Below are 144,179 nucleotides of genomic sequence, written 5' to 3'. Positions count from 1 at the left end.
TGACTACATGATTTGCAGATGTGCTAACCTGCAAAATAGCAATGCAAATAGGTGCTAACTAGCATGTAACTACAACTAGAAGATGCTATCTAGCATATGTTAATAACTAATAGGTGCTAATTGGTCCTTGGCAATGTATCTACTAACAATTAGCAGTGTCTTATAAGTGCTGGCACGCATATATTAGTGGTGTGCATATGCTAACTAGAAGCTAGTAGGAGATGCTACCTAGCAATTAGTAGTGAGTCATAAGTGCTAGCTAGCATGCTTTAACGGTGCTATTTGGCACAATATAAGTAGTACAAAGTGCTATCTCACATATGCCAAAATATGTAGGTTGTACTTAGAAGCATTATGATGCTCCTTCAATGCTACTTAAATTTATCTTAAAAAAACAAGATTTATCTAGCAGTGTTCTAGCATGTGCTTATAGTTTGAAGATGCTAACTAGCAGAGTTTTTTAGGTGCTAATTAGCATACAGCCTGTAGTTTAAAGATTCTATCTAGAATATGTTAGCAATTCTTAGGTTTTGATACAGCCTGTAGTTTAAAGATTCTATCTAGAATATGTTAGCAATTCTTAGGTTTTGATTAGTGATTAGCAGTCTTTGCAGTAATAAGCTATGGTTTGGAGGTGCTAGCAAGCATATATTAGAGGTATGCATGCACTAATTAGCAGTTACTAGTAGATGCATGCACTAATTAGCAGTTACTAGTAGATGTTAAACTAGCAGTTAGTAGTGAAACAAGTGTTTGCTAGCATGCTTTTAAGGTGCTATTTAGCACAAAATTAGTAATGTAAAGTGCTATCTCACATATGCTAGAAGTTTTAGCTTGTAGTAAGCAGCATTATGACACACCATATCGATTGCACTTAATTGATTATAGTAGTCAATACTTGAGACTCATCAAGTAGATGCATTAGGTGCTTGATGTAACTTTTTATTCCTATTCTCTTTCTACAAACATCTTTTTTGTTGGGGGAAACACGTGACTTAGTTTCCCATAATGAGTATATAAGATCTTTCATTTCATCTGTGATTCTACTTGTACGATTTTGCTTCCAACATGCTTCCAATGAGAACAATTGATTTCCTTAATCAAGTTGAGCATGGACACATGGTCTTTAAATGTACAAGCTACGTTGAGACACCTGAAGGATTCGTGTAACCTCCAAAAGAGGCATGTGTTGAGTAAAGCGCATCACCACAATCAATATGGTCTTCTTTAAAAACAACAATTCATGTTTGTTTGTTGGTTGTTTGATAGTAGCATATCTTCTCTCCGGACATTGGCTAAGATGGCTCCTTGCACAATCCTCCTCTCTAGAGAGTTGATCTTGTAATCTTTGCACCACAGGATGGTGTGCAAAATCGATCAAACATTTCACACCTGAGTTGTGTCCCCATGCCTACTATCCTCATTGAAAAACTTCACCATATCAATGATGATTCTTTGCTTTCTGTCTTCATCAATCTCATGCACATCAGCCTCCCTCTTGTGCTTGTTTCGTTCCCGGTTTTGTCTCTTTTTTGCAGCCTCATATTGTATGATGATGGCATGCGATTCTAGGTCCTTCATCCTTGCACAGCTAGGACTTTCTTGCTGCACTTACAATCCTGTAATGGTAAGAACACTATATTGTAAACAATACTTCAATCAAATGACCCATTATAAACATAGATTTGGCCAAACCACATATACCTATACCAAAGTGATTGTTTTAACCTAAGAAACTAGTCAAGGCCACTAAGTTTGGTTTAATGTCCCCCAATGGAACTATTTTCTCAAGGAACATTTCCAAAAAAATAGGTGGGTTTTCTACAGTTGTGCATCCTACAATGGCTCCTTCAAGATAGGTTGTTACCTCTGGAGCTTTATTCTTTATGCTTGAGAGAGTGAGAGAGGGAGGGAGAGATCAGTGCAGGTGCCTCGGGAGCATTCAAGGTGCTTATTAAGAGAGAGAGAGAGAGAGAGAGAGCTAACCCTAAACCTAAGGAGCTGCTCTCCTCCCTCAAGACCTAGGATAGATCTGTTTGTGTGATGTGGAGAGAGAGAGAGGAGTGAGAAACTCAATCTACACCACAGAGAGAGACGACATGGGTAATGTCGTAATTGAAAAACATTTTTCTTACTAATCTCCCTCTACATTTCGAATATTAAATTAAAGTATATAAGTGGGTCCAAAAACTTTTCACTCCCCTTGAATAATCTTGAATTGAAATAAATAGACAAGTCAATAACTTTATTCCCTATCATAGAACATTGTGTGCTTGTAAGCAATGTCCATGGACATGCTATTTTGAGAAGGTTAATATGCTTCCACCAAATAGCAAAAAGAGAAGACTTTCATCTTCAAGTTTTACAGAACTCCCATGGGTCGTGACATGGTACCATCAACTATCTTTACAATGAGGTTTGTCCAATCTAGGGCTGGCTTTTCCCTATCTGTGGGGCTTTCACCACCAATTGCTCTTCTTCACTAGGTCACAAAAGTAAGCACATGTTTCCCCTATAGGTAACTTTTGGACAAAATGGAAGTAGTTTCATAAAGAAAAATACTAAGGGATATCCTTAAATCTCTCTCTTTACAAAGAGTTTCAAGCAATTTTTACAAACTTATGTACCTGCTATGTGGTTCCATCGGGCTTTGTGATGGTTTCGTGTTTGGTATTCTTGTTTTATGACTTGAGGTATTCAGCACACAGTTATTGGTTGAAATTCCTAGGCAGTACCTCAGCCATCTTGCCCAATCCCACTTCTCCAGCTTGTACTACTGTACATCTATGTCCTCCAATATTTGATCTATCTGGGCCCTAATTCAGCTTATGCTTTTGACTACCTTCTTTTTTGCTGGTAAACATTGCACTAGATTTTTTGTTATTTTTTGGAACCCATACTTTCGTGGCTCTTTGATAGTATCCCTGGGCTATTAGTAAGTCCTTTCTTACCCACCTCTTGTGAATGTTCCGGCTTGGTTGGGTTGCTGCTATCTCTCCTTGGTTTGATTCCCTTGGCTCTTGCATATATCTTTGTTTCTCTGCCTTGACATCCTTGAGGTGTTGTCATTATCATAGTATCCTTGGGCTTTAAGCTGGGATTTGGAAACCCACTTTACATATAGTGCTTTTGTTGCAGTCGTGAGTGGTGATGTTGGTCCGTGGATCCTTCTGCTTTACTTGGCATTGGCGGCTCCATGTCACATGGAATTGCCTACTTTCCCTTATTCAAGGGACTCCATAATGGGATGGTCATGGTGTCATTGCCATCATTGAGTTGTATTGTCTATTTCTCCCATTGGATGATACAGTTGGTGGGCCTAAATCCAAGATCTTCCCATAATCATCTCCTCTTCCATTGTTTGTGCAGGCATAACAAATACCTTCCCAATCAAGGGATTATTTTTGATGGAGATGTTAACATTCAAAAACCCCATGGTTTGCATAATAGACATATGCACACTACAAACCTCGGCATTATTTGCCTCTAGGGTGGGTCTATTCAGAGCTACCCAAGTTTCATAGAAAATCAAGTTATGACTTGATCTCGTATCAATCAATGCAATGCTCTTTGTTTGATTACCCTTTGTAGAGACATGTACACTGAGGCATGCAGGTTCAATGTCCAAATCATCCTCTTCAAGCAAAATTAGTGAAGCCATGTTTACATGTAGCGTTTTTCCTTAGAGTCTTTGTTTTGTTTTGGCTTCCCTTGCCTTGGCTCTTCTACTTGAGCTTGTCTGATTTTTTCTTTTACTAGCTCTCTCTTTTGTTTAAGAAGATGCTCTTGTGAGCATTTCTTGGGTCAAGGGTCCATAATATTTTTTCAACTTACTTTCATTGACATACCCCTCCATTTCTACCCCATCAATGGTCTCGATTCTGATTAACCCTTGAGGGGTGATCTCGGACACTCTAAAAGTTTCTAACCCTCGATACTTCAATTTCTTTTTCTTGGTGCTTCCAACACCATACATGAGGACAAGGTCCCCCTTTTCCAGTTCTTTGTGTCTTACCAATGTTTTCTCCATATTTTCTTGACCATAAGCCCATGCAATGCAATTAGCTGGGTTTCATCAAGTTTCTCTAAGTCAATCAACATCTTAGCTTAACGCATTTTCTGTGAGCCTTTCTTGTACCGCAATATACAAGCTTTTGGAACGAGGAATTCCATAGGCATTACCGCATCGATGCCATAAGTTAGATAAAAGGGAGTGTATCCCATCACTACCTTACACAATGTACGATAGGATCATAGTGTTGTAGCTAGCTTGTTTTCCCAATCTGCTCTACTAGCCTCTAAGGTCTTGGTCAAGATAGCACAATCTTGTTAGTACTCTCAGTTTGGCCATTTGCATGTGGATAACAGGGAGATGATTTTTGATAGACTACAAGGAATCCCATGAGTAATTGTTTGATCACCTCATTAATGAAATGTGAATCTCGACACACTGACTAATTCTAGTGGGCAGCCAAATCTAGAAATGATTTTGTTCAAACAAGAACTTGGTCGTAGTTCAAGCATCTAGAAATGATTTGTTCATATACAAGAACTTGGTCGTAGTTCAAGCATCAACTTTCTTAGAGGCTCTTGCCTCTACCCACTTGGTGAAATGATTTGTGGACGATCATATAACAAGCTTGTTAACGACGATAGATGCGTTGATGGACTACTAAGTCCAACAAAATCAATACCCCATTTCTCAAAACATTATCTCACAACTACAAGGGTAAGTGACATCCTATCTTTTCTGTTAACAGAATAGCAAATCGTTGACATTCTTCACATCTTTTAACAAATTCTATAGCATCTCTGAATAACGTAGGCCACCATAGTCCTGCTTTGAAGCACCTTGCAAGCTGTAGCTTCTCCAGCAAAATGTCCTCTGACTATTCCCGAGTGTGCTTCTTCTAGTACCATGACGAACTCATCTTCTCGCACACATCTTGTGAGGATATTGTCTTTGCCCATCTTATATAGCTCTCCCACAATCAATTGATATGGTGTGGCTAGCTTAATAAGCTGACACATCTTACCCTTGTTCAAGAGAGCTGATGTTGTGGAAAACCATGAGCTAGGCACTCGAATATTTCCTTTCTCCACTCAGGCACCATATCAATCTTGAACAGATATGCATCTCGTCAATGCTAGTTGTTGCAGGTTCTCTGTTTGGAATTCTTAACATATGGTTTACCAAGACATGTTGTGTTCGCTTTTTCTCACCATGACTGTAAAGTCGAATTCTAGGAGTAAAAGCAACCATCGTGTCATCCTCCCTGTGGTGCATGGCTTGTTCACCAGATATAATAAGGCCTGATGATCCACAAAAAATACAAATTTGTTGGCCAATAAGTAATGTCTGTATTTCTTAACAACATATACCATGGCCAACCCTTCACGACGATCAGTTGTGGTGTAGTTTATTTCTGCATCATTTAGCTGTTCGACGGACTGGCGAAGCAAATTGGGTAATCCAATTTGAATTCCCCAGGTTGCGCCAATATGCATCTTATAGCAAAATTTGATGCATCAATGTGCACATGGAATACGAGATCCCAGTTAGGTGGTCTCAAAATTGGTGCAATAGCCAGTGATTTCTTCAACTGGTCATATGCTTTTTAGCATTGTTCAGTCCATTCACACAGACGATGATGAGTAGTCTATACAATGGCCTGGTAATTTCAACATAGAATCTTTGATAATACCCAATGTATCCCATAAACCATTACACACCCTTGTAATTTGTTGGCAGTGGTATTTCTAGGATTAACTTCACCTTGCTCTCATCAATGGAAATACCATTTTTAGATACAATGTGCCATAGTATAACACCGTACTTGACCCAATTTGACATTTCAAAGGGTTTAAGGATATGTGATATAATCGACATCTCTCAAACACCTTCTTTAAGCAAGCCAGATGTTTAGTCCATCATGAGTGTGCCACAAAGATCGTCAATGAATACCTCAAGCCACTTTGCAAGTAGTCCTTGAAGGCCGTACACATCAATTGTTGGAAAGTTGCAGCAGCAGGGGCATTAGTGAGTCCGAAATGCATAACCTTATAAGCATAGGTCCCCCACATCATGTTAAAAGCCATCTTGTGTTGGTCTCATAGTGTAATGGACACCAAATTGTAGCCTAAAAACTCGTCTAAGAAGTCGTAGGCTTCCTCAACTGCTACCCGTTCTATACATGCTTCGTATATGGTAATGGGTAGACGACTTTCCTCGTAGTTGTATTGACCTTTTTGAGATCAACACAAACTCTTAGCTTCCCATTCTTTTTCGGCATGATCACAATTGGTGATAGCCAATCTGTGTGCTCAATCTCGTAGATGAAATCTAATACGGTTTTTGCCTAGATGGTCTCGATCCTTCCATGATCAGGATAGTGTGTTGAACCACCTCGATTGGTACACCCTTCATTTCTGTATACTTTTAAGCAAAACAAACATTGAACTCTTTTAGGAGAGCAATGAGCAATCAAGTCGTTATAGCGATCCTGCCTTAGTGAGTTTAGGTGAATCAGGCTCTTGAAGAGTAGTTTTCTCTTCTCGTTTTCCTTCCAAGGTGATCTTACTTAACTCCTCACCCTTGTTCTTAGAGAACTCATTATGCACCCTAGTGACCTTGAGATATCATAGCCATTGGCATCTATGGGTTTACTTCATAATAACAGGGCATTGCGTCGCGAGCGATGTACCTCTTTTGTTTCCCGCCACTTCATGAGAGGCATTGGGTGCTGTGTTGCAATCCAGACTTCTGTTCTTGAGGCTTCATCCTTAGTTTTCTCTTCCATGAGTTGCACATCATGCTCATTGAGGTAGTGGGAATCATTCCCAATTCAACATACTTTGTTCCTCTAGGAGACCACACAGCTATGGTGGCAAGTACCTGCATCCAGTTTTCACTAACCAGTTTTCACTAAAGTCCGGAGGTGGAAGTGATGCATACATCTCGTTCTCTTCCTCTTCCTCCCATGAGCATTCTTGAACTGGTGGGAAGACTTGTAAGGATGTGGTTCGTTCAATTGTGAGCGAATCATCTCTAAACAATTGTCCTTTCATGGGGTGTGCCTTCCACATATGGAGATCAATCTTTAGAATTTGCGAATCCTTTTGTATATACACTTGGTCTAATGCCAATTGTGCAACACCTTGGCTTCCCTCATGAAGGGTCTGCCCAAGATAATATCATATGAATCTGGTTGGCACAAAAATTCCATTCAACAAATGCATGATGGTAATGAAACGAAAAGACCTTAAGCTTAATGTTTTTCAATAACCCCATTGGCCTTGAGGATGTTCCATCTGCCATCTTAACGATTAGGTCCGCTCTTTCTAACTCCGGTTTTCCCCAGTTTTCCCAATATCTCTTGATAATAATGCTCACACCCACACTACCATCTAGGATAGCAAGTGCTTGGTACACGTTATGGTGGATTGGAATTGTGGCGTTCGTATCATCACTCTCATAATACCTCCCAAATTGGTTGACAGGTATTTGGATGAATCTAGGTGCTCCCTTTTCCTTAAGTTCTTGGTTTTTCTCTGCCAGAAGTGGCTAGCTCTCCTCTATGGTGGTCATTGGGTTCATTCTTCCTTCAACCCAATCCTTGACATCTGCCCACAATGCCGGCGTGTTGTGTAGCAATGGTTCAAGTGGCATTTTAACAGTTGTAGACAGTATTTTTCTGAGAGAGTGCCTATGTCTCTTGGTTCTTAGGTAGGTGAGGACTCCTTCCACGTGTTTATCTCATATTCAATCCTAGGAAATGAATGGTTCTACAATTCTTGATCCTCCTCTGCAAACATTCTTACCATCAGATCACTATGAGTCCCTTCCTTGGACTCTTATGGAATTGGAGTAGGTTGTGGTGGTAGAACAAGTGGTAGTAATGGCGACATGTCGTGCATCTTGAACATTCCTCTTGGTACGTAGGACATATTTGGTTATGCCTTGCGGCCACATTGGGTTGCATCGGTGGTGGTGCATTGGGTTGCATCGGTGGTGGTGCTGGCAATTATGCTAAAGGATGGGTCCTCAGGTATCTGAACATGGAAGTATCATGGTTTCCTAGCCTTTGACGCTAAGTACAATAGATTAATTGCCTTAGTCTTAGGTGAGGGCATTCAATAGAGTACAATAGAGTAATTGCCTTGGTCTTAAGTGAGGGCATTCAATAGAGTACAATACAGTAACTGCCTCGGTCTTAGGTGAGGGCATTTAATTCTTGTATGATTTTGTCTACAGATTGAGCACCAAATCAACTCTCTCTGGGGGTAGAGATGAGCATTCCCCGATGCTTCTCTCCCATCCCTAACTTTCAACTTTTCCAAAGAGGCAGTACTGAGTTCTTCAACTATCATGTTGCCAACTTGCTTGTACTTGGGTGCCACGTCATGATGACTAGAGACTTGTGATGTTGCTACCACCAAAGCTGCCTTGACATCCTCTGGTTGTGGCAACTCAAGATTGTTATCTTCATACTCAATAGCCAACTTACATCACGTATCTAGAGTAGTCGGTCTGGCTAACACCAAATAATCATGCATATTATGATCTCGGACTCCTCTCTGGAAGCATGCCAATAAACTGATCTCATCAGTTAGCCTTTCCCTCACAATTTGCATCTTGAGTTTAGGTGCTTGAGTTGAGAAATATAGTCCCACATGGATTCATTTTCTTTTTGCTTGATGTTATTGAGCTGAGCCACAGGACTCCATCTATCACCACTTCGAGAGCAAAGCTCAGTATTAACACATTCTTAAGCCACGTGAAATTAACTTTTATCTTCAGGCTTTAAGGCTTGATACCATTGGTGGATTTTCCTTCTAAAGTTAGAGAAAAGGCATGTATGATGGTCACATCATTCATCGGCCCACATGTTTCACATGTTGACTCAAAGATCTCTATGTGTTAGATCAAGTGCTCATCTCCTAAGAACTTCTACACGAGTTTTGAAATGATGTGTAGCTTCATCTGAGATAGTCTGGATTCAAGGGTCGTGCCTAGTTCTGTAACCATGCCTTTGCCCATTTATATGGCCATACTCAACAAATCTGCCCTTGTTGGTGTATTTAGATCTACGTGAGGATCCACTATTGGCCTCCAAGGAGCTATCCCCCCTACCTAGTCCTTGTCCTTTACTTGTGTAGGTCCATCTATCCAATCTTGGTCTATGGCTAAGTTCAGGCAATTCCTCATCACCTAGCTCATCATTAGTGGCCTCAGCCCACACCTTTGTTGAATTAAGAATTCCATGATCTGCAAGAATGTGGGATTATTGATCATTTCATTTATCTCCTCTCTTGTGTCGAGTCGATTCTCTCCTCTGGCAGATGCCCCAGGTAGATTGTCCACTTCTTCTTGCATTTCGAGGTCTTCCTCAGCCTTGGGTTCCTCATTTATGGGTTCTAGGGCTGGTATCCCTCCTTCTGTCATTCCCATCCCCATGTTATCCGTGGCCTATTGCCATATACATAGGCAGTGATGTGTGTGAACACACTTAGGACCGTCGGGGCACTTTTTCCCTCTTTAGGAGGTTTTTTCCCCCGGCTTGTATATACGCCCATCCTTCTAGGGCTAACTTATCTTTTGTACATTGACACAATCTAATACACTTTGTGTTGTGTGCATTCTTGCTTCTTCTTCTCCAAGCTTTGTGTGCTTTCCTGTAACCCTAATTCCAACAATTGGTATCAGAGCAGGCATCGGCTCCCAGGGCTACACCGTCAGCACCCTCCGACTCACGTTCTCCGATTGAGGTGAGTTTTCACGAGCGCTTGCAAGTCCCTATACTCTGCATCTGAGGTCGTTTCGGGCTCCGTTTTTGCATTTCAAGTTCTGCACAGGTGTTTTCGTCATTTTCTGCAGAAATTTCGACAGTGCAGTTTTCTGCAAAACAGGCATATGTACTCCATTGTGGACCGTGCTACATAGCACGAGTTGTTTTCTGTTCAGTCTTTGCTTCATTATACAGGTAGCTTTTGCATCAGTTTCAGTCAGTGGCCATGGCTGATAACAGCAATGATGTATTTCGCATGTTGTCTGCTGATGAAGACAAACTGGATGGAGACAGCAACTACCCACTTTGGGCATACATGATGCAGCATGTTTTGGTTGCGAAAGGAGTGTGGAACATTGTGCAGGGTATGGATGTACGTCCAGGTTCTGTGGATGTAGGATCTGTTGAGGATGTTGCAGGTTCTAGCAGCTCTACTGTTGCTGCTGTTTTACCCACTGCTGAACAAGCTCGTTGGGATGGTAAAGATGCGCAGGCTCATGCCTTAATTGCACTTTCTGTCAAACGGAACATCACCCCACATATTCGTTCAGCTAAAACAGCAAAACAGGCTTGGGATATTCTAGCTGGTTTGTATGCAGGTCGTAACGAGGCAAAAATCGCTTACCTGCGTAAAGAGCTAGAATTGAAGATTATGCAAGAAGATGATGACATGAATGTTTTTCTTGCTGAGATTAAAGATCTCAAAGAACAATTGATTTCTGCAGGTGAGATTATTCCTGATCATTCTCTTGTGCAGACTGTTCTTGATGCTTTACCTGAGACATATCAGACTTTTGCTTCCACGTGGAGACTTCTTAATGAGGACAGACCTGATGTTGTCAAGTATGATACTTTAGTCAACAAGCTCTTGCAAGAAGCGCAGTCCAGGCAAAACAGGGCCAGGCAACGTGCAGTTGATCAAGCATTTATTGCTGCCCAGCAGCAATAAATGCAGTTGATCAAGCATTTATTGCTGCCCAGCAGCAGAGAAGAAGTGGTAAGGCAGCCCCTTCCACTGTTTCTTCTCCTATTAGTAGGTCTGCAACTTCTTCTCCTTCCACAGGTAGCAACAATAAGTCTGAGAAGGCTCTTGATAAAGGCAAGAAAAAGACCAGGTGCAACTATTGTAAGGCAAATGATCATGTCATTAAGAATTGCCCTAAGCTAAAGGCTAAAGAGGCAAAGAAGAAAGAGTCAAATGCAGCCACAATAGCGGATGCTTCTACAAATGCAGATTCTGCAAATGTTGTGCAGGATACAGAATGGGCGTTTAGCGTGTATTGCCAGTATGACCCATCTGTACATGATGCATGTTTGGCAGTTTCTGTTGACTCTCATGTATGGTATTTTGACAGTGGTGCTACAAAGCACATTACCTCGCATCGTGATATGTTCACTTCTCTTGAGGCTGTCCCTAATGGGAATACTGTCACATGTGCCAATAATGCTTCTTACCCAGTGAAGGGCGTTGGTAAAATTATGCTTACTGCTGCAAATGGCAGCGCTTTCACACTTTCAAATGCTTTGTATGTGCCAGGGATAAAGAAGAATCTATTGTCTGTCTCTGCGCTTGCTAGACTTGGATTTGTAATCAAATTTGTGGATGACAGATGTACTGTTCATGATTTGACTTCTGGTGATACGATTATTGCATCTGGCACCTTGTTTCGTGGGCTGTATAGGCTCAATTCTTATGACAAGTGTGTGGAAGATTCAGCAAATGCAGTTTCTGATGAAAAGGCAGTTTCAGATGCAAAACTATGGCATGCTCGTTTTGGTCATCTGAACTTTGCTAGTTTGCTGCGTTTGCAGAAATTTGATATGGTTGCTTCATTGCCCCCTCTTGAGGCACCATTGAAACATGTTTGTGAAGGCTGTATTTTGGGCAAAATGCAGCGTTCTGCGTTTCCAAAGGATGGTTCTGTGCGGGCCACTCGCAAATTGCAGCTTGTACATAGTGATGTATGTGGGCCTATGCAAACTCCGTCATTTGGTAAACACTTGTACTTCGTGACTTTCATTGATGATTACTCAAGGCATGCATGGGTATATCCACTGAAGGCAAAGTCCGAAGTGTTATTGTGCTTCAAACAGTTTTTTCTTATGGTTGAAAATGTATCCAATTGTACTGTGGGCACCCTCCGTACTGATCGAGTGGGGGAGTACATGTCTAAAGAGTTTGATGCATTTCTGGCTAGTCGTGGGATAAAACACCAATGTACAGTGCCGTATACCCCTCAGCAAAATGGTGTTGCTGAGAGGAAGAACAGGTCACTTATGGAGATGGCACGATGTATGGTCAAGAGCCAAGCTTTGCCACATGCGTTTTGGCTTGAGGCTGTCATGTGTGCTGCATATGTACTCAACAGGTGTCCCACTAAGGCCTTGCAGTCTATTACTCCATACGAAGCTTGGCATGGCAGGAAGCCTTCTATTGGTCACTTGCGTGTCTTTGGTTGCTTGGCCTATGCTTTAGTGCCTGTGCAACAACGCAGAAAATTGGATGATAAGGCTGTCAAATGCATTTTTGTTGGTTACAGTGCTGAGAGCAAGGGTTACAGATTGTATCATCCGCAGTCAAAGCGTATCTTGATTAGTCGAGATGTTGTTTTTGTGGAAGATGCTGTGCAGCCTTTGTTATCATGTACCAAAGAGACAGGTGTGAGCTCACGGGATGTATTTGATACATTGTTGCCTCTGTTTACAGGTGGGAATTCAAATGTAAGTCCTAATGAGGCAAATATTCAGCCTATGCAGATTTCAAACGACATCATAGATCAGCCTATTTCTGATGCAGATTTACAGGATGTAATTCATGAGGATAGGGCTGAAAATGAGCAGGCTAGAGGTATGCCTAAATGGCTGGTGCAAACCTTGCGTGATAGTAAGATTGATGCACCTATGCCTAGTCGTACTCGTTCAGGTTTTCAGCATGCCTCTTATGCATCAGATTGTTATGCTTTGGCTGTGTCTAGTATGTGTGAAGAGGAAGAACCTCTTTCATTTGATGAGGCACAAAATTCAGAAAATTGGTTGGCTGCAATGCAAAGTGAATATGATGCCATAATGAAGAATGGTACATGGTCTTTGTGTGATTTGCCTATTGGTAAAAAGGCCATTGGATGTAAGTGGGTTTTTAAGTTGAAACGAAAGCCAGATGGCAGTGTTGATCGCTATAAGGCTAGACTTGTTGCAAAGGGTTATGCTCAAGAAAAGGGCATTGATTTTGATGAGACCTTTGCTCCCACTTGTCGTATGACTACCATTCGTAGCATTTGTGCATTGGCAGCTCATAATGGTTGGAATGTACATCAGCTGGACATAAAGACTGCGTTCTTAAATGGAGATTTGCATGAGGAGGTGTATGTATCGCAGCCTCGTGGTTTTGTTCAAAGAGGGCAGGAAAACAAAGTGTGCAGGTTAAAAAAGGCTTTATATGGTTTAAAGCAAGCTCCACGAGCTTGGTATGAAAAAATACATGCATATTTGACTGCACATGGGTTTCAGAATAGTCCAACAGAAAGCACTTTGTATGTTAAACGTGTGGATGGTGTACATCTAATCATTGCTCTCTATGTCGATGACATGCTGCTCACAGGACCAAATGAGAGTCATATTGCTGATTTTAAGGCTGATTTGAATGCCTCTTTTGAGATGTCAAATTTGGGGCATTTGCATCATTATTTGGGGATACAATTTAAGCAGTGTGATGGAGGTATTGCTTTGTGTCAGACAAAGTATATTGAGACATTGTTGCGGAGATTTGGCCTTGAAGACTGCAAGCCTATTGCTACTCCAATGGAGACAGGTTTGAAGTTGAGTCTTCATGATGCTGGAGATCACTTTGATGTCACACTCTATCAGACAGCTGTTGGTTGCCTCATTTATGTATGCATTACGAGGCCAGACATTCAGTTTGCAGTCTCACAGGTGAGCAGGTTTATGCATAGCCCAGGGTCTCATCATTGGAAGGCAGTTAAACACATCTTTCGCTACTTGAGTGGCACCATACATCTTGGGTTGTTTTATCCCAAGGGGGGATCGTTGCCGCCAGATTTACATGCTTTTTCGGACTCAGATTGGGCTGGTTGCTATGACACAAGAGTGTCCACAAGTGGTTTTTGTTTCATGCTCGGTAGCTCATGCATATCTTGGTTGAGCAAGAAGCAACCTACTGTGGCCACTTCTAGTTGTGAACCTGAGTACAGGGCAGCTTTCACAGCTACGGTTGAGTGTGTGTGGCTCAGACGGCTTATGGGGCTGACTTGGGTGTTGGACAGGAGTTTGCCACCTCTATCTTCACTGACAGTCAGAGCGCATTGGCAGTTGCGAGAAACCCAGTTTTTCATGCTCGCACAAAGCACATTGAGGTGCATTATCACTATGTCAGGGAGAGACTCTCAGCAGGAGAGATCAGCTTGGCCTATGTGCCAACACAGGACAACCTCGCCGATCTTTTCACAAAGGCGCTTCCTCGTGAGAAGTTCGAAGCTTTCCGCAAAGCTTTGGGCTTGCTCCCCTTTGTGGATTGATCTACTTCGGGCATGGCACTCCCCTATACATGAGTGCCAGCTCTCGTTCACACCATCACTCCCAGGGGGGATTTGTTGCCATATACATAGGCAGTGATGTGTGTGAACACACTTAGGACCGCCGGGGCACTTTTTCCCTCTTTAGGAGGTTTTTTCCCCCGGCTTGTATATACGCCCATCCTTCTAGGGCTAACTTATCTTTTGTACATTGACACAATCTAATACACTTTGTGTTGTGTGCATTCTTGCTTCTTCTTCTCCAAGCTTTGTGTGCTTTCCTGCAACCCTAATTCCAACATGGCCTCTCTAGATGTTTCTATTCCTTGCCACATGGCCGTAACATATTCAAATTACCAATCTCCTTCTGTACTGCCATCATTCTTCGCGTATCGAGCTCTTTCTTTTTTAAGCTCAGAAAGGCGCAATTAACGCTCTGCTTCTGCCATCTTTATGTCAACCTCTAATTCCTCAAATATGGGGAAGAAGATTTGACCCATCTTGGCAGCATTTTCCTTTTCCCACCTAATCCTAGGAGTCATTCCACTAAATCTCAAAGAGTTAGTGTTCCTAGGTCCAAATGTTAGGGTTGCATGTGTTGGTAAGTGCAATTTTGGACCATGTCCCGCTCTCGTTAAAATATAACAGACCCTTGCCCACAGATTGAGTCTCATCCTCTGTACTAGTTTGGAGACCAATTAATCCCCTGGCCATATCAAAGATTTTGTTGGACTTTGTAGGAGAAGTGGGATTCCCTTCCTCTCCAAGTTCGGAGAACATTAACCTTTTTGAGGGATTTTCTTTTGCATTTTTATTATTGAAACACTTGGATTAATCCTATTGGCCCTTTAGAACCTTATTTGGACCTTAATAAAAAATTTCTGCTGAAAATGTGGACCCTTAGGCTAAGGTCTCTAATTCACATATTCAGTTATTTTCTAATGCACCTTGGAAAATTCTTTTTGAACTTCTATATTAGGGAAATTTATCTTAAATATAAGGAGAAACTTTGTATCAAAAAATATCTCAAAATTGAATTACCTCTCTCTAGATCATTTTCTCTCTCTAGGCCAAAAACAAAGAAAAATACTATTTTCTTGCATTCTGAAATAGGGGATGATTACAAGGGACTGAGAGGAGAACTTATACATCTTTTAGGGCTAAGGAGGAACCTTACACTTGGGTCACAGTGTGGTAGATCATCAACTGGCTTTGCCCGTTAAGCATAATGTGAATGCTTAAACTTTAGACGGGCAGTCAATAGCTCTAAAAGCATCCTAACATTGTTCAAACACTTGCATGAACCCATATGGATCTGTGGAACCATCAAATTTGTTCATATATTTGGATATTTCCCTGGCAACATGTTTAAGGGCATCTTTTAAGCTATATGCAGCTCCTTGTTGGACTAGGACATCTTTCAACCGATGAGTGACCCCCTTTTTAAACTGTTCAATATGGAGAGAGTTTTTTCACTAAAAGGAGAAAGGGATTTGAGAAGTGGTTGGGTTGAAATTGGTGTTATGCTAGGGACTAGGGATTGGTGGCATTACAAGCATGGTGAAACCCATTGGAGCACTCATGTGTATAGTGTTGGTCCAATGTGGGTATGAGTCAGTCCCTAATGATGACTATGAGGCCTCAATGTGTGGCATAGGTCTCAATGGTTGAATAAGGCTAGATTCGAGGTCTAAATTAGACATATGCATGTGTAGCGGTAAGTTTTTACATTATAAACTAGCCATCAAGGTTGAATTGGAGTGAATAGTCTACAACTTAATTGGCAAGGAAAGATGATCCACCCAAGCCAAATCCATACAAAAAACTGCATGATTCTTAGAACATCAACCAAAGCATGTTCGAGTAATCGATTACACGGTAGAATCTGCCAAAGTGTTGGTGGATAAGCCAACATGGTGATTGCGTATTAAACATAATTACAACATAATTACAACATAAACCATCATTCAGACATTCAAGACTATGCGATACACATATTAAACATGGTGATTGCGTATTAAACATAATTACAACATAAACCATCATTCAGACATTCAAGACTATGCGATACACATATTACTGAACATTATAACACTTATAAATACAAAGCTGCACAAAATTGCAAAGATAAATCACACATGGCTCTGCATTTTTTGTATCTTTGTTCTTCCTTTTGATGTATATATTAGTGCCTTTCACATTATATAGAGGCATAAAGCAAGGAACAAAGCATCACCTATGATTCAACATGACTATTTGAGTCTTATTCCTAAGCTACCCCTAATCTAAGGTATGAATGAATAAGGCATAAGTGAATAATAAGAATAACATCTGGCGTAGGTGAATGCAATATGAAGAAGTTTATAATCAGCATCTGAACATGTAATGCTCCTCTGTCTCGACCTCCCCTACATATTGTGCATACCCTACATATTCATGTCTCCTTAGTGACTCTACCTTTGTGGAGAGTGGGATGATAACCATAGCTGACTAGTGGGCGATCCGCATGGCATATGAATTGTGCCTCCTATATTTTTTGTATCTTTCTTCTTCCTTCTGATGTATACAATCTAAAGAATCACCTATGATTTGACATGACTATTCCTAAGCTACCTCTAAGCTAAGGTATAAATGAATAATATATAAGCGAATAATAAGATTAGGGTTATTTTCTAAGCAAACTTTTGGCGTAGGCGAATGCAATCTGAAAAAGTTCTTAATGGGCATTTGAACATATAATGCTCCTCTGTCTCAACCTCCCCTATTGTGCATATCCTACATATTCATGCCTCCTTAGTGACTCCACCTCTATGGAGAGTGGGATGGTAACTAGAGTAGTTGACCAATGGGTAATGCGTATGTCATATGAATTGTCCCTCTCAAGATAGCTAGGGTTCACAATAAATCTAACAAATCCATCCTCTAGAATTTATGATCCATCAACTAGGCTATGTTTATAGCATGGATCACAGATGAGAGAGAGAGAGAGAGAGAGAGAGAGAGAGAGAGAGAGAGAGAGAGAGGCCCTTCTATTTGTTTGAGTGGTGAGATTTGAGAGAGAAATTTATGACACCCCACCTTACATGCCATCAATGAAATTTTATCTCACAAATTTATGATTTATGTAGTATACATTACCCATTAACTCTTTTGCATTACCCATTAACTCTTTTGTAGCAAGGCATGGAGAAAAAAGAGATGCTATTGGGAGGGAAGGGGTCTCACATTTATCTACACAAAAGAGAGCGCCTATGTTAACCATACTCGGTCTATGAGGGAGGAAGATCGTGTTGCCCTAGGAGAGAAAGAGATGAAGAGGCGAGACATAATTGCATGTGTTTAGCATGCATTTTCTTTTTGGGCAATCTTTTCTAGATTTGTTTCTAAATTAGAACTTCATGTTTTAAAAAAAGAATAACCTTACTTTCACCACCTAGAACTTCATCTAAGGTCAAACACTAATCTTGCAAGAAAAATATATGGACCTAATTAAAAAAACATGTGGGGACCCTATTGAGTAGGTATTAATTGATTGACCGCCATCCCCAATGGCTAGATTAATCAATTAAGGTCCAACCTTTGGCCTCTAACCTTACTCTAAGGCTTTTCTCTCCTTCTTGCCCCCTCCTTTAGCCATCCTTACACAGCATCTCTCCTCCTCCCACCCTCCTACTATGGGATGTGCCTCCCTCCTTTGTCCCCCAATTCCATCCATGCTCATCCCCCCCTACTCACCTCGCAATATATATATATATATATATATATATATATATATATATATAGAGAGAGAGAGAGAGAGAGAGAGAGAGCTCTCCAACACCGCATTTCACTTGCTCGCCTCCCGTCCCCTCCTTCCTCCGCAGCCTTGCCATCTTTGTATAGGACCCCACCCTCCAATGCCATTATAACAACGTCCATGCCTCTCGGTTCTGTTAGCATTGAAACATACACTGCCATCCATTTCTTGCCATTTACGTCTAGGAACCTACCCTCCACTGTCATTGTGCAATACCCTTCTTTTTGCATGTAAGAGAGGACTACTTGTCATTGCCTTCTGTCCTCCCTCCATGATAGACAAGGTCACAAGCGCATGTGTGTGTGTGTGTGAGAGAGAGAGAGAGAGATAGATTCTTGGCGATAAATGTTGCCATATATATATAAGCAGTGATGTGTGTGAACACACTTAGGACCGCCGGGGCACTTTTTCCCTCTTTAGGAGGTTTTTTCCCTCGGCTTGTATATACGCCCATCCTTCTAGGGCTAACTTATCTTTTATACATTGACACAATCTAATACATTGTGCGTTGTGTGCATTCTTGCTTCTTCTCCAAGCTTTGTGTGCTTTCCTGCAACCCTAATTCCAACAATTGGTATCAGAGTAGGCATCGGCTCCCAAGGCTATGCCGTCGGCACCCTCCGACTCACGTTCTCCGATTGAGGTGAGCTTTCACGAGTGCTTGCAAGTCCCTATACTCTACAAATTGGCTCGTAGGGCTTCGCATTCTCAGAATTTGCATCTGAGGTCGTTTCGGGCTTCGTTTTTACATTTCAAGTTCTGCACAGGTGTTCGTCATTTTCTGCAGAAATTTTGACAGTGCAGTTTTTTGCAAAACAGGCATACGTATTCTATTGTGGACCGTGCTACATAGCACGAGTTGTTTTCTGTTCAGTCTTTGCTTCATTACAGGCAGCTTTTGCATCAGTTTCAGTCAGTGGCCATGGCTGATAACAGCAATGATGTATTTCGCATGTTGGCTGCTAAAGACAAACTAAATGGAGACGGCAATTACCCACTTTGGGCATACATGATGCAGCATGTTTTGGTTGCAAAAGGAGTGTGGAACATTGTGCAGGGTATGGATGTACGTCCAGGTTCTGTGGATGTAGGATCTATTGAGGATGTTGCAGGTTCTAGCAGCTCTACTGTTGCTGCTGTTTTACCCACTGCTGAACAAGCTCGTTGGGATGGTAAAGATGCGCAGGCTCATGCCTTGATTGCACTTTCTGTCAAACGTAACATCACCCCACATATTCGTTCAGCTAAAACAGCAAAACAAGCTTGGGATATTCTAGCTAGTTTGTATGCAAGTTGTAACGAGGCAAAAATCGCTTACCTGCGTAAAGAGCTAGAATTAAAGATTATGCAGGAAGATGATGACATGAATGTTTTTCTTGCTGAGATTAAAGATCTCAAGGAATAGTTGATTTCTGCAGGTGAGATTATTCCTGATCATTCTCTTGTGCAGACTGTTCTTGATGCTTTACCTGAGACATATCAGACTTTTGCTTCCACGTGGAGACTTCTTGCTGAGGACAGACCTGATGCTGTCAAGTATGATACTTTAGTCAACAAGCTCTTGCAAGAAGCACAGTCTAGGCAAAACAGGGCCAGACAGCGTGTAGTTGATCAAGCATTTATTGCTGCCCAGCAGCAATAAAGAAGTGGTAAGGTAGCCCCTTCCACTGTTTCTTCTCCTATTAGTAGGTCTGCAACTTCTTCTCCTTCCACAGGTAGCAACAATAAGTCTGAGAAGGCTCTTGATAAAGGCAAGAAAAAGACGAGGTGCAGCTATTGTAAGTCAAAATGATCATGTCATTAAGAATTGCCCTCAGCTAAAGGCTAAAGAGGCAAAGAAGAAAGAGTCAAATGCAACCACAATAGCGGATGCTTCTACAAATGCAGATTCTGCAAATGTTGTGTATGATACAGAATGGGCATTTAGCGTGTATTGCCAGTATGACCCATCTGTACATGATGCATGTTTGGTAGTTTCTGTTGACTCTCATGTTTGGTATTTTGACAGTGGTGCTACAAAGCACATTACCTCACATCGTGATATGTTCACTTGTCTTGAGGCTGTCTCTAATGGGAATACTGTCACGTGCCAATAATGCTTCTTACCCAGTGAAGGGCATTGGTAAAATTATGCTTACTACTGCAAATGGCAGCACTTTCACACTTTTAGATGCTTTGTATGTGCCAGGGATAAAGAAGAATCTATTGTCTATCTCTGCGCTTGCTAGACTTGGATTTGTAGTCAAATTTGTGGATGACAGATGTACTGTTAATGATTTGACTTCTGGTGATACGATTATTGCATCTAGCACCTTGTTTCGTGGGCTGTATAGGCTCAATTCTTATGACAAGTGTGTGGAAGATTCAGCAAATGTAGTTTCTGATGAAAAGGCAGTTTCAGATGCAAAACTATGGCATGCTCGTTTTGGTCATCTGAACTTTGCTAGTTTGCTGCGTTTGCAGAAATTTGATATGGTTGCTTCATTTCCCCCTCTTGAGGCACCATTGAAACATGTTTGTGAAGGCTGTATTTTGGGCAAAATGCAGCGTTCTGCGTTTCCAAAGGATGGTTCTATGCGGGCCACTCGCAAATTGCAACTTGTACATAGTGATGTATGTGGGCCTATGCAAACTCCGTCATTTGGTAAACACTTGTACTTCGTGATTTTCATTGATGATTACTCAAGGCATGCATGGGTATATCCACTGAAGGCAAAGTCCGAAGTGTTTTTGTGCTTCAAACAGTTTTTTCTTATGGTTGAAAATGTATCCAATTGTACTGTGGGCACCCTCCGTTCTGATTGAGGGGGGGAGTACATGTCTAAAGAGTTTGATGCATTTCTGGCTAGTCGTGGGATAAAACACCAATGTACAGTGCCGTATACCCCTCAGCAAATTGGTGTTGCTGAGAGAAAAAACAGGTCACTTATGGAGATTGCACGATGTATGGTCAAGAGCCAAGCTTTGCCACATGCATTTTGGCTTGAGGCTGTCATGTGTGCTGCATATGTACTCAACAGGTGTCCCACTAAGGCCTTGCAGTCTATTACTCCATACGAAGCTTGGCATGGCAGGAAGCCTTCTATTGGTCACTTGCGTGTCTTTGGTTGCTTGGCCTATGCTTTAGTGCCTATACAACAACGCAGAAAATTGGATGATAAGGCTGTCAAATGCATTTTTGTTGGTTACAGTGCTGAGAGCAAGGGTTATAGATTGTATCATCCGCAGCGTATCTTGACTAGTCGAGATGTTGTTTTTGTGGAAGATGCTGTGCAGCCTTTGTTATCATGTACCAAAGAGACAGGTGTGAGCTCACGGGATGTATTTGATATGTTGTTGCCTCTCTTTACAGGTGGGAATTCAAATGTAAGTCCTAATGAGGCAAATATTCAGCCTATGCAGATTTCAAACGACATCATAGATCAGTCTATTTTTGATGCAGATTTACAGGATGTAATTCATGAGGATAGGGCTGAAAATGAGCAGGCTAGAGGTATGCCTACATGGCTGGTGCAAACCTTGCGTGATAGTAAGATTGATGTACCTATGACTAGTCGTACTCGTTCAGGTTTTCAGCATGCCTCTTATGCATCCGATTGTTATGCTTTGGCTGTGTCTAGTATGTGTGAAGAGGAAGAACCTCTTTCATTTGATGAGGCACAAAATTCAGAAAATTGGTTGGCTGCAATGCAAAGTGAATATGATGCTATAATGAAGAATGGTACATGGTCTTTGTGTAATTTGCCTATTGGTAAAAAGGCCATTGGATGTAAGTGGGTTTTTAAATTGAAACGAAAGCCAGATGGCAGTGCTGATCGCTATAAGGCTAGACTTGTTGCAAGGGGTTATGCTACAGAAAAGGGCATTGATTTTGATGAGACCTTTGCTCCCACTTGTCGTATGACTACCATTCGCAGCATTTGTGTATTGGCAGCTCATAATGGTTGGAATGTACATCAACTGGACATAAAGACTGCGTTCTTGAATGGAGATTTGCATGAGGAGGTGTATGTATCGCAGCCTCGTGGTTTTGTTCAAAGAGGGCACGAAAACAAAGTGTGCAGGTTGAAAAAGACTTTATATGGTTTAAAGCAAGATCCACGAGCTTGGTATGAAAAGATACATGTATATTTGACTGCACATGGTTTTCAGAATAGTCCAACAGAAAGCACTTTGTATGTTAAACGTGTGGATGATGTACATCTAATCATTGCTCTCTATGTCGATGACATGCTGCTCACAGGACCAAATGAGAGTTATATTGCTGATTTTAAGGCTGATTTTAAGGCTGATTTGAATGCCTCTTTTGAAATGTCAGATTTGGGGCATTTGCATCATTATTTGGGGATACAATTTAAGCAGTGTGATGGAGGTATTGCTTTGTGTCAGACAAAGTATATTGAGACATTGTTGCGGAGATTTGGCCTTGAAGACTGCAAGCCTATTGCTACTCCAATGGAGACAGGTTTGAAGTTGAGTCTTCATGATGCTGGAGATCACTTTGATGTCACACTCTATCAGACAGCTGTTGGTTGCCTCATTTATGTATGCATTACGAGGCCGGACATTTAGTTTGCAGCCTCACAGGTGAGCAGGTTTATGCATAGCCCAGGGTCTCAGCATTGGAAGGCAGTTAAACGCATCTTTTGCTACTTAAGTGGCACCATACATCTTGGGTTGTTTTATCCCAAGGGGGGATCGTTGTTGCCGCCAGATTTACATGCTTTTTCGGACTCAGATTGGGCTGGTTGCTATGACACAAGAGTGTCCACAACAAGTGGTTTTTGTTTCATGCTCGGTAGCTCATGCAAATCTTGGTTGAGCAAGAAGCAACCTATTGTGGCCACTTCTAGTTGTGAAGCTGAGTACAGGGCAGCTTTCACAGCTACGGTTGAGTGTGTGTGGCTCAGACGGCTTATGTGGCTGACTTGGGTGTTGGACAGGAGTCTGCCACCTCTATCTTCACTAACAGTCAGAGTGCATTGGCAGTTGCGAGAAACCCAGTTTTTCATGCTCACACAAAGCACATTGAGGTGCATTATCACTATGTCAGGGAGAGACTCTCAGCAGGAGAGATCAGCTTGGCCTATGTGCCAACATAGGACAACCTCGCCGATCTTTTCACAAAGGCGCTTCCTCGTGAGAAGTTCGAAGCTTTCCGCAAAGCTTTGGGCTTGCTCCTCTTTGTGGACTGATCTACTTCGGGCATGGCACTCCCCTATACATGAGTGCCAGCTCTCGTTCACACCATCACTCGTCTCGCAGGGGGGATTTGTTGCCATATATATATAGGCAGTGATGTGTGTGAACACACTTAGGACCGTCGGGGCACTTTTTCCCTCTTTAGGAGGTTTTTTCCCCCGGCTTGTATATACGCCCATCCTTCTAGGGCTAACTTATCTTTTGTACATTGACACAATCTAATACATTGTGTGTTGTGTGCATTCTTGTTTCTTCTTCTCCAAGCTTTGTGTGCTTTCCTGCAACCCTAATTCCAACAATAAAACCATATGGTGCACTCTCGTCTCTCTCTCTCTTTAGCCCCCAATGCTAGAATGCGCACCAACATGCCAACAACAACTAACTCCAGGTGCTATATTCACGGATTCCATTAGAACAAAAAAATCTTTAACGTTTACATAATCTTTGCAAATCTTTTATCTTTTTTTTTTAATACTTACAAATGTGAGTGGTATTGTTAAATTGATTTCTCAAAGAGTATACATTGGGCCTTGAGCACCACTTGTGCTTTAAGGGGGCTAATCTTCCAAAAAGGAAGTCCTTGCTTGCAAAACTTGGGGTTCAAGTATACACAGACATCAGCTGCAGGAGGAAAAAAAACAACACAACTGTATCTAGAGATACAATCATCGAGTACCTTCTTGGAAAATCTAGCCTATCCTCTATTTGACGTATTGGAGCGTAAGTCTTTTACACCAATAAGAGTTGGCTCGAGGGATACCTTCCGCTGAGAAGCTTCCACCTTTGACGAGTCACTCTGTTCACCCTTGCAAGCCGTAGTATGGTTTCAATCTGTGGCTTGCCCATTCGAGCAAAGGCATGTGTACTGTTCTGTACTATGTCGTTGAACTGGTTCTCAAAAATTCTTACATTTCGTGACATCCAGACCTGTTTTAGGTAGAAAAACCTGACCACCTGTACAATTGATGCCATACTAGTATTTTGAGTATAGATGCTCCCTTAGGATCAGGTCAATTACTTTAAGGGAAAGCCTCCATGTTCTCTTTATCCACTTACATACTTTGCTAGCTAGACCCCTCGTTGCAGGGCAATTCCAGAACAGATGGAGCGGATCCTCTATTGCTATTCTACATCCTGAATAGGTGATCCATTTCTTCATTTCTTGTCTTTTGCGATGCAGGAGGTTCTTCCAAGGCTGGCAGATCAGCCTCCTCTGCAAACAACGCTTCAAAGGGGTTGTGTAGTGGGATACCGGCCTTCCCATTTACATGCGGGGGATGCTTATCCTTCTCTTTAAGAGTGTTGTTATTGTCGCTAGCCAGAGCTTTCACCCTTTTGATTGGTCTGAATGTCCTTTGTTGTAAGGGTGGGATCTGTAGTGTTGAAGAAGTCGTCACAGTTAAGAATTTAGGTGAGGCAGATTCAAAAATGAAAGAACTCTGTTTAGTGTCTTGAGGAAATCTTGTCGTTGGCTGCTCCACCACATCTTTAAGTTGTCCTATAACATCTTCCATAGTTTTTGCCTCGTTGACCCCCTCCATCTCCCTTGCACTTGTTTCTTTATTGGTCTCATCTTTCTTTTCACCATCCATCTACGCTGCTCCAACGCTGGATTACCTCTGACTATCAGCTCTTATCCCTGACTCTTGTTCCTTGGTATTCTTCCTTTCACGGGCTTTACTTGGACAGTCCTTTGCAAAATGACCGAAAGTGTTACATGAAAAACAAGCCCCAAAGTAGGTCCCAAAGTTAAGTGGAATTGTTTTCAGCCTTGCCCCCACATTAACCACCATATTCTTCGGTGGAGTCTTTGCGGCATTCCATCCAATGCACACTCCGTTTGGGTGCTTAAATAATTTGAGTAAATTTCACATTTGTAGGATGAGTTTGGTTAATTTCAATAGAATCTATTACAAGATAAAGGAAGAGTCCCCACCCCTTTACGTGGAGAAAGGAGAGGGAGAATTTTTGAAAAGGAGAAAGGAGAAGAGAAGACAAGTGTTTGGGGGTTTCTTTCCCACACGCCTAGATGCATTGGGGCTCACAATTAGTTGTCACCATCAAACCATTTACTCATTGAGTTTCTTATATATATATATATATATATATATATATATATATATAATACATTAGAAAGCAAATTGCCCACCCCTCCCCACACACACACACACACACATCTTCTAATATTATATTATGTGCATGTGTAAGAGAGAGAAACATACACACACACACACACATTTAGTATGTACATGTGTAAGAGAGAGAATATACATACACACACACGTATATATATTATGTATGTATGTGTAACTATAGGTATGTAAGCATGTATATATAAATAGATTTATATGTATGTTGATGGACACACATGTATGTTCATGTATGTGTATCTATAGGTATGTAAGCATGTATATATAAATAGATTTATATGTATGTTGATGCACACACATGTATGTTCATGCACACATAGACACAAGCACATGATACGTGCACACACGTATACAAACAAACATACACACGCTCGCACGCATAAACACACGTGCAACACATAGAGAAATGCACACTTGCACACATACTCAAGCTTGCATATACACACGTGTATACAGCACACAAGCACATAAATACACTTACATACACAAGTACATTGTCACACACATGGACATGCACACACTCACACACACATATGCACCTGCACGTGCACACACATTGATGTACACACACATATGCACCTGCACGTGCACACACATTGATGTACACACGAGTATATTCACATGCTCACACACACGTACATGCACACTCGCTATGGATACACATAAATAAAAACATACACACCATGTACACACACATAACAAATACACACTAACACATACACACAATCAAGACACTTGCATGACACATGCACGCATGAAGACAATACACAATCACACATACATGTGTATATGCACACACAATCACACACATATGTATACAAAAGAGAAGACAAAAGACATTGTATATAAGATACAATTATTTAAGAGTGAACACACCTTATCGTGCATCCCCACGTATTAAAATTTAATATTAATTAAAAATATATGTGTATATGTGTTTATTTATTTTATAAATGCACATGTATATATAGGTATACGTCTCTAAATATAATAAAACATAATATTATAGATAATATATATTTACATGTGGGTGCGTGAGAGAGAGAGAGAGAAAGAGTGTCTGTGTGTGTGCACGTGTGCATGAGAAAAAGGTATGTTTGTGTGTGTGCATAAATGTATGTAAGAGAGAGAGAGAGAGAGAGAGAGAGAGAGAGAGAGAGAGAGAGAGAGAAACACAGAGAGAGACAGAGACAGAGAGAGAGATTACATGTAAGATGCATTTATTTTAGAGTGAGCACACCTCACCACTCGTTCCTACCATTAAAATTTAATTAATTAAAATTATATATATGTGTGTAAATCTATTTAATCGTGTGTGTGTGTGTGTGTGTGAGAGAGAGAGAGAGAGAGAGAGAGAGAGAGAGAGAGAGAGAGAGAATTTCTATGTAGGAGATAGTTTGTGTGGGAGGAGAGAGTGTGCGTTTACATTAGTGTATGTAAACGCCTATTACAAGATAAAGGAAGAGTCCCCACCCCTTTACATGGAGAAAGGAGAGGGAGAATTTTTAAAAAGGAGAAAGGAGAAGAGAAGACAAGTGTTTGGGGATTTCTTTCCCACACGCCAAGATGCATTGGGGCTCACAATTAGTTGTCACCATCAAACCATTTCCTCATTGAGTTTCTTATATATATATATATATATATATATATATATATATATATATATATATATATATATATAAAATACATTAGAAAGCAAATTGCCCACCCCTCCCCACACACACACACACACACACACATCTTCTAATATTATATTATGTGCATGTGTAAGAGAGAGAATATACATACACACACACACATATATTATGTACATGTGTAAGAGAGAGAATACACATACACACACACACGTATATATATTATGTATGTATGTGTATCTACAGGTATGTAAGCATGTATATATAAATAGATTTATATCTATTACAAGATAAAGGAAGAGTCCCCACCCCTTTTCGTGGAGAAAGAAGAGGGAGAATTTTTGAAAAGGAGAAAGGAGAAGAGAAGACAAGTGTTTGGGGGTTTCTTTCCCACACGCCTAGATGCATTGGGGTCACAATTAGTTGTCACCACCATCAAACCATTTACTCATTGAGTTTCTTATATATATATATATAATACATTAGAAAGGAAATTGCCCACCCCTCCCCCCCCTCCCCCCCCACACACACACATCTTCTAATATTATATTATGTGCATGTGTAAGAGAGAGAATATACATACACACACACATATATTATGTACATGTGTAAGAGAGAGAATATACATACACACACACGTATATATATTATGTATGTATGTGTATCTATAGGTATGTAAGAATGTATATATAAATAGATTTATATGTATGTCGATGCACACACATGTATGTTCATGCACACACAGACTCAAGCACATGATACGTGCACACACGTATACAAACACACATACACACACTACACGTGCAACACATAGAGATATGCACACTTGCACACATACTCAAGCTTGCATATACACACATGTGTATACATGCACACAAGCACATAAATACACTCACATAGACAAGTACATGTGCACACACATGGACATGCACACACTCACACATATATATGCACCTGCACATGCACACACATCGATGTACACATGAGTATATTCACATGCTTACACACACGTACATGTAGTATGGATACACATAAATAAAAACATATACACCGTGTACACACACACACACACAACAAATACACACTAACACATACACACATTCAAGACACTTGCATGACACATGCACGCATGATGAAGACAGTACACAATCACACATACGTGTGTATATGCACACATAATCACACACATATGTATACAAAAGAGAAGACAAAAGACATTGTATATAAGATACAGTTATTTAAGAGTGAACACACCTTATTGTGCATCCCCACGTATTAAAATTTAATATTTTAAAAATATATGTGTATATGTGTTTATTTATTTTATAAATGCACATGTATATATAGGTATACGTCTCTAAATATAATAAAACATAATATTATAGATAATATATATTTACATGTGGGTGCGTGAGAGAGAGAGAGAGAGAGAGAGAGAGAGAGAGAGAGAGTGCACGTGTGCATGAGAAAGAAGTATGTTTGTGTGTGTGCATAAATGTATGTATAAGAGAGAGAGAGAGAGAGAGAGAGAGAGAGAGAGAGAGAGAGAGAGAGACATGGAAGTCTATGTGTGAGAGTGTTTGGGGAGAAAAAGTTTTTGTTTGCATTAGTACATGTGTGTGTGTGTGTGTGAGAGAGAGAGAGAGAGAGAGAGAGAGAGAGAGAGAGTTTCGACATTTGAGAGTGTGTGCATGTGTATGTGAGAGAAAGAGGGTGTGCATGTGCATGCGTGCGTGTGTGTGTGTGTGTGAGAGAGAGAGAGAGAGAGAGAGAGAGAGAGAGAGAGAGAGATTACATATAAGATGCATTTATTTTAGAGTGAGCACTCCTCACCACTCATCATTACCATTAAAATTTAATCTAAAATTTAATTAATTAAAATTATATATATATGTGTGTAAATCTATTTAATCGTCTGTGTGTGTGTGTTTGTGTGTGAGACAGAGAGAGAGAGTTTCTATGTGAGAGAGTGCGTGAAGAGAGAGGGAGGAGTATGTAGGCATGAGAGAGAGAGAGAGAGAGAGAGAGAGAGAGAGAGAGAGAGAGAGTTTCTATGTAGGAGATAGTTTGTGTGGGAGGAGAGAGTGTGCGTTTACATTAGTGTATGTGTGGTGTGTACATGTGTGTGTGCGTGTGTGTGTGTGTATGTGTGTGTGAGAGAGAGAGAGAGAGAGAGAGAGAGAGAGAGAGAGAATTAATACGTAGGAGATAGTTTGTATGGGAGGAGAGAGTGTGCGTTTGCATTAGTGTATGTGTGGTGTGTACATGTGTGTGTGTGTGTGTGTGTGAGAGAGAGAGAGAGAGAGAGAGAGAGAGAGAGAGATGTAATGAGAGAGAGGGTGAAAAGAGAGAGAGAGAGAGAGAGAGAGAGAGAGAGATAGAGAATAAAAAGTAGCTTTTAATAAAATATAAATAGAAATATAAATTAAATAAAAAACATATATGCATATATGTGTATACATGTGTGTGTGTTTTTTTTACATAATACATACACACACACACACACACACATATGTGTGTGTGTGTGTGTGTGTGTGTATGATATATCTATCTATATATTTAAAAGTGACCACAGCTTATCACCCATCTCCGCACATTAATATTTAATCAAAATTAAATAAATTATGTTGATGTTTGTATTTATATTTTTAAATATATGTATTTATGTATAAGTATATGTGTCTATGTATAGGTATATGTATCTAAAACATAATATTGTATATACTATATATTTACATATGTGTATGTGTGCGTGAGAGAGAGAGAGAGAGAGAGAGAGAGAGAGAGAGAGAGCGCTTCTATGTGTGGGAGAGTGTAAGAAGAGAGAGGGAGTGTGTGCATGTGTGTGTGTGAGAGAAAGCGAGAGAGAGAGAGAGAGAGAGAGAGAGAGAGCAGGTGTGTATATGTGTTTGCATGTGAGAGAGAGAGTTTCAACATTTGAGAGTGTATGTACTGGACAGAGAGAGGGAGAGGGCCATGTGCATGTACATGCGTGTGTGTGTGTGAAAGAGAGAGAGCCAGAGATGGTTGTAGAGAGGGAATAGTTCTTTTCTGGAACCTTGGTGAGCTGTGCAGCAATGCGGGGGTGCAATACTAGTAATATTTTACAAGACATTGTGTGTACAGTATGCATGTCTACATGAATATTTTTCAAGACATTGCACAGTTTGAAACTTTGAATGTGTGTGTGTGTATGATATATCTATCTATATATTTAAAAGTGACCACAGCTTATCACCCATCTCCGCACATTAATATTTAATCAAAATTAAATAAATTATGTTGATGTTTGTATTTATATTTTTAAATATATGTATTTATGTATAAGTATATGTGTCTATGTATAGGTATATGTATCTAAAACATAATATTGTATATACTATATATTTACATATGTGTATGTGTGTGTGAGAGAGAGAGAGAGAGAGAAAGAGAGCGCTTCTATGTGTGGGAGAGTGTAAGAAGAGAGAGGGAGTGTGTGCATGTGTGTGTGTGAGAGAAAGCGAGAGAGAGAGAGAGAGAGAGCAGGTGTGTATATGTGTTTGCATGTGAGAGAGAGAGTTTCAACATTTGAGAGTGTGTGTACTTGACAGAGAGAGGGAGAGGGCCATGTGCATGTACATGCGTGTGTGTGTGTGAAAGAGAGAGAGCCAGAGATGGTTGTAGAGAGGGAATAGTTCTTTTCTGGAACCTTGGTGAGCTGTGCAGCAATGCGGGGGTGCAATACTAGTGATATTTTACAAGACATTGTGTGTACAGTATGCATGTCTACATGAATATTTTTCAAGACATTGCACAGTTTGAAACTTTGAATGGGCAGGGAGCATGGCGAGAGGCAGAGGAAGCAGAGGCGAAAAGGCTGTCGCAGGGGTTGTGGGTGGAAGCGAAAGCATGAATTCCAACAATTATCCATCGCAAGAAGAGATACGGGCAGCAACCGCAATGCTCATGGCAGCAGCATCACAATCCTCTGCCGCAAGGTTTAGGGTTACACACAGAGATGGGGTTGCATCAGGGTCTAGGGTTCCTTACAGCGATGGGGATGCATCAGGGTCTAGGGTTTCGTATAGCGATGCATCAGGGGCTGATGGCGAAGACGATGATCAGGAGCCAGAAGATGAAGACGAGAAATACCTTGTTGGGTTTCTGGAGGTTAACGTCGTAGGTTTGCAATATTACCATGGCACAGTGAACAACAGAGAGATGGTCAGATTGATCAGAGAACCCCACAATACTTATGACCGGAATGCCATCCGAGTCGAGAACATGAGAGGAGAGCAAGTAGGGCACGTGGAGAGATACAAAGCATGCCATCTCGCCCCCCTCATGGATGATGGGTCTGCTGCAATGGAGGGTATCGTCCCCCGCGGCAGCAAGAATGCGTTCAGGATGCCATGCCAGGTCTTTGTCTTCAGCAAATACCCTGCTATGCCCAGGGTGCTCAACACTCTTGTAAGCAATGGGCTTACTGTCATCACACCAAACGACCCTGATTTTGAAGAGCTTGCAGCCATGTCCGTTACAGAGAAAACGAAGAATGTGCATGAGGAGGCAAGCAAAAGTGTAGATGAGATTTTTGACTCTCTTATTTTGAACCAAGGTAAGGTCTCTGCTGCCATGGATCCTTCGCCTCTCATAACAACACGTTTGTATCCTCATCAAAGAGAGGGTTTGGCATGGCTTGTTGGAAGAGAGAATTCAAGTGAACTGCCCCCTTTCTGGGAGGAGCAGGTTGAGAGAAGGGGAGGTGGAAGGCTCTTTTATGTGAACAGTCTTACAAACTTCATGACTGACCAAAAGCCTGAGCCTTTTCAGGGAGGTATACTGGCTGATGAGATGGGATTGGGCAAGACCCTCACCCTTGTCTCTCTTATTGCAACGAATAAGCCAGGTGCCGTGCTTCCTCCAGTAGAAGGAATGCAATGTAGAGAGTCTACTTTGGTAAGACCTCTCAAGAAGCAAAAGCTTGATGATCTAGGGTTTAAAGTCCTGGACCGGAAGATCTCTCAATCCACCTTGGTAGTTTGCCCTTTGTCGGTAATGTCTATCTGGGTTAGCCAATTGGAGGAACACACTGTGGCGGGCAGTCTGACAGTCTATCTTTATCATGGCCCAGAACGAACCAAGAAGGCCAACATGCTAAGCAGCTATGACATTGTCTTAACAACCTATAACATCCTGGCAGCTGAAGGGAGTGATGGCAGGTCTCCTCTTCAAAAAGTCAACTGGCTACGTGTTGTTCTTGATGAGGCTCATATTGTTAAAAACCCCAATGCTAGGATGACAAAAGCAGTGGTCTCTTTGAAAGCAGAACGAAGATGGGCAGTTACTGGCACTCCAATTCAGAATGGGGCTAAAGATCTCTGTAGTCTTATGATGTTTTTGAATCTCCAGCCACTGGACGACAAATCATTTTGGAACAGAACGATCCAGCGCCCTTTGCTTAGCGGAGATGCTTCTGGATTTATGCGATTGCAGGTAAAACTGTATACCCAAGCAGTCATTTTGAGGCTTTCAATTACCCTCATAGAATGATTTCTCTTTCTTTGTTCTACTTGCACATGGTCATATGTGTGTAATATGTATGTCTGTATGTATTAACACACACTCACGCACACACACAGAACAAGTAATTTTTAATTCAGAAGCCTGGGTATAGGCTTTATTGATGACGATTGCACTTCGGAGGACCAAGGACATGAAGGTGGATGATAAGAGGCTAGTGGATTTGCCACGAAGAACTGTGACTGTTCACAATGTGGACCTTAGTCAAGAAGACCGACAATTGTATGACAGAGTGGAGCTGGAAGGCAAGAGGCTGGTTGGCCAGTACGTTGCCTCTGGAACTGTTCTTCAAAATTACAGCACAGTTTTGCAGATTATTTTGCGCCTCCGGCAGATATGTGATCATTCCAGTCTTTGCCCTCTAAAGGAAGGTTTGTTGGATACAATGTCTGGTTTTGGAGGTATGCATCAGTATCGTGGTCGCTTTTTTATTAGGTTGTCTTGGATTGATTGTTGTTTTTGAGATTGTATGATCCATATGCTTAGATGCAATCTGAGTGGTATCCTTGCCCGAATCTTCACGCCTTGATGTACAGCCCTGTACCAAGCATACAGCAGTCAGGCAGTGCCCAGGAGCAGTTGGGCAGTGGCAGGAGCAGCACAGGTGACACGTGGCTGCCACGTGGCAGTCAGCCAGGCATAGCTGTAGTTGTGGGGCTTTCCTCTACAGGCAGACAGAGGTCCTATGCATGGGGGCTTATATATAAGCATGCGTATATATTTAGCATTCCCATCTCATTTTCTACAAAGCAATCAAGGCCAAAGGTGATCTAGAGTCGTGTCTGCTGGGATCTGGGATCATCACCTTCAATAACATTTTATACTTGGATTTCTGTTGTAAACATTTTCATTTAAAACAAAACAATAGTTTTAGGGTTACTTGTGGGTGCTTGTGTGGGAGTTGCACTCTTCTCTCTTTTTCTTTTGGAAACCCTAGCACATAGGCATAAGTACTCTATAGTTGGTATCCAAGCCTAACTTTGCTTCAGCCAGATTTGCATGTAGGTGGTTCCAGAGTGCGAGCATGGTATACTATAAACGGCGAGCTCAATACTGGGCTCCATTGGCAAGATACGAGGACACTCTACAGTGGAGCACCACTGTGAAGTTAAGCTTGCTAGCCTAGGGCACTTGCAAGTTCTTTTTTTTTTTTTTTTTGGCACCTATGTGTGTTGTTTGCTTGGCTACATTAGAGCTGTAAAGTCCAAGGACTGCACAAGGTCAGGTTTTGGGAAAGTTCGTTCTTGGGTTCTCTTCCTGATCATTGGTCATGGAACTTGAGATTTGCATCTAGAGTTGATTAGGGTGTGTAGAAATAAATTGAACTCATCATCTTGGCATGCTAGAAAGCAAGAAATTAACACTAATGACAATGCTAGAGAGTAACACTAATGACAATGCTTATGACAAAAGTGAAGCATAATGGCAAGGCAAGAGGTTTAGCTCAAAAGCTCATATGCATATTGGAATTAATGGATATTTTATTTAAATTCAAAGATGAATTTTAGATAAATTTATGTAGTGTAATATCCCACATAGTAGGTTGGGTCTAATTGACACCTCTATTTAGGGCTAAATAGTCCTTGGTCTCCTCTTATCTCCCACCTTTATGGTGGTCTGGATGTCCAGAAAAAAAAAGGACAAAATGAACATGAATTAAACTATGAAAGTACTGAGCTAGTGGGGGGGTGTGATGGATGGAGCACTACTACTAGAGGCTCAGTATGCAACCTATATGCCCAGGGTATACAAGAATGCAATGCAGATCTGTCTAGCTCCAACTAGTACCATAATGGGGGTGTAATATGTGATACATAGGCGATGGCGAGGCAAAAATACCTCGGAGCATGATCTACGGGTGTGTGTGTAAGTGAGTAGCCGCTTCTGGATATAGTGCTGATGTCGAGCCCATATCTTTGTGATCTCCCTTTGATGTAGTCTGGGAGTCTGGTAGCCTGGTGCTCTCTGTCTCCGTCTGGCTTGGAGGTCCGCAGTGCGCTGAAGTGTAACCCCCTCTTGTGTCAGGATAGAGCTATAGTGCAAACAAGCCTGGAACACCTTGGTGAAGATGTACAGTAATAACAAGCTCGAAAAGGGGGGAGGGGGGGTAACCACACAGGTGGTCTGTGATGCAAAGTGGGATCACCACCTCTATCTGTGAGAAAAGGGCTAGGCCGCCAGAGCCTCAAGAAAGCTTCCCTTTGCTTCCACGTGCGATTAGAGCCACCTTGTAGCTTCCCTCACCGTTCGCGGAGGGTATGAATGATGTCGAGCCAAATGCTCCTGATGGACTTTGTAGGCGGAGTATGGGTACTCTCGATGGCTTCGCTGCATCGAGCTCTCCATATGCGCCAGGCTGCAATGCTACTACAAATCTCCCATCTTTGGCATGAGCTCGGAGTCCAGTGATCAGAAGATGGGGAGGGATTGATACTGCCGAAATGCGAAGGTGAGAGACCTGAAGGGCTAGCCTCCAATCTTCCTTCTCATAAGCCATAACAACCTCAGCTTCTGTGGCCCAAGTGACAGTGCCCCATGAAATGGTATGGGTCGAGGTCTTGTCTATCATGAAAATGCGGAGAATCCATTGCCAAACCCGCTGAGCCTTCGGGCTATCCCAAAGAAAATGTCGCTGAGACTCCTGAGAGTGGCCGCACCTCGGACAAGTTGCTGGTCGACCGCCAATGGCCTGTCAGAATGTGCAGCTGAAGACTAACGCACGTAGGAGACGCACCATCGAGCACCACGAACACCCCCAAGGGGCACTGCGGCATCCCTCCACCGGGCTCCCATCTCCCGGTGAGCTGCCCCCCAAAACACCAGGCGGAGGAGATGACCATGACAAGGTGCCACCACACCCTATATATGGCGCTTCAACCTCCCATGCTTCCACTTATGGGATAATCCAAGGCACCTTCTAGCCATAGATCACAAGCTCGAAATCGCCAACCTTCCAACACCCTCCCTTGATTCGAGCTCCGCAAGCCACCGAGGCGCGAGGGGGTCGCCCAGGACCACCACCCGAGCTCTGATACCATGTCGGAATGCGCAACGGAAGACTAACGCACGTAGGAGACGCACCATCGAGCACCACGAACACCCCCAACGGGCACTGCAGCATCCCTCCACCGGGCTCCCATCTCTCGGTGAGCTGCCCCCCAAAACACCGGCCGGAGGAGATGACTATGACAAGGTGCCACCACACCCTATATATGGTGCTTCAACTTCCCATGCTTCCACTTATGGGATAATCCAAGGCACCTTCTAGCCATAGATCACAAGCTTGAAATCGCCAACCTTCCAACACCCTCCCTCGATTCGAGCTCCGCAAGCCACCGAGGTGCAAGGGGGTTGCCTAGGACCACCGCCCGAGCTCTGATACCATGTCAGAATGCGCAACGGAAGACTAACGCACGTAGGAGACGCACCATCGAGCACCATGAACACCCCTAACGGGCACTGCAGCATCCCTCCACTGGGCTCCCATCTCCCGATGAGCTGCCCCCCAAAACACCGGTCGGAGGAGATGACTATGACAAGGTGCCACTACACCCTATATATGGCGCTTCAACTTCCCATGCTTCCACTTATGGGATAATCCAAGGCACCTTCTAGCCATAGATCACAAGCTCGAAATCGCCAACCTTCCAACATGGCCAACATGTGCCAACAGTCAAGCTCATGTGTGCCAGTAGCCAAAGAAAGAGGCTGATCTTTTGAGGCCAAAAACTGGCCTAAAGCTGCTTCCAAAAATCTGGGAGGAACTGCTGTGAGAGGCCCTGTGACTGCCAGTGTACTGCTGCTGTTGTCGGGGTGCCCTCAACCTCGGGTATTTGAATCTTGTGGCCTGCCTGCGTGGTGTATGCGAAGAACGGGGTATCCAGAGTCTCCTCCTGATCAGCTGGATCACGCCAAGTCCACTCCCCCGGGTCCCACTGGAGGCGCGTGAGGGGACGGCTCTCCCAAATCCATAAGCGCCTGTCTCTCTCCCTGGTCACCTTGGCCGGTGGGGGGTCAACGTGCCACTCATGTGCCTAAAATCCGATCACCCTCACCCTCTTTGAGGTGCGACCATTGAAATAATCCAGAGGGGGCTTTGATCTGACTAATTTGCCATGGGGACCAATAGAAAAAGTGAGCAAAGCACAGCTCTCATCCGTGCCATGGACTGCCAAGAGAATATCATGCCTAGTAAACACGCTTAGCCACTACGGGGGCGGGCCGGTCTGGGATAAGGTCAGCCACTCGTGGGGAATAGCAGAGTCGATGTCGAGGTTGAGTCTGTCTCTACCTCAGATCCCAACCAGACCTCTCTCCTGAGCCTCTGGGGGAAGCTGTCTAAATGCAAGCCAATCTCCAAGGGACCTGGGAGGTTTTATGCTCAACGCTCCCCATGCTACATGAGGTCGGGCTCCCAGGTTCCAGATCAGGGGTTGTCGAAAACGCTACTCCGTGGCTACCGGAGCTAACTGTTGAAGGGTTGGCCGACCCAAGTTGGCTGCAAATCTGTCCTCAAAAGCCGGCGGGCTAAATTCGTGGGCCCACATCTCTGTGAAGATCCATCTGGTGATCTAGGGCTAGGGGCCCCCATGCTCGGAGTACGGGCTGAAATCCAGGCTAAGAGGAAGTCCTTCCAAGGCTCACCACCTGGAAGAAGTCCTCTAACAATCAACTTGCCCTGCAGGGCACGGCTTTGAATGGCGGGGTCAATGATGCCTAGGCCCCCTCTACGTCGCGGCTGAATGATCACTCTCCAGGCTACCTTGGCCCGAGCAGGGCCGGCCCACAAAAATTTTCGGATCAACCATTGTACCTGACCAATGCATGCTTGGGAGAAGGCCCAACAAGAAGTTATGTACCACATGGTGGCAAGAAGGACTTGGTTCGCCACCACCACACGGCCAGCTAAGGAGAGCCTCGAAGAACTCCAGTACAAAGGCTTCTTTCGAATGCTCAGAAGAAGAGGGGTGAGTTGTTGCTCCGGGGAGATATCAATGCCCACCTGGCATCCTAGATAGCGAATTGGAGTGCTCATTGTGTCACGTGCACCCATGCACTGTGGTACATGGTGACAAACTGGCTCATCACGAGTGCAAGAACATGAACAGAAGTAGTACCTTTTAGGATATTTTGTCGTATGCCGTGACCCCTTTGCGAGCCCCAGTCCGGGACATGTCAGGCACGAGCTACGTAGGATAGGACTGAGTCTCTGAGCCATAGAGGTCTGTCAGGTTAGTCCTCTTAACCCACTTTGGAGAATTCAGCAAGTGTTCATCATGTAGGTGCATGTAGATGTCAGCCATAGGAATAGTACGCATTACAAGCATTTTAGTTGCACTCATATAGCAGGGGCCAGCCCTAAGGCAGCCCCAAGGAGTGGGCAGCCTTGCAAGGGATAGGTAATATCCCTAGCCACCAGTCGGCAGCCCTCATGGGCTTAGGCATGTAGTCGGCCAAGGCTAGGATGGCCTGGATAGCGGTCGGCCAGGGGCCAGGTGGTGTTGCAGTCAACCAGCAGTCCTCCGACCAGCCACACAGCAAAACAAGCATTAAATGCTATTTAGTACAGGTCGTGGCATTTTCAGCAGGCCGACAGCACCTTCTAGCAGCCAACCAGCCCTCTAAACCCATATAAAAAAGGCAAGCCATCATCAGTCCCAAAAATAGAATTAGAATAGCATCAGAGTTATCAAGTAGTTCAGTCAAGCATGTGTGCATAGGCCCCCGTCTTTGCATACTTACAGCCACTCTTGTGCTTTCAGCCCAAGGCAAAAGAAGCTCAGCCTCTTCAAGAGATCTCAGCACACCAACCCTCAGTCTCGGGCCGGTGTATCCTCTTTGAAGGTAGCTTCACACTCGCCTACCGGTTATGCACAGTTTTGCCCAGTGTTTGGTTGCTTTGTCCTTGCATTGGCGGTCAGTCAGTCAGTTTGTCCGCTCAGTCTTTTCAGCTTGTATTCAGTTCTCTAGAAGAAGAAATAAAGCAAATACTCTTGCTACAGAGGGGGGGGGTGCTTTTAGTGGGTAATTTGGGACCCCGTCTGGTGGCGACTACATCTTTCAGATTCATGTATGTTGTTTTAAAGGATTGCTAAAGACTCACTAAACTGAGGTTTAAAGAAGGCCTTGTTGTTTCACACAGTCCTAGCTTGGCATATGCTACATTGGTATCAAAGCTTGGGACGTGATTCAACCAGGCAACCTAGCGTGAAAGCATCCTGTGGATGGTAAAGTTGAGATTGGGAAAAACCACTCGCCCATCCACCATGGCATCTAGCTCCGAAGACATCACTAAAGAAGAACAACCATTTGAAGAAACGCTTCCGCAAAAGGAAGATGAAGAGAACCAGAAGTTAAAGGAGCAGATAAGGCAACTCCAGATTCAACTCGAAAGAGTACAAATGGAAAAAAAACTGATAGAATTACAGGGAACCTTGGCCTAGCAGGAGACATCCAAAGAAAAAAGTTCCTCAATGGAACAGTGGTGGTGATGGATGACTGAAAAAGAAGAGTGAGACCGTGAAGCAAGACTAGCCGAATAGCTAGTAGAGAGAGCCAAACGCAAGGCCAAAGAGGAGTGACTGCGGGTACAGCTCGAAGCGAAGACGAACCACGAGCGACAGGGCGAGAAGACTTGAGGGAGTAGACTCCGGACTTTGGTAACTTCTTCTTTCCACTCTTCTCAGTCCTCCACAGCCCCAACCATAGCCTCGACAACTGTCATCTGACTTCACCACGTACTACGGCAAGGGCGACCATTTGGTTGTGACCCAATTTATTCACCGATTTGTTGTCCACTTTCCACTTTCCAAGATTACAGATACCCAAGACAAAGTCCATTTGGCGGCTCCACACCTCGCAAGTGATGGAGTCACTTGGTGGCAACATTGGTCCCGTTTGCACACAGATTCTTACATTAGCTTACTGGACTATCTTTGTGTCCGATCTGAAGACCAAGTTTCTCCCTCCATAGTACATGACGAATCTTGAAGATGAGTTCTACAAACTCGCCCATAACAGTTCCCTGTGCTCATCTACTCCAACAAAGTGATCACATCAGCTCAACAGTTGGGGAAGTCCGAGGAGGAGAAGCTGAAGGAGTTCATTTGGGGATTGGATCCAAACATTCCGTTCTCCGTTCAAAATTTTAAACCCCAAACTTATGATAGGGCTTTGAATCTTGCGCAGAACCATGAGATGATGCTCAATGGAGGCAAGCCAAAGACCACTATAGTCATTCCCAAACCGGAGCAGGAGCAGGAGCAGGAGCAACAACAGTAGACGCATCACCCAATAAAACGAGGCGTCTAACCAACAAGCAGGTAAGGGGGCTCCCAACAACAAAGGCCAAAAGAATAAGGGCTCTTCTACTGGTGGGAAGGAGCGATAGGATGGACTTAAGAAGATCCCTAAAGAAAAGATCAAGAAGGTCCTTACCGGAGGATTCTTTACAGTCAAATGAGGAGCAGCGGTACTTCAAAGAGAATAGTTGTTTTTTTTTGCCTCCACATAGAACATGCAAAGAAGGATTGTACCAAATGGTAGGTGGAAAAAGACAAACAACCAGCCTCTACAGTGGCTACCACCACAAGTGTACTACCCCTCCACCCTTGTCCTCAAACACCAATGCTGTTCAGCTTTTGCCCGCTTTGAGTGCGGTACCCACAGTGATATTGGATGATAAGCAAGAGGGCAGAGTCGAGGAGCTTCAGAAAGGTCTTATCAGAGCTTATGGCACAGCGAAGGGGCAACAATTTGTTCTTCTCTTCGACATGGGCAGTTCAAAAAATGCCCTCTCTCTGTAGGTGGCGACCAAGATGAAATGTGCCCTAGTGCGGTATCATTTGGACGTGGACGGGTTCACTCCCGACCTACGTATCCATATCACCCAGAAAGCTCAACAATTTGCCTTCACAGTCCAAAAGGCTTAGTTTTAGAGGGATTTCATTGTCTCGCCCCTCCTCGGGTGCGACATGATCCTTGGATTTAGTGGTTCCGTCAGTATGCGCCCATTCCAGATTGGAGGTAGGACACCTTCACGATCGTCAAAGGTTTTCCCGAGCCTACTATCATTCGTGGGGATCGGAGCATTCAAGGTATTCTGCTCATTTCCCATCTACAAGCTAGTAGGGCTATTAGAAAAGGAGCTGAGTGTGCGATGATCTATGTCCGCCCACAACAGATAGCGACATCCACCATGACTCCATTAGAGTCACATATGACATGCCTCCTCTAGCAATTTCAGGACATCATGTTGAGGGATGATCTTCCACCCAGATCCCCACTCTCTCCTCCTCAAGACCATCGTATTGATTTGGTACCTAGAGCTGAGCCACCTAGTAAGTTTTTGTATCTTCTATCCAAGGCGTTGGAAGTTGAGTTGGAAACGCAACTAGCATAGTTGCTTAGGTTTGGTTTCATCAGGCCTTCATCCTCTCCATTTGTTGCACCGATTCTTTTTGTGTAGAAGAAAGATATGACCACACGTCTTTGTGTGGATTACCGAGCCTTGAACAAGTTGACAATCAAGAATAAGTTTCCCATGCCAAGGATAGAGTACATCCTTGAAAGACTCAATGGTGCTAGGTACTTCACCAAGATCGACCTCAAAAGTGGCTATCATCAAGTTAGAATGCCAATATCCCAAAGACGGCTTTTCGAACAGAATGAGGTCATTTCGAGTTCGTGGTCATGCCTTTTGGTTTGACCAATGCCCCGGCGACATTCAACAAGATGACGTCTCGAGTCTTCGTTGTACTCATCGGTATATGTCTATTCATTTTTTTTGGATGACATTCTTATTTTTTTTGCCATTGCAAAACACGAGAAGGATGTGCAGAAGGTCTTGCAGATTTTACAAGACAACGAACTCTACATCAATGCAAAGAAGAGCATATTTGGAGTTCAAGAAGTCTAGTATCTGAGCTACGTGATCGGCTCCGATGGAATTTGCCTTGACCTTGAGAAGATAAAGGCAATCCTCAATTGGGACATTCCGAAGACGGACCAAGAGATACGATCCTTCATGGGCTTGTGCCAAGCGTATAGCTCACATATGGATCGGTTTTCTAACCTTGCAACACCTTTGACAGATTTGCTCAAGGAAGTGAAAACTAGAAGACAAAAGGTTTTGGTCGTCACAAGTAAGGCTTTGGAGGCATTCTTTGCTTTTTGCAAAAAGTGGCTTCTGAAGCACTAGTCCTCAAACTTGCATCATGGGATGATCCCTTTGAGGTGATCACCGATGCCAACAATCTCGCCATAGGAACAGTTTTGCAACAAGAAGGAATGATGCAATATATTTTTTTTTTCTATATGTGACAAAGAGTTGCTAGGGGTTAAAGTGCTCAGCGACCAATCCATCATGATCATATGCTCTCCCAGTCTTCATCCTATCAATGGCCTTCCTTACCATCTCTGCGGTAAAGAAAGTACATGTCTGTGGGCATGGTGTTGGCGGGTCAGGAAAAGGTGTCTGTTCAGGAACTGTATATAGAGATGCTGCATAACTACCCCAGGCCTCTGTAGAATGTTGGGGTAAAGGCATTATGCCCACCCTTATAGTGTGTACAAACCCATAAGTTATAGTACATAGTACACTTAGTACTTTTAATGTACTAAGTGCACTATGTGTACTAGTGCAATATACATGTGTGATAGGGGAGTCACACACACTCATCTAGATGAGTTGACTTATCCCCACAACTCTCTCTCTCTCTCTCTCTCTCTCTCTCTCTCTCTCTCCCTTCTTCTCTCTGTGTATGTCTCCCACATGAACTCTAACCCTAATTAACTCTCCCATTCAACTGGTATCAGAGCCATAGCCAGCCGCACTTATTGAAGGCGTTGCTATTCATCTCTGCGGTGATACACACACACAGGTTTTCGGGTTTTCTCTGCTCGAATAGTGTTTCCTGCATTGATGGCTTTTACGGGCAGCCAGTCTTTGCATTTGGGAATCCAGCAGCAGCAGCGTACCCATTCGCACGTAGCAAGGTGTTGGGCGTAGGTTGGCTGCTGGGCGTGAGCGAGTACCCGCAGGCGAACACACAACGCTTTGGTCGCTTCGCTGGTCCACAAGGCGAAGAGTGTAGGCAGAGGGCTTTAACAGGCGAACACGCCTACGTGCGAACCCGTAGTGCGAAAGGGGAACCCAGGCGCAGCCACAAGGCGTCAATAGGTGGAGGCGGCGAAGGTGAGCTCGACACGACGAGTGGCTGGGTGAAATCGGGTCAGCCCACACAAAGCGAAGCTGTTGAGACGCCGACTCGTGAGAGGAAGGCCCGTCGCGTGTAGTGCTATCCACTAGGCAGGCGGGCGTCAATACAACAGGCGAGCGAAGAAGAAAGGCAGACGGGTACGGGCGTCCATCGCTTCGCTCCACGTCAGCCAGCGCTTCATAGCAGCCAGCCATCCGTACATCAGCTACAGCTACAGCTACAGCAGCTTCATCACCCCCCTTCTGCAACAGCATCAGATTTTCTGCAACAGCATCAACACAAAGAAATTCAGCCTGCAAATCTCAGAGAAAATCACAAATTACCTGAGGTATTTGCTTCAATTTTTTGGAATTTGCATGTCCTATTTGCAATTGAGCAGGTACAATGGGGAATGTGGCAGAGATTGCAGGATTTGTATGCCCAGCAAAGTGCCTCAAGCAAAGTGTATTGGTTGAAGAAACTCATAGGTCTTCAGATGAAGGAAGGGGCGTCTATGACAGCCCATCTAAATGAGTTTAATGGTATTGTCAGCCAAGTTTGTCACGTGCATCCTGCACTTGGATGCCACGTAGACATTTCTGTACAGAAGGTGCAGGACCTGGGATGGTGAACTGGTCCCATGTGAGCCCAGTCCGGGACGAGTCAGCCAGGGATCCATCTCAGTCGTCCGAGGTCAGGTGTGCATCGTCCTGCACATGAGTCCAAGGTCAGGTGTGCATTGTCCTGCACATGAAGCAGTGCCAGTCCGCGCTGTGAGTCTCCCTCTGGAATGATGTCAGATGTGCTGTGTATCTGGTTTGCAACTGGTTGCCAGGCCTCTGTAGGCATGTAGGTTTGCATGTAGAGATGGGGCCAGCCCATAGGGCTACCCCAGTGCGAGGATTTGCATTTGCATTCTTAGTTTGGGCATGGGGGAGGTATAGAACCACCCCCAAGGGGGCCAGGAGGGCCCACATTGTGCCCACCAGCCATGGCTTGGGCTGGAGGGGCTGTCGGCCAGCTGTACTGCTGCCGGACAGGCAGCCGACAGGGTCAGAAGCCCTACCCAGCCAGTCGGCCAGGTGTGGGGGGCAGTCCCGCACCTATGCGCATGGTGCCCAGCAGTCAGAATGCTGTCCCAGAATATATGTGCAGGCTGGACAGTGTTTAACATAGTGTGAAAACACTTTAATAATAAAATTCAGTCGTGGAGCTCCCTGAAGCCAGCCGACTGGATGATATGAGAAGTATATAAGCCCAGCCAAGAATTCATTGTAGTCATCTCATAATTCACCAAGTGCTCCAAGCAAACAAGGGCCAGGACAGCCAAGAACTTGCTAAAGCAAAGGGGTGAAGGATTGAAGGTCAAGGGCAGGTTTTCCAGCCAAGAAAAGGTCAAGTACTTTGTATTTGTTTTCAGATTTACATCATTCTAATAAAGCAAATACACCATCCGTGGTGGGGGCCCCACAGAGGGTAATTGGGACCCAATACTGTGTCCTTCTCCATCTCCCCCTTCTCTCTCTATTTTCTGCACATCGTCTTTCAGTTTTGTGCGTTAATTCCGTCGCGAAAAGAGTGCTGATTTTTGAGTTTTGAAGTACCGATCCTTCTCCGAAGCTTCCGCATATTACAGTGGTATCAGAGCTCACTTCAAGGACAAAGATTCAGCAAAGAAAACCAGAAAATTTTTTCGCTCGTGTGGTTGGTTTTTAGACGCCGGTGGACTACCCCTTTCGGAGTGACTCCTGTCCCTCGAAGGACGGTTGGTTTTTAGCCTCCGGAAGCCTCCGGAAGTCTCCCACACAGATAGTGGATGGTCAGATTGCGTTCTGGAAAGGAATTGCATTTTCCCGCTATGGCGAACTTCGGCGACGAGAGAGAACCAGAACCATGGGACCAGAGTGCACCAGGCAGCCCAGCGAGGGCACCCGGCTTGAGTGTAACAGATATGTTCCAACAGATGATGCGAGCAATCGCAGACCAGACAACCAAGTTGGATGAGCAGAAGGCGCGGATTTTGGCTCTGGAGGAGCGTTCTCGCTCTCCAGCGTCGCGTTTTCCATCTCCTCCTCCCTCTCCTTCCGTATCCCAGATACCAGATCCTCGTCACAGGGACCCTCTCAAGGGGACACAGCCGCAGCCAAGCTCCTTGCTTGAGATGCAGATGCGTGCATTGGAGATTCGACAACGCGAAGACGACGCCATGCGACGAGTGGAACACGAGCGTTACCTCAGAGCCTTGGACGCCAGATTGACACCGGCGACGCCCTCGAATCATTTTCCCGAGAAAATGAATTTCAGTAAGTATAATGGTAAACTCGATCCCACAACTCTGTATTCATGGTTACATCAATTTGAAGCTTACTTTGCCGCAGTTAGGAAATCAGATATTGACAAAGTGATCTTAGCCAGTTGGTACTTGGAAGGTGAGAAGAGGAAAACATTGAGAAATTATGGAGAAAGATCAAAATTCACACTTTACCTTACAAATTGCTTGATCCTTTGATCACAGTAGAGGCCCCCAACCAATCAATTGGTTTGGTATGTTGATGGAGCCACCAATGGAGATTGAAGAAAGAGGGAAGATCCAATTTCTTCAATTTGGAGAGAATTTTAGAGAATAGTAAAAATTATTATTATTTCAGCATAATTTTAGTATAGTAGAATTCTCCTATTTTTTTTACAAAGGACTCAGGTTCTATTTATAGGAGAGGGAGTCTCTAACCAAGACCAACTAATTTCTAGAATTTTCTAGATTTTAGTTTGGTTGAATTTGGACGAGATTTATGGAACATGGAAGTTGGTGCATTTGCCTACAGGCAAGAAGGTTTTGCCTTGCAACAAATGGGTTTACAGGCTCAAAGTTGCACCTGATGCAAAGCCAAGATACAAAGCCAGGTTAGTGGCTAAGGGCTTCAAGCAGGAATATGGTGTGGACTTTGATGAGATCTTCTCTCCAGTGGTTAAAATGACCACACTTAGAGCTGTATTAGCTTTGATGATCTGGATTTGATTCAGATGGATGTGAAGACTGCTTTTCTTCACGGGGATCTCCATGAGGAGATATATATGCAACAGCCAGAGGGTTATGCAGTAAGTGGAAAGGAGAAGCTTGTATGCAAGCTGAAAAAGAGTCTTTATGGCTTTAAACAGGCACCAAGGGAATGGTATCATAAATTTGATACATTCATGAAATCCCAGAAATTCAGGAGAAGTGACATAGATCACTGCTTATACACCAAGAAAGCTTTGGATGGCAGTCTATTGATTCTCATCTTGTATGTTGATGATATGTTGATTGCTGGAAAATCTCGTAAAGAGATGGATGTCTTAAAGAAGAGGCTGCATCAAACCTTTGATATGAAGGATTTGGGTGATGCAAATCACATTTTGGGTATGCGGATACTTCGGGACAGAAATCAGCATGTGTTGTATTTGTCTTAGAAGGAATACATTGGCAAAGTTTTGCAGAGGTTCAATATGGACGGGGGGAAGAAGACTAGTACTCCTTTGCCTCCATATGTGAAACTCAGTGCTATGGACAGCCCACAGTCAGATAGTGGCAGGGCTGATATGGCCAAGATTCCGTATGCTTCAGCTTGTGGCAGTCTCATGTATGCCATGGTTGCTACTAGGCCGGACATTGCATTTGCAGTGGGAGTGGTTTCTAGATACATGGCCAACCCTGGCAAGAAGCATTGGGAAGCAGTGAAAGGTGTCATGAGATACCTGAAGGGCACACTGGATATGTGCATTTGCTTTGGCAAACAGGATGCATTAGTGCATGGTTACACGGATTCGGATTATGCCGGTCATCCAGATAACCGGAAGTCTACTACCGGTTATGTGTTTACATTCACAGGAGGTGCTGTGTCATGGATATCCAGGATGCAGACGTGCACAGCCTTATCTACTACAGAGGCCGAGTATATTGCAGCCACAGAGGCTTGCAAGGAGGCATTATGGCTATCTCGCTTAGTGGTTGATTTGGGCTATACAGGGGATATTCCATTGTTGCATTGTGACAGTCAGAGTGCCATCCAGTTGGCAAAGAACCCTGTCTTTCATGCAAAGACGAAGCATGTGGATGTGAAGTATCACTTCATCAGAGAGGTGATAGAGAACAAGCAAATTCAGCTTGTTAAGATTCATACGGATGACAACCCGGCTGATCTGTTGACAAAGAGTTTGCCTCCGGAGCTGTAACGCGCGGAAGCTCTGGGTAGTCTTCTTTCAGTCCTAAACACTCTTGAAGACCTTCTGATGCAAAAACGCACCAATATGCAAAAACGCAGGTAGAGAGAGAGTAGAGAGAGAGAGTGAGAAGTGCTGGAATTTCAGTATATACTATGTACAAAAAAGGTACAAATCTGTACAGCCATGGGCTGCCTTCATAAAAAGGTTCTTATCCCTAGAATCTGTCCCCTATGGGACCTCCTATGATCCAATCCCCTAGTGGGAGAGAATGAGATAAATGATGAGCCCTTGATGCCTTTTATAGGCTCTTTGGATAAGGTAGGAGCTGCTGAAAACTGGCCGACTGCTGGTCGGCCAGTTCTGAATTTATTAAATGGCTTTAATTCAGCCGACTGGTCCTGGTTCTGGCGCCTCCTTGCTGCCCTTATCTGCTGGCTCAGCCGACCACTCCAGTATGCTGCCGACAGCTCTTTGACCATGCTGATGTCAGCCGACAGCCATCTGATCCATCTCTGCTCCATGTCCACCTCAGATGAGACACCTGAGGCTCTGATCATTCTGGCTCTATCTGGTTCCTAGTCTTTATCTGCTTGCCTCTTCTGGATCTAGCCCTAGAAATGTCCATGGCATCTGTGATGCACATGACATCCCCCTCTGCTAAACTTGATGACGGGAATCCAACCTGCTCTTGGATGACTGTCATCATCCCAATCCTGTTCCGAAGTCCCTCTGTCATCATCCATCCCTGGCAAACCTTTTCTCTGAAACTCCGTTCTGTTCTCCAAACCACTCTGTCTCTGATGAAGATCTATGCATCTGGTCTTCCTCTAGTCCACCATTCATTCCTGCCGTGACTCTGAACACCGTCTTGGTCTTCGTTCCTGGAACTGAGTCTGGCACTCTCACATCACCCTTGGAGGATCAACCTCCCTTGGGACCGTTCCCTTAGAACCCATCTGGCTCACGGAACTGCCATCCCCATCTGGCACTGTGGAACACCACCAACAAACCTCCTGGGAGTTCTTCCCGATCTGTGTTCCCGCCTTGGGCTTCAAATCCGTGTACTTTCCTGTACCTTGGACATGTACACCATCATATGGGACTGAATCAGTGTTTAGCTTTGCTGAGCCTGATGCTCTGATACTAATGTAACGCGCGGAAGCTCTGGGTAGTCTTCTTTCAGTCCTAAACACTCTTGAAGACCTTCTGATGCAAAAACGCACCATGATGCAAAAACGCAGGTAGAGAGAGAGTAGAGAGAGAGAGTGAGAAGTGCTGGAATTTCAGTATATACTATGTACAAAAAAGGTACAAATCTGTACAGCCATGGGCTGCCTTCATAAAAAGGTTCTTATCCCTAGAATCTGTCCCCTATGGGACCTCCTATGATCCAATCCCCTAGTGGGAGAGAATGAGATAAATGATGAGCCCTTGATGCCTTTTATAGGCTCTTTGGATAAGGTAGGAGCTGCTGAAAACTGGCCGACTGCTGGTCGGCCAGTTCTGAATTTATTAAATGGCTTTAATTCAGCCGACTGGTCTTGGTTCTGGCGCCTCCTTGCTGCCCTTATCTGCTGGCTCAGCCGACCACTCCAGTATGCTGCCGACAGCTCTTTGACCATGCTGATGTCAGCCGACAGCCATCTGATCCATCTCTGCTCCATGTCCACCTCAGATGAGACACCTGAGGCTCTGATCATTCTGGCTCGAGCTGGCCGACTGCTGGTCGGCCAGTATTAATGCATTAAATGCGCTATTAATTCAGCCGACTGGGTGTTCCTCCTTGATCTTGATGCGCATGCTGCCTACACCTTGCTGACGTCAGCCGACAGCCATCTGATCCATCTCTGCTCCATGTCCACCTCAGATGAGACACCTGAGGCTCTGATCATTCTGGCTCTATCTGGTTCCTAGTCTTTATCTGCTTGCCTCTTCTGGATCTAGCCCTAGAAATGTCCATGGCATCTGTGATGCACATGACAGGAGCGGTTTGCTCATTGCAGACACTTGATGGGCATTGGATGAGGCCAGTTTCAGCCTTGATATGGCCTTGTATATTATCATGTACATGCTGATTTTTCTTTTCCTTCATTTAAGGGCACTTTGCCTTTAAGTGGGAGGTTGTTGGGGTAAAGGCATTATGCCCACCCTTATAGTGTGTACAAGCCCATAAGTTATAGTACATAGTACACTTAGTACTTTTAATGTACTAAGTGCACTATGTGTACTAGTGCAATATACATGTGTGATAGGGGAGTCACACACACTCATCTTGATGAGTTGACTTATCCCCACAACTCTCTCTCTCTCTCTCTCTCCCTTCTTCTCTCTGTGTATGTCTCCCACATGAACTCTAACCCTAATTAACTCTCCCATTCATAGAAGTGATGGCCAAAGCACGGGAGGACTCATGAAACAGACGCCAAGCCTCCCTCGAATCCTGGCTCAAGAACATCTGGTATAATTCCTGCTCTAGCTGAGCAAGGAAGGCCCGCTTCTTCCTTCGCACAAGGCGTCGGAAGGCAATACGTGACTGTCGGTGAGTAGTGACTCCCAAAGCAACCTCCCGCTGCAGTCGGGCTGGGCTCTGGTCTCTCTGCACTCCTCATCATACCAGCTGTTCTGGGGCATACATCCAGAACGCTGTCTCTGTCCAGGCTGAGTATGTGGATATGCCTCTCTCGCTGCATCCTGTAAAGTCTCTGTCAGTATATGGGTCAACTCCTCCAAAGGTCTCCCTGGCTCCTCTGTGTACAGACGTGTATAAATCCCATCTGTGTAGACAGCATCAGTCTCTGAGGTAAAAGTATATCGAGTGTGATCTGCCACTCGTGTCCTCTGAGCTGTGGTAAAGTGAAAAGAGATAGTCAATGTCAACAATGCATGATCCACTACTACCCCAATGGGCCGAGATCCAACTGTGAAGTCCTCAATGCATGAAACAAAGCTCGGCATAGCCATAACATAATCCACTGTGCTAGCACCATGTCTATGTGGAAAGCAAGTAAATCCAGCTGCTGCTGACGGAAACCTCTGCAAGCCATTAAGTATGGCCAACCCATGTGCAGTCCCCATATCTACCAAATATCTCCCATACTCTGTGCACTCCACATCCTGTGAGCGTCTGTCTAATCCCATATCCAGAGTGTCCAGCTCTCTCAGCATCTCCTCCGAGGTATCATAAAAGGCTGTCTGGCGGTTGCCCGTCCGGGCATTAAAGTCCCCTAACAGGATGATGTCTCCATCCCTAGAGAACTCCCATATGTCATCATCTAGCACAGAGAAAGGAGACTGCCCTCTAGGTGATGCATATGTCGATGTACTAGGAGCAAAATAGCATATGGCAATATACAAGAATCTGCCTGTGTTGGTCCTCAGTCTCACCCACATATATCTGGCCTGATCATCTCTCCGAACGATGTGTAGAAGCGGTTGCAACTCCTCCCTGAAAAGAACTGCCACCCCCCCTGATCCTCTACTACTGTGTACTGATCTCGTCCCTACTCTGCAAGCTGTCTCCCATCTGTATCCTGTCACCTGTGGCATCATCTGACCAGGGGCCTGGTGAGTCTCCGAGTAGAAGACTATATCTCTATCTCTAAAGCTGTCCTCAAAGGCACCTACATCAAGTCTGAGGGATCCATTGCAGTTCCAGGCTGCCAGCTTTAATTTTCTCCCATAGGTCTCGCACCGTCATGTAGAGCGTCGCTCCACGATGACCACCCTCCCTTCTCTATAAAATGCTATCTTTCCCTTTTCTCTTGCCGCCCTAATCTCTGGCATGACTTCCTTCATATGTGCAAGCTGTGAAAGAGTAAGATCATCACCAAGAAAAATGCCTGTATTCTTTAAAGTGGGTCGTTTCTTCAAGAACTCCTCCTTCGCCTCAATAGAGGGGAAGCGAAGTATGAGAGCTCTTTCCTTTGATGTTTCCCCATTGCCTCCGCTTTTTTTGCCCACTCTCCAGGCTTTTGCGTGTGCCGGACTGTCAATCCCCATCAACACCATAAGGTCTTTCACCTCCTCTTCAACTTTATCCCCGTCTTTAAGGCCGGTAATCCTCACATGCAAAGCACGTGTACGTCTTCGTTGTTCCTCTTCCAAAGTCATGTTAATGATTGTAGGTGTAGGGGTTGTTATCTCCTTACCTTTACCCTTCTTGGCGACCTCTATCCACTTCTCCGCTTCATCCATCTTCTTTTGAGTTTTGGTGATGACTTCCACCCATGAGGAAGTCTTTGCTTCGTGTTGCTTCTCTTCTTCCTTAATTGCCCGTACTTGTTCCTTGATAACCTTGAGCTCTTCTATCATGGATGGCTGAATTTCACCTTCTTCAAGTCCACCATTTGCCTTGGCCTCTGCAAGCTCCCTCTGAAGAGCTGAAATTACGCCTTTGAGCGTGTTGACTTCCCCGTGAAGGTCTTTGACTTCTGCTATGAGGTCCTCCTTCTCCTCTTTCCACCGCTTACCCTCATTGAATACCATTTGGAGAAAGTTGGCTTTCTCCTTCCACCATCCCTCCATCTCTGCCTTCCATTCCTTCATCTCCTTTTCCACATTTGTTATCCTCTTGTTTGTGACCATAAAGGTCGCCTTCGTCGAGTTGCGCAAGGGGGAAGCCATGGAAGAATCGAGAGAGAGAGAGTTATGTTGCTGCCTTGGGGGCCTGAGCAAGGGTGCGTGGGGAAGGGCAACACACAGCCTAGCGGGGGGAGGGGGGCACACAGCCTAGCGGGGGAAGGGGGGCACACACCCTAGCGGATAGACACGCTGGCCAGCATATTGCCAGCAGAACTGTGCGGCGAACAGCGAACAGGGCAGCAGGCGGGAGGGGGTGATAGCAAGTTCGAACAGAGAGGGGGCGGCGAGCAGGGCAAACAGCAGGCGGCGGCGGCGAGCAGGGCGAACAGCAGGCGGGAGGGAAGGCGGCGGAGGCGGGCGGCGGAAGCGAGCAGCAGGGCGAACAGCAGGCGGCGGAAGCGGACAGGGTGGCGGCGGCGAGCAGGGGGAACAGCAGGCGAGAGAGAGAGAGAGAGAGAGAGAGAGAGAGAGAGAGAGAGAGAGAGAGAGAGAGAGAGAGAGAGAGAGAGAGAGAGAGAGAGAGAGAGAAGCGGACACAGTATTGGGTCCCGAATACCCTCTGTAGGGCTCCCACCATGAATGGTGTATTTGCTTTATTAGAATGATGCAAATCTGAAAATAAATACAGAAAACTTGACCTTTCTTGGCTGAGATAACTCTGCCCTTGACCTGCAGTCCTTCACCCCTTCTGCGTTAGCTTATCCTTGGCTGTCCTGGCCCTTTGATCAGCTTTGGCTCTTGGTGAATTATGAGATAACATAAAAGATTTGGGGCCTTGGTATTTATACCTCCCAGAGTAGGCAGTCGGCCAGTTCTAGTCCAGTCGGCTGATCAAAAATCAGCCCACGACTGAAATAAACAGCAAATAATATTATTAAATGCTGCGCTTCTTTTCCTACTTGGCTGGGCACTAGGCGCATGGTTTTCTAGCACTGAATAGTTGCTGTTTGGAGGTTGGGCAGCCTGTATGGGCTGCCCCATACTTGCTCTACAGCCATCACAAGGCTGGATGACCTGTCGGCTGCCCCTGGCATGCCCCTAGGGCTGTCCTACAACCCCCCATGGCCTACCCATGGCTGGTGGGTACAGCCAGGACCTTCCTGGCCCTCATGGGGGTGGTTTTACACTGTCCCCATGCCCACACAAGTACTTGGGGTAGCCCTATGGGCTGGCCCCTTTCCTATATGCAAACCCTAGCTATCTACACAATGATCTGGCATCTAGTACCATACCAGATACACATAATCATTGACATCATTCTAGAGAGAGACTCATAGCGCGGACTGGCACTGTTTCATGTGCAGGACGATGCACACCTGACCTTGGACTCATGTGCAGGACAATGCACACCTGACCTCGGACAACTGGGATGGAATGTGGCTGACTCCTCCCGGACTGGGCTCACATGGGACCAGTTTACCATCCTAGGTCCTGCACCTTCTGTACAGATATGTCTACGTGGCAGAGGAGGTCAATCTTGTGGTCCTCCGCCGGTCTGGACGGGGGGAGCTGGGGAGGGAGACTGTTCTGAAGAAAAATCTTCTGGAACTTTTCATGGAGAGCCAAGTACTTCTCGGAAGCACTGGCCACCGTTTGGGCTGTCTGGATGTATACATCGCACAATGTGCGCCTTTCCTGATTGCTCACTTAGCTTGCAAGTGGCTTATGAGCGGAAAGTTTGGAATTCCTGGCTCACACTTAATGGTCACTGGGGTGTTTGACACATTCCGATTAATCTGGAACGTGTGCTTGTCCCACTTGACATCCGGAGGAAACTTGTGAAACCACCGAATGCCCAAAATTATGTCTGTTCCTACAAGAGGGGCAACCATAAAATCACTCATAAATTCTATGCCCTGAATAACTAACTTAGCACCTAGAGCTTCATACTTGATGCTCGTTGTCATGCTTGTGCTAAAACCCTCAACCTGTTTGTCCACCAAAGTCGGGACGAAACGGGCACATCGAGCGGCCTGTTCCGTGACCACGTTCTCCGTGCTGTCGCTGTCAAACAAGACGACGACTCTTTGGCCACCTATGTAGCCAAAGGACTTATTCGTTGTGCTCATACTCTTGGTCATGGACGCCCTTCTGCTTATCTTCGAGTTCCCGGCTAATACTGAAGGATTGGGATTTGAAGAACTAGGGGCAGCCACTGGGGTGTGTGGGAGCTGGGCTCACCACGGAAGTTGTGGAGGCTGCGGTAGCGGTCTTTGGAGTCTTCTTAGGACACTCCCGAGAAGTGTCCTTTTGTATGACAAAAGAAACATCTACCCTCCTTGTACTGAGAAATGTCCTCAGCACTCAACTTGCCACCTGTCTTACCTGCCTCCGCTTTCTAGTCTGGGGTAAGCTTAGACGCATTGTTCGAGTTCTTGGAGCCAGAGGCTCCTGTGCTCTGTCCTGGGGAAGACCTCGTCTGGTTCTGGCCTTTTCCCCCCGAGGCGGTAGCCTTGGGAGTAGTCGGCTGGGAAGTCTTGGGCTTGCCACCATTATGCTTCATTTCTGCACTCTGCGCAAGCGAGAGTGCGTCGTCGAAAGTTGTTGGTCTAAACATACGCCCCTCCCACTGGATTTGCGTGTCAAGGCCATACAAAAACTGCCCTTTCTTGTCCGAATCAGATAAGCCTAATTGCAAACATAAAGTTGAAATTCTATTGGCAAACTGAAGGACTGGTTGCGCATTCTGACGCACTCCCGTGAACTTGTCTTCGAGTCGATCAAGGTGGTAGAAACCGTTGCTTAAGGTCGCGGACAATCTCGTCCCACACATAAGCTGCCATACCTAATCTGGTGTGGGCATGAGCCCATTGAGTCCACCAAGGAATGACCTCACCTTCCAAGTACCAAAACTGGCTAAGATCACTCTGTCAGTATCTGTCTTTCTAACTGCGGCAAAGTAAGCTTCAAACTGATGCAACCATGAATAAAGAGTTGTGGGGTCGAGTTTACCATTATACTTATTGAAGTTCATTTTCTCGGGAAAATGATTCGAGGGTGCCTTTGGTGTCAATCTGGCGTCCAAAGCTGCTAGGTAATGCTCATGTTCCACACGTCGCATGGCTTCGTCTTCACGTTGTTAGGATCGTGACTAACTCTCTTAATCTCTCCTTAACTACTCCTTAATCCCTTATTAAATGAAAGGACACTTGTGAAGGGTCACACCCTTACACATGGGTCACTATCAAAGGACATGTCTATTCATTAAAAGACACACCACATAACCGATGATTCAAGAGCCACATCCCTTCCCAGGGATGCGTCTCCTCACTTGTACCCTTTCGGCCTCTATTTAAGAAAGGCCCTTGTCTCAATGCAAACAACTCAGTTTTTCTTGCAGTATTTGTCTTATGTTCATTAATTAAGTCTTAATCATGTTAATAAAACTATAAAAGCTTTTGGAGGAAATGTAGGCTCGCTGAAGCTACGCCCCATCCCTGCCTGCGCGTCTTGCACACCAGCGCCCCCCCCGCCATTACGCTTGCTCTTGCCCCCCCCCCCCCCCCCCCCCCCCCGCCTGCTGTAGTTCCTGTGCCCCTCCCCCTTGTTGCTCTGCCCGCCGCCCGTCTCTCCTCCCCCCTTCGCCTGCTTCGCTGCTGCGGCCCATCCCTCGCCTTCTCGCCCCCTCCCTCCTCGCCTCCTCGTCTTCTCGCCCCATCCCCTGCTTCGCGCCCTTCTCTCCTCTACTTCGCCCTGACCCCCCTCCGCCAGCATTCTCCTCCCCGCCTCATTCGCGCAGCTATCTCCTCCCCGCCTCATTCGCTCTCCTCCTCGCCTCATTCGCGCAGCTATCTCCTTCCCGCCTTTTTTTTTCTTCTTTTTTTTTCTTTACCCCCCCCCCCTCCTCTCGTGCTGTTTTCCGCCCCCCAGGGGGTTTTGCTTTCCTTTTTCCTCCGGTCTTCCGCCTCTTTGTGTGCAGCCCGTTTCTTGCAGGATTTCCGCTTTCGCCTTGCCTACGCCTGAGCTTCAGACTCTGATGGAGACTCCTCCCGCGTCGCCTCAGAGGGACTCATCCGCAGCCCCCTCGCCCGCCCCCGAGGACACCCCCATCAGGCTTTCTCTTTCGCCGGAAGAGGAAGCGAGCCTCACCGTAGAGGTGGAACGCCTTCAGGCCCATTCCACCATCTGCCGTATAGTCGGCACTCGCCCCAGCAGAGGGGAGATCCGGGATCTTCTCCAGGCCCGCCTTCTTGCAGATGTGGGCAAGATCCTGGACGTACAGCTTCTGGGCCGGGGACATTTTTAGATCGAGTTCGAGACCGCCCAGAGTGTGGCCAAGGTCCTTGCCATGAGTCCCCTTGACATCAGGGGTGCTCGGGCTTTCTTCAGACCTTGGCAGCATGGCTTTGATCCAGCAGCGGTTGAGAAGGGAGAGCGCCTTTTTCATGTTACAGTTTGCTTCCCTAGACTCCGCCGGGAGTATCTTCCGCTTCTCTCTCGGCTAGGAGCATTGGTGGGCTCGGTACTCGAGACTGGCCCCACAGCAGCTTCAGTGGTGGCCAGAGCAGCTGGGCTACCCTCAGAGTTTTGGTGTCTGACATCTCCTCCCTTCCTAAGGTCATTCAGCTACCTAGGATAGGGGGGGGATGGATTGATCAGAGAGTGGAGTTCTCGGGGCTCCCGAACCAGTGCTTCATATGCAGGCAGGTCGGCCATCTGGCCAAGGCCTGCCCTCGCAGGAGACCTCGACCCTCACCACAGCAGCAGGCCCCTGATGGCCCGCCCACAGATGCGGCACGGCAGGCTGCCTCCGGGACACCTGCCCAGGCCACAGAGACCTCGGAGTGGCAGCCTGGACAGGGGCGCCGCCGAGGGAGACAGTCACAGCAGCACGCACAGAGACCGCTGCAGCAGCAGCAGCGAGAGTCTCAGCCTCACTGGATTCCCGTGAGTGAGGAACAGCTTTGCTCCCCTCCAGGAGGAGACCCCTGCAGAGCGACTGAGGACCAGGAGATGCCAGCACCCCCTCCTTCACCCCCCCCACCCCCACCCCCATCCCCTCCCACTGCCTCGCTTCCACCTTCGCCTCCGCCTGCTCCGGTCTCGGCAGCGGCTCCCTCTCCGCCCCCCTCGCCCCCCCCCCTCCTCCTCCCCCACCCGCCTCGCCTTCCCGGGAGACCCTGGCAGTCCCCTGGCGCTCGCCCGCAGTCCAGAGGGCGCTGAGCACCGACCTCGCTCGAGCACCACAGAGGAGACCCACCATGCCGATCCGGGCTTCACGGATATCATCTATCCGCAGTCGGCTGAGTCGCCTCGGTGTCAGACAGCGATCGGAGGCTTTCGGTTACGCCTTCACTCGGCTTTTTGGAGCAGAGGGCCCCCATGAGCCAGCTCCCATCCGAGTTCATGTAGTGATACCTCCGGCCCGCGGGGAGGAGGCACTTGATTCAGCAGTGGCCTTCTCGTTCCCTCTCTGTGGCCCTTGCGACCGGGAGTGGACTCTAGAGCTCGCTATTAGCACTTTGAAGACTCAGGCAGTTGAGTTTTCTCATCATGTGAGCGACCTGGAGGTGACAGATGTGATAGGCCGGCTCTGGGAGTTGGCTCATTTTTTCTTGGATCCCGGGAGTGTGGATGCCTCAGGGATTCGTCATTTGGTCGTGCGTATAGTTGCAGACTTAGCACGCGACCCTGGATATGTATGTATACATGAGGTTGCTCTGTCAGAGCGAGAGGCAGTAGCCATGGGCCACAGCCACTGGCGCCTGATCCGGGATTCTTGCAGTACACCGGGTGGGCAGATTCGCAGCCGCTCGGATGGGGACTACTCTCCATCCAAGCCGCTTGCGAAGGCCCGTCGCACGGCTGAGACAGCATCTACCTCAGCAGGTCATCCATGAGGATCATCTCATGGAATGTACAGGGCCTGGGCGGAGCACATTTTATACGCTATCGAGGTTGCTTGAGGCAGGAGCTTCAGAGATGCCTGGTTGGTGGCAGCATTGATATTTTGATGATGCAGGAGCACCACTTGGGTGAGAGCAGGATCCGGAGATATGGTTCGGTGATGCCTGGTAGATGGGATACCTTTTGGTCTGCAGGGTTTGGTCCTTTGGGTGGATAGGGAGGAGTTTGCATGGTCATTGCAGATGTATGGCGGCAGGCCATTGTGGATCGAGGGAGCATTGTGCCTGGTCGAGCACAGTATGTCATTCTGAGGATGCATGATGAGCTATTGGGCGTGCTCAACGTCTATGCGCCTAATCATGCTAGTGCCAGAGCAGAGTTCTGGACCCAGGTTACGGATGCATTGCCAGAGGCCGCACATTGGTGTGTCGGGGAACATGCTTGAGGACCCGGCCGATAGGGTGGGAGGCAGTCATGTTACAGTGCACGGCACGGAGCTTGCAGCTTGGGACCGGTTTTGCATGACACTGAGGATCACTGATGCATGGCAGCATGGGGCCTTCTCCCGTTCTCAGGACAATCTTAGTTTCTCTCGGTCGGATCGCCGACAGGGAGGGACTAATCTATCACGGATTGATCGCTTTTATGTGGGCGACTGGTTAGGGGAGCGAGGGGGCTCCGTCGGCATTCTCGCTGGCACCTCATTTTCAGATCATGCGCCAGTTATCCTGACATGGGAGGAGAGGACACGGGAGCCCAGCTTGCAGTTGAGGATCCCAGAGAGGGTACTTACAGATCCCAGTCTCGCTGAGGACATTGAGAGGATATGGCATGATAGTCAGTGCTCTGACCAGGATGCAGCAGGCCAGTGTGCCCAGGGACTCATCGAGCTTAGCTCTTTTCTGCACGCTGCAGCTTTCACGGCTGGGAGAGATTCGCGAGAGGGAGCATCGGCTGAGACGCAGCCTTGCCTCGTTACAGCGCCTCCAGGAGCAGCAGCCGGCATGTGAGTGGTTGGCGTCCCAACTGAGCCAGGCACGCCAGGAGGTTAGAGAGGCAGAGGAGCAGAGACATGAGTTTTACTATCGTCGTTAGGCCTCTCAGTGGACGCAGCTTGGTGATAGAGTGACTGGTGAGTTTTTCGAGATCACTAGACCCCGCCATGCTCGGGCAGGAGTCCGCCAGCTTGGTAGACCGGATGGTTCGGTAGCTACTGAGCCCGGGGAGATCAGAGCCATTGCCACTGCATTTTATAGAGACCTGCTTTCAGCGGAGCCAGCCACTGAGAGGGCAGAGATGCTTGCAGACAGACTGTGTGGGCCCATGTGCAGAGGAGGGTCACAGATCGTATGCGTTCAGTTCTTGGTGCGCCTCTTTCAGAGATTGAGCTTGCCGAGGCCTTGAGGGTCCTGCCGCGACATAGTTGCCCAGGGGAGGACGGACTGACGCCGGCCTTTTTTATGCGCTATTGGGACCTTTTGGGGCCAGGCCTCCGCAGGGGCTTTCAGCATGTTTTGGACACTGGGGTGATGCCGCAGAGGTTTTCAGAGGGCTTGATTTATCTTATCCCCAAGGGGGAGGGAGTATCAGATGATATTCGGCATTGGAGGCCTATTACGATCCTCAATACTGTCTACAAGGTCTTAGCAAAGGCCTTGAGTTTGAGGATCCAGCCCTTCCTGGGGGAGTTGATTCATGCTACTCAGACAGGATTTGTCAAGGAGCGCAGTATCCTTGACAACATCTTTACTTTCTGGGAGGCGACGGCCAGAGCTAGATTTCTTGGCGAGGACTTGGTCGTGATGCTTCTCGACTTTGAGAAGGCATACGATAGAGTTGATTGGGGTTTCTTAGAGGGCACTATGCTTCGCCTGGGCTTTGAGCCAGGATGGATCAGAGGGGTGGCGGCTCTGTATTCCACAGCTCGCAGCCAGGTGTTGATTGCAGGAGGACGGGGGCCGAGTTTTGAGCTGCTGACTAGATCAGTCCGTCAGGGGTGTCCCCTCGCTCCCTTTCTTTTTCTCTTCTTTGCGGAGGCTATGAGCATGTATTTGACGGCAGAGGAGGTTGGTTTGAGAGGGCTTCAGCTCCCAGTCCGGGGGGAGGACTTGCTTGATGCTGAGTTTGCAGATGACACGGGCTTATTTTTGCATGGCCAAGAGGCCAATCTCCTCCGGGCAGAGCAGTCGCTCCAGGTTTTTAGTGCAGCTTCGGGAGCATTGATCAATTGGCGCAAGACAGTGGCCTTTTGGATCAGTAGTGCTCCCACTCCGGCATGGAGCCCGGACCCCGGTTTTAGATGGATTCCTCCAGGCACAGCAGTGCGGTATTTGGGATGCCAGATTGGCCTAGATTTGTCACCTGAGCAGCAGATTGCTCCGCTTCTTCTGAGCATTCGGAAGAAGCTTTTGTATTGGAGTACAGCTCGACTATCCTTGGCTGGGAGGGTGGTGGTGGCAAATCAGGTGCTGTTAGCGACCATGTGGTACATTACGTCTTGCTGGATCTTCTCGAGCTCTTGCATCAGCCAGGTACAGAGGCTGATCAGGAACTTTCTGTGGTCTGGGCGGGACGGTCAGCCAGCTCGGGCAAAGGTTGCATGGGCAGTTATTACACTTCGCTGGCTCAGGGAGGTTTGGGCATTATAGATCCAGTCGATCAGAGCAGAGCCTTATTGGGGAAGCTTATTGTTCGGGGGCTGCTTCCAGGCGCAGAGCCTTGGAAAGAGCTCCTCTTGCAGCGGCTGCAGGCTCGGGCGCCCCCAGCAGGGGGCACTTGGGCACCAGAGATTCGCTGGATCTTCATAGAGATGAGGAGGACAGGTCTCAGTAGAGGATGGGAGGACAGATTTGCTTTGGTAATCCAAGGAAGATACCCGGTATATGACAAGGAATTTTTGGCTATTGTTCATGCCTATCGTGCATGGAAACATTATCTCCTTGGTGCGGATTCAGTGGTGAAAACAGATTATCATTCTTTGAAATATATCTTCACACAGCCAGTTATGAATGCTAGGCAAGTGCGTTGGGTCGAATTCTTAGCCAATTTTCATATGACAATTGAGAATGTTCCTGGTCTTACCAATGTGGTTGCGGATGCCCTCGGTCGTATGCCGCCAGCTTCGGTCTTGGCTATTTCTACAGTTGAAATGGATAGTCATTATGTTCAGTCTCGATTAGCTTTATGGGAAGAATATTTACCTTTGGTGGAATTTGCTTATAATAATTCTTATCATTCAGCTATTGGAATGACACCTTTTCAAGCAGCTTATGGCCATACTCCCCTTATTCCTACCAACTTTGTTCTTCAACATAAAGTGGCTTTAGCAGACCACCTCATTCAAGAAATGCAAGATATTCTATTACAGATTAAGGATAAGATGGTCAGTGTCCAAGAGCAATATCAACACACAGCTAATAAGCGTCGTCGTCACATTGAATTTCAAGGAGACTTGGTATTATTATATATTGCCCCTCATCGATACAAGACAGGGAAATCAGTTTTCCCAAAGCTTCGCCCAAGATATTATGGACCCTTTCGTATTATTAAGAAGAACTCATCTCTCAGTTATAAGTGGAGTTACCACCTTCTTGGGGTAGAATTCATCCAACTTTCCATATTTCTTGGCTCAAGAAGTTTGTGGACGGTGATTTTCCAGTTTTAGATATTTTGGATTATGTTCCAAAAATCGAAGATACATACTCTTAATTCCAGAGACAATTCTTGATGTCAGATAGAAAGAAACACGACATAAACTCACTACAGAATTTTTGGTTAAATGGAGGATCTTGATGATTCCGACTCTACTTGGCAAAGTGATGAAGACTTACATGAATATCCAGAACTTCTTCGGGAATTCTTTCAAAGACAATCATCTCTTCTTAGCCGGAGTCTTATTTTAAGTGGGAGGAAATGTCACGATTGTGACTAACTCTCTTAATCTCTACTTAATTACTCCTTAATTCCTTATTAACTGAAAGGACACCTGTGAAGGGTCACACCCTTACACATGGGTCACTATCAAAGGACATGTCTATTCATTAAAAGACACACCCCTAAGTGCAAAGGACATAACCGTTGATTTAAGAGCCACACCCCTTCCCAGGGATGTGTCTCTTCACTTGTACCCTTTCGGCCTCTATTTAAGAAAGGCCCTTGTCTCAATGCAAACAACTCAGTTTTTCCTGCAGTATTTGTCTTATGTTCATTAATTAAGTCTTAATCATGTTAATAAAGCTATAAAAGCTTTACACACGTTGTCGGATCTCCAATGCACGCATCTGCAACTCGAGCAAAGAGCTCAGCTGTGGTCGTGACCCCGCGAGAGGGTCCTTGTGTCGAGGATTTGGAATCTGAGATACGGAAGGAGAGGGAGGAGGAGATGGAAAACGCGACGTTGGAGAATGAGTACGCTCTTCCAGAGCTAGGATCTGCGCCTTCTGCTCTTCCAACTTGGTTGTCTGGTCTGCGATTGCTCGCATCATTTGCTGGAACCTCTCTGTAACACTCAAGCCTGGTGCCCTAGCTGGGCTACCTGGTGCACTCTGGTCCCAAGGTTCTTGGTCTCTCTCATCGTCGAAGCTCGCCATAGCTCGAAAACGCACTTCCTTTCCGGAGCGCAATCTGACCATCCACTGTGTGTGTGGGAGACGTCTCGAGGCTGAAAACCAACCGTCCTTCGAGGGACAGGAGTCACTCCGAAAGGGGTAGTCAACCGGTGTCTGAAAACCAACCACACGAGCGAGAAAAAATTCTGGTTTCTTTGCTGAATCTTTGCACTTGAAGTAGGTTTTGATACCACTGTAACATGCGGAAGCTTCGGGTGAGATCGGTAGCTTCAATGCTCAGAAATCAGCACACTTGTCGCGACGAAATTAACGCACAAAATTGAATATAGATATGTAGAAAAATAGAGAGAGAGAGAGAGAGAGGGAGAAGCGGACACAGTATTGGGTCCCGAATACGCTCTGTAGGGCCCCCACCACGAATGGTGTATTTGCTTTATTAGAATGATGCAAATCTGAAAATAAATATAGAAAACTTGACCTTTCTTGGCTGAGATAACTCTGCCCTTGACCTGCAGTCCTTCACCCCTTCTGCGTTAGCTTATCCTTGGCTGCCTTGGCCCTTTGATCAGCTTTGGCTCTTGGTAAATTATGAGATAACACAAAAGATTTGGGGCTTTGGTATTTATACCCCCGAGAGTAGGCAGTCGGTCAGTTCTAGTCCAGTCGGCTGACCAAAAATCAGCCCACGACTGAAATAATTAAAAAATAATATTATTAAATGCTGCGCTTCTTTTCCTACTTGGCTGGGCACTAGGCGCATGGTTTTCTAGAGTCCTGGGCACTGAATACTTGCTGTTTAGAGGCTGGGCAGCCTGTATGGGCTGCCCCATACTTGCCCTGGCATGCCCCTATGGCTGTCCTATAGCCCTCCATGACCTACCCATGGCTGGTGGGTACAGCCAAGACCTTCCTGGCCCTCATGGGGGTGGTTTTACACTGTCCCCATGCCCACACAAGAACTTGGGGTAGCCCTATGGGCTCGCCCCTTTTCTATATGCAAACCCTAACTATCTACACAATGATCTGGCATCCAGTACCATACTAGATACACAAAATCATTGACATCATTCGAGAGGGAGGCTCACAGCGCGGACTGGCATTGTTTCATGTGCAGGACGATGCACACCTGACCTTGGACTCATGTGCAGGACAATGCACACCTGACCTTGGACAACCGGGATGGAACCCTGGCTGACTCGTCCCGGACTAGGCTCACATGGGACCTGTTTACCATCCGAGGACCTGCATCTTCTGTATAGATATGTCTACGTGGCATCCAAGTGTGGGATGCATGTGACACTTATATCGGATCTTCATTGCAGAATGTGCCAGAAGAGCAGTAACCAAAAATGGTTGATGAAGCAGAAGTGATAGAGCCTGAGGAGATCCTTCTACATCGTTGGAAGCATGGTTCCGGATGACATCTTCACCAATTTTATACAAAGTTCAAAGATCGAGGGACCCATGAAGCCAAGGAGTGGGCAGCCTTGCAAGGGGTAAGTAATACCCCTAGCCACCAGTCGACAGCCCTTTGTTAGGTTAGGGTTGCATAGAAACAGACACACACAGAGAAGTACAACGAGAAGCACACTCAAGATTGAGAGAGATGGTGATTGATGCTCACACAAAGAAGATGGCATAGAATGTGTGGAGCAAAGGGGGTTGACTCCACAATATCAAAATACAATAAATGTGGTGTCCTTTCACACCTAATATCCAAGGGGAAAAACCCAAAGGGAGAAAAGTGCCCTTGGTTAGCCCATGTTCAAATGTGGCACTACTCATAGCATATGTGGCATAACTCATAGCATATATGCCAATAAATCCCCCCCTGTAGTGGCAATGTGAACTTGTACAAGGTCATTAGCAAATCACTCTCTGTAGGACAGTAAGCCTAAAGCTTTGCGGAAAGCTTCAAACTTCTCTCGAGGCAACGCCTTTGTAAACAGATCTGCAACATTGTCCTGTGTAGAGCAGTAAGATAATGAGATCTCCCCTGCATGAATCCTCTCCCTGACATAGTGATAGTGAATCTCTATGTGCTTAGTACGTGCATGAAACACTAGGTTTCGTGCCACGGCTATAGCACTCTGACTGTCAGTGAGTATGGTGGTGGGTGTCGGTTGACACTCACGAAGATCAGTCATGAATCTCCTCAGCCATACACAATCTACTGTGGCTGTAAAGGTTGCCTTGTACTCAGCCTCACAAGTAGATGTGGCAACAGTGGGCTGCTTTTTGCTCAGCCATGATAAGCATGAATGCCCCAAAAAGAAACAATTCTCATTGGTGGATTGCCGTGTATCATAGTCACTAGCCCAGTCCAAATTAGTGTAAGCATGTAACTGCAAGCTGCCTCCCTTGGGATATACCAATGAAGATCCAGGGAGCCTTGAAGATTGCGGAAGATCGGCTTCACTGCTTACCAATGCTTTGTACCTGGGCTGTGCATAAATTTGCTACATTGGGAAACCCCAAACTGAATATTTGGGCGTGTGTTGCATAAATATATGAGGCAGCCCACTGCTTGGCTGTAAACACTCATATCAAAAGGCTCTCCAATAGCATACATGCTCAATTTCAGCCGTGGCTCCATCGGAGTAGAGATGGGCTTACAATCTTGAAACCCAAATTTGTGCAACAGCTTTTGAATGTACTTTGTTTGGTGTACATAAATCCCCACATTTGTTTGCACAAATTGTATGCCCAAATAATAATGCAACAATCCCAAATCTGTCATCTCAAATGACGTTTGCAATTCAGCTTTGAATGTTGAAATTTTCTCCATATCATTCCTAGTTAGCAACATGTCATCCACATAAAGAATGAGCATAATCAAAGTGTCATGATCCTCTTTCACATAGAGGGTGCTCTCCATTGGACTATTGCAAAATCCCTTCGTGGTCAAATAAGTATGTATCTTCTCATACCAAGCTCGAGAAGCTTGTTTGAGACCATAAAGTCCTTTTCGAGGCTTGCATACTTTGTTTTCATGACCATGCATCACAAAACCAATGGGCTAATTTACATACACTTCTTCCTACAAATCCCCATTGGGAAAAGCTGATTTTATGTCCAATTGATGGACATTCCATCCATGATGGGCAGTCAATGCAACAACTGTGGCCATACGAGAAGTAGGTGCGAAAGTCTCATCATAATCAATGCCTTTTTGTTGGGCATATCCTTTGGCCACTAGCCTGGCCTTGTACTTGTCAATGGTACGGTGTACCATCAGACTTTCTTTTCAACTTGTAAACCCACTTTGTGCCAATGGGCTTCTTGCCAGCAGGCAAGTCTACCAAATCCCATGTGTTGTTTTTATGGATAGAATCCATCTCATTTCGCATGGCTTGCATCCAATGCTCATCCTCATGAGCCTCTTCAAATGAATCTTGCTCATTTGCATCACAAAGTGTACTCATGCAAGCAACATTTGCCTGTTCTCTTGCATTACGTGAACCAGTCCGAGTTCTGCTACCAAGTGGAGCTAAAAGTTTACTCTCTTGTAAAGTACAGAGCAGCCAACGAGGCACAACTCTAGCCTCTTCTGTTGCTGTCCGCTCTTGCTCCACTGCCTCCTCCACATTTTGAGGTGTAATGAGCTCATTCATGGGCTGATTTTGAGTACCCAAATGCTGTCCATTAGGCAAAGTTGACGGCTGATCTATTGAGCCATCAATTCCTAACGGGAGAAGTCGTTCAAACATGTAAAGTGGGCCCGAAGGTGGCTCTCCAAAAAATTCAGCCAATGGCTGGTCTGAATTTTCAGCAAATACAACATCTCTGCTGTCCAGAATCCTGTGTGTGGAAGGATTAAAGAGACGGTAGCCTTCACTGCTATAACCCACAAATATGCACTTAGTTTCTTTGTCATCAAGCTTACCTCTCAACTGTTGAGGTACATGTGCATAATCTATACATCCAAAAACTCTAAAGTGATCAACTTTAGGTTTCCTTTTGTGCCAGGCCTCATATAGCGTTATGGTTTTCAATGCTTTGGTAGGGCATCTATTCAACACATGTGTAGCACACATTATTACCTCCATCCAGAATTTGTGAGACAAGCCTTTGCCTTTAACCATGCATCTAGCCGTTTCCATCAAAGACCTGTTCTTTCTCTCAGCAACATCGTTTTGTTGAGGAGAATATGGCATCGCGCATTGATGCTTTATGCCTTTTTCTGTCATAAAAGCTTTGAAAGCAATGGACATGTAACACCCCCCCACCCCCGCCCGCGTGATTTGTATGGAGGGTTTGCACTTTGCTACTTGTTTGATTTTCAGCTTGTGCCACAAAATGCTGAAAACATGCAAATACATCAAATTTTGCCTTAAAGGGATATACCTAAGCAAATCTGGAGTAGTCATCGATAAAGGTTACAAAGTATAGATGCTTTCCAAAAAATGGTGTCCGCATAGGACCACACACATCACTGTGCACAAGCTGTAATTTCTGGGCAGCCCTTGTTGATCCATCTTTTGGGAATGCATTTCTGTGCATCTTACCCAATATGCATCCTTCACATACATGTTTTGGTGGCAGTTCTACGTGTGCCACATCAACCACAAGTGTGGCTGAGCTCCGCCAAGCGCCGCCGAGAGGTTGGGCGGTGTTGGAGTCCTCGGTGCTTGTGCCGCCCATTGTCGAGGCTGAAATGGGCTGTAGGGAGGCCGAGCGCCAAGAGGGGCGGCGCTGGACGAGAGGAGGCCCTGTTAGACGGAAACTCGAAATGCCAATGGAGCTGGACATGCGGACAGAACTGTGCAGAGAGACAGAGCTGCACTTGCCAGATAGAACTGCGGAGAGTGATGGACCAGCGTGTGGAGAAGGCAATCTCGCTCTGATACCACTGTTAGGTTAGGGTTGCACAGAAACAGAGACACATAGAAGTACAGCAGCAAGCACACTCAAGATTGAGAGAGATGGTGATTGATGCTCACACAAAGAATGAAACTGATCCCGTCAAGTGGGAAGACTCCGTTGGACACCCACACGCTTAATAGCACAACTTTAAAACCACAAATTTGAAATGGACAACTTTATACAACTTGAGATTGAAATCAAATGAAATGGAAAGATGGACACCAGCACTAGGGCCGGAACGGGCCGACCCCCCCCTCAATATATGATATATTTATTGGGAGTATTTAACAAATACAATGCTCCATGGGTTCCAAGAACCAGATGATGTCCATGTACATATGAAAACAATACCAAACAAATAGGCTCGAAGTCGAAATTCGATGTAGATGCTCGAAGCGAAATGACCACTAGCGTGGTCCAGTCTTTGCGGTCCTGTGCTTTCACTGGACTCCGTGGAGAGCGCCTCACCGGTGTTCCGAGACCACGCACAAACATGCGCTCTCGTACTAACGCTTGGCTCTCCCGATCTGAGCACCTTTGGACCGAGGTTCTCCAATAGAGCTTGGACTACCCGGCACCGAACGGGTGTTGGCCGTATAGGGAGTCGGGATTTTGTGGATGGCAGATAGAGAACCAACACCCGTGGTATTTTGTGTAGAAGATGTAGCCACCCAGGAGATGTGAAATCCTCTTGTAGTCGCCAGTGGAGAAGATGTGCAACCTTGTTGAGATGGCACAGCATAAGGCAGTGTCTCTCCATGAGACAACTCAGAAGGCAAAATTTTTCTAGCAGCAGACCTGTCACCCTTCCAAGAGATACATGTCTTGAATGCATGTGACTTTCATGCGCTCCATGAGCACTGGCATACATATATCTGTCAGGCTTAGTGCCTTGTGGAGAAGATGCATGTCGAGAGGTGCCTGTCACCTCTTCCTTTTGCATAAAAGATTTCAGCCTTTGAGATGCGGGATCTCCATGTGTCACGTGCACACCAGTCAGGTGTACAGTGACATGGCATCATTCTATGGCATCATTAGCATCATCAGGTTATCAGGCATTATTCAGGCATTTTATGCATTTTAATAGGCATTTTTGGGGCAGCCGACTAGCATTTATGCTATTATCCAGTCGTGGGCTTCTGACATCTGGCCGACTGCAGCCCATCTGGCCGACCAGCAGCCCTCACACGTATATATAAAGGCGCCTCCCCATTCAGCCATACAGGCTCATCAGTGAAGCGCATCCTCCTCAGGATCATCTGGCGTTTCAGCATATCATCATCAGCAGCAGTTACAGCAACGCATCAGCATCAGCCCTCATCTCAGCAGATAGATTAACGCATCATCCTCAGCATTCGTAATCAGCAAACGCATCTCCATCAGCCTTCATCTTCAGCAAACGCAGCAACATTCAGCTCAATTCAGCATCTGTTCCAAAGCCTCCCTTCAGCGTTTCCTTCCCAGGAGACAAGGGAAAGATAGTGGACAGCAGTTCATCCCGCATATTCAGCATATAGGCAGCATATTCAGCAGTACAGATCCATTTGGATCTCATTGTAACCGCATTCATTCATCTAATATAGCTGCATTGCATTGACACATATTTATCTGTCTCTTAATCATCATTAAGTGCAGTTTAGTCAGACTAAGGTTGTGATTACTACGGTCTTAAGCTCTCACATGTCACATTGGTATCAGAGCGTTACAGGGTAACCAGCCTTAGAGCATGTTCATTCCATCAGTCATCATTTTTATCGCTTCCGCACAGTTAAACCCAGTTGTCAAAATTTTGCAAGTCACCCTTAGGGATTTTCCCTTAGGTCTGCATCAGTAACCCATCCATTTGCATTCTTGCACAGCATATAGGGTTGCACATGGCTTGCATATCAGATATCTTAGCAGTCATCTTAGCAGTCATCCTAGCAGTCAGTCTTGCATACATGTTGTCCTTGAACTCTCAGGGAAGAAGGACATCCATCATCAAAGGAGGACATAAGTTTGGACTTCAACTGGCAGCAGGGGGTTTCTCTTCCACAGAAGAAGACGGAAGTTTGCTCCAACATCGCCTCAGGAGGTTCAGAGCTTCAGGTACGACGGAGATGGTAGGTGAAAGGTTTCCAGAGGCAGGTCAGGGGTGATTCAGGTATTTGCCATTCAGTTCCCGCAGTACATGGAGTCTTGGCTCAAAGGATTTCACTCCTGCAGACGGCCTCAGTCCCAACAGAAGACAGAAGGGGGCAGTGGTTCGGAGGAGAAGGATCGCAGAGGAGTCGAAGGTTGCCAGGTATCCACCCAGCAACAGTTTAGCAGCGGGGAATGTCACGTGCACACCAGTCAGGTGTACAGTGACATGGCATCATTCTATGGCATCATTAGCATCATCAGGTTTATCAGGCATTATTCAGGCATTTTATGCATTTTAATAGGCATTTTTGGGGCAGCCGACTAGCATTTATGCTATTATCCAATCGTGGGCTTCTGACATCTGGCCGACTGCAGCCCATCTGGCCGAACAACAGCCCTCACACGTATATATAAAGGCGCCTCCCCATTCAGCCATACAGGCTCATCAGTGAAGCGCATCCTCCTCAGGATCATCTGGCGTTTCAGCATATCATCATCAGCAGCAGTTACAGCAACACATCAGCATCAGCCCTCATCTCAGCAGATAGATTAACGCATCATCCTCAGCATTCGTAATCAGCAAACGCATCTCCATCAGCCTTCATCTTCAGCAAACGCAGCAACATTCAGCTCAGTTCAGCCATCAGGTCTGCGTTTCATCATCCCATCAGCATTCAGCATCTGTTCCAAAGCCTCCCTTCAGCGTTTCCTTCCCAGGAGACAAGGGAAAGATAGTGGACAGCAGTTCATCCCGCATATTCAGCATATAGGCAGCATATTCAGCAGTACAGATCCATTTGGATCTCATTGTAACCGCATTCATTCATCTAATATAGCTGCATTGCATTGACACATATTTATCTCTCTCTTAATCATCATTAAGTGCAGTTTAGTCAGACTAAGGTTGTGATTACTACGGTCTTAATCTCTCACATGTCACACCATGCTTCAGACGAGGTGGATTTCTGAATTTCAGCTCTCCGTCATCCCCCTCTTTGATATCACCTTTGCGGAGGAGGTAGGCAAGTGCCAACTCCCTTGGTTTCTTGCCCACTTCCCGAGCCGTTGATTCAAAAGTTACATCTACCATTGCATCAGCCTTCCTGGCTTCAATAGCACTTTGCACATGGGGATCTTCATGCAAAAACTTTAGCTCTTGCTCTTGAGCCTGGAGAAGTTTTCTCATATGTTCCATTTCAGCCCTCATAGCATCAGGCTCTTGTTCAAGCATAACTGTCTTTCCTGGAGACAGTTGACCCTCTGATTCACTATCATTAACCCTTTCAAGGGGCTTATGTCTTCCTCGCAGGGCACCAGACCCACGAGAGGCACTAGATGGACCCCTCGAATTTGGCACTTCCAAAGGGTTGCCTTGGCTGTCCATTGTGTTTAAAGTGTGCTAAAAGCGGGATGTCCAGTACACAGGTTCGTTTCCCCACTAGAAAGAGGGAAACAACCGTGCTCTGATACCAATGAAACCGATCCCGTCAAGTGGGAAGACTCCGTTGGACACCCACACCCTTAATAGCACAACTTTAAAACCACAAATTTGAAATGGACAACTTAATACAACTTGAAATTGAAATCAAATGAAATGGAAAGATGGACACCAGCACTGGGGCCGGAACGGGCTGACCCCCCCCTCAATATATGATATATTTATTGGGAGTATTTAACAAATACAATGCTCCATGGGTTCCAAGAACCAAATGATGTCCATGTACATATGAAAACAATACCAAACAAATAGGCTCGAAGTCGAAATTCGATGTAGATGCTCGAAGCAGAATGACCACTAGCGTGGTCCAGTCTCTACGGTCCTGTGCTTTCATTGGACTCCGCGGAGAGCCCCTCACTGGTGTTCCGAGACCACGCACAAACAGGCGCTCTCGTACTAACGCCTGGCTCTCCCGATCTCAGCACCTTTGGACCGAGGTTCTCCAATAGAGCTTGGACTACCCGGCACCGAACGGGTGTTGGCCGTATAGGGAGTCGGGAATCCCTTATCAGATTTAACACAAAAATACTTTACTTAAATCTGAAATTCACTTACTTGTGGATGGCAGATAGAGAACCAATACCCGTGGTATTTGTGTAGAATATGTAGCCACCCAGGAGATGTGAAATCCTCTTGTAGTTGCCAGTGGAGAAGATGTGCAACCTTGTTGAGATGGCACAGCCGCCTTGTAGATAAACTTAGTGTTGCCACTAGGACAAGTACCACCGCAAAGACCACAGCCGCCCGCTCTGTGAAAGAAGGAGCACAGCTTACTAGTTGTGGACAATGACCTGGATGCAAGACGCCACTTGTTGGTGATGCACACGCAGCCTGCTGGTGTTGGACACACAGCCGGCTTGCTTTGGTAGGCTGCGTAGGTGGATGGAGAAGGAACTGGCGCCTGCAGGAGATGGACAGCAGCGACCGCCTGGCTGCTTCAGGTGGGGGCAGCCGCCTGTGGATAGTGGGCAGCCGTCAGTAGTGATTACAGAAGTGCAGCCTAATGGTAAGAAGAGGCGCAGCAGTACTGTAGGAGAGGAGTCGTCAGTTAGCTGAACACAATCCCGTGCAAAAAGTCACAGCTGCCTGCTGTAGCACCTGCTTGCAAGGGAGAAGGCGACTGGTTGCAGCCTGAAGAGGCGAGGAGGCAACTGGGTCGCCGGCTGCTGAGGGAAAAGCAGCCGTACAGTAGCATGCGCAGCCTGTATGGGGGAGGCAGCATGCGAAGAGATGATCGCCGGTTCTTCTACGTAAGAAGGTGTTCGCCAGGTTGTTCCACGCTGAAGGTGAAAGCCTTTTTTTATATAAAAATTAAGGTGGAGTTACACTATAGTGATTTCCACGCTTGCATGTGGGTGACCAGTGTGGGTAGGTGACCATGCCCACCCCCACACTCACTTAAGTGGGGCTCCCCACCTTGGCCCCTAAGTGGGTGCCCAAAGGAGGTGCCCACTTTTAAGTGGGTGTGAACCTGTAACCTTATAAATCAAAAGGTTAGAAATAAAGTATCAAAACAACATGTGCGATATACTTACCACCTGTTCACATGCACCAAAACTCGTCAGAATACAGAGCAGACTTCACGACTCACTGGAAGGTGTCCCCGCTCAGTAAGTAACACGTCAAGCAGGCAAACACGAAAATACAAATCATGCGAAAACAGTTTCAAACATGCAAAACATGTGTGCATGTGCAAAAAGTAACATGGACATATCTCCTGTTCATGGAACAAATACAAAATATCTATCGGCACAAAACTGGCACGACGTAAAACATAAAAACCTGGTCTTCCTATGGAGTGACAGTCCCATAGGTAAGACAGTTCCAGGCACGAGCCTCCCTATGGTGTGACAGTCCCATAGGCAAAACACGGCACGAATACTGGCTCTTCCATGGCGTGACAATCCCATGGGTCGAACACAGTCGAGGTCATACACGGGTGGCACCAGTCTCCCGTCCATACGACACCATCCTGCTAACACACGGGTGGCACCAGTCTAGCTCCCGTCCATGTCAGCAAAATATTGGCCTCTTCACATGAGACACCGGCCTGGCCTCAAGTGAATGAGACGCAAAAATTGGAGATGGACCAAATGGTTTGCCAATTGGTGACATCCCCCGGGCTTCTAAAGAGTTGTCCTCAACTGAAAAGCCTCAAGATATGCCTGCAACAATTGTGGATAATCAACAAAATAGTCCTCATTTACCCACTCGGCATCAATAGGCAAATAATTCTTAAACTTCACAAGGTATCTCCTGGAAGGCTTTCCTGCATGTAGCTTTCGCTCCTTGTGAAAAACAATTTGTTCTGGCTGGAGGATCTCCTCAAGCTCTTCAATCTTTGGCGGATCTTCTGTGACAGGCTCATCAGGATCTGGCCCCACATATTTCCGAAATAGACTCACATGAAAAGCATTGTGAATCTTCCAATGACTAGGTAAAGCAAGCCTGTAGGACACTTCATTGATTTTGTGAATCACCTTGAAGGGTCCATAATAGCGAGGAGAAAGCTTAGGATACGATCCTTCTCGTCCCTGCCTCTTCCGAAGCCTAGCCTTCTGAAATTTCAGCAAAACCCAATCACCTTCTTTGACTTCCATGTCCCTTCTGTGCTTGTCAACAGCCATTTTATGCTTATCCTGAGATCTTGCAATGGTTGTCCGCACCTGACCAAAGGCTACATCCAAGTCACGAACATATTCATCAGCTGCAAAAATCTCATCCTTGGTACGAAGGATGGGTGGCAATACCACTCTGCCATAGATAATCTCAAACGGAGCCTTCTCATCCTTGGTACGAAGGATGGGTGGCAATACCACTCTGCCATAGATAATCTCAAACGGAGCCTTTCCTGTGGAGGCATGGATCGTATTGTTGTAGGCAAACTCAACAAGTGGAAGATACTACTCCCATGCACTCTTTTGATCTGCCACATAACACTTCAATAAATCCAACACGGCTGAATTTGCAGCTTCACTTTGGCCATCCGTTTGGGGATGATAAGCTGATGAAAACTCAAGCTTAGTACCCATATTATCAAATAAAGCCCTCCAAAATAGGCTTGTAGTCCTAGGATCTCGATCCCCAACAATGGATTTAGGCATACCATGATGCTTGAAAATATTAGCAAGAAAAAGCTTTACCATATGATCAGCTTTGATGGTTTTCTTGACGGGCAAGAAGTGAGCTTGCTTGCTAAACCTGTCCACAATAGTCCAAATAGCATCATTCCCATGCTGGGATCTAGGCAAATCCATAATAAAATCTATAGTAATTCTTTCCCAAGGTTGCGAGGGAATAGGCAATGGCTGAAGCAAACCTGGAGGTTTTTGCCTATCAAATTTCACCTTTTTGCAAGTAATACATGCACGTACATAAGCCTCAATGTCTTTACGCATGCTTGGCCAAAAGAAATACCTCTGAATCATGCGTGTAGTAGGCATAATACCTCGATGACCAGCATAAGGTGGAGCGTGACATTCATCCATAACCTTTGGACGCAAATCCTTCACCACACAGGCAGTTATCCTTCATAAGATAACCCTCGTTGATAACATAAGAGGCATGTGAATGACCAGCCATCAAATCAGTCCATATATGGCAAAAATCAGCATCCAAATGATACAAATCTCGCATAGCAGATAAGTCTCCATGAGAGGCCACTGAGACTGCAGCAACATAAGGCCTCCTGGATAATGCATCGGCCACCACATTTTTCTTTCTTGGAGTATGCATAATTTGAAAATGAAACATAGAAATAAAATTTGCCATTCTCATCTGCTTCTCTGAAAGCTTTGTTTGAGATAGAAAGTATCTCAAGCTTTGATGATCTGTCTTGACTACAAATTCAGCCCCAAGAAGATAATGTTTCCATATCTTTAAGGCGTGAATTACAGCCAAGAGCTCTTTCTCATAGATATCCATGTGAAGCTCGGCATCATGCAAACGACGGCTCTCATATGCAACTGCATGCCCTTCTTGATTTAGGACAGCTCCTATGCAATCACCACAAGCATCACATTCAACTACAAATGACTTGTGCAAGTCAGGAACAATCAAAACGGGTCCACATATGATAGCATGCTTGAGCTGCAAGAAAGCATCTTGTTCCTTTGAAGTCCATTTGAAAGCAGTTTTCTTCTTCGTGAGATCATGTAGAGGAGTGGCAATCATAGCAAAATGCCTTATGAAACGCCTGTAATACGAACATAATCCCAAAAAACTACGTACTTGATGTACGTTTTGTAATTCGGGCCAATTCCGAATGGTCTCTATCTTTGCAGGATCCATTGTAACTCCATCTTTGGATACAATATGACCCAAATAATGAATTTCTGAAAGGAAGAACTCACTTTTCTTGGCATTGATGAAAAGTTTATGCTTCCGCAACTCTTTGAACACTGTGACCAAATAAGTTCTGTGTTCCTGCTCATTCTTGGAGAAAACCAAGATATCATCAAAGAATACTCCTGTAAATTTGCGATGGGGTCGGAATATCCTATCCATCATACGGTTAAAAGTAGCAGGAGCATTAGTAAGACCAAAAGGCATTACCAAAAATTCATATAGTCCGAAGGCTGTCCTGAATGCAGTCTTATGGACATCTTGTGGCACCACGCGTATCCGGTGATAACCACTCTTCAAATCAAGTCCGCTAAAGCAAGCTGAGCCATCAAGCTTGTCCAAGATATCATCAATTCGTTGAATTGGGAATCTGTTGTTGATGGTAAGCTTGTTCAAAGCTCTATAGTCCACACACATACGGAATGATCCGTCCTTCTTTTGAACAAGAAGCACAGGAGAGCAGTAAGGTGAGGAACTGGGCTGAACCAAACCTTTCTCTAAAAGTTCGTTTACCTGCTTCATGATTTCTTCTTGTTGCGCAGCACTCACTCGGTATGCGGGTTTGTTAGGTGGAGAACTACCTGGCACAAGATCTATACGGTGATCTTCGGGCCTTTGGGCAGTTAATTCACCTGGCAACGAGTCAGCAAAACAGTCGTTGAATGCATTAAGAAAATTCAGCCTATCATTAGACATAGCATCCACATTTTGATGATTTGGCACAAGGCTATCACGTACAAAAACCAAGTACGCTGAAAGACTCTTTTTCATTGCTTTATTAATTTGGATGTGTGATACAAGTGGGATGGAATCCCCTTCTTTGCCAGCATCAATAAAATGCATGCGGCCTTTATGCATAAAAGAAATCATATTGGACTTGTAGTCTTTGCGGGGCTCAAGCCTATGGTGCCATGGCTTGCCCAACAATACATCACATCCATTTAGTGGAGCAACTAGGAAATGCTCATTATCAAGGTAGCCCTGGATATGGATGCGCAACTTCCCTATCAATGGGGTAACCTGCACCTCTTACCAATAAATGCAGCTTCGGTTTCAATCTGAGGTCCCATATGCTCGACCTCAATACCCAATGCAGCTGCTATTTGCATAGAGATGAAATTATCAGTTGCATAGTCATCAAACATGAATAGTGCGGGCTGATCCTTGATTTGCCCCCAAGCCTTGCAAACCATTCGCTCTTTTGCATCATGACCTGTATTTCCTTGCACATCAAGAACTGCATGTACATTAGCCTTGGTCTGCTTGTCCTCGTGCTTTGGTTTGCGATCTGGGCATTGTCGAAACATGTGGTCTTTGCTACCACAAGAAAAGCATTTTCCATCCTTGGCATATTGCTCTCTTTGCTCCGGGGTTAAGCCGAATTTGTTCTTCCTTGGGCCCTGATCTTTAGATGTGTTATTTTCAGCTTTACCACCCTTGTAGGACTCTCGGAAGTTCTTTTTAGGTGGCTGTCCTCCCTTTTGCTGATTTGGGACAGCCCTGTCCTTCCCCTTTGAACCTCCTTGATCCTGTTTAATCTTGAGCACCAATTGCTCCGTAGCAAGAGCAGAAGCTGTGAGCTGTTGCAAAGTATGTTTCGGGTGCAATTCAATGCTTGATCGATATGCTGGTTGCAGTCCAGAGCGAAACTTCCTCTTTCTTTCATCCTCATTGACTTGCATAAAGGGAGTCACTTCCAGCAACACTTTCCAGAACTTGTTAACATACTGTTGCACGCTTTCATTGTCTCTTTGTTCCAGCCTGTCCCACTTTCGAGTGAGAGTTTGCTCCGCATTCGGTGGCAAAAACTGAGCATAGAATCTATCCTTGAATTCCTTCCAAGTGGAAATGGGATCCTTGGTGATCTTTTCAGTGATCCACCAATGAGCAGTAGTGCCTTTCAAAAACATGCTAGCATGGCGTACCTTTGACTTTTCAGTAAAGTCCTCATCGCTAAAAGCAATGTCGAACTGTGCCACAAATGCTAACACTTTAGAAGCATCATGTTCACCATGAAAGACATCAAATTTAACAGATTTGTCACCTGCTTTGAATTCCTTGAGCTTTCTAGCATGAGGCTCATGGTTTTCTCTTTTTCTTTTCCCCTTATCCAACGGGGCAGCCCTATCTACATGGGCTTCATGGGCCGTCATACCTGCATAAGGCAGTGTCTCTCCATGAGACAACTCAGAAGGCAAAATTTTTCTAGCAGCAGACCTGTCACCCTTACCAAGAGATACATGTCTTGAATGCATGTGACTTTCATGCCCTCCATGAGCACTGGCATACATTTATCTGTAAGGCTTAGTGCCTTGTGGAGAAGATGCATGTCGAGAGGTGACTGTCACCTCTTCCTTTTGCATAAAAGATTTCAGCCTTTGAGATGCGGGATCTCCATGCTTCAGACGAGGTGGATTTCTGAATTTCAGCTCTCCGTCATCCCCCTCTTTGATATCACCTTTGCGGAGGAGGTAGGCAAGTGCCAACTCCCTTGGTTTCTTGCCCACTTCCCGAGCCATTGATTCAAAAGTTACATCTACCATTGCATCAGCCTTCCTGGCTTCAATAGAACTTTGCACATGGGGATCTTCATGCAAAAACTTTAGCTCTTGCTCTTGAGCCTGGAAAGGTTTTCTCATATGTTCCATTTCAGCCCTCATAGCATCAGGCTCTTGTTCAAGCATAACTGTCTTTCCTGGAGACAGTTTACCCTTTGATTCACTATCATTAACCCTTTCAAGGGGCTTGTGTCTTCCTCGCAGGGCATCAGACCCACGAGAGGCACTAGATAGACCCCTCGAATTTGGCACTTCCAAAGGGTTGCCTTGGCTGTCCATTGTGTTTAAAGTGTGCTAAAAGCGGGATGTCCAGTACACAGGTTCGTTTCCCCACTAGAAAGAGGGAAACAACCGTGCTCTGATACCAATGAAACCGATCCCGTCAAGTGGGAAGACTCCGTTGGACACCCACACGCTTAATAGCACAACTTTAAAACCACAAATTTGAAATGGACAACTTAATACAACTTGAAATTGAAATCAAATGAAATGGAAAGATGGACACCAGCACTGGGGCCGGAACGGGCTGACCCCCCCCTCAATATATGATATATTTATTGGGAGTATTTAACAAATACAATGCTCCATGGGTTCCAAGAACCAAATGATGTCCATGTACATATGAAAACAATACCAAACAAATAGGCTCGAAGTCGAAATTTGATGTAGATGCTGGAAGCAGAATGACCACTAGCGTGGTCCAGTCTCTACGGTCCTGTGCTTTCATTGGACTCCGCGGAGAGCCCCTCACTGGTGTTCCGAGACCACGCACAAACAGGCGCTCTCGTACTAACGCCTGGCTCTCCCGATCTCAGCACCTTTGGACCGAGGTTCTCCAATAGAGCTTGGACTACCCGGCACCGAACGGGTGTTGGCCGTATAGGGAGTCGGGAATCCCTTATCAGATTTAACACAAATACTTTACTTAAATCTGAAATTCACTTACTTGTGGATGGCAGATAGAGAACCAATACCCGTGGTATTTGTGTAGAATATGTAGCCACCCAGGAGACGTGAAATCCTCTTGTAGTCGCCAGTGGAGAAGATGTGCAACCTTGTTGAGATGGCACAGCCGCCTTGTAGATAAACTTAGTGTTGCCACTAGGACAAGTACCACCGCAAAGACCACAGCCGCCTGCTGTGAAAGAAGGAGCACAGCTTACTGGTGGTGGACAATGACCTGGATGCAAGAGGCCACTTGTTGGTGATGCACACGCAGCCTGCTGGTGTTGGACACACAGCCGGCTTGCTTTGGTAGGCTGCGTAGGAGGATGGAGAAGGAATTGGCGCCTGCAGGAGATGGACAGCAGCGACCGCCTGGCTGCTTCAGGTGGGGGCAGCTGCCTGTGGATAGTGGGCAGCCGTCAGTAGTGATTACATAAGTGCAGCCTGATGGTAAGAAGAGGCGCAGCAGTACTGTAGGAGAGGAGTCGTCAGCTAGCTGAACACAATCCCGTGCAAAAAGTCTCAGCTGCCTGCTGTAGCACCTGCTTGCAAGGGAGAAGGCGACTGGTTGCAGCCTGAAGAGGCGAGGAGGCAACTGGGTCGCCGGCTGCTGAGGGAAAAGCAGCCGTACAGTAGCATGCGCAGCCTGTATGGGGGAGGCAGCATGCGAAGAGATGATCGCCGGTTCTTCTACGTAAGAAGGTGATCGCCGGGTTGTTCCACGCTGAAGGTGAAAGCCTTTTTTTATATAAAAATTAAGGTGGAGTTACACTATAGTGATTTCCACGCTTGCATGTGGGTGACCAGTGTGGGTAGGTGACCATGCCCACCCCCACACTCACTTAAGTGGGGCTCCCCACCTTGGCCCCTAAGTGGGTGCCCAAAGGAGGTGCCCACTTTTAAGTGGGTGTGAACCTGTAACCTTATAAATCAAAAGGTTAGAAATAAAGTATCAAAACAACATGTGCGATACACTTACCACCTGTTCACATGCACCAAAACTCGTCAGAATACAGAGCAGACTTCACGACTCACTGGCACGCGTCCCCGCTTAGTAAGTAACACGTCAAGCAGGCAAACACAAAAATACAAATCATGCGATCAAACATGCAAAACATGTGTGCATGTGCAAAAAGTAACATGGACATATCTCCCGTTCATGGAACAAGTACAAAATATCTGTCGGCACAAAATTGGCACGACGTAAAACTTAAAAACCTGGTCTTCCTATGGAGTGACAGTCCCATAGGTAAGACACAGTTCCAGGTACGAGCCTCCCTATGGTGTGACAGTCCCATAGGCAAAACACGGCACGAATACTGGCTCTTCCATGGCGTGACAATCCCATGGGTCGAACACAGTCCAGGTCATACATGGGTGGCACCAGTCTGGCTCCCGTCCATACGACACCATCTTGCTAACACACGGGTGGCACCAGTCTGGCTCCCGTCCATGTCAGCAAAATACTGGCCTCTTCACATGAGACACCGGCCTGGCCTCAAGTGAACGAAACGCAAAACTTGGAGATGGACCAAATGGTCTGCCAATTTGTGACAAAGAAGATGGCATAGAATGTGTGGGGCAAAGGGGGTTGACTCCACAATATCAAAATACAATAAATGTGGTTTTCTTTCACACCTAATATCCAAGGGGAAAAACCCAAAGGGAGAAAAGTGCCCTTGGTTAGCCCATGTTCACATGTGGCACTACTCATAGCATATGTGGCATAACTCATAGCATATATGCCAATACCCTTACGGGCTTAGGCATGCAGTCGACCAGGGGGAGACTGCTGTCGGCCAGGTGTTGTAGTCGGCCAAGAGTCCGACCAGCCACACAGTAAAACAAGCATTAAATGCTATTTAGTACAGATCGTGGCATTTTTAGCAAGTTGACAACATCTTCTGGCAACCGACCAGCCCCCTAAACCCATATAAAAAAGCAAGCCTTTATCAATCCCTAAAATAGAATCAGAGTTATCAAGTAGTTCAGTCAAGCATGTGTGCATAGGCCCTAGTCTTTGCATACTTATAGCCACTCTTGTGCTTTCAGGCTAAGGCAAAAGAAGCTCGGCCTCTTGAGCACACCAACCCTCAGTCTCGGGCCTGTGTATCCTCTTCGAAGATAGCTTCACAGTTGCCTACAACTTATGCAGCACAGTTCTGCCCAGCGTTTGGTCGCTTTGTCCTTGCGTCTGGCGGTCGGTCAGTTAGTTTGTTTGCTCAGTCTTTTAGCTTGTATTCAGTTCTCTAGAAGAAGAAACAAAGCAAATACTCCTACTTGCAGAGAGGGGGGGCCCTTCAGTAGGTAATTTGGAACCCCATCTGATGTCGACTACATCTTTCAGATTCATGTATGTTGTTTAAAAGGATTGCTAAAGAGTCACTAAACTTAGGTTTAAAGAAGGCTCACACGGTCCTAGCTTGGCGAATGCTACATCGGGATCCACTCGAACCACTCGAAAGCTTCAACTGGGCACCAAGTCGGGGCGGGTGTAGAGCCTGCCTAGAAACCACACTACCTGTGCCAGTTGATCTACACTCTTGATGCGCGACAAAAGATCTCAATCGCCTGTGCGAATCTTTGAAGGTTCCCCACATCTCTGGATAGGTATGCTATTGTGTCATCTGCAAACTCTAAGTCCTCTTGAGTATGGATGGAGAGACAAACCCTTGAGCCCCATCTCTTGAGCTAAGAGAAAACTGCTCATGGCCTCGACGACAAACATGAAGAGGTAAGGTGCTAGTGGACAGCCCTGTCGGACCGAGCGAGAAAGGGGGAATCTGTCACCTCGGGCTCCTTGAATGAGAACTTGACCATGAGAGGTTGAGTAAAGTCCTGTGAGAGGCTGAGTAAAGTCTTGAAACACCACAGATCCACTCCACTAGGAACCCCATCTGGTACATCGTGCCCTCCAGAAAGGTCCGGTCAACTCTATCATAAGCTTTCTCAAAGTCTAAGAGGAGTACAATGAGGTCTCGTTGCCACATCCTGGCTGAAGATATCGCCTCCCAAAAAGTGAAGATGTTGTCCAGAATGCTCTGATCTTGAACAAAACCTGTCTGAGTGTCATGGATCAAGTCAGGGAGGAAAGGTTGAAGTCTTTGGTTGACGGCCTTGGCCAAAATCTTATAGGCGGTCCCGAGGGGGGTGATGGGTGTCCACTACCGGATCTCCAATTTGTCACCACCCTTCTTAGGAATCAAGTGAATCAAACCTCTGAAAGCCTCTTTGGCATGGCACTTGTAAGCATAATCTCATTGAAGGCTGCATTCCATGAGATCCTAGTGGCGAAGAAAGAAGGAAATTGGAAGCCCGTCCGCCCTCGGGCATTTTCCCCTAGGCCGAGCCGTCAATGTCTTCGCCAACTCCTCTGTTGTGAAGGGAGTCAATAAGAAGGTTTGGAGAGCGGGGGGAACCACCTCTCTTATGTGTGCGGCCATACCCTTTGACGTGCGTCCACCACTGTGGGGATAATGGGGCACTTGTGAGGAGGGATCGGAAAAAAATCAGTGGCAATGGCATTATGGCTCTCACATGGGGTGGGGGGTCAGAAATGATAGCTCCATCCTGGCCACACAACCTGCGAATACCATCTCACCGCCTATGGGGCTTGCAATCTCAAAGAAGTCCCTTGTGACTCTATCTCTGGCTTGGGTCCAATGGTAGAGATAACCCTCAATGGCTGTGGAAATTAATTGTAATTAGCACTAATTACAGTTAACAAAGGCAATTAGAGATAACCCTCAACGGCTGTGGAAATTAACTATAATTAGCACTAATTACCCTGTTAACAAAGGCAATTTTCTGCTAATAGAGCAGAGAACGATTTGACAATTAGAGCTTCAATGGTTGTTGTTCGTGCTCAACAAACCACTATCTACATCCTCCATAGCATAAGCATCGAACCCATGAGCCAAGAATCCCAAGATTGATGTACAAAATCTGAAATTTTTACCCATTAGGCTAGAATTTTCGCTGCCTACTACTGCCCACTTTGTTGCTTTTAATTTGATCAACAAAACCCTTGTATGATGAGTTGCAGCTCCTTGAGGTGATGTACTAGCTTCAAGTTATGCTTCTTTGAAGAGAATGATTAACCATGTCATTAGTGAGTTACATGTTAAACAAGTGGACCTTCATGAAAACTAGCCCATAGCCATTGAATGTCCGGCAAAAGAGGGAAAAAACTACTTAAAAACTAATTAAGAAAAGTAATCATTTTCCTAATCTAACCTATCCTATGGTGCATAGCTACTCAAAAGATGATGGGTGACTTTGATACCAACTTGAGATTTGTATCTAGAGTTGATCAAGGTGTGTAGAAATGAATTAAACTCATCATTTTAGCATGCTAGAAAGCAAGAAAGAGATAAACACTAATGATAAAAGAGAAGCATAATGACAAGGCAAGAGGTTTAGCCAAAAGCTCATATGTTTGATCCATCAGATAGAGTGCCTTTTTATAGGGTTGTGCACATCTCCATTAGCCATTAATCATGGCCCATAAGCTTGCTTAAGCATCCCCTAATCTTTTCTAGATTTGAGCACCATCTCCCTTGAACTATCCTGTGGAGGTGAAACCTCGTTGGTCGGCTGCTACAGATGCCTCCGGATGGTCAGCTGCAAATCCTCGACCTCCTCGTCCTCGTCCTCGTCAGTTCTTCGTTTAGAGGCTCGCTTGCCACGTGCGCGGGGCTGGACATGGTTGCCTCCTGTAGTAACCCCAACAAGCTCAATACCATAGGTCCTAGACTGAGCTTGTGTAACCCTTCGATCAATGCTCTCAAGCTCTCTATGCAGCGTCTGAATGATCTCTTCTTGCTCATCTCTCATTGTCGTTTGCAGCTCACCTTCTGTATCAATGTGCTCTAATAATAGGGGATCAACCTAGCAACAAGAGAGAAGACAAAGAGTCAATAGACAACATGTGACATTTCATGACTCACAAGACTAATAGCTATAGCTCCTAACTACCTGCATGGGATGATCAAGTTTCTAGAGATTTCGCACTAGTCAAAGGTTTGCTCGACAATAAACCAAGCGCTCCATTTGACGAGTACTTAACCTATTGCGTAGCTTGGTGTGAATCAAGGAGTATGCACTCCAATTACGTTCGCACGCACTAGCGGAGCAGTCCTGCAAGGTTTTTGATATTTAATATCAAGCATTACTCATGACTCTAAACCGCGGCATGCAACTTTGGAGAAAGAAACACAACAAACATATACTTGAGAGAGGACGCGAATGGCTACTTGTTGCAAATGGGACGTATTGTATCCATATGTGAGCCACCAATCAATTGGAGCCTTTGTCTCCTCTTCCTTCAAAGAGGATGTCCTACTAAAAGCTGCACCCAAACTATGAATGTAAGAGACCATTTGCTTGTTGATAGCCACATGATTCTCTTCAGTGTAGGACGTCTCTAAGTAGAGGTCTCTTGTTGTCAGGAGCTCTGGATTATTTGTGACATCATCTTTGTGGTACAGCGGGTGCAACAAAGTTGCTATCCCATGAATAGGTCGTGCCATCAATGCCCATCACGTGTGGATTATGTGAGAGATCTCCTGAATTCTGGGGGAACCAAGACAAAAAAAAATAGAGTGACCACATTACACAGAGTAAAAGATCAATGAAAAATCTTAATGCGGGATTTAAAGTTTATGTGTGGCTACCTCTCAGCGGAAACGACTTTGGATTGCTCTTATCCAAGCAGCATCTTCCTAAATTTATGATAAAGCAGTCCCATGGTGGATCCCTCCATATCTATCATGCGCAATAGAAAAAATAGTGGCTTCAAAATCTTGACTATCTTGGCCATCTCATCCCAAAAGTGTAATCCAAGATCTTGCGCTGAATATATTTGATAGGCTTTGAAGTGACCCATGACCTTTCCGCTTTCCATGCACTATCAACCACACATGATTGGAGAGGATCCTGCAATCTCAGCAACCTATCCAAGACTATGTATGCATAAGAAAAGCAAGTCTTGGAAGGTCGCACCATGTCAAGCTGAGGGCTCTTGCTGCGGAAGAGGGCGAGTGCTTTGTGCTTTTGCGGAAAAATGTAGTGATGCGATTTGCGTCCGCCAAGAAAAGCTGCACCCATGACAACTTCCCCATATCTTCCATCAATAAATCAAGGCAATGCACAGCACATGGAGTCCACACTATAGTAGGGAGCTCTGCCTCAGCCAACTCTCCCATCCTCTTACAATTAGATGCATTATCTGTAACAACCTGCACAACTTTTCTGGTCCCACGTCTATGATTGACTGATGTATATGCTGAAAAATAAAGTCACCTGAAATAGATTCTCCCGCCTTCCGTGCATCCACGGCACATAGAAAGTATTTTCCAAAACTAGAAGACACCAGTATGTTAATCATATGACGCCTTCTTATATCAGCCCAACCATCTGATAATATGGTGCATCCAAATTTTCTCCAGTTGTCGGGTATTGGCTGCAATGCAACATCAATCCTGGCCCTCTCCTCATCTAACATCCTCGTTCGCATCTGGTTATAGTTGCCCGACCAGCCCTCACATGGACCTACAATTGAAATTGCAAGAACCATCCTCTTCCATTGGTCCGTCCTAAGCACATTAAAAGAGATGTTGCACTCAATAAGAGTGCGTGCTATCTCTATCTCTGTTGCTCTCTGGCGCTCTTTCACCCAAGAATTTGAAAAGACATGAGAAGGAAGTGTCCTTTGAGTGCGAGGAATCCGTGAGTCTGAATCGGTAGCTCCATGTGTACTATGTGTAGAAGAACTTGTGCCAACACAAGATTCACCTGTACTTGCATGCATGCTGTCATCATCTACCCGATACCTCTTTCGGCTAGGCTGAGCCTCTCCCACTCGGATAGGTGCATCCAAGAACTCCTCATCAATGGCAGTCGTTGCTGCAGCACTTGTCTCAGGTCTGCGAAGATTGTTCTCAGCTATCACTTTCTCAGAAACTTCATGCGAGACTAATTTGCATGCTCCAATCCCGCGCCCGCCAAGCCCTGATATGTGAGCAATAAGCCGAGTACAAGTGCTTGAATACTTGCCGCCACAATAGCGGCAACGCCATTTTTTGCCCTTTGGCTCACCGAAGCTGTGAATCCCCCAGTACGGATGGGGCTTTCTTCCCATTAATTTGAATTTGAATTTCAATTGGAGATATGTAAGTTCAAATTTCACACATTAGTTGGGGTTTTACACCAAATTGGATTAAAGTTAATCAAGAAAATTCGGGTTTTGTCTAAAACCCCCAAATTTCTCAAATTGGAAAATCAATTTGGGAATTTAGTCCCAAATTGGCACAAACCCTCAAATTTTGGGATCAAATTTACACATAGTTGATCAAATATTAAGCAAATTATTGAAATTTGGGGTTTTTGTTCAATGTTGGGCTAAACCCCCGAATCGGTTGGCCAATTCAAGAAATTTGGGGGGTTTTGGACAAAACCCCCAAAGCCCCCAAATTGGTTGCCCAATTCGACTCGCATTGGGTGTCCAATTTGGGGGTTTTGTCCAAAAACCTGAAATTCCTCATATTGGGCTATCAATTTGGGTATTTTGTCCCAAATTGAACAAAAACCCCAAAGTTGGACATCAAATTAAATAGATTTCTCTGAAATTTCAGAATTTCTCAATGAATTTGGCTTCAAAATTAATTGAGAGAGAGGGAGAGAGAGAGAAAGAAAGAAAGAAAGAAAGATTTTATTAACGTCTTCCAAAAGAGCGAACTCGGCCTATGAGACAAATCGGTGTACCTGTATGGGGTATCCTCTGTCATCCCAACAAAATGAAAAAGTAGTGAACTAAAAAGCTGGAGAGAGAGAGAGAGAGAGAGAGAGAGAGAGAGAGAGAGAGAAGGATTTTATTAATGTCTTCCAAAAGACCGAACTCGGCCTATGAGACAAATCGGTGTACCTGTATGGGGTATCCTCTGTCATCCCAACAAAATGAAAAAGTACTGAACTAAAAAGCTGAATCTTGGTGTGCAATAAGTACAATGAGTGGTGGAGGGGATGGAGCTCTACTACTAGGAGAATGCAAAGCTATATGCATGGAGTATACAATCATGATATGCAACCTAGCTAGCTCCATCCTGTACCATACTGGGGGTATAAAATGGTATACATCAATGAAGGGGGTATCCACAGCTCCCTGAAGAACATGCTTGGGTGTGCTCTGAAGCGAGCCAGTCGCTCCGCACCCTCTCTGTGAAACTGAGCTCTGATCTCTGTCATCTCTCTCTCGTATAGGCGTGGTGTCTGAAAGCCACGTGTCCTTTGTCTCCTGCGGGCTCTGAGTGTCTCTGCTCTCTGGAGAGTAATTCCCTACCGTGTAGGGGTTGGGAGTGGGATGGATCTCTGAGAGAGAGAGAGAGAGAGAAAGAAAGAAAGAAAGAAAGATTTTATTAACGTCTTCCAAAAGACCGAACTCGGCCTATGAGACAAATCGGAGTACCTGTATGGGGTATCCTCTGTCATCCCAACAAAATGAAAAAGTACTGAACAAAAAAAAGCTGAATCTGGGTGTGCGGGGGATGGAGCTCTACTACTAGGAGAAAAATGCAAAGCTATATGCATGGAGTATACAATCATGATATGCAACCTAGCTAGCTCCATCCTGTACCATACTGGGGGTATAGAATGGTATACATCAGTGAAGGGGGTGTCCACAGCTCCCTGAAGAACATGCCTGGGTGTGCTCTGAAGCGAGCCAGTCGCTCCGCACCCTCTCTGTGAAACTGAGCTCTGATCTCTGTCATCTCTCTCTGGTATAGGCGTGGTGTCCGAAAGCCAGGTGCCCTCTGTCTCCTGCGGGCTCTAAGTGTCTCTGCTCTCTGGAGAGTAATTCCCTGCCGTGTAGGGGCTGGGAGGGGGATGGATCTCTGAAAAAATGCAGTAATCTGTGTCTGTCTCCCCCCCTCTGGAGCTGTCTGAGCCTGTAATAATGTCTCTCTGTGGCGCTGTATGTCTAGAATGTATCTCCCCAGTATGCGCTGGTCTGCTGCCTCAAAGATCTGGCGTAGGGAACGTGGCTCTCTGAATAGAATGGGATATCTCTCTCTGATGGCTGTATATGCTCTGCATCTGCATACATAATGCTCCTCACTCTCCACCTCCTCTCTGCACAATCTGCACACCCTCTCCTCTCGGGGGATCCGTGCTGCTCTGCCAGTCTCAATCTCCAATCGGTGTGATGAAACTCTGAGTTGACCAATAGCCACTCGGGAGCCGTGTGATAAAAAGCCCTCCATGTATCTAGGCCTCTCTATAAATCCATCATCAGTGATACTCATGAAGTGATCTCTGTAGTATAGCATCTTCGGTGGAAGAGGCTGTGTAGGCGATATCCATGTCTCTCGTGTATAGAGCTGCCATAGATCCTGTCTCAATACTCTGTTCCTCTCACTAAGAGAGAGACGGATATGTGGTGCATCCCTATCATACTGGAATGGTGGTAGATGATCCATGTCTAGGCCATGCTGTGAGAACCAATGTGTGACCTGTGCATACCATGATCCTCTGTCTCCTGCCTCAGCCAGCTGTCTAGATGCCTCAAAAGCTCTGTATGACAATCTGTCCTGTGGCATCTCTCTGAATCTGTCTAGCAGGCATATAGTCTGAAATATGGCCTCTACCATCATAGGAGGCGCAGCAAACTCTGCTCGGATAATGTCATGAGGTACTGACGGTTTGCTGCGTATCATGCGTGCCATCATGAGGGCCTGTGGTCTCTCTATCTGTGTCCACCAATGGGTAGCAAGGCCTGGCGCCCATACCGCTGCTCCATACATCAATGCCGGTGTGACTAATGTGTCAAATAGCCACCCCTTCGTCCGGGGCTCCTGAAAATGCGCCTGGTGGCATTGTCTCTCTAGCATAGCCAATGCTGCATATCCCCGTGTCAATCTAGCTCTGGCTGCTGAACCCATGGTGAAGCGCGTGGCTGCTGCAGAGAAGGTAACCCCTAGGTACACGTATGATGTCACCACCTCCACCTGGCATCCTGCGAGAGTAAATGTCAGCTGACTCCTGCCCTGTCTCGATGTATGAAAGACCATAACCTTGGTTTTCCCAAGGTTCACAGTAAGACCCCTCTGTGTGCAAAAATCATGGAGTGCATGTAAATGCTGCTGTAGACCACCTGGAGACTCAGACACTAATACAATATCATCAGCATAGAGCATAATATGTACTGAGGTACCTGCTAAATCAACTCCATCTCCGCCTCCCCGTGTAATGAAGTCAGCCACCTCATCAATGTATAACCCAAATAGCGTGGGGGAAAGTGGGCATCCCTGCTTCACACCAATGGTGCTAGCAATAGTCTCGGACATGCCTCCTGGACATCTGACTCGCCCAAAAACCTGCTCATATAATGCATAGATGCCCCATGTCATATCTGCTGGTATGCCAAGAGACTGCAGGCGCTGAAAGAGCCTCTCTCGTGGTACTGTGTCAAATGCCTTGCGGAAATCCACGAAGCAGCAATAGAGCTTTCTCTTCCTCACTCTGGCCTGATCAATCATACATCTCAAAGTGAATACATGGTCGGTGGTAGAGAAAGCTCTCCTGAAGCCTGCTTGCCCTGATGAGCGTAAACCTGCTCGCTCAGCATATAAGCTAAGCTCCTGCTCCAGCACTGCACCATACAGTTTGGCCAGCACGTGGCCAACCATAACCGTCCTGTAGTTGCTCGGATCGAGCATATCCCCTGTTTTGTGAATCGGCACAATGGTATGCATCGTCCACTCTGCAGGCAAACCCTCTGCTAGTGCCCTGTTAAACAGGTGTGCAAGAAAAGGAGCTAAAGAATCTACTGCATATATGAGATGCTCACCCTGCAGGCCCATATGGTCGGCGGCCCGTCCATGCTGTAGGCGGCGGATAGCTTCCTGTACCATCGAGTGGGTAAAGAAGCTAGCTGTGGTAGGTCGAGGCTCCTGTGGCTGAGGTATAGGTGGCTGCTGTGGGGCATGGTATAGTCCCTCTGCATATGTGTGCCATGTCTGTGGGTCTGCAATAGGTGTCGGGGTCCGGGGCTCTCTAAAGTGCCGCCATGAGACAGGGCTATCTCTACTCATGAAGAAATGAAAGATCTCTAGCTCCTGTATCTCTGCGAAGGCCCGCCTTTTGCGGCGAGTAAGTCTCCTCATCTCTCTCCTCGACTCCTGCTCTGTGATGGCTCCCAAGGCTCTCTGTATGCGCAGCCGTGAGTATAGGGCTCTGCACTCGTCATCATACCATCTGTTCTGGGGCATAGTCCCAGGTCTCGCAGGCTCTCCTGAGTGTACACGATGTGGGAAGCTCTGTAATGCAGCCGTGTGTAGGAGTGATGCGAGCTGGGCTGTAATGGTATCCATAGGTGCCAGGGGATCCATGAGTAGGAGCCCATCCTCTACTCTGCCAGTGTATATGTCTGCCATGTCATGTGTGAAGTAGATGGTAGTGTGTGGCGTCGGTATGTGGGGGGCTGGTGATACTGGTGATCCGGCTAGTGAAAATGCCAAGTATGTATGATCTGCCCCAATAGGACGAGGTGGAATGGAGAATGAGGTGACAAGCTGTGATGCCTCCAAAGACCCCATAATGTAGTCTACCACCGTGCCTCCGGTCCGTGTATGACCCCCATGTGGAAAGCATGTCAGCCCTCCTGATCCCGGCCACTGTAGCATCCCGTTATAAATAACGAGACGATGCCTGGCTCCCAACTCTAGTAAGTGGTCCCCATAATGTCCTCTATCTGGTCCAGTGTCCTCTGATGCCCGACTAGCCCCTATGTCCTCTGGATCCACAGGGTGGAGGATCTCCATGTCATCATAGTCATACACCTCACACTGTCTGCTCTGTGTGTGGGCATTGAAGTCGCCCGTAAGAAATACTTCCCCTAGTGTAGAATAATGCATAATCTCCTCTGACAGACAAGTGTATGGCGAGGCTCCTGTCTCCTCCTCCTGTGGCATGTCCTCTGTAATGACATAGGAGGATCCTGATGGAGAAAAGTAACATAAAGCTATGTATATAACCCTGTCCTGTGAGAGCTGTAAGCTGATCCACATGTATCTAGCCTCTGGATCCTGTGCTACCACTCTCAGTCTCCCCTGTAGCTCCCGTCTGAATAGGACTGCTACTCCCCCCGACCCTCTCGAGGTACCCTGGCGTGTGGTCCTCCTGTATGCTGACTCCCACTGGAATCCCTCTACTGGAGGTAGCCCTCTCTCTGGGCTCTGATGTGTCTCTGTCAGAAGTATGATGTCTCTCCCCACCATAACATGCTCCAGTCGTCCAGGCTGCACCCATAGTGAACCATTACAGTTCCATACTGCCATGTGTATCTCTGTCAGTGGCCTGGTCTGTGTCCCATAGACCCCAAACCGCTAATCCATGGGCCGGCCATCAATGATGACCCGACCATCTCGATAGAAGGCCTTCTTGCCTTCTCTCCTCGCGTGTAAGACTCGTGGCATGCAAGTTCTCCTATGCTCAAGCTGCATCCTCGTGAGATCATCATCCAAGAAAATAGGAGCTCCCTCTAAACCCCGTAGTACGACCCTCTTCCTCATGAAGGTGACCCTCTCCATCTCTCCTGCAAACTGCAGGATGAGGGCTCGCTTGCGTGTTGAGTCTTTCCCGGCTCTCCACGCTTTGGTGAAGGGGAGAGGGTGCTCTTCCTTGTAGCCGAGCTTCATGCATAGAAGCTGTCCATCTTTCTCGGGGGTGGAGTCGGGTGTCTCGGCTATACCTGTGACTCGAATGTTGAGGCGGCGAGCATGCCTCATCTTCTCCTCCTCAATGGTGGTGTGAATGATTTGGTGTTCTTCCCTTTGAGTCTCCTCCCTCACTTCTTTTCGGATGTTCTTCTTCACCACCTCGACCCATCCTGATTGCTTGGCTTCGAGCTTTCCCTCCATGTCCTTGGTGATCTCCTTGGAGATCTCTTCTTTGATGGCCGTGAGAGTGTTGTCATTGATCTCCCCTTCTTCCTTCTCAGCATTCTTGATGGCTACCATTTCCACTTTCAATGCACTCACCTCCTCCTTGAGTGCTGTGTTCTCTTGTTCGAGGTTTGTGACCCGTGCTTCGAGAGCTATGATGTGCCGATGTAGTTTGTTTTCCACCTCATTGAGGTTGGAATCGGCTGTCTTCTTGTTCTCCTTGATTAGTGCCTTCATTGCCATCTCGAGGGCCTCGAGTTTCTCTTGGAGACTCGGGGCCATTCCTCCAGATCACTCTGCAGAGAGAGAGAGAGAGAGAGAGAGAGAGAGAGAGAGAGAGAGAGAGAGAGAGATGAAATGAAATGAAATGTTATATTAACGTCTTCAAAAGGCCATAATGACCTATGAGAGAGAGAGAGAGAGAGAGAGAGAGAGAGAGAGAGAGAGAGAGAGAGACGTCTACGGAAGACCCGAAGGGCCTATGAGACCAAAAGTAATACAATGGTATCATGGATATACTGAGCCATGGAAAACTGAAAGAAAAAGTAAAATGAAAACATCTGACAATACATGTGATCAACATATGATCTTGTGTAGAGTGAGATATGCTGTGATCAGTATATGTTGATACCCGCCTTGGCCAAAACCGATCTGATGGTGGAGTGAATGTCAGGCCTCTGTGATGGGAGCATGACATGTCGGCGGAGAACCTCAGGAATATGTCTCTGTGTGGTGGAGGGTCCTGATGCTCTGGGTCGGGGACGTCTTGCTCGCAGAGCCCTCTCACTGAGAACTCCTCTGGGGCATGGAGCTGGAGCGTGGGTACAGGTGGTAGGCTCTGAAGTCGTAGTAGAGGAACTGTTGTGGGCAGTAGATTCCGATGTGGATGTATGTGCCACAAAGAAATTTGTGATGGCTCTCTGTGAGGTGTCCTGTCGGAGCTGGGGCTGTCTCTCAGCATGCTGCCTCAACAACACATCCCTGTGTCGGCTGAGCTCCATCAAGTACTTGCCCAAGCACCTCTGATCCTCAAACTGTATCACCCGTGTGAGTGGTCCGAATCCCTCTCGGAAAGAGGCAATGGAATCTCCCCCGTATCTCATAGTAGGCCAGGCAACTGAGCATATAATGGGCCTCATCCTCTACTGCTCCTGTGATGCAGTCCTCTCCTCATGTGGGATATCCTCAGCTCTGCTAGTCTCTACTCTGAGGCGGTGGGAGGATACTTTGAGTTGGCCGATCGTGATACGCATGGCATGTGACATGTGTATCTGTATGTATCCCGAGATCTCAAAGAATCCATCCTCAGAGAGTCTCAAGAAGTGATCTCTGTAGAACTCACACTTCTTACCAATCTCTGACAGAGACACCCATGTCTGGTGTATGTGTAGCGGTGGTGGCCGTGTCGTTGAGGAGGAGGGCAGTCCAGCTTGTCTCAATCACTCCCTCTCCCTCTCGCCGTATAATTGCATAGAGGACTCCAGTGCTAGTCGTGGGAGGGGATCTCTGTCAAGCGTGTATACATGCTGGATATAAGTGTCAGTCTGAAAAAGGGCATCTGTAACCAGTGGGGCCATCCCAAACTCTGCATGTAGAATGTCATGTGGTACAGATGGCTTACTCCTAATCATGCGTGATACATCATCACCTGAAGCCTCTCTATGCTCCTCCAGTGATCCTTCCCTAGGCCTGGCCCCCAAAGGCATAGCCGCGGGTCGTACTAGAGTATCAAAGATCTAGACTTAGTGCGGGGTTCTTGGAAATGTGCCTGGAAACACTATCTCTCCATACGGGCTAGAGAGGCATGCCCCCTCGCAAGTCGGTCAGTGGCAGTTGTGGTCATGCAAAACAAAGGGCCTGTAAAAGTGACTCCTAGATACACATACTTCTGCACAATCTCCATTGGGGCAACTTTGTATATGAAAGAAAATCGTGAGGCGACTGCATAAGATGTGTTGAAGACCATAACCTTGGTTTTGCCCAAATTGACCGTAAGGTTTCTCTCCTTGCAAAATCTATCCAATGCATTTAAGTGTTTTTGTAAACCCTCGGCTAAATCTGAGATCAAGACAATGTTGTCAGTATATAGCAATATGGGCACTACTGTTTGAGCCAATGGTGAACCTCTACCTCCGAAACTATCCACAAATACTGCGATCTCATCAATGTATAGGCCAAAGAGTGTAGGTGAGAGTGGGCAGCCCTGTTTAACCCCAATAGTGCTACATATATCTCCCGAGGTCCCACCGGGTGCATGTACTCGGCCGAGTACTGCCTCATATAGTCCCATCACACCCCATATAATCTCATGTGAGAATTGGAGCTCTTGCAAGCATCCTATTAGACGAGATCGAGGGACGGAGTCAAAGGCTTTGCGGAAATCCACAAAGAAGCAATACACATGTCTCTTTGAGGACCTCGCCTCCTCTATGATAGCCCGTAAAGTAAAGATATGGTCCAGTCATAGTTGTTACGAGGCGCGCCTCTAACAGTTAGAGGCGTATGACTGCCTGATCGAGGCGTCCACCATTTTTTTTTTGTTGGTTTGAGTCTTTAGACGGGAGCTTTTAGGGACCAAGGCAGCCACACTCTCTCTCCCTCATTCTCTCCCTCCCTCCCTTAAGCCTTTCTCAAGACCCAAAGTTCAAAGTTTAAACTTCAAACACATTAGGATGATGATGTTTTTTATACCCACTTTTGGAGCCATCTCTATACTCTACCGGTTCATTTCATTTTACTTTGGACCCTTGAATCTTGATGATGTATCCAAATGATGAGGATGGTCTATTTTGGTCTCATAGGTCATTTTGGCCTTTTGCAGACGTTTAATACAGCTTTCTTTCTTTCACACACACTCTCTCTCCCTCTCTCATACACACCCTCTCCCTCCCTCCCTCAAGGCTCATACATACACACTCTAGTCTCTCTCTCTTCTCTATATATAATATAATATAATATTATATATATATATATATATATAATATTCTCTCTCTTCTCTATATATAATATAATATAATATTATATATATATATATATATAATATTATATATATATATATTATATATATATATATATATAATATTATATTATATTATATATAGAGAAGAGAGAGAGACTAGAGTGTGTATGTATGAGCCTTGAGGGAGGGAGGGAGAGGGTGTGTATGATATATATATATATATATATATAATACCAAACGCCTCTGACGCCTCTAACAACCTTGGGTCTAGTATGGAGAAGTTTCTCCTAAAGCTTGCTTGGCATGATGCTTTGTTTCCCATCCTCTCTGCCATAGAGCTCATCATGTCCTCTAGTACTGCCCCATAGATTTTGGCAATTGTGTGACCAATCATGATAGTCCTATAGTTACGTTGGTCCGTGGGATCTTCTACTTTTTGGATGCGGACAATGGTGTTGGTAGTCCAGGAGGGTGGGAAGCCTTCACAGAAAGCTTTGTTAAAAAGATTGGCAAGAATGGGAGCCAATATGTGGTGCCCATGGGCGAAATGTTCCGCGCGTAGATCCTCATGATCTTTTGCTCTCCCATTATGCAGCTTTTTAAGAGCCCTAGTGACATCGGGGGAATCAAAGAGATAAGATGATGTAGGCCTAGGGATGTGTGACATTTGTGGTATAGGCTGGTTTGGCACATCATACAACTGTCGTGCATAGGCCTCCCAAAGGCTAGAATCTGTGATAGGTGTAGGTGCTCTTTTTTCTTCTAGAATGTGCCAAGCTTCTGAGTTGTTCTCGCTCAAGAAGAGCTGGTATAACTCTTGTTCTCGTTTGGTGAGAAATGCCCGTTTCTTTTGGCGAGTGAATGTACAGAGGATGCGTTGCATCTTATGTGCTGAAATCAGCCCATGTTCCCTCTCGCGTAAGAGGCGAAGCCTGGTGGTTTTGCACTCTTCATCATACCATCCATTTTGGGGTTGGGATCCCACTGGCAAACTTGCTGTGGAGCATGTGGTGTAGGGGAAGCTGGCGTGGACGGAGTCAGGGATGATGGAGGTAAGTTGGGATGTGATGGTGGAGATAGGGAGGGATAAGTCAAGAGTTGAAATGTGGCAGGAGAGGTGGCCTCATAGATGTGGTCAAGGTCATGATGGAAATGAATCCGGGTGAAGGTGGTGACAGGGGGTGTGGGTGTGGGTGGTACGATGGGGCATGAGATCGTGAAAGAAAGTAATGCGTGGTCAGCTAGGAGAGAGAGAGAGAGAGAGAGAGAGAGAGAGAGAGAGAGAGAGAGAGAAATGAAGTGATATATTAACGTCTCTAAGAGGCCATAGTGGCCTATGCGACCCAAAACTGAGAGTACATCTGAAGTTGGTCCTTCGAAAAAACCACCAAACACAAAAGTGCCTGTAGTTTCAAACGTTAAGAAAGGTTCCTAAGTTACAAACGTTTTTAATAATAAAAAACGTGTTCTAAATGCAACCTTGGGTTGCAAACCAAACACTTAAAAGACCTGACATAAGATAGACCTAGTCTCCTTTTGAGAACTTCACGTCCCTTTGATTTTTATTGGCCTGTCGAGTGTAGGCCTCTAGCGCTTTAGCCAGCCTACACTAGGATCTCCTAGTAAGACTCTGTCAATCTGTTCGCTTCAGGTACTGAAGACGAGGTTCTGGTCAATAGCGACTGGAATGGTCTTCCAAACACTGCTTCATAAGGAGTCTTGCCAATAGCCGAAGAAAACGAATCATTCAAAACTGCTTGAACTAAAGGCAAATATGATTCCCATTTACCTTGTTGATCTTGGATAACACTTCAGCACGCCGAAGGCCAATTGATTGTAGATTTTTGTTTGGCCATCTGTTTGTGGGGGAAACACAATGGAAAAGTTCAATTAGTACCAAAATTGTCAAACAACGCCCTCTAGAAACGATTGGTAAACTTGGCATCTCGGTCTGGCGAGGAATATTACCAATCGGGTACTAATGCCGAATGAACAAGTGGGCGACATCTTCGATGGTTACATTGGCCTTGCAAGAACTAAGCATAACAAATTTGTTAAATCTATCAACAATAGTTAAGCATTGAGTATTATGCTTACCCAGACTGGATGGCAGATTTGTGACAAAATCCATAGATATATCTTGGAAAGGTTCTTTGGGAATGTGTAAAGGCTGTAACAACCCTATCTTCGTCCCACAAGGAGCTTTCATATTCTGACAAACGTCACAGCGTTGCACATGAGGGAACACCTTGCCTCATTCTTGGCCAATAATATTGCCTTTCTAGCTTCTCCGCAGGGGGGAAGCCTGACGGAAGAGGGGGAGGCGAAGGTTGATGGGGGGGCGTGGGCTGCAGGTGGAAGAGGGGCAGGCGGGAGAGGCAGCGTGTTGGCGGGAGGAAGCTGGACAAAGGAGGGAGGGTGGGCGGGGGTGGGTGGGGCTATGAACAGGGGCAGGGAGGGCAAGGCGATGGCGAGAGGGTGCTTGGCATGTGGGGGGGGAGCTCCAGCTTCAGCTCAATGTTTTTACAATGCTGTCACTTTTGCAATCTAATAATCAGTTGTTCTTTCCTTCATTGTATATAATATACGAGATAGATTAGGATTATTTCTGTTTGTTTGCCTTACACTGCAAATATATTTCTGTTAATGCAGTCACAACACTACAGGGCTTACAATAGATAGCATGTCTCATTTTAAATGCATTCATCCTGAGGGTCACAGATAGAGTTCAAAGGAAACTCCAAATACAGAGCCACCACCAGGGCAGCCTGGTTGCAACCCTCTTTGGCAGATTCAGGGGAGATTCCCTGTTTGGACCCACATAAGAAGAGATCATCAAAATTGCCTATGTAACACTGTCATCTTGACAGAACTCTAGTGGAGGAGCGCTCATTTAACTCTAATAAGCTCCATGAAATAATGTACTTTGCTCCATCCATGTTTCATTAGACCCTGTATTTTTTTTTGATAAGATGCTATGGTGGCCACTGCCTTTGAGGTGTGACCTTTCTTTTTTTCTTGCTTTACACGTGTGTATCAGTGTGGTTTTTGGCCATTGCCAACTGGCTACTAATGATTGATTTACTGGCTTTGCAGATCTGTCATCTTCTCCTGAGTTACTTCAAAAGCTGTTGTCAGTGCTACAAAGCAGTGATGACTTTGATTGCCCCATTTGCCTCTCACCACCTACTTTGGCTGTCATAACAAAGTGCTCACATGTTTTCTGTCGCAAATGCATTGAGAAAACTCTGATGCAAGACAAGGAAAAATGTCCCATGTGCCGAGTTCCACTTACAGTTTCAGATCTCTTTGCATCACCCACAGTGGAGCCAACGGATACATCAGGATCAGAGACACAACAACAGGAGTCAAGTGCCAAAATTAAGGCACTTGTTCAGCTGCTCACTGAGGTCCGAGAGGAGGACCCGACTGTCAAATCTGTGGTTTTTTCACAGTTTTCAGGTATGTTGAGCCTAGTGCAAGGTCCTTTGGAAGCAGCTGGTTTCAAATTTGTCCGCCTTGATGGTAGTATGACTCTTAAGAAAAGGGAGGCGGCACTGAGAGCATTTCAGTCGAAAGATCCAAGCAGTCCATCTGTGTTTCTGTTGAGTTTGAAGGCAGCAGGTGTTGGGTTAAACCTTGTTGCCGCATCGCGGGCTTACATGCTTGACCCCTGGTGGAACCCTGCTGTAGAAGAGCAGGCCATGGATCGAGTGCATCGGTTGGGCCAAACACAAGATGTGGAAATTGTTAGATTGATTGTCAGGGACAGCATTGAGGAGCGCATTTTAGAAATGCAAGAAAAGAAGAGAAATCTTGCTACCTCTGCCTTTAAGAAGTCGACCAATGAGATGCGCAAAACCCGAATTCAAGATGTACAACATCTAATGCAGCTGTGAAAGCTACATTGGCTAGGTTGGGTTGTTTTTTTTTTGGGTAGCCCTGGATGAAAAAACTAATGTTTTTTGGTTGTAAAAGAGAGCATCATAAAAAGCAAGCACATTCTTCTAGCTCAGTTTTGAGCATTGTAAAAATCCTCAAGTGGTTAGGGTTTTTTTTTTGGGGGCGGGGTGTGTGTGTGTGTGTGTGTGTGTGTTGGGGTTGGTCTGTAAATGGTAGGTGTATCACATTTTGGTTACTTTTGTTCAGGGGATCCCAAGAAAGCAATATAGGTAGTCTTAATTTTCAAATATGTATGAAATCAATTTATGCAATTTGTTTGAGATTTCTCCCTACACATGATCCTCTCTGGTTTTTTCAGGCAACACAAATAACTAAGGCAGAAGATAAAACATTGCATTATTCATCCTTGTTAGGATAATTGTGTGCTTTTGGTGATTGGAGAGCATGATTGGTAATCCAAGGTATGCTTCCCTAAAAAAAAGATAACTAGAACCATAATTGGAGTGATAGTCTACTTCTGTGGTTGGCTTTCTTGGGACTTATTGCTTCAAGGGAGTACCATGATCTTCGTAGGAGACCATAATGTATTGTTATTTATGCTCACGCATACAATTGTAAAGCTTATTCTATGATTTGCCACTATGTATGTTTGAACCATCTGTTTGGGCACGAATGCTTGCACATCACTGCTTCAAAATGGCCCCTCTAAAGTAGAACGTACAACCATGTGGATTAACATCCTCTTATATGCCAAGGTATTGTCCATGCATAGTACTAACATCCTCTTATATGCCAAGGTATTATCCATGCCCACTAGTAATTGTTGATCACGTGTGTCCCATGTCATATAGTCATGTGAATTAGGCCTCAAAGTCATGGCATTATTTGCGCATGCGAATCCAATGCAACTTTTTGGATCACTTACAATACATGTTCAAAAATAGTAACGTACAACCATGTGAGCTATCATCCTCTTATATGCCAAGATATTGTCCATGCCCAGTATTACTAATTGTTGATCATGTGTCCCATGTCATATAATGTAAATTAGACAAACTCATGGCATTATTTATGCATGCAAACCCAATGGAACTTTTTGGATCACCTGAAATAATGGATATTCTTGTAGATACACTAACACTTGAGATTTATATTACCTCCTAGTAAACTTCTATGTGTTTTTGTCTTGGAATGAAATACATAATGTTTGCAAGCTAAAGGCATAATGTCCCACCAAAGTGTGAGTGTCCCGGTGTAGCTTTCTAAGCAAAGTATTCAGCTATGTCATCTTCCATGCTACCATTCGAGCTCCCATTTATTTAGCCTTTGTAGAGATGCAAATATAGGTTAATTCTTTGGAGACCAAGTGATGGATGCACTTTCAAATTGAATGTAGAGTGAGCTCCTAGCCTAATTGACATCTATTTAGCATTGCAACTTTAGCTCTAAGGCTTTCTTAAAATGTAGAAACCATAGCCTTTTGTCTCTTCACAAATCTAAGGATCCTTTCTTACATTATCTACTAAACCTTAGAGTCTTAACATTATTAAATGCATATGTTGAAAGTAGGGTAGAAGGAATTGTAATTTCACATTGACACGTGCCTCCTTGGTTTGGAAGGCTAAGGCATGTTGGGACCCATTCAACATGGTCAAAAGACCCTATGTACATTAGATTTTTTTAAACTATGGACTCAATATCAAATATGAGGTCACATGGGAAAAAAAGCTCAATTCTTGTCAAAGCTAGTCAAACTCGTCAAACAGCTTACCAAAATGGTCAAATTGCTGCAAAATTTGAGTAGCCAACCTTAGAATGGATCAAATGTCTAGTGGAAAGTCTCACCTATGCTAAATATGTGATTTAATGTCATGCATATGTGGCCTAACAATAAGAAAAGAAAGAGCCAAATAGTTTTCAAGAAGACATAGCCACCTCAGAATGGGATACAACAATAATGGATGCTCTTCATAAGATTTAACATGGACTTAGTGCATTTTCCATAGGGAAATCATGCCACCATGCCATGGATGAAAGTGGATACACAATGTCAAGTATCAAATAATTACAAGCATTAGAAAGTTTAAGGCTAGATTGATAACTTTTCCCAAAAGTAAGGCAAAGATTATGCCAAGATATTTAGTCTAGTTTTAAAGGTGGATATTGAGGACCATGGTGGTTGCATTGGAAAAATATCATGGCATGGAATTGCATCCAAGATATCCTAGAAAGGTGTGCAAGCTTTGAAAGGCTTAATATGGATTGAAGTAGGTCCCTAGAGCATGGAATGTCAAAATAACCTAATGTTTCCATGGGATAGACTTCAAAAAACGTGATGCAAAGGATGAATATCCACAACTATTCATTGTGATTTTGTGTATAGACAACCATGTCCCCATTGAAAATGATGTGAAAGCCATCTTGGAAGGTAGCTTTAAAGCAAATTTATGATGCTCAAGTGTTTCCTTGGCATTGAGTTGGTGAAGGGCCAAGATAGATTGTGGATGATCTAGAAATGATATGCCTTAAATATTTTGGCCAAGTATGGGTTGCAAGCATGCAAACCCTTGGAGACCACATGATGTGAATTTCAAACTTTAAGCAAAAGTGGATAGCCAACTACAAGATCCCAGCATGCGAACAATTAGGAAAATGATATACCTAGCCACAACTACGCCATGCCTCAATTACTCAGTGGGAGTTAGCTAATTCATGCAAGATCCTAGAAATCTATGCTTGGATAATGTAAAAAGGGTTCTTAGATATGTGAAGGGACAAAAGGCTATGGTTTATACATTTTAAGACAGCCTCAGAAAGCTATGCTTGGGCCTTAATTGATTTGTAGTTCCAACTTTTGCAGCTATTCTACCGTATCCATATCACATCCAATTTGATCTCTTGGAAGTTGGCATACCATGTGTTGAGCTTATCAAACATTATATTCCTACTAATGTAGAACCTTTTGATAGATTGCATGCAACATCCATAGCCCTTGTTTCATAGTAGTACCACATGTTGAGCTTGTCAAACATCATATTCCAACTAACATAGAACCTTTAGATTAAGTGTTATTGTTTCATAGTAGTACCCCAACAAAACATTTTTTTAAACTTTAGGCATTAATTTGGTCCTTATATCATCCAAAATATGTACATAGCATACACAACCAAAAATATTCAAATGTGACATATTTGGCCTTTCTATGCTTGATTTGGAATCATGCTATGTCTTGTTCATAATAATGTACACCAAGTGTGCAACTACTTTTGCCAAATAAAAATGAGTGATTGCCATTTCTTTAGAGTGATCCTATTCTTCCTCTCACTAGCCCATTTTGTTTGGGGAGTGTACTTATACCTATAGATGCGCTACTCTCATAGGTTGGCATCAACCTCTCTTAATATATATTCTTGACTCCCATTAGGCCTTACAAGCTTAATATGGATGTCCATTTTCTTCTTTAGCCGGGTTTTGAAATCCTTGAACTTCTCAAATACATCTTATTTTTCTTTCATCAACCCATATCTTTATGGAGAAGTCATGTATGAAAGACACATCGAAATGGCCACAGAGGTATGGGATGCTCATAGAGATGCACTTGTATAATCTCTAATGGTTTTTTGAGAACACTAGAAATCCTTTGGAAACCTTTGTCTTCATTTTTTGCCTAGTTGACATGCCTCACATACATTTAATATCCTAGACACCTTGAACATTGGGGTAACTTAATGACCCTGCTATTCTCATGCATGTGTTTCAACTTGTATGCTTGCATGACAAGATGCTAGATTTACAAATTAGAATTTGACCTATTCCTTAGACATCACTTCATTGATCTTAGGCATGCTTACATCAAGTTGAAATGTCCATCCAACCCTTATGCCTTTTGCAACAACCCTATTGCCATGCTTGGGTGGTTTCTTCTATCATACGTCCCTAGTTAAACCTTACTTCATGACTTAGCTCATAGCTCCCAAGCCCTTACTTGCCTTCTATAGCCCTTTACTTAAAACCCATGTATTCCATGTAATCGTTGCTTTTTTGCTTTATTTCATCTTTAAATCCATCACACCCATGATTGTTTTCTTTCATTTTTGCACAAAGATTGAGTTCCAATAATGTAAGGGGGACATCTTTACTTCTTTAACAGAACTACCAAAATCCTTACCACCATCATGTTGTACTAGACTGATTAGGTGCTATGTAGTCTTGGTGTATATTGACCCCAATGATTAGGCCTTTAAGAAAAGGCTTCAAAGATTGTAAGAAGGATTAGATCACCAAAATGGAGTGAGTTGCTCTTGGCAAAGGACACGTTGTCATCGTAATGATTTTAATATAATTTTTCATCTTCCTTCTCTAAGTGAGTTTATCAAAACAAGGAAAATAAAGTGGAAATCCATGAGAAAGACATAGATCCTACACAATAGAATATCAATATTGTGGTTAATGAAGAACTTTCCATGAGGCTCTTAGAACAAGAAACAATAGGTTAGAGGGCTCACATGATACCTTAGGACCTAAAAGCCCCAAAGAAGTAGAAAAGTGCTTAACATTGAGCAAGGTTTGGGACGGGAGATGCCCTAGGTACAAGACCTTTGAGAGGTGCATGTGAAAAAAAAGCCCTATTATTGATGAGCAAGTATTAGGAGAAGAGATGCCCTAGGTGAAAGACCTTTGAGAGTGCACATGCACAAATTAATCCCTATCAGTATGGACAGAGAAGACCATTTGTTCTTGCTTATTGTAGATAAATTTTTTGTGTTGAGAGAAGCTCTCCTTTTAGAAAAGGCCCTATCAATGTGGACAGAGAAGAGAATTTGTTGTTTCTTATTTGTGTTAAGAGAAGATGAAGGCCTCTCCTTTATTTCCACTGATTTTGAGTTTTCCATCAACAACAATGCCTTTGAGTGCAATTCCAACCATTATAGGTTTCTAGTATCAAATTAGTACTAGTGTCCATAAAGGGAAATGTCATAATGTGAGCATGCCAAGGTGGGGGAGGAGTTTCTTGTGGCCTACAATAATGGAACCTCCTAGATTCCATTTCCTGTATGCTTGCCTACTCTTGAGATAAATCTAAATCTTCTATTGATTTAGAGGAAGAAGCTCTCTTAGCATCTAGATTCAATGGCATCTTACACATTAGTTTTTGGCCCTACATAATGTGTTGAGATAAAGGCTTGGGAACTTCAAAAGGATGGCTCATTTTGGGAAATAAGGGTTTGTAAAGGCAATAAGGCAATTAGGCCTTTTTATAAAAACAAGGTTAAAAAAACATTGGGAATGTTTTATTTAGATTTTGGGGGACTTCTCGGGTAGACAACGGGCCTTGAGTTACACGAAAAGAACTAGGAAGCCCAATCATAACCTTCCTTATTTTAAGAGAGAAATATTTGCCATGATAGTAAGGGCTTTGTATTGCTTATTGGTAGATGCTTCATCTTCACTTCATGCTCTTGCACCAAGTTTGCATGATCCTTTGATTTCTCTTTGGCCATATTCTTTAAACACCTATCTTCTTGTTGGCCAAGTGTTTTGCTAGGTGCACGTGGATAATCATTATTTCATGTTTTCCTTTCATCTTGAATTGACTCAAGTGTTGTTTAGTCAGTTCTCTAAGATGATGGTCTTCATCATCTCATCATATTCCATCTCATGAGATATCCTTAATACATGTCCTCATACTAGTAGGATCTCATTATTCTTTGAAATTCCTTCTACGTTGACAAATTTCATATCATCTTCATTAACTTGTCCTGGGGCAAGTTGTTGAATGATGGAGCCCGATTTGCTCAAATGTTCATCCAAATTTTTATCCTCATTTAGCCTTAAATTGAAAAACTTCTACCTAATGAATACATTTAAGTTGTTGATTTTGTTTGCTCTGCCAAATAGGTTCTCTAGCTTCTCCCATACCTCTCTTGGGTTATTTTTGTAAAGTCCACATGGTGGATGAGGTTGTTGGCACATGCCATTGCTTTATCAATATTATCCTCCTAGATTAGGGGTTTTTGGGCATTGCTTTAGGATTCTTATCTATTCCTTAATGATGTTTTATAATTCTTCTTGCATTAAGAGAAGTTGGATCTTAGTCTACCATGTTGGGACATTTTCCCCTTCAAACTTCTCAATGGACATGTTTCTGCTCTTGTGTGTGCCTCCATTTTGAGGAACCTATCAAGTGGTGATATATAAACACATAAACTATGTGGCTACTTTTGATGAATAGCTTAGGTGGCATTTGTATTCTCAGAATGCATGCCGAAGAAAGCATGGGATAACCCATGATGAAGAGGAAGCATGTATGGCATGTTGGAAAAAGCATAGGACAACCTATGATGAAGAGCAACTATATATGGCTACTTACACTAGGGGACAACCCATGCTAATGAAGAGGTTGCAAGAGAAGCACGCTTAATTGTGTATGTACAAGTAGAAACACAAAGCTCCATCATGTGTGCATCAGAATAGCATATCATGAAGCAAGTGCACAACAGAATGGACACACCATTGAATGATAAAAAAATGTAAAGCATGAGAAGTGAGTGATGGAAACTTGTAGAGAAAACATATCATAGATGGTAGCAATATGTAGACTCGATGATGGGCAACATAGAAAAAAATGAAAGGCTGAGTGGATAGTGATCATCCCAGGAGCAATGTAGTAAGTTATCATTAAAAAAATCCCAGGTTTAATGGAGATCAATAAAAAGGAAACACATCATGGTGGAAACAATGTTTCCAAGATTTCTAATTTGGTAATAAGAGAGATAACATATTCTCTATGCCACATGGGCTTGCTTCTTCTAAAGGGATGTACTTTGAGGGAAACAAGGGCCTCGTGTGTCTATGTACATCATCATACACTGGATGGAAGAAGAACTATAGTGTGTCACGAATGAGGTAGAGAAACTCAGTCTATATTTACCATCAAGATTTTCAAGAATATTTAGAGATATAATTGGGTGTAAATACCTAAAACCATTATCAAAGTTCCAATAAAAGAAAGCCAACCTAGGAAAAGAGAAAAATATTAGGCATGAAAAATTGGTGAGTTTTTCACGTTGTGAGGCCACATGGTGGAACACAAATCAATAAAGACCCCAATAACCTCTCCAACCACAAAATAAAAATGTGAAAAAGATTTTCACACATGAAAAACATTGGCTTTTTCATGCCTTGAAAAAAAGGAGGTTATTACCCCATGAAAATTAAAGAAAAGAAGTCAACATACACACATCACACCAACAATCTCTAGCAGCACTAGCACCATAAGCATCAAGTTAAAAAAAATCATCTGATCAACAAAGGTTTTTTACATTGTGAAAAATGTCTATTTTTTCATGCCGTGAAAAAATCCTTTGCATTTTCATGTTTTCTTGTACTCATTTTTTTGAGACATCTATGGGCTAAATTGCATTGTTTGAATGTGAGGGACCCAAAAAGTAACAAACCACTTAAATTTTTCACACCATAAAAGCTATGACTTTTTACATTGTGAAAAACTATAGTTTTTCATGACCATGAAAACACACAATTCCCAATGACCCATTAAATTGTGACACATGTCGACCTATCATGCATTTGCTTTAGCTGCCCTATCTATCATTATACCCAAATTTTCTTCTTCTTCATTTTAAATTTCTTTGTTTCTCTTCTTCGAAGTACACCATGTTGCTTGCAACCATCTATTGCATGCCATAACAAAGATAGAACACCACAGTCATCTACCCTTATATGCGGGGTTTTTTGTATCTTCCTAAGTGTCCAAGACCTTAGCCATCCCAAGTCTGATATTATGTACGATCCATGTCAACCCCCCAATCAGAGGTAAGAGTTTTCCACTCAACTCAAAAATTGTGTTCTTGTGAATTGATGGCTTATTGGGGTCATTTTTTAAAGGAGGTTTACAACGAGGAGCACATGTTTGGAGAAAAATCATTGAATCTTACATAAGGAGTGCAACTATGGTGCTTGACTTATATGGTGTATGTGGCGATTTTGTGGAAGAAGCAAAACTATAGGATTATGTATAGTTTGTGTGGACCCAACCTAAAATTGAGAGAGAGAGAGAGAGAGAGAGAGAGAGAGAGAGAGAGAGAGAGAGAGAGAGAGAGAGAGAGAGAGACGAGGAAAGAGTCAAGAAATAGGGATGGAGAGAAGGGAGAGAGGGAGAGAAGAGAAACAACGGAGAAGAGGGAGATGATATAGAGATGGAGGGAGCAATATCATACAAATTGGGAGAGAGAGAGAATATATGGGGATGGAGGGAACTATATTATACAAACTCGGAGATGATATAGGGATGTAGAGAATGAGTGAGAAGAGGGAGATGATAGGGATATGGGGAAAAGGGGGGGAGGGGGGGAATTAGATGGAGGCCTGAACACCATATTAGAGAATTTGAAACAATCCCAATTCCCATTTTGCAACATTGTAAAAAGAGGACCATGGTGAACCTTTTTAAGCTTTTTTCAAAACCCCCTCATGTAACATATCATTGAAAGGAGATTAGAGAGTAGGTTTTGAATGCACATTCTTTGACAACTTTTGAGTTTGTATGCTTAAGACAAAACAAAAAGTAGATTGCAAAGAAAGTCTAGGGATTTTTCCAAATTCTCCACTATGGTCTTAGGGAGATAAATAGAGAGGTGATGAGTTAAAGGATTTAGATAGAGAGGATAGAGATAGGTAGAGAGTGATGAGTGAAAGGATTTGGACTAGGAGGAGGGGAGTAGAAAAGGAGAAAATTAGAGAAGATCATGATGAATTTAGGGAGAGAACGAGGTAGGGAGAGGATAGATATATATGATTATAATAAGATGTCAATATGATATAGAGATCGAGGGGTGTAGATGATGAAGTTAGGGAGATAGGGAGAAGATTAGAGGTTGGTAATGGTGGTTGGTGGTGATGATGGTTGGTGGTGGTAGTGGTGGGCAATATACATCATGACACCAAAAGCTCCCTCCATAAAACTCCTTTAGAACTCAGTCTCCTCACTCGACCAAGACAAACAATAAGATAATTACATGGGATGAGTTACTGAAAGTGTGGTTAACAATAAAGGCCAACAAGGAAATCTTAGTAAAAACGATTGACCATTGGAGAGTTGTAAACAGTGCCACTACTAGTGAAGATAATCTCAGAACACCTTCATTATTATACCATGGATTAAGAAAGATAAACATAGTGAAAACTAGTCAGGAGGTGTTGTTCCTATCAAAAACAAATGGCAATCAACCTAATCACCATGCCTATGCTGCATTCATCTAGTGAGATGAGCATATATTTGGATGGCAATGGCCATGGTCATAACTGCAAAAAGTAAGGCTTTATGAAGAGAAAGTGAGTTTGAGAAGGTTACAACTAGCTTGGAGTATGAAAAAATTAAAATTCATCAAAGTGAAGGGGTGTCAAAAATGAAAATTCTTTTGAGTGAAGGGTATTAGTTGTTGTTATGGTTGCGCTACCGAAGGAATTGGGTAATTAATATTGTCAAGTAAGTAGGGACTAGGTGCCTATATAAAGCATTGTACATGGTGGAAATATTATCATAATACAATCATTTTTGTGCTATGCAACAACTCTCTCACACGATCACATGTGTGTGTTGTCACCTCTCTCTCTCTCTTCCACCCATCCACCATGACTATGCATCAAGTCATCATGGCTTGATCTCTCCATTTCTCCTTTCACTCACTATCTCTCTTAGCTGCTAGAGCCATGTTCACCTACATGGTGTGAGAGCAAGGGTGAACCCTACATCACCACCACCATGATGTGTTTTTCTTTTTACTACCTGCCATTCAACCTAGAAAATTGTTAAGGATAATGTCAGCCCTTTACTACATTAATCTATCCATTCAGTCTTTGTTTTTGTTTATGATAATATTAGCTCTCTACTACAATTTAGGCACGACTCACTATCCAGTCACCCTTGCATTTTTTTCTATGTTTCCCACCATCTAGGATGTTTTTTTTTCTTTATAGCCCTTCATCACTCACTCCTCATATTTTGTGTTTCTTTTCTCATTCAATGATGTGTTTTTTCTACCTATACCATCCATTCAATAATGTGTTTTCTCTCGTTCAATGATGTGATTTTTCTTCCCGCCATCCATTTTGATGTCGGCCACCACATGATGTGTTATTCTAATGCACACATAATGGAGCTTTGTGTTTTGGTTATTGTCCATACACAGTTGAGTGCTTCTCTTTTTCACCTCTTCATTATCATGGGTTTTTCCTTGGTGTAAGAAGCCATACATGTTGCCTCTTTATCATTTGGTTTCTCTGACCTGCCATACTTACTACCACTCATCATGGGTTTTCTTAGTAATTCCTAAAGGGTTATGGGTACTTTTATTAAAAGTAAAGGGAATGTTGAGGGGTTGAGAGAGTAAGATCCCCCTTCCCTTATCCTAATGTAGATGAGGATATTATATTCTAGTAAGAAAAAGCAAAGTGGCAAAGCCCTTCAGCTTATGGAATGACTTATGAATCAAGACACATCACTCACTTCTCATATTTTGTGTTTCTTTTCTCATTCAATGATGTGGTTTTTCTACCTATACCATCCATTCAATAATTTGTTTTCTTTCATTCAATGATGTGATTTTTCTACTCGCGTCACCATCCTGTTTGATTCCCGCCACCACATGATGTGTTATTTTGATGCACACATAATGGAGCTTTGTGTTTTGGTTATTGTCCATACACAGTTGAGTACTTCTCTTTTTCACCACTTCATTATCATGGGTTTTTCCTTGGTGTAAGAAGCCATACATGCTTCCTCTTTATCATAGGTTATCCCATGGTTTCTCTAACCTGCCATACTTACTACCTCTTCATCATGGGTTTTCTAATTCCTCAAGGGTTATGGGTACTTTTATTAAAAGTAAAGGGAATGTTGAGGGGTTGAGAGAGTAAAATCCCCCCTTCCCTTATCCTAATGTAGATGAGGATATTATATTCTAAGGCCCTTCAGCTTATGGAGGAATCAACATCCCACTAATAAAAAGGAATGAATCCAATTAAGAGAAGAAATCAAGGTTGGGATGTTTTAAGACTCTACGAGAAAGAAGAGACCTTATCTATGTGCATTAGTGTGCACTAAAGAATGACTGCAAGAATCTTAAAGGTTTTCCTCATAAAAATAAGATCTAGATAAGAGAAGTAAATGAACGACCTTAGAAAGACCCCCTTCGTAGATGAAGGGATCTACTTGAAGTTGAATGGAATGACTTATGAATCAAGACTTGGAGGTACAAAGGGGGTCTAATTTTGAATTTGAATGGAATGACTTATGAATCAAGAATTGGGAGTGACCCCAAGGAAATAAATGCCGTGAAAAGTTCTCTCCATAGGATATATATATGGCTGAAGGACTTTGATTTGTTTGGAGACCTCACCAAGATATATGCTACTTGAGAAATTTGACTTGTTCAGATTTTTGATGGGAGAAATGTGGTATCTTGTTGAGCTTGCCATGGTTTACACTAGAATATGAACATGGTGTATATTGTTTGAAATCATGTTTTACTATTTGGACATTGTATTCATGTGATGCATATGTGTTTGTTACCACATGGTTTTTTGGAATGGCGAGTGGGTTTCATCTCTATGGTGCATCGCACAAAGGTGATCATACAAGACCTTGATCCCTCTCGACGATCAAACGTGATCGTGCTCATGCCATGATTAGTGTGATGGACAAGAAAGCGGCTCTAAATTAAAATAGGCAAGGTGGACTTGCCTCCTGTTTCAATTAGTTTGATGGACAAGGAAGCAACTCCAAATTGAAAACGGTAGGATAGTGCCTCATGGCTAAGTATGTGTGTTGGTCATAATACTAGACATATGTGGCTCTTGATGCTCATACCTATAGTGTTCGTGCATTGGGATAGGTGATGAATGACTAATAAAAGTGACTCTTAGGATTATCTGGCACTTATGTTGAGATGGATGTGATACATGAAAGTCTCCTCTCATCGTCTCACAGCAGTGGTACAAGAGTGTTCGTGCACATTGGTGCCTACCGTCCTGGTCTTAGGATCATGATCATGGTGCGAGGAGATTTATGATGATGATGTAACACGGATGTGTTACATCATCATGGTGCGAGGAGATTTATGATGATGATGTAACACGGATGTGTTACTTGTGATAAAAAAATTCAATAAATAAAAGAAATATTTTTATTATCTTCAAGTAATCTTGTTACTTAATCTACTACAAAGATTTTGATTCAAGAAGAGTCTTTTCTTTTCAACAAAAAATCATGAGATGTGGACATCAAGGGAAAAATGTTGAACATAAAGTAGAGGCAGTAGACAATGATGTCAAAGAGGCACTTCATAGATGTCAACAAGGGCCATTCCAAGGTGAAGGTAATAATCTTAGAAAAACGATTTTAAATTGCACTAATTCTATGGATGGTAACTTTGATATTATTAAGGTTAAAATTTTATCTTTAGAATTATAGATTTTAATATTTTTAATATGTTGATTTTATGCCCTTTAAAATATATGGTTTAGGATCCAAAGTAAATTTATCTTTTAAAAGTATATGGTTTTGGATCCAAAGTAGATTTATCTTTTAAAAGGAGGGTGGCTTTTTAAAATATTACCTTTTATGCCCTTTAAAGTATATAGTTTGGAATCCAAAGGGTTCATTATATTTACATTTCCATTGAAATAATTATAGAAGTTTTATATAAAGTTGAGTATTGATTCCATTACCATTCAAACTAACAACACTTAAAGGTAAGCAAATGCACACGGCTCATCATGGAGGTTCTCCACATTAATTTTATCATCCTTTCCCTTACCATCAAGGATTACTATTAAACTTTTGGATCTATGAAAGGAGTTTTACCCTTTATAAGAAACTATACAATTAACTTTTATCGTACATAGATAAGATAGAAAAACATTTCAAATTTTCAAGGATGCAATTTGCCTTATACTTTAACCCTTTTAACCTCAACCTTTGGCAAATTGAGCTCTGTCTAACATGATTCAATATATCCCTTTTAATTCCTAGCTAGACGAAACTCTTCTTAATAGTCATAAAGGTTTTTACATCTCCATGATGTTTGGTTGTAGGGCTATTATGAGCTTCAGATAAAATCTTCCTCTTGATTTCACCAATGTTTGGAATACAAAGCCTATTTTTGTACATTTTTGTACTAAAGACATCCATCAACTTCTTTGTATTCTTAAGCTTTACTAACCTCTTTAGGATTCTTTCTCTCTCTTCTTGAAGGAGTAGAGGAATAATAGGTGTAAAGAATTTATCCAAACAAATGATGTTTCAAACTTCTACTCACAAGGGATTCGATACCTTTATAATTGCTAAATAAAGAGACTTTTCCTAGGTGCATTAGCAACTACATTTTCCTTCCTTGGTCTACACTTGATTTTAAAACCAAACTCTTGCAAAGTATGCATCCACCTTCTTTGATGCATGCTTAACTCATCCTAAGTGAAAATCCATTTTAGGCTTTTGTGGTCAATTATCAATGTAAACCTCTGACTAAGAAGATAGTGTCTCCATAATTTTAATGCATATACTTTTGTAAGTAAATTCTAAATCATGCATGATTCCTTTCACGAGGTTTGTGCTTTTGAGACTAGTAAGCTACAGGATGTCCTTCTTGTGCATAAGAACTCCTCCAACCAAAGTGTTTTTATAATTTTTACTCTTTAAAGTTATATGGGACCCTTTTAAACTTGGTAATTGATTCCATTACCATCCAAAGTTATAACACATTAAAATAAGCACACATACACCACCCTTCCACAGAACCATGTGTTTTAAGTGTCACAAAAACTTACAAGTGGAAAACGTAAAGTTGAAACTATTTTGATAATACTCATTACTTACCCGCAAATCCATGGATGTCTCCTACTTCACTACTACAACACACACTTAAAAGACCATCTACATTGTACCTAGCATTAGATGCCTTTCCACTTAAGGTGCACAATTGACACATCAAACCAATCAGGATCATGGTGCATCATCCATCAAGAGTCTAGTCTAGGCTAGATTAAACAAATACTCCTCTTCCTCCTCAACATTTGCCAAATCACAATATGATTTATTAAATTCAAATGTAGTAAAACATCAAGGGTATAGGGTTAAAGAAAACTTACCACCTATTTCATTCCATGGGGGAGTTGCATTGGTGTCAATGTGATGAATAGGAGCACCTATGGTTAACCACTACCATACAATGACAACTGAAGTTTGAATTAACACCTCATATGGAGAATTTTCCATCATTGCATACCACACCTTGTAAGGTATTATATCATGGTGAGCATATCCCCTAACGCTCCCCTTGTCTCCCCTCCTTATATCTTGACCCATTTTTAACCAAATTCTTTGATAATTCCTTTTGTTTGTAAACCTAAAAACATGTTTAGATTCATAATCAAAAATTAAACTATTGTATACATGTTATTTAATGTTCATTGAGGTACCTATAATTTTGTTTAATTGAAGGAACATCAACAAAAAGGGAATCTCTTACATTACCACACTAATTGTCTCTCCCATAGTTTAGTAAGGGATTCCCTCGCACACTTGCCACAATCAATTTTTTGAGACAAATTTTTACACTGTACACATCAACATCTTATTTGAAGCGATTGAAACAATGCTTCATTGTTGTCTATTCAAACCATATGTTATCTCTCTTCTTGTAGTAGCTTTGCGACGAGATTAATTCTTGCATTTTTTAAAGGATCAATTTTCATATCTGAATGAGTCACCATGAGACTGATACATTATACAATATGTATTAATAAGGTACAATAATTCACCATGGGTATATAGAAAAACTATCATGTATTCTAACCTTGAGGTTTTACACTTGTCATAATGGAACATTGATCCAAAAATATAGAACTTAGTGGAGTGGAGATCAAAGTAGTAACACCAACATAGATGTAATAAGCAAGAAAAGATAGATGAAAATACAACACTCAAATTAGATTGATAAGAATTAGTAAAGTAAAAGTGAAGTGATATGATAAGGTCACTCACACACACTTATAAGAGTGCATACATATGTGCTTAGGAGAAAAATTCTCCTAAAGAGGGAAAAAGTTCCTTGGTCCATTATTTGCCTACGTCCACACATCACTACCATATAAATGGCTACAAATCTCCATGTAGTGATGATGTGAACATGCACACGGATCCTGTGGGCTGATCAATCCCTAAATAAGAATAAGCCTAAATCATTTTCCTTCCTAAAGAAAGAAAAGTGGCCTAGCCCATTATCAGCCTATGTCCACATATTACTACTAGATAAATGGCTACAAATCCCCCCTATAGTGATGATGTGAACATGTATATGGATCCAATGGTTGATCAATCCCTACATGAAAATAAGCCTAAATATTTTTAAAAAGCTTTAAATTGCTCTTGTTTATGAACATATTTGCCAGATTGTCATTGTGTAGAGACATAAGCCAAGCTAATCTCTCCTAAAGTGAGGCTCTCCCCTAACATAATGATAATGCACTAGAATGTGTCTTTGTATGAGTATAAGCATTGGGTTCCTTGTAAATGACTAATTCATTCTAACTAATAGATGGAGATGGGGGACTACTATATCCAACACCAAGACCTACCAAAAGGCATGAGCCATACACACTCCATAGTTGCTGTAAAAGCTACCCTATACTTACCTTCACAGCTTGAAGTGATCATCGTTGGCTGCTTCTTGTTGCTTCTATGATATACATGAATCACCCTAAGGTAAAAGAAAAACCCACTAGTGGACACTCACGTGTTATAACATCCAACCTAATCAAAATTACTGAAAGCATGCAGTTGAACATCACCCACCTTAGCATAGATTAAGCCAAGGGACTGAGTTCCCTCTATAAGTATCTGAATACACACTTGGTAGCCTACTAATGCTTACTTTGGGTATTGTGCATAAACATGCTCAATTGGAATACCCAAAACTAAATGTCTAGGCTCATATTATATAGATAGATGTACCTGCTAATGGTTACTTGTGGTATTGTGCATAAACTTGCTCAACTGGGAGACCCCAAACTAAATGTCTAGCCTTGTATTATATACATAGATGAGGTATCTAATAGCCTACTATATAACAATAAAGTGACGCATTAAATAATTCACATGCATCCTAGAGGCTAAGCCTAGCACCTATTGCTACTAGTGTAGTAACACCCTTATAGTCTTCAAGAGTAAACCATATAAGTAGCCTTTATATAGACTTTTCCTCCAACATTACAATACCATCATCATGATTGCATAAGATCTATGCTAAAATAATAATACAACGAGTCCAAATATGTCATCTCAAATGACACATATAATGAAATCTTGAAGGCTAAAATCTTCTCCTCATTAGGGCTGGTGAGAACAGCATGTCATCTCAATATATAAAGTGATGATTAAAAAACAATCTTTACTCCTCTTTACATAGAGCTTACTCTCAATTCCTATTACAAAAACCATTTGTAACCACGTATATGTTTATCTTTTTATAGCATGCATTGGAAGCCTCTTTAAGGCTATACAAAGCATTTCTTAAACCCTTCTCAACAAAACCATGAGGTTGAGATACATAAACCTCCTCATGTAAGTTGCCATTTAAGAAGGCAGTCTTGATATATCCAACTGATGTATATTCTAAACAATATAATAATACACTTGATCATAGTCATACAAGACGTGGGTGTAAATGTCTCACTCATAATCTATGCCCTTCTCTTAAGTTGAACCCTTTGCAAAAAAACCCTTGCCTTGTAGCAATTCAACGCTACCATCAGTTATAAACCCACTTTGGTCTTTTACCACCATAAGAAAAATTTGGTAAATACCAAATGTCATTTTTGAGGATTGAGTCTTGCATGGCATGCATTTAATTATTATTTTTCTATGCTTGCTCAAAAGAAATAGGTTCCTCCTCATGCATGATACACAAAAGAATAAGATGCATGATGGGAACGTGCACCTGCCCTGCTAGTTAAAGGAGTAGCTAACTTTTTACCATGTCATTTCTACACTAGTAGCCATTTTGGCATACAATTGGATGCCTGTATGGCTGCCCTTTCCAAGCTGATTTGTGGGGCTAAAATTTGAGTTGATTTTCAGCCAATAGGGTTAACTTACAACACCTTTTTTAGCATTCATTTTCTCCACATATGGCTGCCATGAGATTATTATAAAAAGGTGGAATTGTATCAAATATGTCCTATGAGCATACATTTTGTTATTTTTTTGCATAAAAGCATGGGCTGAATTGAGTTCTCAACAAAGATAATATACAAAAGAAAATGGATCTACTCACCAAAATCCACTTTGTGGCCGGATGGTAGAGTCTATACCATTTGCTTTATGAGCTGTATCCCACAAAAATATATTTTACTATCTTATCATACACCTTATTGCATTGTTTTTTAGGAAACAAGAGCATGAGAAAGACAACAAAAAACATGCAAATGAGCCATATAGGGCTTCCTACCATTCCAAGCTTCATAAGGGGAAATTTTCTATAAGGCCTTGGTGGTGGGGCATTTGTTTAGCACATATGGGGTACACACAACTACCTTTAACAAAAAAACATGAGGTAACTCCAAGCCTTAAACCATGTAACATGCCATCTCCATGAGAGATATGTTCTTCCTCTTAGCCACACCATTTTGTTGAGGTATATAAGGTATTGTGCATTGATGTTTCTCCTCGATCTATACGAAGGGTGTCAACTTTACATGTAAACACATTTTTAGCCATAGAAACAAAGTTCCTAAGGCATGTAAAAACCTCTAACTTTGTCTTCAATGGATACACCCAGGTGTGCCTAGAGTAGTTATAACAATAAAAGTCACAAAGTAGAGATATCCCTTGATTGATGGTGTCCTCATGGGACCACATAGAGTCACTATGTATAAGTTGTAATTTCTATGGATATCCCTAACTGACCTATCTTTGAGGAATGGTGCCTCTTTCTGAAAACCTACTCCAATCTTGAAAGTTACAAAGTAGAGATATCCCTCGATCAATGATGTCTACGTACATGTATCACCATGTATAAGCTGTAATTTCTATGCACAACCTTAACTGACCCATATTTTGGGAATGGGAGCCATTGTCTATTGCCCAAAAATGCACCCCTCACATAGCTTTGGCAACTCTGATAACAGCTTTTACCTTTTATGGTGTAACAAGCTACCAAAATTCAAGTGACCAAAGTCCACATGCCATAGTGCCACATCGCTCATAGCACGTGCGACAATAACTAAACAAGCATTATGTGCCAATCTCACATACTTGTCTAACCATGGCTTACAAAATTTCACCTCTCTGAACCACACCTTGTAAGGTATTATATAGGTGAGCATATCCTCTAACGCTCCCTTGTCTCCCCTCCTTATGGCTTGACCCGTTTTCAACCAAATGCTTTGATAGTTCCTTATGTTGTAAAGCCTGAAAACATGTTTAGATTCATAATCAACACTGAAACTATTGTATACTTGTTATTTAATGTTCATTGAGGTATCTGCAATTTTGTTTAATTGAAGGCATATCGACAATAAGGGAATCTCTTACGTTACCACACTAATTGTCTCTCCCATAGTTTAGTAAGTGAGTCCCTAGCACACATGCCACAATCAAATTTTTTTGAGACAAACTTTTACACTGTACCCCAGCAACATCTTATTTGAAAGCGATTGAAACAATGCTTATTGTTGTTTATTCAAACCAGATGTTATCTCTCTTCTTGTAGTAGCTTTGCAAGATTGATTCTTGCATTTTTAAAAGGATCAACTTTCATATATGAATAAGTAAAATTTTGTTGGAAGAAAATCTTCCGACTCAGGATTATGTGCGAAAATATATGGGGAATGTTGGTAAGGCTCATCGGTTTGAATTGGGCGATTTGGATGGAATGTATTAAAGAAAAAGAATATAGAAATCACTTACAAGAGGATAAGACACATGGGGTTTGCCTTTTGATAAGAGATTAGGAGGAATTAATCATTATTAAGAAGAAATAATGGCCAAAAGTCTATAAAAACAGAGATACACATAGAATTACGGTTTTAAATCCATATAGACTATGTAAAAAAGGATTACATAGGTGCGTAGATCTTGAAGAGATCTTCATGCCTATATAAAAACTTTCAAAAACGGGCAACCGAGCGAAAAGTTATGAGCATTTTACTACAAGACTATAAAACTACCAAAATTCACCTAAAAGTTAGCAACTTTGGGAGAAATTCTGATCATCAATGAAGTAAGGGATTAAGAAATTAGTTACATGAGTGGAAAGAGCATATAAAGAGCTTCTTAGCCATATGATCAATTCTAGAAACCAATACCCGAGTGATGAGTAATTATCGGTTGAAATTTGGGTATTGGACCACAAAAACTACACTTCCCTCCCTTTGCATGAAACCTCAATTTTCACATAGCCTCTTGCCTTTCATCTCCTTCATGATTCAAGCTAGAGGGTAAGGGTTATTGAATAAGGGTTTGAAAGATAAGAGAATGGCCATGACACAAAATGCTCAATTGAGGAGGCTTCATTCATTGATTTGAAAGGGAGAGGAGGGCTCCTTTTATAGGTGGAGAATCACCCTCTCTTCCATTGTTACAAATTACAACATAAAAATCTTCAACCCTTCAGTGACATAAGGGTAGATGTCACCATCAATTGTCCTCTTAGGCTAAGTCTTCTATTGATTATAAAATTGAAGACTTTTTGACTTTGAAAGTGTGATGAGATAATAGCCAAGTCTAAGTGGCATGTAGGTGGAGATCCCACTTACACATGGTGGAATTCTCCTCTTCCATGTAGGCATTCTAGAAGAATCTTTCCCAATTATGCACCTACACACACTCCTCCACATGCCTTCCACACTCCCCACCTGGTAGCCTTATGGTGAATACTACATTAATAATATAATTAAAATCCATGTGAGCATGAAGGCCCACCTTTATTTTCCACATCACTAGCCTATCTACCATACCAAAGTATTTATCAAGCATACTTGTGGCATTTGCAATGTGTGTATCCTAAATCAAGTAAAACCATTATATTTGAAGATAGAATGCTGTTATCAGGGTAGCTGCCAAGCCGCTGTATCACCATGCCATTATTCCATTGTGGGCGCCGCAATCTTCTTGGTGGACAAGCTTCCACCTTATTACCATTGAGAAACCATCAAAATATATGCACAAAATTGAAAATGAAAGATATCAATTTTTCATGTCACATCTTTCCCCCCCAAGCAGATCCTCCATGCTTGTCTTGGGGATTTGCTGGCCATGGTGCTCGAGGGTTAAATATCTTTATCCGGTACTCATCCACACGTCGTCCAGGAACCTCCTGGCCACTTGCATCCTCTAGAAGATAGGTGTTATTTTTGAACTTTTGCTTTATCCTGGAAGGGACCTTCCCAGCGTCGAAGAAACTTCTTATCTAGCTGTTTCTCCATACGGCCATCATACCTCTTTTCCTCCTGGATCAAATAAAACTATCTCCCTAGCCCCACATTGCCTGGAAGGGCTAAAGGCTCCATCAAAATGCATAGTGAAAGCAGTTGGTGGTGTCTCCAAATCTTCATATACTTCTTCCTTTGCTCCTATTCCTTCTTCCTTCCTTCCTGGGGCAAGAAAATCTGCAACAACAAGAGAGGCCCTAGTGGTGTTTTCTGTAATAAAAGTGAAAGAGAATTCTTGAAGCTCACAAATGCACTTTGCAATCTTTTCTCCTGCAAGATTGGGTTTGCGAACCAAGAATTGTAAAGAAGGTTGAGATGTGAGGAAGAAAAAAGGGCGAGGTAACAAGTATGACGTGAACTTCTTTATTGCAAAAACAAGAGACAAACCACCTTTCTCCATTTCACCATACCTCTCCTCCGCGTCAGTGAGTTGTCGGCTTGCATAATACACTGGTGGTTGCATATGCCCTTGCTCTCCCTTTTGCAAGAATATAGCACCCACCACTGAACGTGATGAGACACTTGGGTTCACACCACCTAGGAGGCTGCATGATTGGACTTTGACTCATGCATTCCTTGAGCAAACAAAAAGATTGAATTTGATCCGGCCCCCATTGGAAAGAAACATTTTTCTTTGTCAATAGATTTATAGGATACATCTTCTCAGAGAACATGTCAACAAAGCGTTGGTAATACTTTGTTTTACCCAAAATCCTCCTTACCTCCCTTACTTTGGTAGGTGGTGGGAGGGCCACAATTGCCTGCACCTTCTCTATGCCTTCTTCTGAGATAACATATCCCAAGAGAACCACGTTCCTTCGTGCCAAGTGGCATTTTCCAGGATTAAGACACCCTTTTGCATCATCAATACTTTGTAAGGCCAACCTCAACTTTTCCAAGTGATCCATGCGGCTTGAATAAATGCAAAAATCATCCAAAAATGGGTCCCTTATAAACTTTCCCAAGTAAGGTGCAAATACCTGACTCATGAAGCGTTGAAAAGTTGATGGTGCATTGGTCAAGCCAAATGGCATCACCCTATAGGCATACACTCCCCAAGGGGTGATAAATGAGGTTTTCCTTTGATCTTCTTCACAAATTAGGATTTGAAAGTATCCAAAGTATCCATCACACACTGAATACAACTCATGACCTGCAACTTGATCCGAAATCTCATCCTGAAAGGGTAGGGGGGATAATAATCCCTCTTTGTGCATGCATTCAGAGGGCAAAAGTCCACACACACATGCCATTTTCCACCCTTTTTGGGAGTGACTACAACTAGGGAAACCCACTCTGAATTCTCTACTGGAAAAATAAATTTAGCTTCAAGAAAATTAGTTACCTCCTTGTTAAGCACCTCCGCTTGCACTACTCCCAAACGCCTTAGCCGCTGTACCATTGGCTTACTTTGGGGCTTGAGATCAATCTTGTGCTCTACTAGGGTAACTTGACGTACTTGTGAGTAGCTATTTTCGCAAAAAGGTTAGGAAATCCATCCAACATTTTTAAGTAATTCTCCCTTTCAGTACCTACTATGGACTCATCAAGAAGAAGCTCATTCTGTTGGTGAAGACTAGTGAGGTCCACATCTCCTTTCTTGAACATGGTTGAAGAAGGTGGACTATGGATATGGATGTATGGATGTGAATGTGAATGTGGATGTGGATGTATGAATGTGGAATGTGGATATGGATGTATGAATGTGGAATGTGGGTATGGATGTATGGATGTGAATGTGAATGTGGATGTATGAATGTAGATGTGAATGTGGATGTATGAATGTGGATGTGGATGTGAATGTGGATGTATGAATGTAGATGTGGATGTGGATGTGGATGTGGATGTATGAATGTGGATGTGGATGTGGATGTGAAAATGGATGTATGGATGTAGATGTGAATGTGGATGTACGAATGTGGATATGTGTGTGGAATAATGAATGCAAATATGAAGTCGATATGAGCGAATGGATGAGATGAGATGTCATGTGAATCAGAATGTGAATGAACAATATAAGATCTGAACGAATGAGATATAATGAGAAATGGATGTGATTAGACGTAATGTAAATTAAGAAAGATAGGAATGGATGTTATGTGAGGTGAATGAATCTGATGTGATGGGATGAAAAATGATGTATCTGGTTAAGAATGGATACACATATGATTTGGAATTGGATTAAGTAATATGGATTGATGTGGAATAATGTGGAAAGATGAGAGTTTAATATAGAAACTGTATTTGTGACCTGTTTGTAAATGACTATTTTATGTCAAGAATGCTGGGGAAGCATTTTGACCATCTTGTGATTAAGGTCGTGGAGACCTAATTGATAAAGTTGCAACTGCTGAGACAGAGAGTCAATGGAGGACGTCTCGCGTAGCAAGGTCGGCCGAGGTCTTGACCAGCCTCGTAAATGGCAAGCTTCCGGTACGGTGGATGAGGGACCAAGGAAGCAGCCTATGAGTGAAGTGCTAGGTGACCTGCGAAGAATCCTAGAGGATGCTGACCATACGGTGCTCGCGGGCTCTGGGTCACCGACGATACCCACATGTGCATCGTGGAAGATATTGGAACAAGGAGTAAGAGTTGTTTTCTAAAACCGGGCATGGATTTGGTTGATTGACCTTGCTGGTCCTCAACGGATGAGTCCATGGCTCTTTTATATGGATCCGTTGGTTGATCTTGCTGATCTTCAATGAAGATTCCATCCTGATTTTTATAAGTGATTATATTGTCGAGTAATATGAGCTAGGAACTATTGAAAAGGCCCCTGAGTGAACAGGTGGTGAGCGTTTTGGTTGCCAATGATGCCATAGATACTCTGATGAAGAAATGATTGGAAATTAAGATTCAACTGGATATTTTGGAGGATTGTGATCAATGATACTATGGGTTCATTAAATGATTGTTTTAAAGATGACTGAATCTGTGAAAAAGGCAATTTCATATTGGGTGTGTAAGTGGTGTGACTAGTTTTATGTTTGCATGAACATCCGGCTAGGGGGCCTGGGAACTCTTTTCCCTGGTACCCTTGATAAAACCTAACCAAATTCCTAATTGGATCCCATCACTACAGTGGTTGGGTGGTTGGCTAACCCATGGGACTGGATGGGGTTAGGCTGGACTGATGGATCCGTAAATCGAGACTCAATTTTTGTTTATTTCGATAGATGAAGTAAATCCCGGACAAAAATTATTCTATGGAAAGAATCAACGGCTGTGCCTCTTAATGAGGAAAAAGGCGTTGGTCTCTATGATCCAAGTGCAATTTGTCCCTTGATCTGACTATGGAACTTACAAGTTTGGTTAGATCAGTTCAGTTAGTTAAAGCTTTTGACTACGTTAGAGTAAAATTGTATCCTGGAGAAATCGCCTGTGCTTCAGGGTAAGAGAAGTTTTTCCGAGTTTGTTTTGGAAGAACCAAGGAATTAGTCACCTGTACCAGATATCCGTGGGCGAGGCCCCGAGTGTAGGACCCTGCCCCATGCTAGATGTACTACTTCCGCTGTTAGCACCCAGAATCCGTTGCACGGTGGGGACGGGGATCTTACATAAAGCTTTTCAAAAAGCTTCAAAACTGCTCTTGTTTATGAACATATTTGCCACATTGTCGTTGTGTAGAGACATAATCAAAGCTAATCTCTCCTACAATGACCCTCTACCTAACATAATGATAATGCACCACAATGTGCTTTGTACAAGTATAAAGCACAAAAATGATTGTATTATGATAATAGTTCCACCATGTACAATGCTTTATATAGGCACCTAGTCCCTACTTAGTTGATCAGATGAATTACCCAATTGTTTGAGTAGAGAAACCATAACAACAACTAATTACCCAATTGTTTGAGTAGAGAAACCATAACAACAACTAATACCCTTCACTCAAAAGTATTTTGATTTTCACACCCCTTCACTTTGATGCATTTTCAATTTTGCATACTCCAAGGTAGTTGTAACCTTCTCAAACTCGTCTTTCTCTTCATGAAGCCTTATTTTTGCAGCTATGAACATGGCCAACAACACCTCTTGACTAGTGTAGACACTGTCTATCTTACTTAATCCATGGGATAATAATGAAGGTCTTATGAGCTTATCTTCACTAGTAATGGCACCATTTACAACTCTCAAAATTTCCTTGTTGGGCTCTACTGATAACCACACTTTCAGCAACTCATCCCATGTAATTTTTTTGTTCTTCGTCTTGGTCGAGTGGGGAGAGTGTGTTCTAAAGAAGCTTTATGGAGGGAGATTTCGAGGGAGATTTTGGTGTCACAATACATATTTCCAATCCACCACTACCACCACCACCACCAACCACCGTTACCACCACCACCACCACCAACCACCGTTACCACTATCCCACCACCATCACCACCACCAACCACCGTTACCACCAACCACCGTTACCACTATCCCACCACCATCACCACCACCAACCACCGTTACCACTACCACCACCAACCACCACTACCACCACCAACCACCATTACCACCACCAACCACCACTACCACCACCAACCACCACTACCACCACCAACCACCATTACCACCCTCTAATTTTCTCCCTACCTCCCTTCTCTCCGTAGCTTCATCATCTACATCCCTCAATCTCTATATCATAGTGACATCTTATTATAATCATCTCTATCCTCTCCCTACCTCCTTATCTCCCTAACTTCATCATGATCTTCTCTAATTTTCTCCCTTCTTTTGTACTCCCCTCCTCTTAGCCCAAATCCTTTCACTCATCACTCTCTACCTATCTATGTCCTCTCCATCTAAATCCTTTAACTCATCACCTCTCTACTTATCTCCCAAGGGGCCTCCATCTAACTTCCCTCCTCCCCCCCTTACCCCATATCCCTATCATCTCCCTCTTCTCACTCATTCCCTACATCCATATATCATCTCCAAGTTTGTATAATATAGTTCCCTCCATCCCCATATATTCTCTCTCTCTCTCTCTCTCTCTCTCTCTCTCTCTCTCTCTCTCTCTCTCTCTCTCTCTCTCTCTCTCTCCCCCAATTTGTATGATATTGCTCCCTCCATCTCCATATCATCTCCCTCTTCTCTGTTTCTTCTCTTCTCTATGATATTGCTCCCTCCATATCATCTCCCTCTTCTCTGTTTCTTCTCTTCTCTCCCTCCCTATTTCTTGACTCTCTCCTCATCTCTCTCTCTCTCTCTCTCTCTCTCTCTTTCTCTCTCTTCCATTTTATTGACATCTTGTTACAACCATCTCCATCCTCTCCATACGTTTCATTCTCCTCTCTTTCACTCATCTCTCTCTACCTACCTCTCTCTTGTCCATACAAATCCTTTCACTTATTGCCTCTCTTCTATCTCCATCTCTATTGTTTCTCTCTTCTTTCTCTCCCTCACTCCCTCTTTATCAGTTTTAGGTTTAAACCTCCTATCTATTAAGATGAAATTCATAGTTAAATTCACTTATATACAAGATTTCAACGTCATAATCAAGATATTACATATTTCACATTAATTCAATCCAATATTTGTAGAATGGTTTCTCCATAATAAGATTATTATATGTAACACAGTCTCATTAACACAATTATACAAGAGGACCTTTACAATTTCCTAATTTGGGTCCACATAAACTATACATAATTGTATAATTTTTGCTTCTTCCACAAAATATCCACATCTAGCATATAAGTCAAGTACCACATTTGTACTCCTTATGTAAGATTCAATGATTCTAATGTCAGATTTTGAGGTGTACAGGTGTAAGAACCTCCCCTTCTAATCTTGTAATTATTCCCCTCTTTGAAATAAAAGAAAGATTCTGTTTTACCCTGTTTTGGCTTAGAGAGAGAAAATATCTAGAGAGAGATAATCTGAAATTGAGATATTTTTAGATATAAAAATACTCCTAGTGTCTAAAATGGTTTCCCCTGAAATAGAAATTCAAAAAGAATTTTCCAATGTGTATTTGGAATTAATTGAAAAGGAGTATAAAGACCACAGCTTAAGGGTCTAGATTTTTCAGAAATTTTTGGATTATGGTCCAATTAAGGTTCCTATGGGCTAATAGGATCAATCCAAGTGTGGGGAGGAGATAAATCCAATTTATAAAAGAAAATTCCTCAAAAATGAGTAAATGCTCACATAAGATGCAGAGTTGACTAAGGAGGACAAGGTTTATTAGTAAAAAACTATGAGTATTACGAAAAAAATGAGATATTTTGGGTATAATGATTCAATTTTGACACCTTGGTAAGGAGAAGGGAGCTCTTCAAGGAGGTGCCTTTTTCACATGTGTGGTGGAGTTTTAAACTAAAAAATATTGTGATATTTTTATCTCTCCTTTCTCCTAGATCAAACCAAATCAAAAGGGAGCTAAACTAGGTCCAAATCTTATCCAAATGTAGCCAAACTGAACCTAAAAAATTCTAGAAACTAGTTGGACTTCGTTAGAGGCCTCCCTCACCTATAAATAGATCCTTAGTCCTTTTTAAAAAAATATGAGAACTATAACATGCCAGCATTATACTGAAATAATGATAGTTTCTATTATCCTCTAAAAATCCTCTACAAATTGAAGAGATTGGAGCTTCTCTCTCTCTCTCTCTCTCTTCAATCTTCCTTGGAGACTTCATCAACATACCAAACCAATTGATTGGTTGGGGGCCTCTATTGTGATCAAAGAGTCGAGTAATTTAGGAGGTAAAGTGTGGATTATTGTCTTCTTTTTCTTAAATCTCAAAATGTTTATCTTCTCAACCCCTCTCAAGCTTGAGAAGCATTAATTTGAATGGCTTTTGAATACTATTGAAGTTCTTTAATGTATTGTAATGAAGAAACACATAAATTTCCATTTATGCTTAATTTATAATGGTTTTTAAGCATTTCTCTCTCTCTCTCTCTCTCTCTCTCTCTCTCTCTCTCTCTCTCTCTCTCCCCCCAAAGAATGGTCATTTGTATGACCTATTCTCAATTTGAATGAAGTTTCTCATGAAGCATTTCTCTAATCTAAAAGTAATTTCTATGCTTGTCTAATTGGAGGCCAAAATAATGGCTTTTTAATACTTTTATGCTATTTAATTTATGGTAAAATTAAGAATCAATCCATAATTGGATAATGATCCAATTAGTGGTTATTCTAATCACATGAATAATACTAAACTTTATTCTTTCAAATTTATTGAGAATTATCAGTAATAGCAGCAGAGCTATGGTAAATTTTTTGAAAAATAAACACATAAATCATTTTCATTTATATTATGAAAAGAGGACTTCCTACCATATTCTAGGATTAACCATCCTAGATTAATTGAATGATTCTCATTATAATCATAGAAAAATTAATTTTTAAGTTTATACATAAATAGATAAATACAAAAAAGAGGAATTTCTAGTAATCCATTTGTATGTTAAAAGAGTAATCCCCATGACAGTGGAAATCCATGTATTCCAATGAACTAAGAGAAAAATTATGATGCTAAAATAATGTATATTTTATTAAAAAAAATAAAGAAGGATTCTAGTTAAATTTATCTTTTTATATAGATAAGTTTAAATGATGAAAGAGGAATTCCCACCATGTTGGAATTCAAATATTTAAATAAGGAAAGTGTAATTCCTAGTGTAAAGGAATTAATGGTGATTTTTATTTAAATTTTAAGAGAAAATTTAGTTAAATTTATCTTTTTACTTAGATAAGTTTAAATGGTAAAAGAGGAATTCCTATGACATTTGGAATTCCATCATTGAGATGGGAAAAGAGAAATCCTTAGCTTTTATCTATGAGAAATATTAAAATGTTAAAAGAGGAATTCCTATGACATTTGGAATTCCATCATTTAGATGGGAAAAGAGAAATACCTAGCATATTGGAATTAATGAGTATTGTATTTAAATTCAAAGATGAATTTTAGATAAATTTATTTTATCTATGAGAAATATTTAAATCTTAAAAGAGGAATTCCTATGACATTTGTAATTCCATCATTTAGATGGGAAAAGAGAAATTCCTAGCATATTGAATTAATGGGTATTTTATTTTAGATGAAATTACTTTATGAGACATATTTGATGATAAAAGAGGAATACCCATGAGATTGGAATGCAATTAATTAAATGTAAAAGAGGAATTCAAATGGTATTTGAGATCCAAGAAATTAAATGAGAAGAAGATGAATTTTTAGTATAATTCAATTTCTGATTATTTATCAAAAGTGGAAATATGGGTAGAATTGATTTTTGTAAATCCCATGAATTCTTTTATTCAAAAGAGGAATATTGAATATAATTTATTTGAGAAATTGTGAATGAATATGGAAATAGTCGTCGAGAAAAAGAACCTTTAATTAGTCCAAGCAATTGGCAAGAATTTAGAAAAAGTCCCACTATCGGGATCAACCTAGAAAAAGCTACTAAATGGGATGTGAATGGATGTGATAAGAGGTGTATGGAATGCGATAGAATGAAAATGGATGTGATAAGATGTGTATGGGATGTGATAGAATGTGAATGGATGTGATAAGAGGTGTATGGGATGTGATAGAATGTGAATGGATGTGATAAGAGGTGTATGGGATGTGATATAGGATGTGATAAGATGTGATGTAATGAGAATGGATGTGGATGTGTATGTGGAAGAATGGATGTGTATGTGAAAGGATGTGATGTTGATGGAGTGTTGATGTGAGTGAATGAATGAGATGTGATGTGATGTGAATCGAGATAAGAATGAATGAGATGAGATGTGAAATGAATGAGATAAGATGTGATGTAAATTGAGATAGACGTGAAATGAATGAGGTGTGATGGGATGTGAATATGGGTTGATGCGAGTGGATGAGATGTAAATGAGGAAAGATGTGATGAGATGGAAATGTAATGTGGACGGATGTGGAATGATGTGAAAGACGAGAGTTCATTATAGGAACTGTATTTATGACCTATTTTTAAACGACTGTTTTATGTCAAAAATGCTGGGGAAGCATTTTGATTGTCTTGTGAACGAGGTCGTGGAGACCTAGGTGATAAAGTTGCAACACGGAGAGTCAACGGAGGACGTCTCGCATAGCAAGGTCTTGACCGAGGTCTTGACCAGCCTTGGTTCGATTCAAATGGTGAGCTTCCGGTACGGTGGATGAGGGATCAAGGAAGCGGCCTATGATTTCAGCGCTAGGTCACCTGCGAAGGATCCTAGGGGGTGCTGACCATACGGTGCTCGGGCTCTGGGTCGCCAAAGATACCCACATGTGCGTCGAGGAAGATATTGGATCAAGGAGTAAGAGTTATTTTCTGAAACTAGGCATGGATCTGGTTGATTGACCTTGCTAGTCCTTAATGGATGAGTCCATGGCTCTTTTATATGGATCTGTTGGTTGATCTTGCTGATCTTCAATGGAGATTCCATCTTGATTTTTATAAGTGAATATATTGTCCGGTACTATGAGCTAGGAACTATCAAAAAGGCCCCTGAGAGACAGGTGCTGAGCGTTCTGGTTTTGCCAATGATGCCATAGGTACACCGATGAAGGATTGATTGGAAATTAGAATTCAACCGGATATTTTGGAGGATTATGATCAGTGACACTATGGTTTCATTAAATGATTGTTTTAAAGATAGCTGAATCTATGAAAAAGGAAATTTCATATTGGGTGTGTAAGTGGTTTGATTGGCGTTAAATTTGCATGAATATCCGGCTAGGGGGCCAGGGAACTCTTTTCCCTGGTACCCGGGACAAAACCTAACCAAATTCCTAATTGGATCCTATCACTACAGTGGTTGGGCGGTTGGCTAACCCATGGGACTGGATGGAATTAGGCTAGACTGATGGATCCGTAAAATGAGACTCAATCTTGTTATAGTACGATAGATGAAGTAAATTCCAGATAGTAATTGTTCTATGGAAAAAGAGTCAACGGGTGTGCCTCTCGATGGGGAAAAAAGCGTTGGTTTCTATGATCCAAGTGCAAGTTCTTCCTTGATCTGACCAAGTGACTCACAGGCTCGGTCGGATCAGTTTGGTCAGTAATGACCCTGATTACATTAGAGTACAAATATCCTGGAGGAATTGCCCGTGCTTTCTGGGCAAGGGAAGTTTTTTTGGGTTTGGCTTTTAAAGAACCGAGGGATTAGTCTCTTGTTTGGATATTCGAGGCGAGGGTCCCGTGCAAGGAGTGCTACTTCCACTGCTAGCACCCCCGAATCCGTTGGGTGGAGGGGTCAGGGATCTTTCATTTTCTCCCTACCTCCCTTCTCTCCATAGCTTCATCATCTACATCCCTTAATCTCTATATCATATTGACATCTTATTATAATCATCATATTGACATCTTATTATAATCATCTCTATCCTCTCCCTACCTCCTTCTCTCCCTAACTTCATCATGATCTTCTCTAATTTTCTCCCTTTTGTACTCCCCTCCTCTTAGCCCAAATCCTTTCACTCATCACTCTCTACCTATCTATGTCCTCTCCATCTAAATCCTTTAACTCATCACCTCTCTACTTATCACCCCTCCCCCCCTTTAACTCATCACCTCTCTACTTATCACCCCTCTCCATCTAAATCCTTTAACTCATCACCTCTCTACTTATCATCCCTCCCCCCCCTTTCCCCATATCCCTATCATCTCCCTCTTCTCACTCATTCCCTATATCCATATATCATCTCCAAGTTTGTATAATATAGTTCCCTCCATTCCCATATATTCTCTCTCTCTCTCTCTCTCTCTCTCTCTCTCTCTCTCTCTCTCTCTCAATTTGTATGATACTGCTCCCTCCATCTCCATATCATCTCCCTCTTCTCTGTTTCTTCTCTTCTCTTCTCTCCCTCCCTCCCTTCTCTCCCTCCCTATTTCTTGACTCTCTTCCTTCTCCTTTCTCTCCCTCCCTATTTCTTGACTCTCTCCTCATCTCTCTCTCTCTCTCTCTCTCTCTCTCTCTCTCTCTCTCTCTCTCTCTCTTCCCCCCATTTTATTGACATCTTGTTACAACCATCTCCATCCTCTCCCTACCTTTCATTCTCCTCTCTTTCACTCATCACCTCTCTACCTACCTCTCTCCTGTCCATACAAATCCTTTCACTTATTGCCTCTCTTCTATCTCCATCTCTATTGCTTCTCTCTTCTTTCTCTCCCTCACTCCCTCTTTATCAGTTTTAGGTTTGAACCTCCTATCTATTAAGATGAAATTCATAGTTAAATTCACTTATATACAAGATTTCAACGTCATAATCAAGATACATATTTGACATTAATTCAATCCAATATTTGTAGAATGGTTTTTCCATAACAAGATTATTATATGTAACACAGTCTCATTAACACAATTATACAAGAGGACCTTTACAATTTCCTAATTTGGGTCCACATAAACTATACATAATCGTATAATTTTTGCTTCTTCCACAAAATATCCACATCTAGCATATAAGTCAAGTACCGCATTGGTACTCCTTATGTAAGATTCAATGATTCTAATGTCAAAATCAAGATACACATTTAATGGGAATTTAACATTAAGTCAATCCAATATTTGCAGAATTGTTTTTGGTAACAAGATTATTGTACGTAACACAGTCATTGACACAATTATACAAGGGGACATTTTACAATTTCCTAATCTGGCTCCACACAAACTATACATAATCCTACAGTTTTTGCTTCTTCCATAAATTCTCCACATCCAACATATAAGTCAAGAATCATATTTGCACTCCTTATGTAAAATTCAATGATTCTTCTCCAAACCTATGCTCCTCGTTGGTTGTAAACCTCCTTTAAAAAATAAACCCCAAATAAGCCTGAACAAGAAGCCATCAATTCACTAGAACATAATTTTTGAGTTGAGTGGAAAACTCTTACCTCTGATTAGGGGGTCAACATGGATTGTACATAGTATTAGACTTGGGATGGCTAAGGTCTTGGACACTTAGGAAGCTACAAAAAATCCCGCATATAAGGGTAGATGACTGCAAAACCATGTGTTTTTAGTGTCATAAGAACTTACAAGTGGACAACGTAAAATTGAAACTATTTTGGCAATACTCATTACTTACCGCAAATCCATGAATGTCTTGTACTTCACTGTTGCAATGCACACTTGAAAGACCATCTACTTTGTACCTAACATCAGATGATATTGCACTGAAGGTGCACAATTGATACATTAAATAGTAAACCATCAAAGGTTTAGGTTAAAGAAAACTTACCACCTATTTCATTCCATGGGGGAGTTACATTGGTGTCAATGTGATGATGAATAGGAGCACCCATAACCTATATTTGCATCTCTACAAAGGCTAAATAAATGGGAGACCTTATCATATCACTTCACTTTTACTTTACTAATTCTTGTCAATATAATTTGAGTGTTGTGCTTTCATCTATCTCTTCTTGCTTGTCACATCTATGTGTGTGTTACTACTTTGATCTCCACTCCACTAAGTTCTATAGTTTTGGATCAATGTTCCATTATGACAAGTGTAGAACCTCAAGGTTAGAATACATGATAGTTTTTCTATATACCCATGGTAAAATATTGTACCTTATTAATACATATTGTATAATGTATCAGTATCATTATGACTCATTCAGTCTCATTATGACTCATTCAGATATGAAAATTGATCCTTAAAAAAATGCAAGAATTAATCTCGCAAACCTACTACAAGAAGAGAGATAACATTTGGTTTGAATAGACAACAATGAAGCATTGTTTCAATTGCTTTCAAAATAAGATGTTGATGTGTACAATGTAAAAATCTATGTCTAAAAAAAATTGATTGTGGTGGCAAGTGTGCTAGAGAATCCCTTACTAAACTATGGGAGGGACAATTACTATGGTAATTAAAGAGATTCCCTTATTGTTAATGTTCCTTCAATTAAACAAAATTGCAGGTACCGCAATGAACATTAAATAACATGTTTTTAGGTTTACAAACAAAAGGAATTGTCAAAGAATTTGGTTGAAAATGGGCCAAGCTATAAGGAGGGGATACAAGAGGAGCGTTAGGGGATATGCTCACCATAATATAATACCTTACAAGGTGTGGTATGCAATGAGGGTAAATTCTCATATTCTTTGGAGACCAAGTGATGGATGCACTTTCAAATTGAATGCAGATTGAGCTCCTTGCCTAATCCACATCTATTTAGCATTGCAACTTTAGCTCTAAGGCTTTCTTAAAATGTAGAAACCATAGCCTTTTGTCTCTTCACATATCTAAGGATCCTTTTTTACATTATCTACTAAACCTTAGAGTCTTAACATTATCAAATGCATATGTTGAAACTAGGTTAGAAGGAATTGTAATTTGACATTGACACATGCCTCCTTGGTTTGGAAGGCTAAGGCATGTTGGGACCCATTCAACATGGTCAAAAGACCCTATGTACATTAGAGTTTTTAAAACTATGGAATCACTCTATGTTTGTTGATTTCAAAACTATCCTACTTTATTCTTATTCTCTTAGTCCTCTTTTACCATGTCCATCAAACCCATGATTGTTTTCCTTCATTTTTGCACAAAGATTGAGTTCCAATAATGTAAGGGGGACATCTTTACTTCTTTAACAGGACTACCAAAATCCTTACCACCATCATGTTGTACTAGACTAATTACCATGCCACATTGCAATACATGCATGGGTACACAAGCCCTACACTAAAGATTCCTCCTAGTGAGATTCTCCCAATGAGATTGATTAGGTGCTATGTAGTCTTGGTGTATATTGACCCCAATGATTATGCCTTTAAGAAAAGGCTTCAAAGATTGTAAGAAGGATTGCACTTCAGGGAGATCACCAAAATGGAGTCAGTTGCTCTTGGCAAAGGACACGTTGTCATCATAATGATTTTAATATCATGGATGTTTTCTTGTTCATCTTCCTTCTCTAAGTGAGTTTATCAAGGAAAATAAAGTGGAAATCCATGATCTGAGCTTGGAAAAGGTTCACAAAGAGAAAGACATGGATCCTACACAATAGAATATCAATATTGTGATTAAAGAAGAACTTTCCATGAGGCTCTTAGAACAAGAAACAATAGGTTAGATGGCTCAGGTGATACCTTAGGACCTAGAAGCCCCAAAAGAAGTAGAAAAGCACTCAACATTGAGCAAGGTTTGGGAGGGGAGATGCCCTAGGTACAAGACCTTTGAGAGGTGCATGTGAAAAAAAAGCCCTATTATTGATGAGCAAGTATTAGGAGAAGAGATACCCTAGGTGAAAGACCTTTGAGAGTGCACATGCAAGAATTAATCCCTATCATTATGGACAGAGAAGACCATTTGTTCTTGCTTATTGTAGATAAACTTTTTGTGTTGAGAGAAGCTCTCCTTTTAGAAAAGACCCTATCAATGTGGACACAGAAGAGAATTTGTTGTTTCTTATTAGAGAAAATGTTTGTGTTAAAAGAGAAGATGAAGGCCTCTCCTTATTTCCACTGATTTTGAGTTTTCCATCAACAACATGGCCTTTGAGTGCAATTCCAACCATTATAGGTTTCTAGTATCAAATTAGTACTAGTGTCCATAGGGAAATGTCATAATGTGAGCATGCCAAGGTGGGGGAGGAGTTTCTTGTGGCCTACAATGGAACCTCCTAGATTCCATTTCCTGTATGCTTTCCTACTCTTGAGATAAATCTAAATATTCTATTGATTTAGAGGAAGAAGCTCTCATAGCATCTAGATTCAATGGCATCTTACACATTAGTTTTTGGCCCTACATAATGTGTTCAGATAAAGGTTTGGGAACTTCAAAAGGATGGCTCATTTTGGGAAATAAGGGTTTGTAAAGGCAATAAGGTAATTAGGCCTTTTATAAAAACAAGGTAAAAAAAAACATCCGTAATGTTTTATTTAGATTTTGGGGGCCTTCTCGGGTAGATAACGGGCCTTGAGTTACACAAAAAGAACTAGGAAGCCCAATCATAACCTTCCTTATTAAGAGAGAAATATTTACCATGATAGTAAGGGCTTTGTATTTGCTTATTGATAGATGCTTCTTCTTCATCTTCATCTTCATGCTCTTCATCATCTCATCATATTCCATCTCATGAGATATCCTTAGTACATGTCCTCATACTAGTAGGATCTCATTATTCTTTGAAATCCCTTCTATGTTGATAAATTTCATATCATCTTCATTAACTTGTGCTGGCAAGTTGTTGAATGATGGAACCCGAGTTGCTCAAATGTTCATCCAAATTTTGATCCTCATTTAGCCTTAAATTGAAAAACTTCTACTTAATGAATACATTTGAGTTGTTGACTTTTTTGCCGAATAGGTTCTCTAGCTTCTCCCATACCTCTCTTGGGTTATTTTTGTAAAGTCCACATGGTGGATGAGGTTGTTGGCACATGCCATTGCTTTATCAATATTATCCTCCTAGATTAGGGGTTTTTGGGCATTGCTTTAGGATTCTTATCTATTCCTTAATGATGTTTTATAATTCTTCTTGCATTAAGAGAAGTTGGATCTTTGGATCTTGCATTAAGAGAAGTTGGATCTTTGGATCTTTGGATCTTGCATTAAGAGAAGTTGGATCTTTGGATCTTAGTCTGCCTTGTTGGGACGTTTTCCCCTTCAAACTTCTCAATGGACATGTTGCTGGTCTTGTGTGTGCCTCCATTTTGAGGAACCTATCAAGTGGTGATATATAAACACATAAACTATTTGGCTACTTTTGATGAATAGATTAGGTGGCATTTGTATTCTTAGAATGCATGCGGAAGACCCATGATGAAGAGGAAGCATGTATGGCATGTTGGAAAATGCATAGGACAACCTATGATGAAGAGAAACTATATATGGCTACTTACACTAGGGGAGAAGCCATGCTAATGAAGAGGTGGCAAGAGAAGCATGCTTAATTGTGTATGTCCAAGTAGAAACACAAATCTCCATCATGTGTGCATCAGAATAGCATATCATGAAGCAAGTGCACAACAGAATGGACACACCATTGAATGATAAAAAAATGTAAAGTATGAGACGTGAGTGATGGCAACTTGTAGAGAAAACATATCATAGATGGTAGCAATATGTAGACTCGATGATGGGCAACATAGAAAAAAATGAAAGGCTGAGTGGATAGTGAGTCATCCCAGGAGCAATGTAGTAAGTTATCATTAAAAAAATCCTAGGTTTAATGAAGAGGAGGAAAGAGAAGCACACTTAATTGTGTATGTACAAGAGAAACTATATATGGCTACTCACACTAGGGGACAACCCATGCTAATGAAGAGGTGGCAAGAGAAACACAAAGCTCCATCATGTGTGCATCAGAATAGTATATCATGAAGCAGGTGCACAATAGAATGGACACACCATTGAATGATAAAAAAATGTAAAGTATGAGAAGTGAGTGATGGCAACCTATAGAGAAAACATATCATAGATGGTAGCAATATGTAGACTCGATGATGGGCAACATAGAAAAAAATGAAAGGCTGAGTCGATAGTGAGTCATGCCAGGAGCAATGTAGTAAATTATCATTAAAAAAATCCTAGGTTTAATGGAGATCAATAAAAAGGAAACACATCATGGTGGAAATAATGTTTCCAAGATTTCTAATTTGGTAATAAGAGAGATAACATATTCTCTATGCCACATGGGCTTGCTTCTTCTAAAGGGATGTACTTAGAGGGAAACAAGGGCCTCCTGTGTCTATGTACATCATCATACATTGGATGGAAGAAGAACTATAGTGTGTCAAGAATAAGCTAGAGAAACTCTGTCTATATTTACCATCATAGATTTTCAAGAATATCTATGGATATAATTGGGTATAAATACCTAACACCATTATCAAAGTTTCAATAAAAGCAAGCTAACCTAGAAAAAGAGAAAAATATTAGGCAAGAAAAACTCGTGAGTTTTTCACATTGTGAAAAACTTGAAGATTTTCAGGCCACATGGTGGAACACAAATCAATAAAGACCCCAATAACCTCTCCAACCACAAAATAAAAATGTGTAAAAGATTTTCACACATGAAAAACATTGCTTTTTTCATGCCTTGAAAAAAAGGAGGTTTTACCCCATGAAAATTAAAGAAAAGAAGTCAAAATACACAGATCACACCAACAATCTCTAACAGCACAAGCACCATAAGTATGAAATTAAAAAAATTATCTGATCAACAACGAGGAGCACATGTTTGGAGAAAAATCATTGAATCTTACATAAGGAGTGCAACTATGGTGCTTGACTTATATGTTGTATGTGGCGATTTTGTGGAAGAAGAAAAAACTATAGGATTATGTCACTATAAGGGATCGGGCTCATACCCGCGCTCCTAGCTGCTAAAAATGACTTGTGAAAAAAAAGTAGCGGGCCCGTGTATCAGCGCGTGTATAATCGCCGGCTAGAGACATGCGTGTAAAAGCGCGTGTATAGGACTGTTCAGACACGCTGATACACGGGTGTATACATGCGTTTGTGCACGTAGACGCGCTGATACAATGGTCTATACACGCGTTTTGTCAGTTTAGCTGCGCTTATACACGTGTATTTCACAGATTTGACGCGTCGATACACGCGTGTTTTACAGATTATCCGCGTATATACACGCCAATTTTTACAAATCCAACGCGTTTATACACGCGATGAGAGAGCAAAAAAAAAAATCCAGAGAGTGCTATTTGGTACCTGAATGCTGTTCCAGCATTCCAGCACCCAATAACACTCTCTGGATTTTTTTTTTGGGTGCATTGGACCATCCACGAGGAAGATTAAGACAAGAATGACATGGATGCATACATTGTCAATACACGATTCAAGACAGACATGAATGCAATACTATCGATTCACGATTCAATATTACTATCAAAATTTTATGTGTACACATATATACAAGGGAGTCCATATGTTCAAGTAGCCCATGGCTTTAGTTACAAAAATATATATACAACCACATCCTCAATATGGAATGTGATACTATAAGTCTGAGTACTACTCAGACCCAGATGATGAGTCGGTGCTCCCTCCATGCTCAGATGAGCTCACATCGGTCGGAATGTCCGATGAGTAGTGCTCACGTCCACCCTCTGCAGCAGTGGTGGCGGCGCGGGTGGATCATCAGCAGCTTGTGCCTGTTCACGCAATATATAGTATATAAGTATATATATATGTAATTAAATAAACCAAAATCATTCGTTTAGAGTTTTCAAGTACCTGTCAACTGTATGGTCTCATGGCCCACGTGTCACGTCTGCTATGCCGGCGAGCATACCCAGTATTGTGGGCTGTGGGCTAGTGGCAAGATACTTACGAACTCTGCCTCCCATGACTCGACGCCGCCAGATCCGAAATGCGAAGATCCAATGGTCTCCATCTGCTGGATCCGTGGTGCCTCCACATGCTGCCTGCTCTTCACGCCACCCTCTGCTCGTTTCTTTGCCTCCTTCCACTCGCGTTTGTGCGCAGTGGGGCAGGTTTCTCGGCAGGATAGCCACCCGCAGCTACATTTAGCCCATCATCATACGCGAGTTTTTTAAGGTGAGATCTTTTATTACTTAAGATCTCCCTTATTCGCGTCCTTCCCCATACATCCGAGAATGTAGCATGTGGGGGATTTGGGTACCAACTATGTACAGTCTCTATAACCTCCCCAACTAATCGGCTATTTTGATCTTTAGATTTAATAAAATAATTTCTATACAAGTTTGATACTACCCCACGCATGTACTCCATTACCTCTTTCCCCCTCGCATCCATCACTATCCCGCCCCTATCCATCACATCACTATCCCGCCCCTATCCATCACATCATAGCAGATCACTCCCTCCACCTCTCTCATCTCCTCCTCTTCCGAACTCTCCTCTAACTCTTCTCCCTCTATCTCCTCTCTCACCGCGTGCCCTACTACCTCCCCCACCAAAGCACCCGCCGCATCCTCCACTCCCACTCTTCCTACTGCTGCGGGTGGAGTCACGCGACTGGGGGATTGTCTACGTGACGGTGGCTATGAGCCCTGACGTGACGGTGGCTCTGAGGGAGTACGTGATGGTGGTTGTGAGCCCTGACATGACGGTGCTTGGGAGGGTGTGCGTGAGTGTGTCTGGAACGAGGTATGCCTCCTCGGTGGGCTTGGAAGAGGAGAAGCTGCATGCCGTCTCGTCGGACTCGTAGGCATAGATGGCAGTGGAGTGCCCTGGATACTCGCGGTAGGGGTATAGACACCAGGCATGGAAGGAGGGGGATGGGCATACATGTACTCTGTAAGCTCAACTGGACCAGGATGGCGTGGGATGCAGTAATTAATGGAGTTGTAATATATATACTCTAATTGAAGCAGGATGCAGTACCACACCCTAACATGGTGCCCTACGCGTGGCGAGAGCACGCAAAGCGTCGATGAGATGATGCTAGAGCTTTGGGATCTATTGTCAAAGATGAGTGGGAAAGGGATGACAATAGCCCTGCACCCCACGAAGTTGTGGAAGAGGAAGTGTTTGATGATATGGTGCGGAATCTTTTTAAGGATGATCCCAAAGGTATGGATGATGATGATATGGAACAAGAGCATCTTTACAAGGCTTCATCGACACCGGTTTTTGAAGGGTGCACATTCTCTATTTTACGTGCTTCACTTGAACTACTCAATATACAAACAGTTTATGGATGGAGCAATGCAAGTCTTGACGCATTATTGAAGTAAGCATTCTAACTTGTAAATTTGAATTAGTGGTTTAAGGTTTAGGGTTTGGGACTAATTGATGATATTGGATGCAGGCTATTATCAAACATGCTTCCAAAGGGAAATAGACTACCCACCTCAAGAGACATAGCGAGGCGCTATGTGACATCTCTTGGAGGCTATTATCAAACATGCTTCCAAAGGGAAATAGACTACCCACCTCAAGAGACATAGCGAGGCGCTATGTGACATCTCTTGGAGGCTATTAACGAGGCGCTATGTGACATCTCTTGGAGGATTGGATTATGATCGCATACATGCATGCATCAGTGATTGCATTCTCTTTCGTGGGATGCATAAGGAGGCTTGACATTGTCCCACTTGTGGTGAAGTAAGGTGTATAGAACAGATGTGAAGAGTTTTGATGTACCTCGTAAAGTCTTGTGACACTTTCCTATAATTCCTCGCATCAAACACATGTTCAAGTGCAAATCCATAGCAGAGCTCATGTCATGGCATTCCTCACATCGATCGAATGATGGCATGTGGAGAATTCCCGCAGACACTCCTGCTTGGAAGCATATTGAAGATGAGTGGCCCAGCTTTAAAACAGAGCCCAAAAACTTGAGACTTGGCCTAGGTATGGATGGAGTGAATCCATTTGGTTTCAAAAGCACCGCATACAGCGTGTGGCCAGTTGTGTTGGTGAATTACAACCTTCCACAATCAATGGCGATCAAGAAGGGACATCTTATGTTATCCCTTCTAATTCCAGGGAAACATAAAGTCAAGCATATGGATGTTTATCTCGAACCGTTGATTGATGAGTTGAAGGAACTATGGAGAGGTGTTGCGGTGGTGGACATTAGTAGGCCTCCCTCCTCTCAACACTTTGACTTAAACGCAGTGTTGATGTGGACAATGCATGACTTTCCAAGATACAGCGATTGTTCTGGTAAGAATTCTAATTACCTTCCTACTCTAATACTATTGGCTATATTAATTATAAATATTGACTTTATTATTCTAACTTTTATTTATATTTTAACAGGTTTGAAAACATTGGTTAAACATGCATGTTCTGTTTGTGGCCCTTCGTTAGTACATGAGTATGCTGACGGTTTGTGTAAGACCATATTCGATAATCATCATCGATTTCTCCCCTCAGATCACCCTAAATATGTTGCTAGTAAGAGTAACATTCCTCCACAAACACTTCGTGCAAAAGATTAGAAGCGTATTTGGGAGTCTACAAATATTCTTCCTCCAGATGGCATGAACAGGTATAGTAATGTTTTTCAATCTTATTTTGTGTAGTCTCTAATTGGATTAAAGGTCACATAGAGCAATCCCTTGTGTAGGTACTCCATTTTTTTCGGCTAGCATATTGGACCCATCTTAAGATCAACCATCTTCTTGATCCCATGCACATCTTTGAGAATGTGGGATCAGGTATTTGGGAACATGTTATTGGTAAATGAGACAATGTTAGCATACGGGAGGACTTGCGGGTCGCAGGACGTATGCGTCAAGCTTGGCCATGAGAGGAGGGTGGGCACGTTCGTCTTTCGCCTGCACCATGGATTATATCAAAGAAAGAGGAGAAGCAAGTAAAGCAGGCCATCACCACTTTGCGCACTCCCACTGGATGCATGAGATCATTGAAGGGAGCCTTTACAACCACTAAGAAAAGAGGCGTTGAGCAACTATATGGGTTGAAGTCCCACAATTGGCACAAGATGCTCCAAGTAAGTGTTTTCCAAGTCTTGTACGTTGAAATTAAATTTTGTAATGCCATAAACCATACATACATGTGCTCTTATGTGCGCAGTTCATACTACCTCTACTAGCATCGACCATTGTGCAAATAAGAGTTTGAAAAAATGTATTTATAAGATGGGCGAGCTTGTGAGGTATGTAAAACCCATGTCAGATCACCCTTCATTATACCTCACAAAATGAACGTGCATGAGGTATAACGTACTATTTATTTATTTTTCAGATATGTTAGCTCCAAAGAAGAGCTCTCTTTCAGAGGCAACATGGCTCTCGTAAGGCGTACCCTAAGCATCTAGCAACACTTTCGAATGATATCCATGTTGATTGGTTGCATGAGGAAATGGAGAGAGCAGAGAGCGACGAGGGGCTGCATATCACGGCGGAAGAATGGGAGTATGCACGAGGATGCATGTTAAAGGTACATAGAACTAATGTTTTGCATTAGTTGTAAGTGATTTGCTTTTAATATTTATTCACATTGCTTACACAAATATTGCTTCTATTTTGGTCCAGTGCACTATGTTCAATGCTATATGGTGTGAAGGCAAGCATTTTCGAACACAAAGAATTGATGAAAAGAGGAATACACAAGATTGCAGTGTCATTAGTAGCTTTGAGGGAGCTAATGGAAAAATGGATGATTATTGTGGCACAATCCAAGACATATTTAGGCTTGACTTTTGTCGCTTCTTTGTGTATGTTTTGGATGTCAAATGGCAAATGAACATGGTGGAAAAAGGGCCTAATGCAACGATAAAACGCCATGTAAGTGGCTATGTAACTATTGACTCTACAAAGTTTTGGCAAACAAAGAAAGATAGGCTCGTATTGCCTCAACAATGTGAGTAGGTATGCATTTTTTTACTAATGTGTTTCATGTACATATATATCTAAGCTCGCGTACCCCTTGACTTTTGATATGCTAATTAATTACTGTAGTATGTGTATTTGAGTAGGTTATCTATCTGCCAATGGTGCATGACATTAAATGGTGGTATGTCATCTCTATTGCACCACGTTCCAAAGTGATGTATAATACATTCACTGATATGGACCATATGGAGGATGTAACAAGTCGCAATGAAGATGATGTCGAACATGCCAATGAAGATGTTGTGATCAATGATCAAGAAATAAGATATGATCATGATAATGAGGATGAGCGTGCCATTTCTCATTATCATGAGAATGACCCTACCATTGAGGATGATGGTGATGTTGATGAGGATGATCAGGACATCGATACCATTATCAATGGTTAGAATATCGATAGTGGAATAAATTTAATCGTAGCCTTACAAATTGATCAAATGGATATTGATGTTGATCATTTGTAAGAGGACTAAAAAATGACATGTGTGCGCTTCTCTCCTCCCAGCCAATATAGCCCATGAGTTTCTATAAATGGAAGTCCCCTAGAGCATGTTCTTACCTCCTTATCAAGCAAAAGGTAGAAGTGCTCTCTTAGCTCCCATTCCCGCACTCCTTGGCTAACCCCCGAGCTACGGACCTTGGCCCACTAGGCCCTTGCCCGTGCACACACTAATAATGTCCGGTCTAGGCCTAATTGCCTCGGAGTAAATTAATATATATGTCTAACATTCTCTCCCCCTTCTAAGATCATCGTCCTCGATGATCAGCTGTGGGAAATGTTTACGAATCAGAGCTTTTGATTTCCAAGTAGCATCGGTTAAAGGAAGACCTTTCCAGGCAACTAGAAACTCTCGGAGAACGTGATTACGTAACCGCTTCTCTCTGCGATCTAGTATCTTGTCTGGACCATGGTCTACAGAGTCATTTTCCTGCAAAGAAATAAGACCATCAATTAGATTATCATCCTTAGATATATATCTCTTGAGTTTACTAACATGAAACACCGGATGGACACGACAGCGTGGTGGAAGTTCCAACCGGTAAGCTACGTCACTAAGACATAAGTCCACAAAATCTAGGCGAAAGCTTAGGACACTTTCCAGTAAATAAAGATGTAGAGTTTAATGGTACTTGAAGAAAAACTTTTTCTCCCTTTTCAAAAGATCGAGGAGATCTTTTCTTATCAGCATAAAACTTAGCTCTTTCAGCTGCTTGCTGAAGCTTAGTTTTAGCCAATGCTAGAGTATCTTGCATTCTTGCCAAAAATTCTGCCGCACTAGGACATTTTTGTGGTGTGCCTATAGTACCAGGAGTTAAGGGAGACATACCATAATTCATCTCAAAAGGAGACATACCGGTCACCTTATGAGGTCTATTATTATATGCAAACTCTAGCAAGGGTAAGTATGAATCCCAATCTGTCTGGCTATCAGATACATAAGCACGTAACATGTCCTCGAGTACTTGGTTGACCCTTTTCGTCTGACCATCTGTCTCGGGGTGGTCACCACTACTCATATTGAGAGCAACATTCAACTTTGCAAAAATATGTCTCCAAAAATGTCCACAAAAATGCACATCTCTGTCTGAGACAATAGACAAAGGTAATCCATGTAATCTAAATACATTCTGGATAAACAAATCTGCAACCTGTGGAGCTTCCACGGTGTCCTTGGTTGCTATAAAATGAGCCATCTTGCTCAAGCAGTCAACTACCACCAAAATGGTATTTTTTTGTCTTTGAGTTGGTGGCAATCCCGTGATAAAATCCATGGATATGCTTTGCCAGTTAGATTCTGGAATTTGTAAGGGATGGAGTAACCCTCGGCTCTTTACTCTTTCTGCCTTTATTGCTTGGCATTGAAAGCATTGTTGGACATACTTGTGGACATCTCTAAATAGATGTGGCCACCAAAATGCCCGTCTAACAAGCTGAATTGTTTTATCTTGACCAGGATGCCCAGCACAGGGACTATCATGGTTTTCTTGCAAAACTTTTGTTCTTAGTTCCCGTGCATAAGGAACATATATCTTTCCTTTCCGCTTTAGCCATCCGTTCTCAACTAAGAAATTGGCATACGGACTTGATGAAGGTCTTAGTGAAGAAGTAGATGAAGCTAACTCCTCACTAGTATGCATACTAGACTCGAGTCTGGACCTTACTGTCTGTGCATAAAGGTCCTCCAACTGTGCTTCCTTGATTTCTTGAAGCAATGAGTTTTCTAAAACTGTAAAACTCATATTATACATAATTCTAGATAATGCGTCATTATCTCGACCTTTACGATACAAAATTTCCATATGAAATTCTTGCATCAACTCAGCCCATCGACCTTGTCTTCCTCGTAGATCAGGTTGACTGCAAAAATACTTAAGTGTATGATGATCTGTATACACTTTAAACTCAGCACAATAAAGATAGTGCCGCCAAATTCTGAGAGCATGTATAATAGCATACAATTCTTGCTCATGGACTGGCCAATTTTGTTGAGTTGGCAAAAGCTTCTTGCTTTCAAAGGCCACTGGCCTACCATCTTGGCTTAACACTGCGCCAACAGCCACACCGCTGGCGTCAGTTTCTAAGACAAAAGGCTTTTCTAGGTCGACCACTTTCAAAACTGGAGCTGTTGAAACTGCTTGTTTCATTGTATCAAAACTTTCTTGTTGCATAGATGTCCACACATAGGGCACCTGTTCTTGCAACAAATCTGTCATAGGAGCTGCTATTAGAGAATAGAGCTCTATAAATTTACGATAAAAACCACTTAATCCCAAAAAGGATCTAAGTGCAGTGATATTTTCTCGCACTGGCCGTGCCAATATCACGGAAACTTTCTTGGGATCCATTCTAATCCCATCTACAGAAACTATATGACCTAGATATTCAATCTCAGTCATACACAAAAAAGTCTTTTCCTTGTTGGCAAACAAACTTGTTTCACGCAACGCTTGAAAAACAGAAATTAAATGTGATTCATGTTCTATGATGTTCTTGCTATAAACTAGCACATCATCAATGAAATCTACCACAAATTTACCCATGAATGGTCTTAAAATATCATTCATTAACATCATAAAAGTAGCTGGAGCATTAGTCAAACCAAATGGCATTAGTAAATACTCATACTGACCAAACCTGGTTCTAAAAGCTGTTTTATATACATCTTCTTCTCTTACTCTTAT

General features: G+C 43.2%; 1 protein-coding gene across 2 annotated transcripts; it reads left to right on the top strand.

The window, feature by feature from the left end:
• Positions 1 to 30,531: 30,531 nt before the first annotated feature.
• LOC147624515 (DNA/RNA helicase protein) lies at positions 30,532 to 98,328 on the top strand. 2 transcript variants are annotated; one of them, XM_086819538.1, is made up of 3 exons: positions 30,532 to 32,577; positions 32,759 to 33,035; positions 97,391 to 98,328. In XM_086819538.1, the coding sequence occupies exons 1-3, from the start codon at positions 30,925 to 30,927 to the stop codon at positions 98,191 to 98,193; spliced, it is 2,733 nt and encodes a 910-aa protein (XP_086675664.1). In that variant the 5' UTR covers positions 30,532 to 30,924; the 3' UTR covers positions 98,194 to 98,328. The 2 variants fall into 2 exon arrangements, with proteins under 2 accessions (XP_086675664.1, XP_086675663.1); XM_086819537.1 differs by having other exon boundaries at positions 30,533 to 32,577; positions 32,759 to 33,065.
• Positions 98,329 to 144,179: the final 45,851 nt, after the last annotated feature.

The sequence above is a fragment of the Cibotium barometz genome, chromosome 25, assembly GCF_041138505.1.
Source record: "Cibotium barometz isolate CiBa-2024 chromosome 25, ASM4113850v1, whole genome shotgun sequence".
Taxonomy (NCBI): domain Eukaryota; kingdom Viridiplantae; phylum Streptophyta; class Polypodiopsida; order Cyatheales; family Cibotiaceae; genus Cibotium; species Cibotium barometz.
This window is presented reverse-complemented; position numbering and strand designations above follow the sequence as displayed.

Excerpts from the sequence above, each read along its gene's own strand:
- LOC147624515 (XM_086819537.1), top strand. The coding sequence starts at position 30,925 with ATGGCGAGAGGCAGAGGAAGCAGAGGCGAAAAGGCTGTCGCAGGGGTT. Across the intron at positions 32,578-32,758 it reads CTGGATTTATGCGATTGCAG|GCTTTATTGATGACGATTGC; the intron begins GTAAAACTGTAT and ends GCCTGGGTATAG. Across the intron at positions 33,066-97,390 it reads TACAATGTCTGGTTTTGGAG|ATCTGTCATCTTCTCCTGAG; the intron begins GTATGCATCAGT and ends CTGGCTTTGCAG.